The 133,100-nt window shown below is 28.1% G+C and overlaps 3 protein-coding genes and 1 long non-coding RNA gene across 5 annotated transcripts in view; 3 read left to right on the forward strand and 1 right to left on the reverse strand.

The window, feature by feature from the left end:
• Positions 1-39,037, forward strand: part of LOC111633656 — a 49,975-nt gene extending 10,938 nt beyond the window's left edge. The window contains exons 2-4 of the mRNA XM_023378263.1: positions 38,257-38,355; positions 38,435-38,572; positions 38,645-39,037. Of these exons, the coding sequence (XP_023234031.1) occupies positions 38,257-38,355; positions 38,435-38,572; positions 38,645-38,883 (476 nt within the window). The 3' untranslated portion in view covers positions 38,884-39,037. The remainder of the gene's footprint in view (positions 1-38,256; positions 38,356-38,434; positions 38,573-38,644) is intronic.
• A 7,252-nt stretch (positions 39,038-46,289) lies between these two features.
• Positions 46,290-47,692, reverse strand: LOC111633657. Its single transcript, XM_023378264.1, has 2 exons — positions 47,409-47,692; positions 46,290-47,327 (listed from the first exon to the last, which is right to left on the reverse strand). The coding sequence occupies exons 1-2, from the start codon at positions 47,467-47,469 to the stop codon at positions 46,735-46,737; spliced, it is 654 nt and encodes a 217-aa protein (XP_023234032.1). The 5' UTR covers positions 47,470-47,692; the 3' UTR covers positions 46,290-46,734.
• Positions 47,693-53,699: 6,007 nt separating this feature from the next.
• LOC111633654 (charged multivesicular body protein 2b-like) lies at positions 53,700-93,539 on the forward strand. The gene is made up of 8 exons (XM_023378261.1): positions 53,700-53,830; positions 61,278-61,369; positions 67,563-67,604; positions 73,174-73,275; positions 80,116-80,166; positions 81,350-81,452; positions 83,848-83,954; positions 93,322-93,539. The coding sequence occupies exons 1-8, from the start codon at positions 53,797-53,799 to the stop codon at positions 93,427-93,429; spliced, it is 639 nt and encodes a 212-aa protein (XP_023234029.1). The 5' UTR covers positions 53,700-53,796; the 3' UTR covers positions 93,430-93,539.
• Positions 93,540-107,494: 13,955 nt separating this feature from the next.
• LOC111633655 lies at positions 107,495-130,087 on the forward strand. 2 transcript variants are annotated; one of them, XR_002758083.1, is made up of 5 exons: positions 107,495-107,662; positions 107,888-107,953; positions 111,604-111,703; positions 125,956-126,027; positions 130,048-130,087. It is a non-coding gene; the product is annotated as an uncharacterized LOC111633655 (long non-coding RNA). The 2 variants fall into 2 exon arrangements; XR_002758084.1 differs by having other exon boundaries at positions 107,495-107,654.
• The last annotated feature ends 3,013 nt before the right edge of the window (positions 130,088-133,100 follow it).

The raw sequence follows: 133,100 nt of genomic DNA on the forward strand, positions 1-133,100 counted from the left end.
ATTTTTATATTTTAAAACGATATTTTAATTATTTTATTTTATATTTAAAAAATATATAGGAAGATATTAGTTACTGATACAGTCAAATTAATGTTATTCTATAGGCTTGAATTATATGTTATAACATTATTAAGAAATCTATTTAGTTATAATTTATTACCTAAATTTTATTTTTAAGTCTGAAATAAGCTTTATTTTTATTTTTTAAAAATTAATTTTAAAACGTTTGTTTATTTAATTAATTATTTATGTTAAATAATTTTTTCCTTTCAAAATAACAAGTTTAAAAATTTATTTAATTATTTTATAAACTGCACGAGAAAATTTGCATATAACTTAATTAAATTAAACGTTATTAATAAATTAAAAAGTCGTATTTATAAATAAATAATGTTTTATTTTTTTAATTCTAAAAATTGAAATTTGTTTTTTAAAAATTTTTAAATAAATAAAACATTTAAATTACTCATAAAAATAGCAATTATATTGATGATTTATCCTTATTTTCTCTTTATTGATACACTCGATTTGTTAATTTAATATTAAATTATACATAAAATATTACATTTATAATATATTTTAAATGATAAAATATTTATTCCAATCTAAGAAGAAAGTTTTTTAGTATTTTACGTGACAATTTTTGTATATTGCACATCACTATTGACAGTTGCCAAATTCTCACTACTTTAATGTTAGATAATTTGTTAGGATTTGGATTTTTCCATTTCTTTTTAAGCTCAAGAATAGGTATTTTTTATGGAAGAAATGGAAATTATTTTCTATATATTCTGGCAATAAAAAAGTATTAAAAATATGTGATTGTTTTGCATACTTTTCTGAAGCATTTTAATGATAAAAGGAGCATTTTGTTGGTTTACACTCTCGTGTTTGAGGTATAATTTACTAATTTAGGATGAAAACTCCAAATTTCTAAAATAATTTTGTAGGGCCAACGAATATTTTTACTATGAATACAATTTAAAAATTACTTTATAAAATAAAGAACTCGTATAGAGAATATACCAAAAAAAATAAATATTTTAATATAAAATACTTGCAATCATTTTAACTAATTATTAAAGTAATTTATTATAATTAAAATTGTAAATTAAAGTAATAAACTTTTTTATTAATTACAATATTAGCCATTAACACAGTGAGGTAAGAGAAAAGAAAAATATTGTACAACTTACACAATTTCATTTACTATATTTAATTAAGATAAAGAAGAAGTAACTCTATTAAGAGTGATGGAAAAATATAAAAAAAAATATATATATATATATATATTAAATAAGATGTCAAACAGGAAAATCGTGATCAGGAAACTAGATTGGAATATATGGAGTTATATTTATATTGATCATAAATAGGATTTACTTGCCATCAAGCAATTGATGCTTTAGATCATATCTTGGAGAAGGGTGTAAAATTAATTTAGTAATTTCTTTAATTAGAAAATAAAATAAAGTAAAAAATTAAGATTATTATTTATAAAAAGTTTATTAAAAAATTATTTGAATATTTTTACAATATTTAATCAGTAAATTAGACAGGAATAAAGATAAATTACAGGGATTATTTAATGTGGCATCGCCATAATGTCGGGTTGCAAGTTTTAATTCAAAAAATCACGTAACTTCCGGCCTAGACCGGAAGTTCTTATGGAGTTAATCGGGGTCTTCGGCACCTAATCTTTATATATTCAGTCTCGATTTTAATCTAACTCCGTTCTGGAAATTAACGAAGGACGTAATGACAGACGAACAGACGACAGTTGGAACGTATAAGTCTGTAACATAAAAATTGCAGCCCAACAATGTATTTTCATTTTACGAATTTAGGGGAACTGCCATAAAATTATAAGTACTGTATTTTGAATAAGGCGACAATTTATTCTTTACAGTGGTTAACTGTTTATTAGGCCACCTTGTACACGAATTTAATTAAAAAATAATAATAAATTAAATTATTCATTAATTGTATGGATAATTCCATTTTTTACATTATTAATACTTAAATAATTTATAAAAAATTTGTTTTAATAAATGTATTTAAAGAAAATCCTTTTTCTTTATTATAAATGCAAATCAACTTTCTAATCAATAATTTATTCATTTAGCACGCAATACAGGAGAAAATCTAAATGATTAAATAGTAAAATTTATGTTCTTTACGTAAATATAATTTAAATTAATATTTTAATTTTTTTCCTTCTTTATAATTTATAACATTTATCAACTCAAAATAATATTTATTTGATGAATTTTTAATCAATAATAAACTGATGGATAATTAACAATTTATATTTTAGATTATGATAAATTAACTAATTAATTATTTATAAACGTAAAAAAATCACTGAGAAATTACATTAAATATGCGGAATTTTAATGATTTAATTTCGAAGTTTTATCTTAAACATTAATTAAAATCATAAAATATATTTTAACGTCTTTCTTTCGAAGGAAAAGTTGAAAGAATTGCTTTATCTTTTATATTTTACTTTGATGTTTGCTTCTATACATCTTTTACTCCTCTATATGATATTTACTCACTTGAATATTTTACTGCACTTTTGTTCCTTTATTGGATGCTTAATACTTTATCCTTTTTATCCTGTTCTCTCTTACTTAATATTTATGATTTCATAACTGTTATCTACCTATACAATACTTGCTTTTTTTTACTCCTTTGATCCTTTACTTGATAATTTTAATGTTGTTTATTCCTCTACTTAATATTTATTTCATTTAGTTCTTTACTTCTTCTTTCTTTTATTTATATTCTAACATCCTTAAGTCTTTTGTTCGAATTTCAAGAATAAGGAGCTCTGCTGAATTCTTTCTTTTATATCCTTCCTTGTTTTATTCCTTTACTTGAAATGTTATCCCTTTTTTAATCCTCGTAATATTTATTCTTTTCTATCGTTTCTTCTGTTTGATATGTACTCTTATATATACTTTATATTTTAATTGGGCTGTAATTTGAAAAAAATTGTAGATCTATAAATTCCCACTTTTGTAAATCCCCCAAAATTTCCTTTATCTCGAAAACTGTGTTAGATAATACAAGGGCCAGAGGTCCGATTAACTACATAAGAACTTCCGATGCAAATCAGAAGTCACGTTATTTCAATTCAAAAATTTTTCCTGAACGTAGTTACATAGATGACCTGCACGACTCTGTTGTTATCAGGAAAAGTATGATTTACAGGGGCAAGACACTACTAATTTGAAATGGAGAGCATATATTTTAAATGATAAAATATTTATTCCAATCTAAGAAGAAAGTTTTTTAGTATTTTACGTGACAATTTTTGTATATTGCACATCACTATTGACAGTTGCCAAATTCTCACTACTTTAATGTTAGATAATTTGTTAGGATTTGGATTTTTCCATTTCTTTTTAAGCTCAAGAATAGGTATTTTTTATGGAAGAAATGGAAATTCTTTTCTATATATTCTGGCAATAAAAAAGTATTAAAAATATGTGATTGTTTTGCATACTTTTCTGAAGCATTTTAATGATAAAAGGAGCATTTTGTTGGTTTACACTCTCGTGTTTGAGGTATAATTTACTAATTTAGGATGAAAACTCCAAATTTCTAAAATAATTTTGTAGGGCCAACGAATATTTTTACTATGAATACAATTTAAAAATTACTTTATAAAATAAAGAACTCGTATAGAGAATATACCAAAAAAAATAAATATTTTAATATAAAATACTTGCAATCATTTTAACTAATTATTAAAGTAATTTATTATAATTAAAATTGTAAATTAAAGTAATAAACTTTTTTATTAATNTTATCTTTATTTTTACAAGACTAATTTAATATCAGTAATAACTTACCTTTAATAATTATTATATTAATTATTTTATTTTCTTCGTTTATTAATTATATTTTTAATTTATTTAATATACGCTCTCGATTTTATAGTTGCTTGCTCCTGTAAAGCATACTTTTCCTGATAACAATCGAGTCACGCTTGTCATCTAACTCCGTACTCGAGATAATTTTGAATTTAAACCATGCGACTTCCGGTCTAGACCAGAATTCACTTGACTGAACACGGATATACGAATTCCGGTCTAGACCGAATATCGGCATATATAGTTAATCGGGCCTCTGAGTCCTAAGCTTTCTATATCTCTTCTCGACTTTCATCTATGTAACTCCGTTCTGGCGAATAACAAATGACAGATAGACAGGCAGACAGACTTACGGACGACAATGAGAATTTACAGGTCTGCAATTTGAAAATTGTAGTCCAAATATCATTACAAAAAAAAATGGCAAGGAAGATGAGAAAAAAGTTCGATGTTCTAAATCCTTAAAAAATTTATTATAAAAATAAATTTTCTTAAAAAGATTTAAATCTTCATTTAAATTATAACATTCGATATTATTTTATTGATTTGATATAAGAAAAGATTAGCTTTTATAATCTAGTTCATTGTTTGCCATCAAGTAACCATTAAAAAAAATGTAATATGTGCGTGTGGATTCTTCATTATTCATTCCTTTCACATCAAGTTTTGCACTCAAATATCGATCAAGCATCAATATATTTGTTCATAAGATATATATTAACTGAGGGCGTTATTCCTTTACACTTTGTTACTGCTATATTAATAAAGTATCATTGGTTCTACGCTTTTAACAGCTTGATAATTACATTTGGAAATTGCTTTCCCTAATAAAAAATACTTTTATGAAAAATTTAAAAAGTTATTATAATAAACTTTTTATATGTTCCGGAAATATATCGATTTAAATTTAATTCAAATAAAAGATTTATTATAGTCCATTTAATATAATTTTCCAATTACTTAACGTGTATCACTTTTTTTATTTTTGCATTTTTTGAATCAATAATATAAAAATAAAAAGTAATATTTATATTTTTTAAAAATTAAGTTTTTTTAATTTTAAAATATAAAGATTTAATGGTAGAATTAATGGAGTAAATATTTAGTAGAGAAGTAAAGAATTTAATGGTTAATTGTACAAGATTCTGTCCTTCCGGAAGAGCTTCCGATAGGACTTTTGTACAGTGGAGTTCGTTCTTCTGGCAGAACAAATTTAAAAGTATTGTCGACCATAAGCATACAAGTCCTCCTGGAAGAACGTTAGCACACTATGTTATTGGTAATGCGTGGAATCTGGTCCTGCTAGAAGGATGCAAACAATTTATCTAGTAGAACAGTTACAACTATTCAAATTACAGTATGCGCAAGCTCTTCCTTTATCATAATCTTCCTTTTATCCTAAAATATACCAAATAACAAATTTTACCTGATTTTTTTAGCTGAGTTCTGATTTATCATGTAAATTATGCAATGCAACTATGGTTTTTAGTTTCCATTTTTGTGTATATTTATATTGAAGTGGAAATTGAAATTCCATGTAGTTTCATAAACTGTTAATTTCTTATCTTCTACGAGAAATCTCAGTTTATCACTTTTTTAATTTACTGTTACTGCTACAGCCTTCACTGTTTGAGGAACTTGAATTATCTTGAGGAATAAGGGGAGTGTCAGAACTCTTGCGCTTCTTATTAGGTTGCATTATGCAAAACACAATTTGTGAGCATGCATGACCTGGTAGAGAAGAATTGCTGGAGAATGGTAGGATCGAATCAGATGCCGCAACAGGCAGATCAGATGGAGATCCACACTACATTTTTATCTATATCCAACTTCACTATCGCAAAATTTTTGTTAGTGTTTGTGGAAGAATAATTATTAGAACTACGTACTGCTTTATCACCAAAAATGACAATACTCGAAGATCATCTTCCTCATCAAAAAGTTGAGCAGGATTCGAAATGCGACAACATTTCTTTAACTCGATGGCATTCCCACTGACAGAACATTGCTGCCAAACATTTTTACGTCAAAACAGAAACGATTACTCTTTAAAATAAGGAAAAGTGTGTCCTACTAGCAGTGTGGATAACTCTACAATAATGTATAAACATGGTAGAACAAAGAGGACATTGTGTTCCTTCAGTAGGACGACGTACAATTAACAATTAAGGCAGAAGTAGTGGTATAGATTGTGAAGGCCCTAAACTTCGAGGACCTTTTTAGGTGAATTTATATAATGTGGAGCCTGTATCACACGATACTGTAGGCTATCTAATATTGTACGAGGTCTAGACCAAGTGCAATATTAGATATCCTACTTAGCAGAATAGTAGCGGATTTCTAGTACTTCATCAAGAGCGAGTATATCTATAAATATATATCCATTAGTATATTTAAGTGCATTTATGTCTATAGATATAAATCTATGCGTGTCTGATGCACCTAAAATTGCAAATCTTAGGAATAGCAAATAAAGGAATTATAATGTTAGTATTAAATAGAAGTATAAAGAATTCTCCCTTTGTTTGAAATAAAATTAATAATATAAACATTATATAAAATTGAAGATTTTTATTTTAATGCTATTCTGAGAAAAGATAATGTACAGTATATGATGATGATATTTTGATAAAGATATTTTGTTTTTAATAAATGAAAAAGTCTTATATTTAATAATACTAGAAAATTATAAGTTTACTCAAAACTTATTTAAGGAATTTAAAGAATTAATTTAAATAAAAATTTTATTGATCGTGAATTAATTAATTTTTCAATCGAATATTATCTTTCTATATACTTAAATATTAATTAGGTAAGGATTAGGATGATACTTATTTTTATTATATTTGATGTAATTATTCATCCAGCTTATCTTAAAAAGTATTTTTTTTGTAATCCTGAAAACTTTTATATTAAATTATTGATTTTTCTTACAATAAATAATTAATTTAAAACTATATCACTTAATTAAATCATCAATTTATCATTTATAAAAATGTAATTAATATGTTACAATTTAATAATTATTNTAATAATAATAATCAAAACAAAAACTTTTATCTCTATTTAAATGACACGTTTTATAATAAAAAAATTATATTTGTTAATTCACAATTAAGTAATATAAATTAATTTCAAAATGTCATTTATTTTATATTTATAATTATGTATAATCGTGGTATGATGTAGCCTACTGTATGATACTGTGATGATGATATACACAATGATCACAGTCAAGTTTTGCATAGTTATGTGATTAATTATCATTATTATGTGTGTAAAATGACTGTGTTGCGAATTATTCTTATATCAAATCACAGAATTCATGTAACATCTTATGATACACATGATGATGATCCTGTGGTGTAATATATTATAAGCATACACTTTTTTTATGTGTTGCTGTACGTAAATTATCTATCATTACATCGTGTTAATTGCCATATGATATACATTAAAATGATGGTCATTAAATTATCATCACGTATGTACTGATAATCTTGTATATCATACAGTATACACTACGTAATAATAATCATACAATCCTCATTTAATCGATTTTTAGGGGCCAATTGAGAAATAATTATTGAAAAATATAATTTGGTATATTTTACGTAAAAATCTATTTTTATATAATTTATAAAACAAATGCTTACGTCATATTATGTCATTTTATTACCTCATTTCAATTTTTATCCAATTATAATTATTGTTGTATGAGTTTTATCGAAGGAATTTAGTAAATGTAATACTATATATAGATAAAATTATAGTCTGAATATAAATAGATCCTTTCTTTTTTTATGAATTGATTTCTTAAAATATCTACTTATTGGATTTTTCTTGGGTAGGTCATCTGAAAGATTTTTATTCGATTTTATTTTATTATCTCTCTCAATATTATTAGAAAATTTATATTATTTTATTTTATCAGTTTATTAGCTCAGTAAATAATAAGTCGAATAAATTATATGCTATTCATTTTAATTTTAATACCGATATTAATTAGTAATAACTGGTAAAAATTTACGTATAAAATGATGGCTCTAAATGTGTAAGTGACAGGCTCTAGTTTAGACCTCGTGGGTGGAAGAGCCTTGATCTTTGTTCTAAATTTACTGTAAAATGCAGAGAATAAATGGAATTGCAAATTGAAATGCTGGGTAACAATGATTTTTTTGTGTTTTCAAAGAATATGATAAGATAGGATAGGATAGATGGAATAAGACAAGACATGGGCAATCTGCCAAGAAGTGCCTCCTGGAAGGACTTTCTATGGGAAACTATTTAAGTTAGACACGTGAAGAAAATCCGAAAAACTTCACGTGGCCGGTTCATAGATGAAGCGCCAATTCGCGACAAACTACTTGTGTTCAATGGTTTTATCCACTAGCCACTGTTAGAAACCATGCTTCTGAAGATAAAATGCTTATAAATATTCCTGTTTGGGCCCTTCAAGCTTTAAAGTTGTCACCCATGTATGAGTAATTGTATATTTATTTTATATTTTTTATTTAAATTGATTTTTTTTTCATTTCTAAGTAAGAATATTTTAAGAATTTTTTTACATTGATGATGACTAATCATTAATGTTTAACCTTTCATAACATTATACATGAAAATGATTCGATTATATTATGTTTCGTATAAGAAACAAGTGAAATAGTGTTATTTTGAGTGGTTTATTTTCGGGGGCATATGAATAAAAGGAATGAAATTTGAAAGAAAGAATATGCCAAAAGGTATTTTCGAGGAAAAAATATTTAATTTTCAAGGTTAACATTAGAGAATGTAGCGCTATCAAATAAATAACTTCGACTTATTATTACATAAATAAACAATAAATACTGTAATGGAATGTTAATTTTAATGTATTATTATGCAGGGACATTTGTTTCCAAGGGGACAGAGTTTGGAGACAAATAATTACATCAGTAAAATATTTTTAATTTTTTAGGTTTTTTTCACAAGTAGATTATAGAATACAATCATGGTCGAGGGTGTAATGTTACATATTAAATCCTGAACTTATGCAGTATAATGACATTAAAACGGCTAATAATACATTAACAGTAAATTTTATCGCCATTTTATACGAACTACTAACTGAAATCAATAAGCTGAACAGCAGTATAAATGAATATGTTTTATTGTGTACATTGTACACACCATATTATTTTGTGTTACTATCAAACATTGACACAATCTTTTCAATTTGACTTTCATAATTAAAAATTTACAAATGGTAACAGAATATTGTTAAGAATAAACTATTGTTTAATTAGATTATGTGGATTGAATTACTGTGTAGATAGTTCATTGTCAGCAACATGTACTACTGACAACGTTGCTGACAATGCTGCTGACAATGAAACTATTGTTTACATTTTCAAAGCGAAATGATTTCGCAGCAACCGTAATCAATTTATTACAAGATTTTTTAAATTAATTTTTTTAATAATAATAATAATAATCAAAACAAAAACTTTTATCTCTATTTGTTATGCCATTTTCTCCCTGGTGGTGAATAATAGGGTTTAGTTTTATTTTCTAAGGAAATTAATTCGCAAATTTCTTCATCACCTGTCCCAGAAACGTAGCTTCTAAGCTCTATAAAAAGATTTAATTATTTACAATACGAGAGAAAATGTTGAAGTTTTACTTCAAAGGTGAGGAAGTTTACTTTAAAGAGTAAGACTTTATGTATATATAAAAGAATCTCTAACGTTCTAAAATAAAAAATGATTATTTTTTTAATTTTGAAGATATTTTGTCCATGGGGATGCTAACATTAGAAGGAGCAGGAATGGAGAGTAGAAATGTTTGTAGGGAATAGAAATTCCTCTTATATTCACAGAAATGCTAACATTGTAAGTAATAGGGAATAAAAATATTCACATTCGAGAGATTTCAATTTTTCCTTAGAAATTCCTTAGAGATTGTTTACAAACATTTTTAACATTATCAAAAAGATAGAGTGACCTTTTTATAATATTAATATCCCTACGGACAAAAAGATGTTTTTATCCTAATAATTCTACCCCATGTTCATGTTAAACTTTTAAAAAAGCCATCCAGAAAACTTGATAAAATAGAAAGTACACTTTTTTGTAAGTAAGGAAAGAAGTTTGAAGTTTTTAGACAATTGATCAATAGAATTTTGAAATATAGACATTTTATTTCGCATTTTTAAATAAAAACGTGCAATTGTGACATCGTTACAATGCCGGGCTGCAATTTTTAATGATATTTTTAATTTATTTAATTTAAAATATATGTTCTCCATCTCAAATTAGTAATGGCTTGCCCCTGTACATCATACTTTACCTGCTAGCAACAGAGTCGTGCCGATCATCTAACTCCTTTCATAGATTTAGTACACAGTTCTTTTTTCAAATTGCAATCCAATTGTGGAACAGACAAGACTTTTCTGATAAATTTTATTTGTCACATTCCCCACTTTCACTCATTTTGTTATTTAAATTGAATTTTTAAATATATTATTTATTAAGAAAAATCACAAAAACTAATGTTTCTATTTTTAATATATTTATAAATGTTTATTCATTTCATAAATAAATAAAATGTAATTCATAAAACACGCTATCCATTAAACGTTCGAATAAATTTCCAGATAAATCTACTAAAAATTCTAAGAAAATTTTAAAATGTCACGTTACTCGGAATATTTTTGCTATATTATCTGAAAAATATGAAAGTTCTATTCATCAGTATTTCTGGTAAATTCTAATTTGTTTAGATACAAGTGAAGATTTATTATTCTCTTGCCATAAACAGATTGAACACAAATAATTATTTATCTAAGAATTGTAATTTCGAATTGTGCTGACAACTTCAAAATAGTTGCGAACCATAATACTAAATATTCGCATTAAAATTAGTATAGTAATCGTATTAATCGCGATCATATCTTTTAACCGGTGATTCGCGTACCCCTTAGATAATGGTCCTGTTATTCAGCATTTAAAAAATTTCTGTTGTTTAGTCTTTATGAAATACCAACCGGTGTTAAAGTTACCAGACGATATAATGTGTTGTAATTATATTATGATAGAGTCATATATCATCTTGACTTCACGAGTTAGGCAGATTACCTCAAAATGACTTCAACACTTTCAAAATAATTTGTTTAATTCAATTTTGATGCTATTAACAGTTTGTAGTTTAGCTGAGATAGCGCTAATCAATTGTTTGGTGGTGGAGATGCCATTTTTAGACTTTCAAACATATCCTGTTTAACTTAGGCTCATCTTCAATGTTCCTCTTGTGCCTTCACAGTATGATTCAATCAGACCTTAGTACTTCACTCTAAGAGGTAACCTCCTACTTCATGTTGTCCAAACTCTCATCACAAGGATGTAAATGTCAGATGTGGAGATCCACAATAAATAGCAATTCATTTATTTCGATTAAAAAGTTTAGAAAATATAAATCAAACATGGCATTTTCACTTAAAAATATATATTTTAATAATTTTATTTATTTATTTATATCTAGAACAATTTTAAGAAGCAGCAGAATTATATTTCCACATTAAAAACATTAACACAAAGTTAAATGTAAGACAAAATATGATAAAATAGCACGCGAGAATAAAATAAAAGTAAGGAATAGATAAAATTCCTCGTAAAAAGATTGTAAAACGATAAAAAAAAGGAATAAATAATAATAATAATAATAAATATTTTATTTAAGAGTAATTTTTGTTTTGTATTAGTAGTAGTATCACCGTTCACTACCGAGTTAAATGTGAAATATGATAAATACTGTACATAAAATAACATTTGAAAAAATAAGGAATGGAAAAAAATTTGTCGTTAAAAGACTGTAAAACGTTAGGAAAAAAAGGAATAAATAATAGAAAAAAATTTTCTATTTAACAGAAATTGTAGTTTTCGAGTAGTATTTGTATCGGTACTTTTAACATTATATTGGTGAAAGTAATTCGTGTGGAAGTTTATCGGAAAGTGTTTTCTCTATTGTTAGAAAAATGCCATCCATTTGTTCAATAGATTTTTTTCTTTTTCGATTTTTTTCGCTCGTTTGGATCAAAATAAATTTATCTTTAATCTTTCTCTATTATTTTTTTAGCCAATATTCTTATATCATCTTAATTTATTTTGCCGGTTATTTCATTTAATTGCAACTAATACTAAACGTATTCAATTTTCTTGTATTAAAAATCTTTGTACTCGTTTCTGTACGCCGGGTGGCACAAAAATCAGTTAACTGTGTGTTTTGTAAAGTAGCGAGTGATAAAGCGTACGAATAAAAGCAATTTAGCCTTTTTAATGAGTTAACTGAGTTTTGGATCACCCTATGTATTATTATTATTATTACTTTTACCAAATGTTTACGTTAATTAAATTAATTAATATCTTAAATATTTTCTCATATAATAATTAAGTTTTGCAAGATTTCGGTGCTTAAATCTTTCGTGTTGGAATAGATTTCACGACGTTTATAAATATATATAGACTATATTTATGATATAAAATATTAAAGATTTAAGTAGGAAAAGCTAAATAAAACTTTGAAGTCGATATACTTGCCATTAGATTCGAATTATTAATATATAAATATTGGAATGTCGGAGAGATAAGAAGGATCTTAGGATGCATGCCAAGAATCTAGAACAGAGACAGTACATTAGCAAATACATTTGAAAGATTTTGATCTAATCTATCAACTTCATCCCAGTTTCTACAATGTTTCAATGCGCAAAATTTGTTCTAGATTTAAATTTTATTTAATTAATAAATTTAAAAACAAAAATAATAACTTTGCTGTTTAATTTTTAATTAATTAATTTTATTTTATATTTTATTTATATTATTTAATATCCAATGTTTAATATATTTAGTAAATATTAAATATTTGTTTAAATCCCGTAATTTAATATTAAATATTTGTTTAGCCACTGATTGNACCACATTTTTTAACGATAAAATTATATACTTTCTACAGTTCGTCTGCGTGTTTGTCCACAACTTTGATTAGAAACTAAATTAATAAGAGAAATAAAATTTAATTTACATTTTATCCGTCTGTTTGTCCAGCTTATCTATTAATTAATGCATGTAATTTTTAGAAATATTCTATTCTTTTTAATAAAATATTTAAAAGAATAACTGTAGCAATGCAACTCATTATTCTAAACGTCATGCAAATTTGGCATCTGAATTTTAGTATTTTCTAGTAGATTTTTGAGCCAATCTAGAAAGCTCCAAAAGTCAGGAAATTCCTTATTTAGATATTTATAAATTAATTATTAAATTTTAATGTTAAATCTATTGAGTTTACATTCAAAAATCACAAGTAAAATTATCATTTTCGTTGGGAAATAATTCTTTAATCTTTTTAAAACATGTTTTCAAAGATGATCGTTACGTATATTTCAACTTATATTTTCTAAAAAATCTCTTTGTATTTTATATATTCGCATAATACGCTTTCTAGAAATAAAATTTATCTTGTTCCAATTCCTTAAGTTTTTCTATTAAACTAATGCACTTGCCAGTTAAGAAAAAAAGGAGAGAAAAAAAATCCATCAAGTCTTTTTGGATTCCAGACATGAGATCATGCTTTGCTTTGTCTGTAAGTCTGTCTATTTGTCTTTGCGTGATTTATATCTAAAATAATCTGAAATGAAAATATTTCACGAAAATATTAAAACATAATTAAATTTAANAATATGTGTTTTTAATACAATTTACGAACATTTAAAAAATAGTAAATTAGAAATAATTTTGTTTAAATCAACGTTTTTTAATTAAAAAAAATTTTTTTTGAAGCTCAAAGATAATTCCTGCCTGAAGGTCCTTATTAAAACATTTAAAATTATTAAGTTTAACGTATGAATTTGTATTTTTATTCATTTCCTAGGCTTTTAAAGCTAATTTTTACAATTAAATTGTATATTTATTTTATTAAATTAAGAAAATGGGTTACGCTTTAATGCTGGGTGTTTCCATCCTAATCCACGTCTTTCGAAGATTAATCAATATAAAAGAAGGTTGGCCTAAAATTAAAAATTTTAGGCCAACCTTTTCTTAGGCCATTTCTAATTTTGTAAAAGGATAGACAAGCGAAATGTTAGAAAATTCTCTCTTTAGTGCTTTCAGAAACTTTACGAATGAGAATAATAGCTGATATTTCATTTATATTTCATTGAATTGCATTAGTTCAAAGATACAATTGAGGTAGTACTTTATAATTTTTGTTACAATCCTGCATGCAATTGAATCTTATATTTTGTTATCAATTTTCTATTTAATTTTTGTTCTAAGTTGCAAACTCTTAGAATCATGATGCAATTCGAATTTCAATAATGCAATATCTCGTATGATAACACCTGTATCTAGCATAATATATGATTATACGAGGCGTTTCGTATGATCTTTCTATATCAAGTATCCCTTCATACTTTAAATACGCTAAAAACAATAAACCACATTCACATAAAGTTTACGATTCTTCAATGATTCGTTTTGGCAGAATCATGAAGATTCTTTCGTATTTAATTCTTCTTTAAAATGGATTTTACTTGATGGTCGACTATATAATTACGTATATCTTCTATTACTCTAATTGCTTACACATAATTACATATCTTAATTCAATGCCAGAAAGAAAATAATGCCATTTTATAACATTTTTATTGTTGTATCGCCGTCCATTCAAGTAACATTCTTTTTAATATATAGTTTTATGTAGTACATTAAGTACCGTACTCCGTCTTGCGCTTATGTGACATAGTAACTAATTTTGTTGTGACGTGAAGGTAATTTAAATTTAGATTTATATCAGAATATCGGTTGTGAAGAAAAATTACTTCCTGAGTTTGTTGGGTTATCAAAATTGATTGCTTGATTTTTATCACCATCTTTCGATTTAACGCGATGTCTCTTAACTGTATGAACATTTCACAAACATTTAGCAGATTGTAGAATTTAAAATATATAAAATAAATATAATTTTTATTCTAATTATGAAAACGTATTAGTTTTTAAGACAATATAAGACAAGATATGAGTTACGTATGTTTTCAGTAGAAGATACTTCAAAGAATATTTGAAAGTTCTTATCTGGAAATTGATAAGCATTTGATGTCTCAATCATGGAAAATTATATTATTAATCAATCACTTTTTCTCTTATGCAAATTTCTAAATTTTCTTCAAAACTAAATCCCCAAATTGGCCATGAGATATAAAAGCCAATCTTAGACCATACGATTTGCAATAAAATAATCGACTCAGTGTTGAAGATCTGAATCTCGTATCTAAGAGTCTTCAAAATTGAAAGTTTCAGCAAAGTTTAAGAACTTAGTAATGAAGTTTCTAATCAATTATATTCTGTGACATTATATTTTGCAATGATATCGATGGGAAGAATACATGTAAATGCCAATGTATTGAATATTAATTTATAAAGACAAGACATCGTATATTGATTTCTACATATAGCAATTTACTAAGGTGATTTATAAATGTCGTAGAAAACAAAAACTTGGTAACTTTAAATCAGAAATGTGAGCAAAAACTATATTGAAAAATAAACTCACTGAAAAATAAAAATAATAATAATAATAACTAAAGCATTTTCCTTCTTCCTGGCGACCGCCTATAATGAGTCATTATCACTCCTCATTTGTAATGCACATGCACTTATCAAAGTGACAAGGTCAGTCCGACAGTCACGATACACTCGTGATAGGGATGTTCAATGTCACATAAATGTTTTTAACATATCGATTGGCATCGGCATCTCGCACTGTTTTAATCAGAATATTAATGTTTCGGTAACGTATATTTATACATTATCGATAATGTTGCTTAGTAGTCCCAGGTCCTTAGATAATGTCGCCTGGGGCGAAATGATTCTAAATCCTGCACTGATTATAAGAAATCTTAGTTAAAAAATTGGCAACATTGTTTCCAGACTTTTCCGGCAATTTTTTTTAATTTGTTTCCACCCTTTAATAATTGCTACAATTACGTTTATCAGACTTTAGATTGGGAAATATTAAGGGAATGGCACCATATCTCCAGAATCAATAGTCCAATTTTCCTGAAAGTTTCTAGAAACATTTCTCCCTAATACAGAAACCGCCATACAAAATTTCAGAAATTTTTGATAAAACGCACAGGTTTTATTAAACTTCGAAATGGGTAAAATAAATTCGTGCCCCCGGTATATATATATATATACATAGGGGGCATGTATATATATATTGTATATATATATCGGGGGCATGTATATGTGTATATATATATATACACACACACTAATACAGAAACCCCCAACAATTCTTGCATTTATCGACGATTCAATGTCCCTGAGTCTAAAATGTCAAAATCTTGGGGAGGGGTCATTTTTGAAATTGATTGCTATACTTTCCCTAATTCCTAAATTTGTGAATTTAATGAAAGAAATTCTTGATGCTAACTAAAGTAGCAAATTTCAAGATTTTCTTTCTAAATTGTAAATAAATTTACAAATTTTGCAATTGCATCGNTCAAATTTAAAAATAACAGAATAACCTCATGCTCAAAATTTCGAATTCAGCACAATTAAATTAAGTAAGATTTTTTGACATAAGATATATTTACGTTTCAAAGATATAAAAATATAATAGATTATTTATTTATTTATTGCTAATAGAATTTAATAATAAAATTAATATTTTATATAAGAAAATAAATTAATATTTTATTCAAAAACAATAGTAAAGTGTTTTGATAATTACATTATGTTTTACACAGGAGCTAGAATATTGAGAATGTGATAAATAAAAAATAAATTTCTAACTGAATTATATTAAAGGCGAAAAAAAATGTTTTAAATTTCAAGAATTGAAGTTTTTAAATATTTACATTCAAAAATTGGACTTTTCGAGCTAGTTTAAAATTCATTACTTTCAGTATAGTGCCAAGAAAACTTTAATAGTAACTCTACACATCACCTAATAAACTAGGAAAATTATTCCATAAAAAATTATAAAAATCAAGTTTTAAAATTTATTTAATACTTCAATTGATAAATTACTGCATTTTAAATAAAATATTTATTTAAATTCTTAATTTTTAATCATTTTAAAATACTTTAAACCCGACTCTGGATACGAAACTTTAAATTATAATTAATAAAGTTTAATATATATTTTACAATTGTGTAATTATATGTTTGAGCATTAATTTATTGAAAATGTCTTTAAAATATTAAAAAGGTAATTTTAGTCTATTATTTAAAATATGAATACGATTAATTTAAATAAAATTATATAAATATTTTAAAATTTTAAAAGTTTCTTTAAGTGTTTGCTTTATAAATTAATTATTAAAAATGTTTGTAAAAATTCTAAAAGTTAGTTCTGAAAAGTAAGATTTATAATGAAATATATTTTAGTAAATATTTACAAATGTTTTTAATCAGGTAGAGTTATATTTATGAAGTCTAAAAGGTATAAAGTACATATATATGTACTGTACAGTGACTGTGATATCCTATAATTGGTCGGTCCTTGTCCTTGCTGTTACACAAATAATGAGTCATTTAGCTTGGTTTTTTGAGTATTTACTATGTCCAGTGTTCCTTGTATATTCAGCATATATATTGTATATATATATGTGTGGATCACTTAATACATGTAGGCTAGATATACGCAAATAAATCTGACAGAAGTTGACCCTGAATCCTGAATAAGAATCCGAAAATTTTAATCTTTTACGTAAAACACACTTCAGGAAAATTGATATAATTGAATTTTTTTTGATAAATGATTTAAAAAATTGTCTTTTATTAATTTTTATGGTTTTTGGGAGAGGTGAGTGATACATTTGTGAAAAGTTGAGCCCATCTCACCCTTTCAAAATCCTAGGTTTGTATATATGCATACCTAGGATTTGTGTATGTGCTCATCTGTGTGTGTTTCTGTGCTCATCAGATATATGTATATGATGAGCATAAAAGTTTATAGGCTGAGAATAAAAGATACTTATAAACAAAAATATCCATGTTATAATGGTTTAGTTTAATTTTAATAGAGAAAAATTATAATCAAGAAAAACTTATACAAATTCTTACTTGCTATATACAATATTAACATTTGAATTAGCTTATGAACAAAAGAAAAAACTATGTATATATAATAACATTTGTATAAGGATAAGTTATTAAACTGATTGTTACTTTCAACATGCTTTTAATTTCAATAATATAAAAACGTTTTTTTTTTGTAATTAATGTTGAGCAACTTTTCAATAGCATAATGGCAAAAATAATAATAGTAATGATATTCTTTCTTTTGTTTTATCCCCGATCTTATCTTTCATATCCCAGAAAGAATAATTGATTTGCTACTCTACTGATGAAATATTAAAGTCATGCAATTCATTCAAATAATTTTAAGTACATAACTGTGTATAATTCAAATTTTTAATTAAAATAATTTAAACTCTAATTATATAAATTTTTAACAGTAAAAAAAATACATTTTTATGTTATAAAAGAAATAATGTATGTACTGTACATACTTTTCTGTGCAATTTATATTAACATAATAGACTTTATAAGAAAGTTAAATTATTTATGATTTATTTAATTTAAGTTAATTCAGAAATTTAATATAAGAAGAAATAAATTTATTACACAAACAATTTAAATATTTATGTAACGTATATAAAAAAAGAAACTCTTCTTTGTTAACGATAGGAAGTATATTTTTCTGTGTAATACTTTTTAAAATGCCAAAAGTTATTACAGGCAATTATCTATTATACTCGTATTATTCCTATAAACTAGTTGGCATGTGGTCTGCCATTTTAGTAGTTTTCTGAAATAAAATTTACATAAGAGAATTAAAATTTAATATATTATTTTCCTTATATAAAAATAATATAAAGTAATTTAACTTTTATATTTATTTATATAATTTTTCTATATCTTTTTAATTAATTATTTCTTTTGTTAAATATAAATTGAATTGAATTGTAAATAAAAATACTTTTGTAAATTGTAATTAAAAAAAAAAAAAAAAATTCCATCCTGTTGATCCATTTATTAAAAAGCTGGCAACGTCGTTGCTGGACTTTGCAGGCAATCCTTATTTGTTTTCTTCCCTGATAATTCCTGCTATTACCTTTATAAATCTTCAGATCTGTTCGGGAGATATTGAGTGGTTGGGGCCATATCTCCCGAAACAATGATACGATTTGCCTGAAAATTCCATGAACCATTCCTCCTTAATAATGAAACCATCATGTAAAATTTCAGAAAATTTTGATAAAATGCAGGGGAGTTATTACGATTGAAAGTGAGTGAGCAAAATCGTATTTTCTCCAAACACCTACAGAAAAACAAATCTAATTTTTTCATTTTTGGACGTTTCAAAATCCCCTGGTAAAAAACTTTAAGAATCCTGGGGAGGTGGTCATTTCAATTCATTAAAATCTCCATTCCTGTGATGCTTTTATGGTTGTAAAAATAGAAATTTATAAAATTTACTACGAAATTAAACTTCGATTTGAGTTTTTGACGCGAAATTTGAATTAACACTTGTTATTTCTTAAATTTAATTTTAAAAATTCTTTAATAAACAGGATTTTCATGCCAAAATATATTTGAAAACATCAACGAATTTTCTATTTAAAAGTGCTGTTTCAGAAAAAATATTTTATTTTAAATTACGTATAATAAAAGAGTTGAAATTTATAATTTTAAAGAATAATTTCTAAAATTTTCCATTAAAATTAAATATTTATATTGGAAATTTAGCTTTTAGAATGGGAATGTGTTATTAACTTGTTTACTCCACAGAAAGCATTGACTAAGAACTAAGACCANATAATACAAATAAATTAAACAATTAAATTTTCTATTTTATGCTTAAAGTAAAAATTTAAGTTATAGTATAGTTTTTATTATTAAATTTTCTTAAAAAATACAAAAAAATTACATTTCTATTCTTATATTTTATTCAGTTTTGCTTGTATCTGTTACTTCCGAAGTGTCAAAAGTGCAAAAATTCGGAGGAGAGATCAAAATTTGACAGGTTACCACAAATATAGTATAAGTCCTGTTATAGCTCATACTGTATTCAAAAGTTCCATTGTTTTAGTTTCTATTCGATGAAATATTAAATACAATATCCAGTATTAATATATTGATTTAATCATAGAGTTAGTAAAAGAGAAATAGAAAATCTGTAATTCAATTAGTAATGTATAAGCAGGATTAAACGATAAAAACGATAATGAATTATATAATACATAAATAAATTAATGTATAATAAGAATTTTCAATGAAATTCTTTTTACTGAATAAACAATGTTCGGGTAACGAATACCAAGTTATAATAATTCGGTATGCTGTTGTCAGTATTCATCACTCGTTACCAGACGGTTAACGAATAAATAAGTACTGTATAATAAATATATGGGAACCGTTAACTCAGAAGTAACATCACTAAAGAAATACATTGTATAAAGTGATCGTTCTTATTGTATTTTATAGATAACCGGATAACCACGAGTATACCAGTGGTCTAGTGCATAAAACCATCGAATACTGGTAGTTGGAGTGGGGTTTTCCGGGTTAAAAACTGCGCATAATATTGGTCAGAATGGTAAACTGCTAAGGTGGAGATGACACACCATAAATAGCATCTATATATAATTTGTCTTTAGCTAATCCGAGTTAATTGCTGCAAGGGAATGGTTAGAATTAATGGACTGTTCGGATTAGCGAGGTTATAAAGAAATGAAAGTCGAAAAATGATTACAGGACCAGATCCAACAACAAACAAACAATAGTAAAGTGTTTTGATAATTACATTATGTTTTACACAGGAGCTAGAATATTGAGAATGTGATAAATAAAAAATAAATTTCTAACTGAATTATATTAAAGGCGAAAAAAAATGTTTTAAATTTCAAGAATTGAAGTTTTTAAATATTTACATTCAAAAATTGGACTTTTCGAGCTAGTTTAAAATTCATTACTTTCAGTATAGTGCCAAGAAAACTTTAATAGTAACTCTACACATCACCTAATAAACTAGGAAAATTATTCCATAAAAAATTATAAAAATCAAGTTTTAAAATTTATTTAATACTTCAATTGATAAATTACTGCATTTTAAATAAAATATTTATTTAAATTCTTAATTTTTAATCATTNGAGACTCAACAACAAACCTCGAGAGCAATTTATAATTCGTGTAATAAAATTAACAGTATTAATTATATTTTATAATTATTAAAGAAAGCTTTACCTCCACCACGCTTTATTTCTTTAAGCTAACCTGAAAACTGAAGTTATATCATTAATTTTAAACGTCTCGCTCATTTTATAAGGAAAATATGAATATTAAAAACTATAACTTATAATGAAAGTCCGTGTTTTCTGTGTTTGCAATGAAAAATCTGACAGGATTAGTGATTACCTTCCCCACCACCTCCCGAATCACCTGGACAAATGTGTATATATTTAATTATGTTAAAAACCTTGTTGTATTTAGTTCTGGCAGCTCCCGATATCTCTACTATTTATAAAGTTATTGGTACCAATAGATGAATGTATTCATGATGTCATAAATTGTAAAATTTATCACAACAAAAACTTTGATCAAATCGCTTTATAAAAAATAAAATTATTCAGAAATCAAATAAACATGATACGATACGAGAGAATGGTCGCCAAAATTGCTTAACAACTGCTTTATACTGTTATTACATCTCTCAATATGTAACGCATTTTGAAAAAAAAAGGACATATTATCAGATTTAATGAGCATAGCAAAAATCCTCAGGTGCCAATTATAATAAATTGCATACATTTTTTAGTAGCATCGATTGTTACGCCTACATATTCATTCATAGATTGTCAATCTTTTGAAAGTAAACTTGGGAGATGTAAACAGTAGACAGGAATATCACAAGTCTATTATTCTCTGCTAAGTTTACTATTCAGAAATAGTGCTGAAATGTAATAAATATTCTACGTTGTCATTTTTCATAATTGCCCACCAGTGGCCGAGTAGATGAAACCAATGAATACGGATAGTTAGTGGCGGGATCGCGCTTTACCAACGTGTTGGCCACTCGCAATTTCCCGGGTTTTCTTCACGTGTCTTACTAAGTAGGGCAGTTTCCCGTAGAAAATCCTCTTGGGAAACATCCTCATATACTTTTTTCTTGGCAGATCTCCCAAATGTTACGTTGCCATATCTCACTAACATGTAAATCAAACCTTTTCTTATGATTAGTTTAATAAAGTATGATATTAGTTACAAATAGTTGTTAAGTATGATTAAGTATAATTATACTTAAAAACTATTTGTTATAAAAAAGTTTGTAAAAATTTTTATTTTATTTATTTGGCAAAAGTCTATCTAAATTTTACTTAAATTTATCTTTTCTACCATCTCCAAATCTATTGTATTTACTTAATATTCACCTTTTATTGAATAAAATGAGGAATGTAGGTCAAACATAAGTGGATCATGTGGAGTTTAAAGATCAATTTTTCTTAATCAGTAAAAATATTTTTTGGATAAATTTTTGATAACCTAAAAAAATGCCTCCATTATTTTCTGTTTAAATGGAAAAATTAGTAATGTAAAAAATATCGAATGATCGACATAGAAATTCCACTTTATTTGGCATTTCGGTGTCAAACGTATCGATAATTTCGACTTGCTAAAAAATTTATATGATAATTAATCAAAGCTTTTATTAAAATTAAACAAATTATTGTTATTTATAATAATAATTTTTACTTAATGCAGTCATCAGTTTGATTTTCTTGTTATTTCCATTTTTCTTTCTTTAAGTCTGTGCATTGAAAAAGTCATTATAATAGTCTCTATATAAATTTTTAAAGATAAAAATAAGATGTTTAAACATTAAAAATAATTTAATAAATAACTAATTTTTTATATAATTATTTACTATTTCATAGCTTTTCGTAGCAATAATGCTCTTTGCCATGTCACACGATTCATATCTATCCATAGATGAATATCTACGAATAGATATAAATCTGATTTAATAACTATATCTCATTGCTTATAATAAAATTTTNCAAATGCAGAGAACCAACTTCGACCTGCACGTTGAATTGGTTACCTTGGATTGGTTTTCTCGTTAGGGGAGATGATGGGAAAACACGTTCGTTTATTGTTTGCAGGACTTTTTGAAGTACATTTCAGAGCAGCTTACAAGTAAAAATCGAAGCTGTTAATTTTCGAATGTCCCCGTTTTAATCGTACATACTTAATTTTAAAAGAAAGGATTGATTGTTTTCATAATCTTTAAAAGTTTAACTAGCTTTTAAAGATAAGTTCCTTTTTTTATCGCTTAATTTGTTAAAATTTTATAATTGAATTTTGGCTATTCTTCTTCTACCGCTATAAGAAAATTTTGTTCGTTTATAATGCGGATCGTAATTTTATTTATATAATAATTAATCACATTTTATGTTTATAATATAACGATAGATTATATTTTAATGCAAATGAAAATATATGATTTATAATGATTCATAAAAAGTTAATGAAAATAACGAGTAACAGCGCTAAAGTACTGTAGTTACATCAAATTTTGTGACATTAAATAAAACCGAAATAATACGAAAAAAATTAAGAAAAATATAAGTTTAAATATATAAAATGGTATCTTATTCAAAAAATTTATTTAAAAAATATCGTTCTACAGAATTTTACACGAATTTTCTGAAATTTTTCTAATGCAGTATGGTACATTTGCATACCAAATTTCATACATATTTATTTCAAATTTCAATTTAAAATCCTTCTTTCTTTAAAATGGCGTTCTTAATTATAACTATTCTTTAATATATTAAAGCATAAAATGATATCATTTAACATATTTAATTTTTAAAACATTATTTTCAGTGTTTTTAAATGAATTTACTTAATAGATAATTAGCAAAATCCTGATAAATTAATCTTATTTAAGAGATTATATTATAGTTATTCCGATGATTTATTGTACGAATTTTAAAATTATGAAATTCATAAATGAAAGAAATGATTGAGTTATCCCTCATTGTAAGAAATTGTCATTTATTTTCGTTTTTTAGATAAGTTCGCTTTAAAACAAAGAGTCAAATGTCTGCAGATAGTTCAGCATCTATCATTTTTTTAAAAGAAAAAGTCATTTATTTGTCTACTTAAATTTTAAAATTACAGTAATATATTAAAATTGCAATGTTTTAAACTCATTTTATATTAATGTCTAATCGAATATTGCCTGTAGATTATTTTAAAATTATAGATTTAATATGAAAATTTAAATATTACATTATATCCGCCTGAAAATATGTTTAAATTAGAAACAAACTGGAAAAATTCCAATTATTTATATCAAGTACCTGTAATGTTTTGAAGTGCCAAAGTTAAATGGATATTTAGGACTTTAAACACTTTTAAATACTAAAATAGCTATAAAATTTCTTGTGTAACGGCTTGTAATCTGAAAATTTTAACTAATAAATATTTAAAAAATACATTAAAAGATTTCTAAATTCCATTACAGTAAGGCCTCGCTTAACGTCGTTGAGGAAAGATATAAGTACTGTACATTCGTAATCATTTATAGTAATCTTTGCTGAATTTTCTTTATAAACAGTAAAATTGATTTTATGAAGTGGGAAATAAATGCTGGAGGTTGCAAACACGATCCGATTAAAATAATAGTAACCAAATTATATCTTCTTTATTAGTCTTTGGCAGGGTTGGCGAACCTTTTTGAGTCCGTGTGCCATGTGATAAGCATACTTAATGTAAAATAAAGAGAACAGAGATGAGGGACATGTTGTCCGAAATGCATATCCTCTAGAACGGAGGTGAGCAACCTTTTTAATCAACGGGCCAATTTAAATTTTAAAAGTTAAAATAACTTCTGTGCTTTTGGTTTGTTTTTCTCTTTATCTTTAATGTAAAATTTTAAAAAACCCCAAATGCAGAGAACCAACTTCGACCTGCACGTTGAATTGGTTACCTTGGATTGGTTTTCTCGTTAGGGGAGATGATGGGAAAACACGTTCGTTTATTGTTTGCAGGACTTTTTGAAGTACATTTCAGAGCAGCTTACAAGTAAAAATCGAAGCTGTTAATTTTCGAATGTCCCCGTTTTAATCGTACATACTTAATTTTAAAAGAAAGGATTGATTGTTTTCATAATCTTTAAAAGTTTAACTAACTTTTAAAGATAAGTTCCTTTTTTTATCGCTTAATTTGTTAAAATTTTATAATTGAATTTTGGCTATTCTTCTTCTACCGCTATAAGAAAATTTTGTTCGTTTATAATGCGGATCGTAATTTTATTTATATAATAATTAATCACATTTTATGTTTATAATATAACGATAGATTATATTTTAATGCAAATGAAAATATATGATTTATAATGATTCATAAAAAGTTAATGAAAATAACGAGTAACAGCGCTAAAGTACTGTAGTTACATCAAATTTTGTGACATTAAATAAAACCGAAATAATACGAAAAAAATTAAGAAAAATATAAGTTTAAATATATAAAATGGTATCTTATTCAAAAAATTTATTTAAAAAATATCGTTCTACAGAATTTTACACGAATTTTCTGAAATTTTTCTAATGCAGTATGGTACATTTGCATACCAAATTTCATACATATTTATTTCAAATTTCAATTTAAAATCCTTCTTTCTTTAAAATTGCGTTCTTAATTATAACTATTCTTTAATATATTAAAGCATAAAATGATATCATTTAACATATTTAATTTTTAAAACATTATTTTCAGTGTTTTTAAATGAATTTACTTAATAGATAATTAGCAAAATCCTGATAAATTAATCTTATTTAAGAGATTATATTATAGTTATTCCGATGATTTATTGTACGAATTTTAAAATTATGAAATTCATAAATGAAAGAAATGATTGAGTTATCCCTCATTGTAAGAAATTGTCATTTATTTTCGTTTTTTAGATAAGTTCGCTTTAAAACAAAGAGTCAAATGTCTGCAGATAGTTCAGCATCTATCATTTTTTTAAAAGAAAAAGTCATTTATTTGTCTACTTAAATTTTAAAATTACAGTAATATATTAAAATTGCAATGTTTTAAACTCATTTTATATTAATGTCTAATCGAATATTGCCTGTAGATTATTTTAAAATTATAGATTTAATATGAAAATTTAAATATTACATTATATCCGCCTGAAAATATGTTTAAATTAGAAACAAACTGGAAAAATTCCAATTATTTATATCAAGTACCTGTAATGTTTTGAAGTGCCAAAGTTAAATGGATATTTAGGACTTTAAACACTTTTAAATACTAAAATAGCTATAAAATTTCTTGTGTAACGGCTTGTAATCTGAAAATTTTAACTAATAAATATTTAAAAAATACATTAAAAGATTTCTAAATTCCATTACAGTAAGGCCTCGCTTAACGTCGTTGAGGAAAGATATAAGTACTGTACATTCGTAATCATTTATAGTAATCTTTGCTGAATTTTCTTTATAAACAGTAAAATTGATTTTATGAAGTGGGAAATAAATGCTGGAGGTTGCAAACACGATCCGATTAAAATAATAGTAACCAAATTATATCTTCTTTATTAGTCTTTGGCAGGGTTGGCGAACCTTTTTGAGTCCGTGTGCCATGTGATAAGCATACTTAATGTAAAATAAAGAGAACAGAGATGAGGGACATGTTGTCCGAAATGCATATCCTCTAGAACGGAGGTGAGCAACCTTTTTAATCAACGGGCCAATTTAAATTTTAAAATTTTTTGGCGGGCCGCACATAAAGTAACACTTATTAATAATTTACAAAACTTTATTTATAATAAACATTAGTATAAAAAAATATAAAATTTAAAAAAAGTGAAGATTTCATGTACAAATTTTAATGCAAAATAAAAACAAACAAGAAAAGAACAGAAAAACGAATTTACTTGAAATTTTTAATGAGAAATTTGGCATTTTTTTTCGATACAAGCTGATCAATATCAGCCGGAATTGATGAGGTAGCTACACGTACGCAGCTTTCTAATCGTGCATCACTCAGTCTTGATCGGTGGTCATTTTTGATTAATTTCATGGTTGAAAATAATTGTTCGCAAACATACGTACTTCCGAACAGAGACATCATTTGCTTTGCATTTTTCGTCAAAAGCGGAAATTTCTCAGGGCTCACATAAGATTTATAAAAATTTTCGATGTTTACTGANATTGAAAAAAACAGATGATAAACCGAATCGTATATGTTATGTGCCAGATCACGTCTCGGACGTGCCAATTTGGGCACGCGTGAACCCCTGGCCTATAATATAATACATCGTTTCGGTTAAGGCCAGCCGCGGATCCAGACGTCTGTCACGGGGTCGATAAGAAAGGTCGTTTTTTATCTGCTTCCGGTGTTTCTGATTTATTTATTTGTATTGAATAATGAAAAACTCAAGGCGCAGCACGCTGGGTACAATATAATCCCAATCCATCCAATACAAGCGAGCCATAGATGGGTTTGACAGTTTTAATTTTTAATGTCTGAACGCTGAGTTTTTCGGGTTATTGGAATATTGGAAGCTTGGGGGGACGATCGCCCCCATTGCTCCCCTGAATCTGCGCCCGGTTAAGGCGGCGTTTCCAAGAACCTATTGACAACGTTGAGGACTTGCTGGTTGCTTTGTTGGTGTTTTATGGCTCAAAGGCCACATAGGCCGAGCTGCGCCATCAGAGGACTTGCTGTATTATGACGAAAATAAATATGAGAATTGTTCCTCTGATATCATTATATAATAAAAATAAATTATACTTAACAATTTTAAATTATTTTAAATATTAATTATATATATAACATAAATAATAATTAAATTATTAATGTTACAGTTCAATTTATGTAATTTTTAGCATATAAAATAATAGTCTATAAATAAAATAATAATAGTCCAGTAAATAAAGTATTAAAGTATGGAATTTGCGTGCTTTAATTTGACAAACTATTAATATTGAAAACTGTAAGACAAATGAGTTTTCGTGATGAGAAAAATTTAAAGTTTCTGAATTTTTCATGTCTGTTAAATGTAATTAAGATATTTAAAATATATTATTAAATAAATAATTTATATACAGTAAATATTAATAAAAATTTTTGTTGTTATTGTAAATCTAACAAACATAATTTTGATACGGCCGTTATGATTTTAAATGAAAATGTCTATATAACTAATGAAATATATAGATTATATGAATTACAGGCCTATAACTTCTACAAATACTACTGTAATTAATGTATTCCAAAAGTCCAAACTTGTTACATGGGCGAATCAATAAATTCGTAGAAAACTGTTACATACGCGTATATAAAATTATATTATGAAATATAATATGTATTATATTAATGAAAAATGATTTTATAATTTAAACAGTGAAAAATCATCCCATAGTTTATTTACGGGTGATTATTATTTACGAATAGTTTAATGAAACAGACAAAATCAAACTTAATTTTCTATGAAACGATAGAGAAGTCAAACTTACTCTAAAGATTTTGCTAAAAATTAACATTTCTTTTCACAATACAATTGAATAGAAGTAGGTACAAGAAACGTTTTTAACAGCAATTTGTTGTTAAATTCCCATTGTCTGTCCTTTCTTAATCTCGAGAACGGAGTTAGATAGATAAAACTGCCTATGAGATGTGGAAAGTTTGGCGGCAGGAGGCACCCATTAACTATATAGAAGCATCCGGTTTTCACAGAAAGTCACATTATTTTAATTGAAAAAGGTTTTCCTAAACTGTGTTAGATAGATGATGGGCACGATTCTATTGTTAACAGGAAAGGTATGACGTACAGGAATAAGACACTACTAGAATCAAGGCCTATATTTTAAATTAAATAAATTATAAATATGATTAAAAATTGCAGCCAGGCATTGTGGCAATATATAATAAATAATGGCTCGTTTCTCATTAACTTATTAATCTGATGCTATTTATATTTATTTAATTAAACGTTTTAAACTAATGTTTATATATATTTTTTAAAGAAATTTTTATTTTACATTAGCCTATATACATATTACAAAACATTAACGTGATATATAACATTAAACATGTTTTTAAGTATACAATTTTAGATGTATAAGACAGTAAATATTCATAATTCGATTATTTTTATTGTTTAAATTGATATCAGTAACAAGTTTCACACAATTATTATAGAATTTAGGTGGTTAAGATCATGTATAATGAAATTATATTTAGAAAAATTAAGTAGAAAACTCGTATAACAAACGAGCAATTATTTATTGACATTGTTACAACACCAAGCTTCAATTTTTCGGCACAATACTCTTAATTTTAGTAGTGTCTTACCCTGTACATCATAATTAATTTGTTTACTTGAACTTAATTATCCCACATAAATTTATTTTTAAATTTAAATGTAATTATTAAGAATTCTTATTGATATGAATACTGTAATTAATAAGAACATTTAAATGTAAACATGTTACATATTATGAAGAACGTGTTAAAGTTTTAGTTTAGTTTTTAATTAAACTCTTTTATTTTCATAAATTTTAATAATATAAATAACAAAATTTCTCTTTCGAGGCATTCTACAAAAAAAAAGTGTAATGTTAAATCAGAAATACACCAGAAGTGGAGATACATCAGAAATGTCGTTACGTTGGCTTGTCACATTGATTATAATCTGTAAATAAGTAGAGATAAACGTGATTTTCGGAGATGAGGATCCAACTCTCCAGGNTCTAACAAACATAATTTTGATACGGCCGTTATGATTTTAAATGAAAATGTCTATATAACTAATGAAATATATAGATTATATGAATTACAGGCCTATAACTTCTACAAATACTACTGTAATTAATGTATTCCAAAAGTCCAAACTTGTTACATGGGCGAATCAATAAATTCGTAGAAAACTGTTACATACGCGTATATAAAATTATATTATGAAATATAATATGTATTATATTAATGAAAAATGATTTTATAATTTAAACAGTGAAAAATCATCCCATAGTTTATTTACGGGTGATTATTATTTACGAATAGTTTAATGAAACAGACAAAATCAAACTTAATTTTCTATGAAACGATAGAGAAGTCAAACTTACTCTAAAGATTTTGCTAAAAATTAACATTTCTTTTCACAATACAATTGAATAGAAGTAGGTACAAGAAACGTTTTTAACAGCAATTTGTTGTTAAATTCCCATTGTCTGTCCTTTCTTAATCTCGAGAACGGAGTTAGATAGATAAAACTGCCTATGAGATGTGGAAAGTTTGGCGGCAGGAGGCACCCATTAACTATATAGAAGCATCCGGTTTTCACAGAAAGTCACATTATTTTAATTGAAAAAGGTTTTCCTAAACTGTGTTAGATAGATGATGGGCACGATTCTATTGTTAACAGGAAAGGTATGACGTACAGGAATAAGACACTACTAGAATCAAGGCCTATATTTTAAATTAAATAAATTATAAATATGATTAAAAATTGCAGCCAGGCATTGTGGCAATATATAATAAATAATGGCTCGTTTCTCATTAACTTATTAATCTGATGCTATTTATATTTATTTAATTAAACGTTTTAAACTAATGTTTATATATATTTTTTAAAGAAATTTTTATTTTACATTAGCCTATATACATATTACAAAACATTAACGTGATATATAACATTAAACATGTTTTTAAGTATACAATTTTAGATGTATAAGACAGTAAATATTCATAATTCGATTATTTTTATTGTTTAAATTGATATCAGTAACAAGTTTCACACAATTATTATAGAATTTAGGTGGTTAAGATCATGTATAATGAAATTATATTTAGAAAAATTAAGTAGAAAACTCGTATAACAAACGAGCAATTATTTATTGACATTGTTACAACACCAAGCTTCAATTTTTCGGCACAATACTCTTAATTTTAGTAGTGTCTTACCCTGTACATCATAATTAATTTGTTTACTTGAACTTAATTATCCCACATAAATTTATTTTTAAATTTAAATGTAATTATTAAGAATTCTTATTGATATGAATACTGTAATTAATAAGAACATTTAAATGTAAACATGTTACATATTATGAAGAACGTGTTAAAGTTTTAGTTTAGTTTTTAATTAAACTCTTTTATTTTCATAAATTTTAATAATATAAATAACAAAATTTCTCTTTCGAGGCATTCTACAAAAAAAAAGTGTAATGTTAAATCAGAAATACACCAGAAGTGGAGATACATCAGAAATGTCGTTACGTTGGCTTGTCACATTGATTATAATCTGTAAATAAGTAGAGATAAACGTGATTTTCGGAGATGAGGATCGAATTGACTCGTAACAACTGTAATCATCCCTATCTTCATCTATTATGTCAATCAACTCTCCAGGAATGACATTGAATTGTGTTACAGCCTATACACAGAAAGCTTCTGCGTATTAAATGTAATAAAATAATAGTATTTTTAAATAAGAAACATATGTGCGAAAAAGAAATTCCTAGCAAATTAAATACAATTTCTTATAGTTGGTTATGAGAAAAATTTTTGATTTAACCAAATTAAATTGCTTATCATCAACGCATTTGATTTTCAGCTAAGAAAAGAATTAATTTTGTATATATCTAAGATTAAAAATATCAATGTTATATAATTTACAAGTATTTAAATTAGAAATATATATCTTATCACGGGCCTTTCTCTTACAATTGCTGTAACTGGTGTAATCAATGGAGAGAAGACGAATTTTAAAAATATATTAACGTTGAACATTTATTTGAATAAAAGTTCATTTAAAAAAAAAAAAGCAAAAATTATTGTGACATCGTCATAATGTCGGGCCGCAATTTTTAATAGTAGACTATATATTTTCCATCTCAAATTAGTCGTGTCTTGCCCCTGTATGTTAAACTTTTCCTGGCAACAACAGAGTCATGCCAGTCATCCGTGTAACTCCGTTCGGGAAAAACGATTTAAATTAAAATCACATGACTTTCTGTCTATACCAGAAGTTTGTATATAGTTTATCGGGACTAACTACTCCTAAGTTTTGCATATCTGGTCTGTAATTTCATCTATATTTCACCGTTCTCGATATTAAGGAAGGACAGACAATAGAAATTTATAGGTGTAGAATTTTTGAAATTGCAGCACAATATTAATAACTTCGGAACGGAGCGATTTTCTATATTAAATTTTTACTAAAATCTGAAAATCTATGGAATTTGTAGAAATTGTTGTAAGACATTTTTCTGCCTTCTAATTCTCCCTGTTTGTCCTGTGTGATTGAAATGAACTATAGGAGTAGTTCGATCTTCACAACATGGCGGCTGAAACTAATATATCATTGTTTTTAACATTATAAATATACACAAACCCAAAAATAAGTAAATAGCTCTTAGGTGTGTCTTTAAAAAAAGTTACTTTAAGTGATAAATTAGCGTGTTTAGGGGGAAAAATAGTGTTTTATTGAAATGAAAGTTGTTTGTACTTCGTTCTCCATGCAAACCATTTACAGAAAATAGTCGACCGGTAATCAAAAGGGAACATACGTGTTTGACTTAAATTTAGTACATTAACTCTTAAAGTTAAATTTATTTGCGTTAAAAAATGGTAGACGAGTTTACACATTAAAAAATACGTAGAAAAAATTAAATACAGTATATTCATTTTCGCCATGTCTATAAAAGGCCGTCCCTAAAATGGAAGACTGTCGTTTCGGTAATTTGATATGACGAAAATCAAGACATTTTAGTCTTTTCTACGTACTTTTTAATTATTTATTTGCAGATAAAAAATTCTATTTTAAGTATTTAACTAATTTATCAATATATATTAAGGATAATACACATGATATAACAAATTTTGTTAAAACTATGTATATACAGTCGCAAAATTGTTGAAATACTATTTTGTCATTATCTCTTTGACTAGGGGGTAGATCCAAAGGAACTACTGGAGCTTGTGCTCTCCCCATTTACACAAAAGAATTTAAATTTATTTGTTCGAACTTTAAAACGTTCTTTATAAAAACGTTTATGATGGTAAATATGATTTATCAGGTCATCCATAATACAATCGTCGTGCATACATTATTCAAATACATTATTTTAATCTTGAGTTATCTCTCTTTTCGGTTCTGAATCAGTCAATTGCACAACAACAGTTGAAAGACAAAACAGTGCGCACACAGGATACAGAATTATTTCCAGGATAACAAATATACGCTTGAGCAGAGCCGTGTGGTAGATTTTCTCAGTGTGATACAAGTCTTCGTAATGCCACCCCTTAAATGCTGCCGCCTCGACTGATGCGGCCGCCTCTCCATTATAGCACGGCACGTCCCTGCGCTTGAGCACACTGTCTGTTTTCATCTTGGACCTTGTAGAGGTGAAGGATATGTTACTACAACTGCACAGAATGAGTTCCAGTATGAAAATGATCGCGTTGCCAACCACTTTTAAACAATGTTCCTACGATGGACTATTTTAACTTGATAAATAAAAAATATAATAATAATCTTATGAGTAAGAATGTGTCTCTTTACGATTACCGATACTGGGAATGACCAGTCTGGTGGCAAGGCATCTCACACAATCTGGTGAGCAGAGAGAGAATTGTCGCGAGTGTACAGTACATGGTCTCCTGATTAAACTGGGTTAATCTTAGTTGTTACATTAAAATCTGGCTGCACAACTCCGGAAACTTTGAAATACAGTTTTGTCGTGTCTTCGCCAGTGTACACACTGCATTTGAACTTAATGAATACATCATAATAACAAAAAGTGATTAAAGAATGTCTAGACTGTGTACACATATAATAATTGTTGTTAAATAGGCAGTGGCAACAAAACAATAACATTTCTAAAGAAAATAATTAGTCATAAAAATTGTTAAAGAAACTTCTGCTAAACTCCACACTACTTGAAACAATAAAATTTTCAGAAAATGACAATGCATTTATTAATAATTTTGAAGTCAAGATTAAACTCAGAATTAAGTCGCTTTGTAAATAAAAATATTTAATTTATTAAAACCAGCCAACACATGGCCATTAGTGGCCAACTGGATAAAAACACTGAACACACTTTAAATTTTCGGACTACAGACCTATACATTTTCACTGTCTTCCGTACGTCCTTTGTTAATCTCGAGAACAGAATGCATGAAAATCGAGACCAGATATGGAAAGCTTAAGTCTGGTGACCCGTTTATTGTTTAGAATTCTTCCAAAAATCACATAAAAGTAATAACAAAAACAATAATAATTTGATAGGTCCAATAGTGTAATTAGTAGCTTTTTTTTTAAAATGACAACACTATGCAGTTCAATCGTTTTCAGTCGCGAATAGAAATTAAGAGCGAAATTCTCTCTTAATTTCTATTAAGAGAGAATTTCTCTTTTAATTTCTATCGACGAACAAACAGAAATACTTTCAATAATACACACGGCATTTATAGATTTTTAAACTATTTTTTAAATAAAATAACGAAATCTGTTAAAGTTATTTTATCGTTTTAAATGTAATTTGAACAACAAATCATTATTTTTTTTAAAAAAAATAATGATTTTTTAGTACATTTTTCACATTTTTATAATCTTCATTTATCAAAAATTATTGTGACATCGTCATAATGTCGGGCCGCAATTTTTAATAGTAGACTATATATTTTCCATCTCAAATTAGTCGTGTCTTGCCCCTGTAATTTAAAAATTGCAGCCCAATATGAAATTCTAGTACAAACATTAATGTATTTAGAATTACTTTACTGGTAGTGATTCACGTTCTTCCTATTTAAATCACGTTTGATTCAAATAATATTTTCATCATTTATATGAAAAAAAAATACATTACAACGATAAAAGCTGTTTTATGATGTTTAATTTCCGAATATTATCGTGCGAAAAAGTCATTTACCTGGTATATTAATAACATATGTTCTTCGAACATATATCAACTCAGATTTCTCAAGTTTAATGGTTCACATGCTGCAATAAAAGTCTATGTACAAAATTATTCTGAAAAAGACAATACTTTAAAAGTGCCCTCTTACTTATACAAGAAACTATAGGCTAGGTCTCGGTTATATAGCCTATATATATAATATATTCGTTACACTTCTACCTTTTATGTAGACGTGCATACTTCTAGCAATAAAAGGTAGAAGTAGAATGTTGACTTCTACTTTTTATTGTTAGAAGTAAGCATTCTTATATTGATGCTCAAGATCATTTTATTTTCATTGTGTTTCCGAGATGTGAATCTTGTACCGTTCTAAGTAAAAATCAAATTAAACTATTACATTTGAAGATGAAGTGTAGTTTTCTCGACACACACGCGCATAGGCCTACATACTAACTAAAACTGAAATAAAAACGAAGTATTCACGACAGGTTATGGCCCAGGCACTAACCGAAATTAAGAAAAATAAAGGACGAACATTTACCGATAGCGTGTATTAAACTCACTAATGGTGAACTAGAACACGAGTAAAATAACGTTTATCTAAGTTATACATTAATCAGAAATGGCCAAAATTTATGGAATTAGTAATGGAAGAAGCGAAAATATTCAGATTAACTTTAGATAGCTACCATATTTGGTGTATTAGAGTAAGACGGTCCTCGTATAAAGTGGGGAGCTGCGTATTTAGGATGTCAAAATATTGATAGGAAAAATTTCAGCAACGAGTTGCGTAACTTTCCTGGCAATAAAATTTAAAATTGATGTCATCTGTTATAAAAAGTTTTTAATAATAAAATCTTATATTATTAATTGTTATAAAATGGCTTAATTTTGAGGGTACGGATAGGTTTTATAAAAAATTATAAATGATAATAACGAGTAAAATCGTCATTCACTTCGACCCTACGCGTGGACTTTTATATCTCCCCACTCCCTCGACCTTTAACCACCAAAATTTAATAAAAAGAAGTGCTTGATAGGCGTGTGAAGACTGAAAGGCACGAAAAATACAAACAAATTATACACTGATCGTCTATGCGCTACTGTAAACTCGATAGTTGTTAAATAATTCACCATGGTTTAATTTTAACGCCAATCACACAGAACTTTTACAACGATTCGATACCGAAATCTATAACAAATAAAAGTGTAAACAAGAATGTAAACTATTTTCAAAATTACTTATTTAAGGTTATTTATAAGAGAAATTTACTACTAAATTTACTTAACTAAATGTTGTCGGGAAAGTTAAGTAACTCGTTGCTGAATTTTTTTTATTTGCATTAAAAATTGAGTTTGTTTTGTGTGCATAGACCTAGTTTTCCCTCTATTGTTGTTAACTTACGTTATACTGGATATAGCTACGTTTTACTTAATTTTCGTTATGTGAAACTTCTCTCATTCGGTATATTATTATTAGCAGTTTGATAACAAGCAGTTTTCACTACTTGTTATCATCATCGTTGTAAATTATACTGCAAATTCATCATCATTAGTGTGTTTTTTGATTTATCATAAATATAATTATCTATAAATATCTGCTTCGTCAGAATAATCAATGTTATGGATGTAAATGATATTAACCAGATTCAGTAATTTGGTTGTCTAATTATTACAATAATGAATATAAGCTTAACTATAAGCTGATTTAACAGTTAGAATTTATAAACCTAGTTGATGATGCTATTACATTAATATAATTATTCGCTATTTTCTAGAGAATTACTCTATTATATAATAGTTTATATGGGGTAGAACATTCAACACGAGCTTAATAACTCCACACTAAAGAGAGTTTCATGCTTTCTAGAGAATCTATTTTATTGCTATAGTTTCTAAGAAGGGCTTAAAATATACATTTTCGTTAATTAATAATCCAAATTATCTGCCAAATTACGCAAATTTTGACTTGATATTCTAGAAAACACATTTCTTTTAATGTAAACTGTATTGTACATTGATAAATTTTTATTGCTACGAAAGAGATTGAAAACGTTGCTGTAAAAAGAACATAAATTCTATAAAATTGTGTACTTAACCTCATACTACTGTGTAATCGTCACTCTCTTTAACATGTTTATTAGCAATAAACTCTGTTCCATAATATAGTTATAGAAGTTCTAACTGAATTATAAATATTTTTCGAAGAAATTTTATAATTTTTCTTGATAAAATTATTAAAAATCAATGCAAAAATTCTCGTTGTTAATACAGATATGGCTGATTTATATTTTAATAATTTATAAAAGTATTCATACATGCAACTGGTTGAAATGTCTTAAAAAATAATAATACGAGTAATTTGATTATTGTCATTTCTTTATAATAAATGTAAATTATACTGTTTTTTACATTTATATTTACTGGAATTATTAATAAAATATTTAAAAATTTCATAATTTTGTATACTTACGTAAACTTGTTTTGTATAATTTTTCTCAACTGGTCGACCTCGAGCTACTAGAAAACCCTCTTGACTAAGAAAGACCTTTTAATGAAACCCATCGTGAATTGGATTAGACCCACAATAGGGTAATTAGAAGATGAGGGACGGAACCCAACATATCCAGAATGGACCACTACCCAAAAATATTCCCGGGGGTCGACTCGTTACTTGGTCTCCCAGGGCACTAATCTGACACCTTAACCCAGTGTTTTCATTCTTTTTTCTAATATTGCCACTCCCAACTTGATAGTTTTTCTTGAGGCACCCCTACTTCTTTATCAATGTAGAGTTGTTGCGTTTTTAATACTTGTATCATTAGTAAAACACGTAAGAATTGTTATGGCGCTGCTCGGCACTACATTTCTCAACAGTATTGCCCACCAGTGGCCGCGTAGCCAATAGATAAAACCACTGGTGACCGATAGTTGGTGTGGGTTTGAATCTTATTGCGTGGAGTTTTCGAGGTTTTCTTCACGTGTCTAGCATCTAAATAGTGGCCAGTTTCTCATAGAAAGTCTTTTCGAGAGGTACTCAGTCTTGGCAGATCGCCCAAGTGTTGCGTTGTTTTTTTCACCAATATCCATTTTGTGGCACCCTGGTTAACCTATACCTTAACACTCAGCCATCTGGCCGTCCTACAAGAAATATTGCCCTAAATCAACATATTTTATGTTAATATTTGTGTATTTAAGTGACATCACAATAAAAATTGTGAAATTAATGATACCACTCTTCCCTCGAGGAGGATTGAGACATTATGAATTCATTTCCTCCAGTCTTTCTGATGCATTAGCATCTAGCCCTAAACCTTAATAGAATTATTTTAAAATATTTTTTAAATGTAAGAAATTTTTAATGTAATTTTTCTTTCTAGTCAAAGAAAAAGAATTTCTTCAAAAAGAAGAAGTGCCTATCAGATGTTACTCTTATTTAGCACCCAAAGATATGGTATTTAAAAATACAAGATTAGATCGTAAGTAATTTTTTTTTTGTATAATTATATTAAAAAATACAAAGAAAATTATTTAAAAATTCAAATTTTTAAAATCCAGGAATGAGAAATTTAGCCATGTCGTGTGCTATGGTAAGTTTAATACTTCTTGCATCTAGTGCTTTAGTGGGAACATTCGGTTTAGCCAAAAGACAAATTAGTGCTATTATGGTAACGGGAGTTATGTTCATCCTAGCAGGTAACTTTATAAAATTATCCATAAATAATACTTTATAGTCATAAATTAAACACGAAATTTAATTTTTTACAGCTTTATTTGGAACATTTACTTTAGCCTTTATGTATTTTAAGCGATTAAAACCGGCAAGTTTCAACACTAATACTGTAATTGATAATGGTGTTCCTCAAGAATATTTGAACACTCGAGTGTTCACATTCGGTTGGTCGGCATCTCTAGGATGGAGTGGAATAACGTTATGTGTCATAACCAGCATTTTATGGCTCCTACTAGCTAGGGTGCTTCGTTACCAAGTACTATGCACAACGTAGTGCCAAGATCTCTGAATGTTTCGAAGAAATTGATGCTTTGCAACAAAATTCGGTGCCTTTACACATCACAAAAAAGAGAAAAAAAACAAAGATTTTTCTTCTTTAAAGTATTATTTGTGTTTTTATTAAATTAATTCATTACAATTTAATAAATATTGACTCTTATTTTGTAATGTTTTTTTAAATATCAGAATTTTATAACATAATTTTAAGTTAAAACCCAGATTTCAGTACAGGAACATGTACAGAAATATGTTGAAAATTAAAATTTGAAGAACGAAAGTAGAAATAATTCGAAAACAAGAATTTTGAATTAAAAATCTTATCAATACAGTAGAAATTTTTACATCAAAGTTTTAAAATGTATATTTAATAAATATACCATAGAATGGTAGCCATCTTGATAATTATCAAGGTTCGTTAATGGTAATTGTCTTGATAATTCTTACTCTTCTGTAATATAGAATCAATGATTATTAAGAATAACGATCGTTTCGAACCATGCAACTTTTACCAAATAAAAGTAAAATCTAACAGATTAAATTAATTACCTTTATTTAATAAAATATAAGAAGCAAATGTAGTAGTTGTTTTTGTAACTCTTCGTCCTGTGGAAACTAAGAGGAACCCTTTTTAGCAAGCCCATAACGGCTTCGATAAGACCCGCAATGGGCAACCGGAGGTACTAAAAAGATCTCTTTTTAGCAAGTCCATTGTGGCTTTAAAGATACCACCTCGAAAAATTCCTAGGTTTTTAGATCCAGGGTCCTCTAGAGTGATAAACTGTTCTCTTAACTACTCGAGTCGCCATTATAATAATAAATAACCCAAGATTAAATCTGGAAATTTACATCTAGAGACTGAAAATCGAAACTATATCGAAAGTCAGTATATTTTTCTAATTAACAAACGTAATTTAATCGGTCAAGATGACCGCGCGCTGTATAATGTTAACCTCCTGCAGGATCTAGATTCGAAGAGATCCAGAACTTCCATAATTTCACATGAGTAGCTAGTATGGGGGCCGAGGAGGGAGAAATTTATAAACGTAATTAACGATAATATGTGATATATATCGTCATATATATATCTCCATTGCCGTTTGGACTGCCGAGCGGTAACAATCGACGACATGTGGAAGCAGTTGAGCCAGAGCAGTTGATAGATGCCTCGTTTACAACAACACAACCCGTTTATTAAACACGAAAGAAGCTTACAAGATTTCCGCGATCTTGGAAGTTCTGCCGCGTCTGTGGCCTCTGAGTCTTCCTCTCCTTTTCAAGATAGTCCCATTTTGAAGGAGTGTCCCTTGTTCGCGAATGAACAATTCCATCACGTCTCGACGACTCCGGGACGATGCGATCGACTTCCGTTGATGGAAAGATGACGATCCGAGGTCGGGAGATAAAGACGAAGATGGGCATGAGACACACACAACAATAGATCCGTCACTCGGAACTTTCGGGAGAAGAAGCCGTCGCGTCCTTGAATGTTCGGGTTTTATCCATTTTCCTCCGATTCCGATTGGTCTCTCCTCGTCACCTGATGACAATTCGAAACCTTTCGGGGGGCGCGGGAGAGGTCAAAATCGAAGTTTAATTCGATCTCCAACCGGAGATGGTCGACGGTTCTTCTATTGTTTAAAAGTTAGTGTCGCGTTTTCATATAAAAAATCTATTTCTAACTACTGTATTTTTTTTCTTTAAAACAAAATAATTTCAACGCGAATTTTAGTGAGAGTTCGGACCTGTCCAGAGCCTCACACTAGGATCCCATTAGCATGAATGAAGGATTGATTCGTTCTCTAGCACTCATTGTGGATTACGCCCGGCTGTGGTGGGCATAATTAGCAAGCAAAATAATCTACAATGTACTGGATTTATTCTAGATTTATTCAATTGATAGCTGCTTTATTCTCATAACGAATTGATACTAAAGAATGTAAAATAATTTATTTCCAATTTGAAGACACAATAATTTATTCAACAAAATACGATGATAATTGAGAATTTTTATAAATTCGACAATGAAGATTAACATAAAAGACAAATGATTAAGAAATGAATGCTGTAACTTATTGCTTAATCCTATAAAGATTATTAGATTATTATGCGTTGAATTATTAATAGTAAGCAATATGTTACGATGATAAGTTCTTAGTAACGTGACAAAAGACAAGACGAAAATTGAGATTTATGTATTAGGGATTAAGTGAGGTAAATCGTATTGGAATTGCAAGTGATTTGTTTTATTTTTATTTTATCTAAAATTTTTTATAGAATTTGTTATCGTTCTTCTTACGTAACGTACTAATATATTATTAGATCGAGAATTAATCGTTATTCTTGAAAACAGAACTTCTGGAAAGATGCTAAAGAGTTTCTGAATGATCTTTGTTCCTCTCAGAATCAGTTACATTATAACTGCTTCTCGAGGAAATAAGTTTAATGGTAAGTTTTAGTGTACGAAATATGTTCGAGTGTCTTAGATTACCATATTCTCAGATATTCTCTACGATTCTGTTAGGGAAATCGTGTTAAATCATCCAAGATTTAACACGATTCCTGTAATTAACAACATTTAACCTGTAATTATCATTGAACTATGAACACTAGTTCATAGTTCAATGATAAGTACCTGTAATTATCATTGAACTATGAACTATGTTCATAGTTCAATGATAATTACAGGTACAGTATATTATTGATTTGTGATTTTTCAGTAATAAGGAATACACGTTTCACGGTTATATGGTGGTTTTGTTTTTAAGGTTATTTTCCAGAATTTTCTACTTGTGGAATGATCATCTTCGGGAATCAATCCTTCAGAAGTTGGTAACTCTACCTTGAATGCACGAAAAATAAAATAAGTTATTCATCATTAACGCCTAATGGTCAAGATTTGTTCAAAATCATTTGTGTCGAGAGAAATAAGAGTCTTCTTAAGAGATAACCATAGGAATCGCTACACCTTGTTCCTTTATCTGAATTAACAAGGTCATCCACGGGGTTGTTTATATTCGAATCTTTCCAACCTTAATATCTCAAGAGCTCTATAACAATTACAACACGATTGGAAACGTTAAAATTCATTTTACCATAATTTTAGTTTACTTATTGGTTTCCATTATTCCATTCTTAAGTCAACTTTATCTACTTCCAATAATCAGTAAATGTAGTATACTGTATTTGCTAGTCAAATTACTTTCACTTCTAAAGAAATACGGTAAACTTAGATAAAAAGATGTAAACATCCTCACTCGAAAATTTCTGAATGATCTCTAATGGGGCGTACAGTATAAAAACAAATAACTTTATTCTTGCAGAACTTATGAAGTCTCAGAAATCTTCATTGGAATATTGCTGTCTTATGTGGAATGCTGTTCTGAAAATGCCTCTGACATGACACTCATTTAAACTAACTGTTTTGTTTACGAGAGTGCCAGTAATGCAAAATATGGGAGAGAGTATTAGAAACAAGGAAGAGTGCTCTCTCAAACGAACTGCTCCCTCATCCGATGCTATGTCATATGGACTTCTTTTTACTTAAGAGTATAGGGAAGATAGATGTAAGTCGCTTCTACAGAAGTGGTTATTACCTTAAAACCTGGGTCCAAACTAGAGCTTCACTCTGTTGTGTGATTAATACTGCATAAGGAAACGTGATACGATAGAAAAATGAGCCGTGTTACGCTGTTTGTATCACTAGACTGATATATGTGATATATTACGAGGCTATGCAACAAGTCTAGACCTACCTTTAAAGTGTCAGCCTACGGCCTTACGATCCGGGTTTGAATTCAGTCCGGTCCCTAACAGTTGGCTTTACAATACTCAAACACATTAAAATTTTTCTCGTCTGACCAAATAACGTGTTCTAGAAGCAGATGGTCCGGTCCACCAAAAGTGTGGAGATAAACGAAAGAGCAACTAAACCATACAGTACAGTACTGTTAAATACAGTGAAGGGATTAGTAATAGTTTGGGATTGTTTCAGTGCAAAAGTTAGATTGTTCTCCCCAATCATCAGATGCCAATGCAATTGAACATTTACGAAGTGACATTGAAAACCGAATGGTAAAGAGAAGGCCATAAAACAAGCCAAAGCTATTTAGTATTCTAATAGTATTCTATTTTTTTTTTATCCGATACTGCCGTAGCATAATTGGGTTAGCAGTGTTACATATGTGAATACACATATATAATATAGGTGAGAGTAATAAGAAATATGATTATCTTAGTGCAAAATGGTGTGTGTACAGATGAAAAGGTGACATATACAAAAACCAAAGTAACACGATAACTATCATAAAAGTAAACTAAAGTAATAAATACAACATATACAAAACAAATTAAAAATTATACAATTTTAAACTGTAAGTGATTTCAAATAATGATATGAACACAGAGGTATGATGCGGCAAATAGCAAGACGCGATGCATATAAACAGGTTAGTAAACAAATGATGACAGTGCAAAGATGAGTGACCTAGGGACATGATCAACTTAATGTATGGCAGAACGTATGTAATACTTATGAATCGAGTTTTTTAATACCATGTAGGTGTCACGATCGTTAAGGAAGATCTCATGGCCAGTCAATACCCATCTGGCCAAGAGTAAGGCCTAACGTTCCCAGTCATTGGACACTTGTATGCTAAACTCCATCATGGCAATTACAGAAGGTATAGAGATCCGTTGTGATTTGCCAAAACCCCGCAAGAAAACCCCAAAACCTCCAAGCCCAAGGAAAAAATGGGGGGGTTCAAAAACAAGAAATTCCCAGTGGTAGGAAAGGTGATCATTGACAGATGAAAATAAGTACCTAGTAAGGCCATTGTAGTTATCCCATCTCTTCTACCAGAGATTCAAGTTATGGTCCCAAAGTTGGCGCCTAAAGAAGAGAGGCTGAGAGCACTGAAAACCTGAGAGGACCAGTGGTACTGGCAGTAGCTGCAGCCCTGGAAAAAAGGTCCGCACATTCATTATTGAGAATACCCTGATGGCCCCTCAGCCAGCTGAGGATGTAAGAGTTCTGTGCACTGGGTATATAGTTAAGAATCTTCCTAGTCAGAGAACAGAACTCTTACATTCTCAGCTGGGTGAGGGGTCATCAGAGTATCCTCGGTAATGAACGTATAAACCTCCTTTCCAGGGCTGCAGGTACTTATTTTGAAAATGACTTGAGAAAATGAAACTTCATTACCGTATGAACAATGCTTTTGCTCATTGTATATCCGCCACTACTCAGAACAATTAATCGTCTAGAACACTTGTTCACTTTGTTATGACTCTTATGAGAAACAAAATAAAGCTCTTTTAAAATGATTAACTGGGTTTTGTTCAACTCGATATTTTTTAACACTCTCTGCCATGTAGTCATTAATTAAGAAGGCATTTTATTTTCACCATAGTGTTCGATTAAGCCCACAGGGGCAACAGAGTGATGAGGCATCCGTCATCACTCTGATGGGTCCCTCCAGATCAGAATCCATCCATTCATAAAAATTTTAGAGCCAGTCCGGATCTAGACTCTCAGGATTGTAGATTGGTGTTTTTAACGCTCCAGCCACTTGGCCAAACTGATTAATTTCTTTAACGCAATTTACTAATGCACCAAAAGCTGGATCATAATTTCGTGTATTGTAAATATACTTGTTTCATAATAGATTATCTACCAAAGGAGAGGGGTAGAAAACTATTCCAAACAAATTCGTATTACCATTATCTCAGTAAAATTCCATATGTCATGAATTTTTTGGGAAAGCTAAAAGTTAGTTAATCGAGATAGATGTTAGTCTTATTTAGGTTAATTGGCTTTTGGGTTAATTGGCTTAATTAACTTTTGCAATTTAAACTTAAATAAATATACAGGTGGACCACTTGTATATTTATTTAAGTTTAAATTGCAAAAGTTTCTGTTTAGAAAAACTACATTTACATTTACAAGCCCTTAACAGCAAATGCTGAGGCTGTTAAGACGTAAGCATACCTCTCTGTGGATCCGGGATCAGTCCCACTAAGCAACTCCCAGAAATTTTTTTGGAATGGTCTGTGACGGATACGTCGACTCCATTCTCATTAATCCCGGTCCCTGTTGTAGGCCTTGCTACGATGGGCCTGAAAAAAGGCCCCTTTAGTCTAGAAGAACTAAAGATCTAAAGAATGGACGAATAGTAACTAAAGATTAAGAAATAATTTTGCTTTTCGTAATAATAAAGCAATCATAATCAAATTTAGATAAGCATGTACATCAATCAATGATATTTTATAATTTCTGTATCGATTTTGTGGATAATGATTAAAAGAGACTGCACGCGCAGTGGCAGAAAAAAAATGGCCTACCACTTGACTGTTCAGGAGGGAGCGCAGATTGCTGCTCAGTATGAGGTGTGTAGAAATTAGTGCAAAAATAGTGACGTGCGGTGAAGGGATGTCGTGGCACAATCCGTTTGGGAACAATCAAGAACTATCATTTTAATGAGCACAGATTCGGTTGTGGACGCATAAAGAAGTGGACGTGCATTCATGGAGTCTCCGGTAGTTTGAGGAAGTTGGTAGATGGTACCGTTATCTACATTGAATTTTATGGTAGTCATCCGTATTTTCATTTAATAAGGTACACAATAGATAATTTTTTATCATCTTTGCTTTAGAAATATAGAAACAAATATCAATTTATCAATGTCTAGCTACTTTCCACCCACATTGTATTATCATTGTTATAGGCCATCAGAGCTTATATACATATACTGTAAGTTATCCGCAAGGCTATTTTAAAAACTTTTAAGACCTCTGGACTAATTTTTCAGAGAAATTATACAGATATAAAATTTTGTACAATAAGAATACTAGTAATGAGCAGCGAGATAAGGCTCCTCAGAAGGCGAGGCTCACGGCCATGGTTTGGTATACTTACAGTGACCATACGTCCTTTATTTAAGAGGACAGTCCTTTATTTCACTGCTCTGTCCTTTAACTTTATTTATTTTCTAAAATAGGCATTTTGTCCTTTATTTTGTAAAGTTGACGCAAAGTTTAAAAAAAAATTTTTAATAATATATTGAACAAGTTAGTTTTGTGTACGCCATCACGATCAGTGTTNTTTTCGTAATGAATGTTATAAACTTATGAATTTTATAACGTATTTTTTTGATTTTCTTCGATATGTCCTTTATTTTCCCCCAAAAAATATGGTCACTGTAGGTATACTCATACGTTAATTAACCACAAACCTGCATCTTACTAAATTAAAATAAGCTAAAATGTAGTTTATAGATACTTTTATAATTTTAATGACATTAAATAAAGTTAAAATAATCACAAACTAAATTCGCTAAAGTAAATTTAAGAGAAAAAACTCGTATTCTAATTACATCAATTAAATTTTGCTCGAGAGATAAAACATAATGAAACCTTCCATTTTATTCATATTATTTGCATTTACAGTAAAACCTGTCTAAAACGGAATCTGAATAAAACGAAAGCCTGTCTAAACGAAAAAAATTCTTCCTAACCTAGCAATTTTCCATGTTAAAAACACTACAAAACCAGAAAATATATTCGGCACTGTGTGATTCCGGTTTACGCAAGTTTTACTGTATTTCCAAACTCTTTGCTTTGTAATGTGGGTCTATGTTATCCATATTAGAATGGATTTATCTAAAACAAGAAGTTATAAAATTTAGGCCAAAGTAAACAAATTTAACTGTCTTGAGTTATATTAAGATTTTAATACATGAGTATTACATTTTCTTAAAAGAATAACCCATAAACTCTTAAAAATTACAGAATTGTTGTAGAATATTAACAGTTTCGGATACATTTATAGTTTCATACAGGCTCTTATAACCTATCGTCTATCTGAATTTAACTTTCTAGAAGTTATCTTCACTTCACTCAATTTTTCTTGAAGCAGTTTTGATACGCCATTTTCAATACCTTCGATCACCATTCCTTTGGAGTGATTAAACATGACATTTGCTATAATAGTCACTAACCAATTAAAAGCGATTGTGGCACCCCGAACTTTAGTAACCTTAAATCCACCAAAATCTGTTACTATAAATTCCTCCACTTTTCCAGTTCCATCAAGAGAAGATACTCCGACAACACAGCGAACTGTCACGTGGTCGATCTTCCCTTCCGCTTTACCGCTGATCCAGAGAGGTAAAAGGGGGTTTTTCACTTTATAATCCATATTAAATTTAATTTTAGCCACTCCCAATTTAGAAGTTACGTATGTTTTATCTCCTTTGGCCTCAACGTGACTGTCCTCTAATCTATAAAGATCGGATAATCCTTCAATGTATATATTTCTACCTTCGAATGTGTTCTCTCTTACGTTGGGAACGTGGATTGGTTCCACTTTTTTGGCAATCACGGGATCGTTTCTTAGATTTCCCAGCAGTAGATCCATATATTCGTTAGCTTCTTCCACACTATCTAGAATTAAAAGAACGTGGCATCAAAACAGCCATCCTGATGATCTACAATTAACTATAACTTCTAAAAATATTTTTTTACCTGAAAAGACTGTACTTGCGAGCAGAAAAAGTAGAAGATAGGAGCTTTTTAACGTTTTCATTCTTGCAAAGTGAATGTGTTTATGAGAAAAGGTGAAAGCAAAACAGCAATTCAAACGGATATCCTTAAGAAGAGAAACGAAGATTTTTCTATCTAATTTATAACTTACGAAATAAACAGTTGCATTTTCTAAAAATCACGTTTGTTCTGTTACTTATCCACCAGATTTACTTGAGCTTTTACCTGAATTCACCTAACTTATTACGTAAATGCATCTAACGGGTGAAGGTCAACCAGATTAAATACTAACTCAACGTCATTCTGGGAAGTTGTAACACGCCTTATTAATTATAAAGAAAATTTATTTAATTCTCTGACACAAATATACTTTTTTGGAGGCCTGATATAGCATTAGATATGTCAATTTTGCTTATTAGATTACGTTAAATGCGAATTTATCATTGTAAATTTATACCCATTTGAGAGTAATGATCATTCATCACAGTACTTTTTACCGTACAGTACAGTACATGTGACAGCTCACATTATGAATAAATATAACGTGACAAAGAAAATGTACGACTTCGGAAGTGTAAAAGTCATATCTCTAAAGTAATATTTCAAATTTCTTGCACAATATTTTGATTATTTACTACGAAAGTTAGTCTTACAAGGTCATCATTGAAATAACATTCAAACTCGTTTTCTCACTCTATTATTCAGTTTAGCTTCGTTTATTCTTTATTTTATATAAATTTACCTGAATTTTTATACACATTTCTGTCTGTAACGGTCTAATTCTGGAGAATAATTCGTTAAAGCATGACTGACGACAAAAGACGTTTCAGTTGTTTCACCGATATGAAGCAAAATTTAGGATGTAATTTAACTCTTTCCGCTCTGTGGACCCTAAGACGACCTATTTTCAAAACCATCGTGGATTTGGCCAGACTCACAATGAGAAGTTTTGGCGCCCGGGACAAACCTTATAACTAGCGTTAATTCAACCTTATAATTCAACGTTAATTAATTACAATAAATTCTACAGACTCATTTTGGAGCCCCCAAGGTCGAGCCGGGGAGACATGCCCACCCTCGACTTTCCTTAGTTTCGCCTCTGCCTGACTTATCCGGAACGGACCATCCCCAAAAATTTCTGAGTGTTTCGGCCCGTCCGGATTCAATCTCACGCGACCCCGGTGGCAGTAAATTAAACTACACTGTAGCGAAGGATAGAAGTGAAGATGTATTTGAAATGTCTCCTTCCTGGCCACTTACGTACCCACAACTTTTTCCCTTTTTTCCTCGCTAGTCAATGATATCACGCACATTAATCCAGTAAAACACTGTAAATTCTTGTCAAACACCTTATTTTCAGTATTAAATGTTGGGTTTTGACAGCGTGTAGTTTACATAAAATGGGTGAAGATGGCGTTGGGTCCCACACCGCCATTTTGTAAGCATCTACTGTCGTATTAAAATAATATTGTATAAACACCAGCAGAAATACAGGGTGACAATAATTAATCCGTACAAAGTTTGTAGCAATGTTGCGCCTGAACCTTTTTACCGTAATTAATTTACATACTGTCGTTTAATTCTCCGTGATTTCCTGCCCATGTAGATGTGCTTTCGGTGTAATAAGGGTTAGTTTCGAACAAACGTTGTGCAATTTTGGAGCTATTCCGGCAAGGAAAGTGTCAATGTAAAATTGTTCGTTTGCTCGGTGTTCCGAAAATGATAGTCTCGGACGCAGTTCAGCGAGTCAAGAAGATTGGCCATGATGGTAACCATCCCGGACGTGGAAGAAAGCACACCATCAACACGTCTAGGAACCGTAAGATCATCAAAAAGCGAGTTGACTGACATACGAAGATCTCCATGAGAAAAATTGCTCGTGAGATCGGAATCAATCGCGAATCGATGCGGTTAATGGCGAGAAAGAAACTCGGACACAAATCCTACAAGTTCTAAAAGCTTCAACTCCTCATCGATGAAAACAAGTGCATGCGACTCGAAAGATGCCGTCAACTCAAGCGTCGGGCCGCGGGTCAACTATGGGAGCGCATTCTCTTCACAGACAGGAAGCTTTTCTCCGTACAACAGGCGCACAACCATCAAAATGACAGGGACTGGTCCGAGGAGGCTCCCTGATGTTCAGCCGTCATCGAACACCGTAAAAATACAATGTTTGGGCCGGAATTTGTGCAAGCGGCAAGACACCCCTTGTTTTCGTCGATCAAGGGGCCAAAATCAATCAAAACGTGTACCGCCGTGACATTCTCGAGGACGTGGTACTTCCGTGGGCTCAGCAGCATTTTGGACGTTTCAGCAGGACTCAGCGCCGATACACAGGGCGAAGAAGACTCAGGAGTGCTGCAAGGCTCATTTTCCTGATTTCATATCGTCTGCGGAATGGCCACCGTACTCACCGGATCTGAACCCGATGGACTATAGTGTGTGGTCCATTTTGGAGGCTAGGGCCTGCGCTAAGCACCACAAAAGTTTGGAGTCGCCGAAGCAATCCTTGTGCCGGAGTGGGACAAACTGTCTCCAGAAGAGCTGCGGCCCATCGCCGAGAATTTAGAAACGAGTTTGGGGTTCTGCATCAAAGCGAAAGGAGGCCACTTTGAAACCGACTGAATTAATACGTAAAGTATTGTCACTGCTATCTGTTGTTGTTTTGCTAATTTTCATTTCTTTAATAAATTTACGATGCAAAAACTTGTACGGGTTAATTATTGCCACCCTGTATTAAAAGAGGGTCGAGTACTACCCGAGTTACTTGACTAATGTAAACTAGACTAACCAACTAAACATTCCGAACAAGATTGTTTTTAGTCGAGTTCATTAGTTCAATGATTCCTACAGCATTACTCGGTCAGTAGAGGATCCAAAAGTGTCAAAGGACCCAGCGAACTCAAAAATTACAAATATATTAATATAACGTAGCCAAACAATCGTCTTAAATACTCGGGCAATCAATTCGCTATTTTTTATAATTAATACTAAGTAATATACTACTAGAGGTAGACGTTAGGCGCCATCTTTTATCTAAATTAATAATCATAGTTTAAATAATAATTTAGAATCAACTGGAAGAAAAAACTGGCCCGGAGAAGGGCAATTTAACTTTTCCCGTCAATTTTTCGATGGTCTTTTCTACGCGTGAAATTAATTACATATTTTTATATATTACAAATTACAATGATTATAACACGTTCTCTATAGAGAATTTTCGGACCTATATGAAGCATATTAAAAAATAATAATAATAATCCAGCAACGAGTTGCTTAACTTTCCCGGCAACATTTAAAATCGCGTGTGTGGCGACATCTGTTATATTTTATTATTAAAAACTTTTTATATTTTTATTTATTATAAAATGATAAAAAGCTTAATTTTGAGGTAGGCCTGGGTATTCTGAAAAATTGTAAATGTTAATAACGAGTAAAATCGTCATTAAGTCCGACCCCATTCGAAATACGACACACGATCCCCTTTATCTCCTCGCCTTTTCGGCCCTTAATCACCATAATTTTATAGCATTAATCCTCCTAATACACAAACATCCCTGCAAAATTTCAGAAATTTTCGGCAAAAAGCACAGAAGTTATTAACCTTTAAAGAGAGTGAACAAAATCGTGCCCCTCCCGCACACACCCTAATATCCATACATACAGAAAAAAACCCGAATTTTTTTTAATCTTAAAATATAAAAATCTTCGGGGTCATTTTTGACCGATCGCCGTATTTTCTTTGTTATATATAACAGCCGGAAAATAACTCTATTTTCATTCGAAATCATCTTTATTTTATACTTTGTGCTGTGCTGTATTTTTAATAATTTTCAGGTACCAAGCAACACACTCGCTGTCAAACTCCCATTTTAAAATGTCAATTGATATTGAAATAACGTAAATGAGTGTTGCAGTTATTTACTGGATTGTTTTTCGATGTCCTTACAAACATATTTTTCAATTCTCACGTAAAAAAATTTTTAAAAATAAAAGATCGAGCCAGTAAATGCATTCATTTTCAAAAACATTTTCTATATCCCTGTATTTTAAATAAAAATTTCAAACCGACAATTTAAATACCCCAGAGTAAGAGATTATGCTTTTGCTCCATTGACTAAACACTATTTTCAGTTCCAGGGGCGCCGCTAGCTGTTTGAACGCCCGTGTGCAATATCGATTATGCCGCCCCCTGTTTAACTACGTCTACCTGCGCTGAGCTTGCCAGAAAGGCTCTTTAGTGTTGTCTCATAAAGGTGTGAAAAAAGAAAAGAAATACTTTACAAAAAGAACTATTTATTATTACACGGTGCACGCCTTGCACGCCCGCTTACGGCGGGCCTGTGCCTGAATCACGCTTTACAACTCTTACCTCCTCGTTTCTTCCGGCAAGAAACTACTTGTCAAACTACGGCTTGCCAAAGACACCAATGCGAACTGCTATGCATCGTGAGCGTTTGCCAGATACTTCTTTGCCGCTCTTTCCCATAGTCGTGAGATGGGGCACTTGGATAAAAGCTGCAGTATTCTATGCGGACCATTTACGTGACTTTCAAAATTTTTCAATGAACTTTATGAATCAGAAAGTTCTTTCACTGTGGATGTCAAGGAAGCTTTGGAGAATCCATATTTAATCACATCTCTAGTTTATATCCGCGTCCACTTGTTAAATGTTCCGGATTACATCGAAGCATTAGAAGCAAAAGGGTTGTCACTCGAAGAATCTCTAAAAATATTTTAAACGGTAGAGACTGGTAGAAACGGTAGAGAATTCTATATAAAACTGGTTTATATAGAATTAACTTCGCACGAAGTTGGCTTTTAGATAAGAATAGTAGTTTTTCTCTGCTTCGCTAAGTTAATAGCTGTCTAGTTGGAGATCCCTGAGGATGTAGGACTTGCCAATGTACTTTTGCTGAAATACTAACCTGTGACTACGTTCGAGGCCGAGAGAAGTTTTCATTGTATAAAAATTTATCACTGGCCGTCCACAGTCTGACAGAAGAAAATATTAATAGATTTCTTGTATGTGTGCATGGTCATCTTCAAAAAGTTTATAATATAGTATACAGAATCAATTAATAAACAGATAACTGAAAAAAAAATTGATAAGTTTGTTTATTATTTTTATTTTTTTTGTTCCGAGAATAAATCCGAAAATGCGATCTTTTCGATCCGATTACAGATCCGAAAAATTCGGGGCTTAGTTATTATTGATCGGCTATAGTTCTTATCAGTTTTGACGTTGAAAGTGACTGTTCTGCAAATATAGCAGACTTTCAAAAATTGTTGATTTGATAATTTCACTTTTAAAATATACTTCCAAATTTGCCAGGCCTTACGCATCTTTTGTTGCCTTATGTAGAGCCACCTCTTACGCAATGAATATCAAAATGATATCAAATAGCATCTTATATCAGATTGTCTTATATTATTTTTATTCCATGAGTGGTAGTTTTTAATGAATCAATTATATCTTAGACGCGAGGCAAGTACTGTACATCATTGCATTTACTGGCATGAAAGACTGTCAGAACGCAGAGCTGAAGATATTGCTAGTGCATTTGCAAAATTCTTCAAAATTCATCATAGCGCACAATTACTTCTACGATTTGATAATTGCACAGGATAATTGCACGTGACCGATCTGTTAGGGGGGAGTACTTCCCGGAAGGACTTTTATGGGAAAACTGGCCGCTATTCAGCTGTTAGACATGTGAAGAAAACTCGGAAAACCCCACATGGCCAGCTCGGTGAGGCGTGAAGCCGCGACAAACTACCGCTCAACGCTACTTCCACTCAGAAGATTGTTTTAAAATAGTTCTAGAACGCAGCTTTATAATTATATACTGCTCGTGGAAAAATTTGAACAACAAAGAAATAACATCAAACACGTTTACATCTTTTCAAACTTATTGCTTCGGTGCTTCGGCCGCATATTTTTATGGATTTAAAAATTTTTTCCGAAGCAAACGGACGGATCGATAAATCCCAGGAATTTTTTGTGGGGCCGCGTCTTTCACCGCCCAGCCTCCCCATTGTGAAACTGGCCGAACCCATAATGGGCTTACGTAAAAGAGTCCCTCATAGTGCCCACAGGGCGGAAAGAGTTTTTAAAAAAACCTCCCCATTGACAAAAAGAATAAATTTTTATTTTCGTTAAATTATTTAATAATTATTTTTTTAATTTAAAAATAAGTATATATTGCTGTATTTTGTTTATTTAAAAATAACCAATAAAAATGACCATTATTATTATTAATGGAGCTATATTGACATTTTCGGCCACCAGAAGATCTATGACGTAATTGTTTGTTTCCATCATCTTCACATGTCACTGAAGAGTTAGAAGAGACACTAGGCCATTAACATGAGTCTTTTCACCAAAAACTTGACTCCCAAGGGTAAATTTTATTATGCTTTAAATAATAATTAAAGCAAATTTATTGTATTTTGTATAATAGTAAGACTAATTGTAAATTTGTAGTAAATTCTTAATGATAAATAGATTAAAGTTGTAATGAATTTTAAGTGTTTCAAACGTTTATATACATTTTTTATAATGTAAACTGCACTTTCTTATAAATAAATTGATATTTATGTGTAAAATATATGAGTAATTATCGCACTTGGTCATATTGCGTAAATGTATTTTTAGATAATTACTCGAATGCGTTACAAATCGATGGATTTCCTACGTAATTTTATGTAAATCGGCATTGATGATGATAAAATTGCAAGTATGAATGAGGAGTTTGAATCTCCAAATTTTGGATATCGTTGGTTCCCTTAACTACTTTTACTCCACGGTATATTGACCATAGGAGTAAAAAATTCCTTTATTTTATGACTTAGAATTTTTTTCCTCTAAAATAGCTATTTTGTCCTTTATTTTATGAAGTTTAGTACAGTATATTAAAAGTTATGTTGGGTGTGGAAAGGTCAAAGAATGGTGAAAAAATGATGAGTTTTATTACTAATATACATGGGTTGACATTTTAAAATATTTTGCGAATAAACACGTACTGTAAACCATTTTAAATATCGTTGAATTTTGCTTACGCCTCCCTGGATCTAATTCCTCCGCCAAATGAGTATTCTCGTTGGTGAACGATTTGTGGATCGGTGAAAAAAAAAATCAATTAAAAATGAAAACGTCTGAAGCATTCGTTTGTATCAAATGCGACTTTGACGTGAACTGTATACAGTTTTATGAATTTTTAAAATCCAAACCTAATTTATTAAAAAGTTCATTCTTGTGAAAAGTATCAAAATTAAAATTTTTTAAAAGTAATAATGTGATTATTTAAAATGCTATGTATTGATATATGCTTGTATCTTATAATAAATGTTACAAAACTTTTGAATGTTAGTGAAACAAATAAATGCAACCCACTGTAATAATGAAACAATTTCTGATTTGTTCTTTATTTTCTCCAAAACAAATATGGTCATAGTATACAGTTCGTAAGGTTCTAACTGTCTCATTCAGAACTGCATTTATACACTTCCTTGATGATGATAAGGATGTAAGCACTCAAATACTGCTTGAAGTAGACTTAAAAAGAAATTCATACTTGTAATATTTTAAACATTTGTTGAATGATCATTTGTTAGAATGAATATATCAGAATGCTCAAAAAATAATAAAATTTGTGTGTTTTATTTTAGAAATGAAAACAATTCCTTAAATAATAGGGTATTTTAAGCAATTATTATATTACGATTAAGTAAATATAAAATTAAATAATTTTTAATGTAGTTAGCACAATATTTCATGTGTTAAACAGTATATAATTATGTGTCAGATTATTTACTTGTCTCTGCTGTTGACTTTGAGTAAAAGCAATATAATCATGAAAATACAAAGTGAAAATTGTGAACTCACTACTGATATGCTACAGCATTTTAGGATTTTATTAAATTGGAATATTTTAATAGTTTATTTGGATTTAGTTGAATTATTACAGAATTATTATGGATATCACTCATATACAAAAATTAAATGAATAGATGTCATGTTAAATGATTAGTGATGATATGAATGCTTAATTTTTAGTTAGCAACTTATTACAAGTTTCTGTTTCTGTTAGCCATATTTTCCAAGAGCAGCTAAAATTCATTTCAGCTTATTCTATATATAATCAATCAGCATTACTTTGAATTAAGCAAAAAATTGTGAAGAATTGTTAGTTCATTTCTATTTGTAAAATTGTAAGTTTAATTGAAATTGTTCACTGATTGTAAAAATTCATTAATTAAAATAGATGAACATTTACAAAAATTGTAGTTTTTAAAATATAAATATTTAATTCTTTCTGAATCTAACTCTGAGAATTGTTAAAAACACTGAGTTTAAGAAATATTAATCTCAGATTTGCAAAATATTGTAATTGCTGTGTGAATATTGAATATTTGATTTATATATAGTAGTTGATTAATTTGAATGATAGAAATAAAACTTTTTTCAATAACATCTGAATGGTTTTGTGTTCAGATCCATTTTTCCATGAACTGTTATCTTTTTGTCTTGTTTCCTGGATACAGAGTACTGCAGTCTTTCTTGTCAGATTTGTTACTCTTTATTGTGGATGATGCCCCTTTCCCTTCTGTCTTTTTATTCTGTCATAATTACAATACTTAATTTATAATTCCATACTTGTTGCAAATGTAAGATTTCCTGCTAATGGTAACAGATAAAATGTTCATGCAGTATCATTAAACATCATAGATGAATATAACCATATTATTGGATTTGATGTTTATTAGCTGGATGTCCTTCCTGTTATCTACTCTCTAAGTAAGGACTTTGAACCATCAGTTGTGCAAAAAGACAACACAACCACTAGATAAGGCCTGGCCAACCCAAATTGTTTCGTGGGCCACTTTGATCACACGTAACATTATGGTGGGCCACAATTTAGGCAAACATGCTTTTAAAAAAGTAAAACAAATATAAAATGAATAAGATTTTATTGTTATACCAAGAGTTCATACTCGCACTTGCGCATTATAATAATGTCACATGCAAATTTTCATTTATTTAATTATTTTCATATACAACGGGAAACAAAAGTTTTAATTGATACATAATATTGCTTAGCAGACCACACAATTTAACGTGAAGGGCCGCAGGTTGGCCAGGCTTGCACTAGATGATAGTGGAAAAAACTCTAGCCTTTCAGTATCTCTAAGACCCTCAGGGTCTAACAGCCAGAGGGAAAAAGGATTAGTCAAGTGTAAAACTAGGTGGAAAAGATGGAAACAGTGAATCTAGCACAAGTGGAAGTATTGCCTAAACTCAACATAGTATCTTGTGGTTGCCATACATGTATAATAGGTATTAGTTGTCTAATATCAAAATCAACATGTCCCTTAACATAAATAATAATGCAAAACTTATGCTTATTATAATCAAAAATTATCTTTGCAATTTGTTTATAATTATCATTATGTTACTAATAAGTTTAAATTTACTTAGATGGTTAGTAACAGCCAACTGATAAAACAGATAACTGTTACAACCCATTTCATTACAATAATTACTAATTATTTTATCATATATGAATGTCACTCTTAATTTGTTAAATGTTCATTTTAATTGTTACTGTTTACAATATTGTAGTTTAAATTTTAATATCTTGCATGTTACTTTATTTATATATAGTATTTGTATTAGGACCATTGAAAACTTGTATGGGCCTGGGGGTAGTTCAGATCCTTTTTTCTATTTTATTTATTTATTTATTTATTTTTGTTTAATTTTTTTTTGAATAAAGGAAATACATAGAATGTTTCTTTATTAATAAAAAGTAGTTTTAAATAGATAGAAACTACTATGGCCCACTAAGTTTTTCCTGGGTAGGAAAAATCTCCAGTTCTCTTCTCTCAACAGCCATTTGTTATTATTTATAGGCATATTTACATTCATTTATAATTAACCAAATAAATATATGTTTGTTTATTTTGTTGTTGTTGAAGACTGATCTTAATAACTGTTTAATTAAAGTACAGTATTGTATTATACATTTTTTCATAATAGAAGTAAATATGAAATACAACTATTTGTCCCTCAGAGATAAAACTTGAAAGTTTAAAATACTTTTTTTATTATTATTATTATTAATCAGGTACAAGTGATATGTACATACCCAGTACCACCTAGCACAACATAGTTATCATTGCACATAAAACATGATAAATGTGTGTATAAAAATGAATGGAGTAGGCAGGAGTGTGGATGTGGTCACTGTTACTACCTGCAATGCGTGGGACTTAACACAAAAAAGGGCTGGGTGGTTACCCAGATAACCGACAATATTCAGTATAATTTTTTCACTAAAGTCCATTTGAAATATAAAGCAATAAGAGTTCTGAAGGATCTGTAGATTTCTTTGTCTTGCAGGAGAAGGCTTTTATTGCATGGCCAATCAATATGTTTGTAGCCTAAAATTTGCTGTAGCTCATTCCTTTCTTTTTCAACTATAGGGCATTTGAACAGGTAGTGGTCGCTTCTATCTATTTTGTTACAAATAGAACACTTATCAGTGATTTTGAATCTGTGTAAGTAGCTTTGAAAGCAGCCATGGTTTGTTATAAATTGGGTTGTATTATGATCAATTTCAAGCCAGTTCATCTTGAAGATACTTTTAATGTCTGGTAAGTATGAGTAAGTTGTTTCATTATGGGAGTTATCCCAGTATATTTGCCATTCATTTAAAATATAGTTTTTTATAGCGTTGTATTCTGTGACAAAATACAACGCTATTTGTATTTGTACAACGGTAATTTGCTGTATATTATGGTGTTTTCTTGATTGATGGCTGCCTTCTTTGCTAATTCATCGGCTCTCTCCTTGCCAATATTTCTGTGGTGTCCTCTCAGCCAATTAAGGGAGAAGGCACAATTTGAATTTTGTAGCATAGTATTAATATTATTCGTAATCGGGCGAGTATCCTTATTCTGAATTATGTAAATAGCTGCTTGGCTGCCAGAATAGATGTTAATGTTATGAAGTTTAAAATACTATAATAAATTGCCAAAAATGAGTCAACATGCTTTGAGGAGTTTAATCCTTAAATGCCTATAGAGCAGGGATGTCCAGCCTGCGGGCCATACTGCGGCCCACTGCACCCTAAATTTTTTAGGTACATTTTCATTTATTTTGGTAAAGTATGTTGTAAAAATTATTCTCATTTCACTGGATACACTTTGATGTTGTAATGACGTAATTGGTGCTAGAAAATTGTTTTATCTAAAAAATGTTATGCATATTTTGGGTAGTACATATTGTTGTGAACAATTCTTTTCGTGCATGAAAACATCAAAACTGCTGAAAGAAATAGGTTGAGTGATTCCCATTTAACTAACATTCTTACAATTAAGACTAGTACAATAAAAGCAGATATTGACAATATTATAAAAGGAAGACAATGTCAGAAATTGCATTGAATTTATTTTTATTTTGTGTGAGTATATTTTCTTTTTTACTGTCAATAAATAATAATGTTTTTGTAATTATATATATTTGTTATTAAAATTTGATATTCACATTTTAAACTTTTTAAAAATATATCTTTATATATGATACCTTTGTGGCCACTGAATATACATAAATTTCTAATTTGGCCCATTAGGAAAAAAGGTTGGACAACCCTGCTATAGAACATTTTTAATGAATTAGTGTAATAATTATGTAAATATGTTGTTTGTTAGTAATCTGAAAAAGGCAACTTGTGAATTATCATTGTAGAGTTGATGTAAAGAAAATAAGTGTATAAATTTGTCTCATTTCAATAAAATAGCAACTATTAAATGTCTTCCTAATTAAATTCAAATGTAAACTCTAACATTTACACTTAAGATTTTTTCACTTAGAATATATTAAACATTATTGTGTTGTTGGTAATTTTGAATTTGCACTGAAGCCTTGAGTATAAGCAAAAATGGAAATCCTTTGTTAACATTTATTTAAAAAAAAGATATGTCCAGTTTTATATTATCAATAACTATAATTTTCTTGAGAAAGTACAATGGGTTCTCATTAGCAATAACTTTCAATGTGGTATTACCTATTTTTGACCAGTAGCAGAAACCTTATTTAAACAATCGAACGCATTTAAATATAAAGGTTTGAAGTGTTTCAAATTGTACACGTGCATTGGTATGGTGTTACCAATCTAGCACAAAGATATTTAAAACTTGCAGTTTAATAGTGTTTCCAAACCAAACCTGTGTGCTGCAACACACAAGGAGATGTCATGAATATCTTAGGGGTGTCATAGAAATAATAAATATTTTTTAGAATTTTGAAGCAGCTCTTTTTTAAAATTTCATTTGTCTTTCATTTTTTACTGCTGGCCAATCAAAGGGAGGAGGAAGGATTCACTAAAATGCCAATTGTTATAAAATTTGTGGAATCGACAACCTCCCCTCACAAAAGTTGCATGTATGCATGCACTGGTGTACCAACTTTTTGGAGTTTCTACAAACATTGTGATTTGCCAGCTTAAAGACTAGCTTCTTATGCATTGATTCAAATAATCATTTTATTTTTATAGTATATTTGTAAAATTGTGAGTTTTTATTTTGGTTAGTTTAAATTAANTATCGTTGAATTTTGCTTACGCCTCCCTGGATCTAATTCCTCCGCCAAATGAGTATTCTCGTTGGTGAACGATTTGTGGATCGGTGAAAAAAAAAATCAATTAAAAATGAAAACGTCTGAAGCATTCGTTTGTATCAAATGCGACTTTGACGTGAACTGTATACAGTTTTATGAATTTTTAAAATCCAAACCTAATTTATTAAAAAGTTCATTCTTGTGAAAAGTATCAAAATTAAAATTTTTTAAAATCAACCATAATTTATTTTAAATTTTAGACATTTTTTAAAATCAACCATAAATTATGGTGTGTTGCAGAAATCTTATTAAACTCGGTGTGTTGCTAATCCAAACAGATTGGGGAACACTGATTTAACATATAGGAAATTAATACTGTAATTTTTAAAAGTACATTTTAAAAAATATTAATGTTACAACTTTAAACCTAAATTGCCTGTAGTCAAGGTGTATAACAACAACTATATAGAATGGAAGTTCTATTCAATGTAGTTGTTATTATATTGCCTATAATCAAACAGTTATTTTAATAAAATATTATAGTAGATACCGTGTTTCCCCGAAAATAAGACATCCGCAGAAAATAAGACCTAGCACAGATTTTGCTGAATTGCGAAATATAAGACCTCCCCCTGAAAGTAAGACCTAGCGAAGTTTTTTTTTAGTCGTAACGGTCATCGACAGATGGTTGAAAGTACAGCCACTGATTGGTCAGCAGACAATTACGCCACACGGCATGATTTGCATAAGACTATGGCTTGGGAATCACAGATTTGCATAATGTTATCGCTGGTGATCGCTAATTGGTCGGCTGGGAATCACGCCACATCACATTTGCATAGTGCTACGGTTCAGTAAGCACTAATTGGTCATCGAGCTCGATGTGGACACTATAAAAAGGTTAAGTTGAATGTGTCGCAAGGTGTTCTCTCGAACCTGTTTAGCGTATTGTTCAACAATAAATGTGAATTCGTCTTCATGGAAATATAAGACATCCCCCTGAAAATAAGACCTAGTGCATTTTTTAGAGCAAAAATTAATATAAGACACTGTCTTATTTTCGGGGAAACACTGTAGTGATGGTAAAAAAATAATAGTCCTGAAGTACTGTACTTTAATTGTATTTCCAATTTAAAATGTAACAATAATTAAATAAATTAAGAATTTATATCCAAAAACATCCTTTCTTTCATTAAGTTTTTATTATTATAATGATATTTTTTAAATAGAGCAAATGAGAGAACAACAGAAAATCTTGAGAAGAGCTCAGCGAGATCTTGATAGAGATAAGAGAGATTTAGATAGACAAGAAAAGCAGCTGGTAAAATTAAATTTTTATGATATTAGAATTATCAATATATTAACTAGTATTATAGATTTATATTCATATTAATTTTCATTTAATTTTACTTCAATAATTTATAGTGTGTATTAAGAAATATTCATGAAGACAATTCTGTGTTAAAATTTTAATTTCAGTAGAACCCCTCTAGTTCGCCCTCAGATAGTCCGTCACTCCGGTTAATCCGACTGTGGTCGGACTCGAGAAACTTGTCTCGACTCATCAGTGACTCGCCGTCCATGGCGTTCTTATGTGTTCATTACAGTATATGTTTTACATTGTGTGTACATGTATAGTTTTGTGTGTGTTTTCAACATGTCAGGAGTGAAACGTAAACACGTTACTCTTTCATTAAATGAAAAATTAGCAGTGCTACAAAGGCTGGACAAAGGGAAGATTGTTTATTTTACTTTTTTCTGATAATCCGACCTTTTTTGCGTTCCGACCATAGCCCCAGTCCCAAAGGTGACGGATTAGAGGGGTTCTACTGTATATAAAAATTTTGAGAAGTTACGGTATGAATATTGTTTTTATATTCTTCAAACATGAACTCATGAACAAAGACATATGTACATATATTTTTAAGTAGACACCTATAGCATAAATTTCATTACATGCCAAATTCTTTATCAACTAACATAGACATTTATAAATCAAGAGAGACTTAACAGAGAAATAGAAAATTTATAATATGGCATCAAAAAGTTTATTTATTTTTAGATAATGAAAATGGAAATTATTAACATGTAATAAAAACTGTGCTTTATTAAAGTATCATTGTATGTAAATTCATACGAGCTCCAGTACCTGTGAACTCTACAGATTGGTACTGCTAGACTACCACAGGACATTTTCCTTATGAATACTTTTACAAACCAAATTTTAATGGACTACTGTAATCAAAATTAAAGTGATTTATTCATGAGAATCAGGTTTTGAAATGTTTACTTTAATTATTATTTAGACTCTCCAATTATCAGATATTATTATGTTGTGTAGAAAAATATTTTCAATCCTGGAATTGTTAATTTAGTTCCTTGAAAATTAGATTTTAAGGAATATGTTATTTTAATATGAATAATAATAATCTTGTGGACAAAATAATAATAAACAATAATTATTGTTAAATGGGTGAACTTGAGGTGCTCTCCTTTATTTGAACAAGGGACTGTTTCAAAGTATCACAGAATTTCTTTTTAGGTTCTTTATCAAGGTTCTTTATTCAGTTTACAATGATTTTGAGAGAATATTAGTTCCTCCTTTTTCTCCTTTATTTGCACTTAAATTGGGTATTTTGTGTGCTTTCTTTTTCTATTTATAAATCTGTTATTAATTAAAAATTATGAAATTTTTAATTAATTTTTTGATATTTAAATACCCTTGTAAAAAGTTAATAAAATTTAATTTCCTAACACACCAGGTTGAATATAAAATCAATTTACTTAAACCAAATAACTGGAGCATTTGTTCTATTATTGCAGATGTTTATGACGCCCTTTCTGGCTCTTCCTCAGGCTTCTACATATATTCGTTCCAAGCTGGCTGTTAAATTTCAAACTTCATTTGTAAGGTATTCGATTCCGGACACCAAATGCACATGTGTTCCAAGACATTCAAATATCGAATAATACGATGATTATCGAAATGTGCACAAGTTTCAATTTAAATCCAATAGAAAAATCAAATGTTATTGTCCAGTAAGACTTGCCATGCCATAGAAAGAGACATCTCCTCTTTAAAATTAATGCAGGTAATCCTACATCCTGCCTTAAATATTTCCATTGCCTCTAACCATTTGAGGTGTTCCGGATGCGGGATGGTGAGGATGATACGAGCTTCATTAAAGTCCGCTGTGATATCCGGGTCTGTCACATAAGTCAAAAGGGCAGTTGCACATTTATTATGTAGTATGTCAGACTTATGCTTCTTTAATCTTACCCCCAAAGAACGTTTGGTGGAACCAACATATATCATTTCTTCATCCCATTTGCCATCTCTTATAGGAACATTATAAATGTCTAGTAATCTGTCGGGATTATGATGGTCTTTTCCATTATGTAGTATGTTGAAACCATTTAAGCATTTAAAAACTCTAGAAAGTTTTTAAATGCTGGATGATTTACTTTGTTAAGAGCAATCCTTGACTAAGCACTCAATCCCTGATCAAAGTATGAAAAGCTATGTGTAGCCTGCATATGAAGCCATTTTCAAAAAATAAAAATACAGGAAATAGGAGGAGATAACTCAAGTTATTTTTGTTTTGGATGAAACAATGGATGCACCAAAAAGGTTTATGCTGAACATTCCATCAATCTGTTAACAGGGTAGCCAATACAACCCATCTATTAAGAGTTTACAAATTATAAAAGACAAATTTCACAATTGTTATTCTGGTCGTGCAGGCCTTTAATGGTGCATGTGACAAATTGTGAAACTCTGCCATTCCATATGAAATGGTTTGGTTTCTTGTAGCAAATCAGACACCACATATGCTAACAAGGAAAGGGCCATACATTGAGGTCTCTGATCCTTTACAAAGGGCCTCTGAAAATTGTGTTTAGCTTATAAGTCTTTGGAAGTTTCACTTGTAACAGCAGTAGCTGAATGGATAAGATGCTAGGCACTGGAGCTATACAATGTAGGTTCAAACTTTCACAATTTTAGTTGTTTGTTTTTTATATATTATTTTGTTATTTTATCATATCATATATATTAGCATAATTATTACTGCTATTCCTTGTGTTTAAAGCTTATAAAACATGAGATTTAAAAAAAATAATGCCATTTCCTATTTAGTGAAAATGAAGTCCCTGTAGATTTAACTCTTGTATGTCCCATTAAATAAAATTTTATTTCTTGATATTTATTTTCAGATATTTTTACTTGTGATTATATACTAAGTCCTCATAAGTGAATAAGCTTTAGACATTACTACACATAGACAAAAATAGCAAGTCTGATATGAACATAGGGTAGCATAGTCACAGCATCTTTTTTAATTGTTAATGTTATGGACAATTTCCTCATACACTCATGTTAAACTTCAAATATAACAGTACCACTATATCAGGAAATTATTATGAAGAAATAAAAGTTTTATTTGACGACATGCAAGAGTTAAACCTACAGAGACTTTGATTTTGCTAAACAGGAAATGACATCATGTTTTTTAATCTCTTGTTTTATAAGTTTTAAATGTGAGGTACAATAGTAGTAATAATAATGTTAATGATATCTATATATATATATAAATGGACGTGTGTGTCCCTATATTTCACTTTTCAGCCAAAACTACACATCGCACATGAATGGTGTTTGTATGTGGTAGTAACCCCAAGTCTCCATTCGTGCACTATGGTGGTTGCGTCTTGATAGCTATAAGGGTGCGGGAGATATGGGCTTGAAAGTGGTTGAAAGTGGAAGATTTTCTATTTCGATTTTCAAAATTTTTGAATTCGAATTTAAATTCCATAATAATTGTTTTATAATAATTATCATCTGCACATCGGATTTAACAAAATATCACGTACCTTAGAACCTTTAACCGATGCGAAATAAAAATTTAATAGTACAAACGTTTTCAGACCCCTCCTGGGTCCATCTTCAGGCAAAAAATCGTTTGAAGATTACCGAAGTACGAAAAATATTCGTTTAGAACGNTATCCAAGTAAAAATAGTGTTTTTGTTGACTGCAAATGTACTTATATCATTTTAAACATTAACAAACTCTTTTATATGCAACTTATGCAGTATACCAAATATATGTTTGGATTTCAATCAAAGTACTCTTATTTTAAAACATAATTTTAAAATTTACAATTAATAATAATAGTAATAATAATAATAAAACAATAAAATATATTATTGAATACAATAAACAAACACCTTTCTCTATTCCAGCACAACGTTTAATGCGTTAAAAAACGTTTTTGACCATTTTTAGTTTTTAACACATTAAGCATTGTGCTGGAATAGAGAAAGGTGTTTGTTAATTGTATATAATGAATTCCAGTAAGCATTTATTTATTTATATTATTGAATGTCAGCAGTTAAGACAAATACCGTATTTACTCACATATAAGATGATCTCTCATATAGGACGAGGTGTGACTTTAAAGATCAAAATAAAGAAAATTAGATATATTAATACAGTTCAATTTTATTTCATTTAACACAAATAAAATATTCATTTTTATCGTCACGACTAGGTGCATAGATAGAGATTGGGCATTTCTATATCATCTTTATTTGGAATATCCTATAGCTGATACACGTTTCGAGCATAAGTCCCTCATCCGTCAGCTACATAATAAAACATATCATGAATTTCTCATATTACAGAATGTTTATATTATAATAGGTTACAACATACCATGATTTCTGGGATTTCTTGTGTGTGGTGTTAAGACGTATTAAACGGTTAACCGAACAAAGTAGTACAAAAATGGGAAAGTAAAATCACCAATAAGAATGAGCAAATGAACCAAAAAACAAGAAAACAGACTTAAAATATATCACCTGGTCTCCTTTTAAGTGCATGCTCAAATATAAATTGAGCATGCACTAAAATTGATGTATCCAAATTCAAGACATGTCTTACCCATTGCTTAATAATATATATGAAACAATTAAGATAGAATTTTCTTTGACTGATGATTTCATTTCAAAAAGGAAAAAGGCTCTGATTAAATGCTCTGCAAATGTACACCTATTCAAAGAGATAACTGGTTTGCCACTCCCAAAACATCCGATAACTAAGTTGGAGCATGTGGATTCAAGTGGCTTGTGTTTATGCTTGTGGCTCTTTCATGAGACATTCATTGATAAACTGTACAAAAATTTCTCAGTGACCACTATGAAACTCAAGAGTCTGTTCAAACAAGAACCATGTTAAAGGAACGCTATACTGTTTATTCATAAATATAAGTTCCTGTGCAGTTTAGTTTCTAAGCTTGAGGAAAGCAGTGTGTCTACCGAGAATCAGTGGGATACTTTTAAACATGCCAAAAACCAGTTCAATGCATTTGCTTTATAGGAACTATAATACACCCTAAGCAAAATTCAAATATTCAAAACATAATTCCTGGGTCTCGTCAGTCACAAATTCTGGCATTTTTAATGAAAATCAAATATGCTGTTCTGACATCTGTTGATGTTGATTGTTTTTGCAGTTCAAGGATTTACTTCCCTCCTGTTGTCTGTAGCTGACCATGGAGAATGTAGAACAAATGTGTGTTTGCAAATGCAATGCTTTTCTATTTTTAAACTATGAAACTGATGGATTAGATTCCAAAAGTTACTAACTGATATGAATTTTCTATCATTTTCTCAAGTTTTGTGTGTTCTATGTATACTTTTATGTGCAATAAAGTGATGGTTTTACCAGACAAACAGCTAACAAAATAGAATCATGTGATGGTTTTATTTTATACATTTTTAGCACTGATTTTTGCAAAAACTGTTATTTTTTTAGCCTTTTCTTAAAGAAAATTTGCACATTAATTTTTTAAGTATAATTATTATATTTAAAAGATAATGATGAATGTAAAATATACATAAACACATTTAAAATTTGAACAATGCAAGACAAAGCGAGAAAAGTATTTTATGTACAAATAGTTTTTCAAAATTTTCAAAAGCAATGCACTTTATAAATAACATCTAATTATGAAATAATGTATTAATCATATCCATAGAGGTGCACACTGTTCTTATTATCATTTTATAAATGATAAAGCAGGATGACTTTTAGTGCACTTAGCAATACACTTCTAAAATACATCGTATTTGTTAATTTTGAAATAGATTGGAGGTCAGTTGTGGTGGTATTGCTTTTATGTAGATTAATTTGAAATTTTAATTAATTGAGATGATATGGAAATTGTTAATAATTGAAAAGTTAACAGAATATGGAATAAGCTAATTATTCTTAAACTAAGGAATTATTTTATAAGAGAATGAAATAGTCTTAAATGTGATATCTTGGAATATTAATTTTATATCATCATATTTTAGATATCATGATGTGATTATTTGATTTTCTGAAGTATCTGTGATAAATAAGATTTATTTACAGTTTACTAATTATTATTATCAGATCATTTTGCATTTTTTTAAATGTTATATCTTTCTTTATATATTTTCCATTACATATATTTATTTATTTTTTTAGGAATTAGAAATTAAAAAAGCAGCCAAAAGAGGAGATAAAACAGTATGTATATATATATATATATATATTATTTGTACTTAATATCAGTAGTATTTCTTTATACAAAAATTAGCTATAATTTTCATACAAAGTCCTTTTTGAAAGTTTTTCTTCTTTCACACTGTTTAAAATTTTTCATTCTAAATATAAAATATTGTTTAATGCTAATATGCTTCTTTGTTTTTAAGACCTTGGACATATTTAATTTATATTATGTGATTGTTTTGTTTATAAGCATTATCCAAGTAAAAATAGTGTTTTTGTTGACTGCAAATGTACTTATATCATTTTAAACATTAACAAACTCTTTTATATGCAACTTATGCAGTATACCAAATATATGTTTGGATTTCAATCAAAGTACTCTTATTTTAAAACATAATTTTAAAATTTACAATTAATAATAATAGTAATAATAATAATAAAACAATAAAATATATTATTGAATACAATAAACAAACACCTTTCTCTATTCCAGCACAACGTTTAATGCGTTAAAAAACGTTTTTGACCATTTTTAGTTTTTAACACATTAAGCATTGTGCTGGAATAGAGAAAGGTGTTTGTTAATTGTATATAATGAATTCCAGTAAGCATTTATTTATTTATATTATTGAATGTCAGCAGTTAAGACAAATACCGTATTTACTCACATATAAGATGATCTCTCATATAGGACGAGGTGTGACTTTAAAGATCAAAATAAAGAAAATTAGATATATTAATACAGTTCAATTTTATTTCATTTAACACAAATAAAATATTCATTTTTATCGTCACGACTAGGTGCATAGATAGAGATTGGGCATTTCTATATCATCTTTATTTGGAATATCCTATAGCTGATACACGTTTCGAGCATAAGTCCCTCATCCGTCAGCTACATAATAAAACATATCATGAATTTCTCATATTACAGAATGTTTATATTATAATAGGTTACAACATACCATGATTTCTGGGATTTCTTGTGTGTGGTGTTAAGACGTATTAAACGGTTAACCGAACAAAGTAATACAAAAATGGGAAAGTAAAATCACCAATAAGAATGAGCAAATGAAACCAAAAACAAGAAAACAGACTTAAAATATATAGCTTTTTCTTACATCAAAGGCTTCTTTGAAGAAATAAATAAAGACTTCAACAAAATGAATATAAAACTTGCTCCAACTTATGAAAAATTGCAAAAAAAGAATACAAAAAATCAAACCTGAACCAAGCAATAAGATAGAAGAGATATATATAGCATAACGAATGCAGTCTACTCAATACCAGGCATCTGTAAGAACCCAAAAAACTACATGGGAGAAACTAAAAGGAAAGTAGAAACATATCTAAAAGAACATATCGCCAATCTGAAACATATAAGGAAAAATTCGGTTTTTTACGAACATTGCACAATAAACAATTGTAATTTAAACAAAGATGACATGAGAATTTTACACAAAGAAACAAATTGCTACAAAAGAAAATTTAATTAAAGAAAGTTAAGAAATAATAAAAAGCCAAAAAAAACATCAATAAAAGTTTAAGCATAAAAATTCATGACAATTGGTTAAAATTATTATAATAAAGCTAATAATAATATCAACAGCAATAATAATGATAATAATAGTAATAACAATCATGGGCTCAAAAGGGACTCCATGGCAAGCATCCTTATGACCTGGCCCAGGATTTTGTTGACAAAACTGTATCAAACAGCTGGTTAGATCGGGGATGCCTCTTTGGGGAGACAGAAGGATTCATGATTGCCATACAGGATCAGGTCATAAATACTAAAAACTACAGAAAACACATACTCAAAGATACAACACTCACAAATGACACTTGCAGAAAATGTCACATCATGCCAGAAACTATACAACACATTATATCTGGGTGCAAGCTCCTGGCACAGACAAATTATTTATACAGACATAATCAAGTAGCAAATATAATATACCGAGAGCTTGTAAACAAACACAAATTATTAGACATCCCCGAACCATACTACAAATACAGACAGTATTGGAAAACAACACGCACAAACTGTACTACGACAGAGCCNTGGCTGATATAATAGGTCTGGAATTCTATGTAATGCTAAAATGTTGTTTAATCAAAATTTCTCAAACTTCCTTGTTTCAAGGACAATCTTGAATGTTTATTTACTATGATTTTGCTTGTAAACAAACACAAATTATTAGACATCCCCGAACCATACTACAAATACAGACAGTATTGGAAAACAACACGCACAAACTGTACTACGACAGAGCCATAATTACAGATAAAACAATTTACCACAACAGACCAGACATCACACTCATTGACAAACACAACAAAAACACATACATTACAGACATTGCCATTCCGAACACTCGAAACATTCAAAACACATGCACTGAAAAAATTAGCAAGTACACAGAACTCGCCCAGGAAATAAGGCATCTGTGGAGGAGGATCTTATTGTACCTGTCATTCTCTCCTGTACAGGTGTGATACCACACACACTACACAAAAACCTGGGAACATTACAATTGAATAGAATAGAATAGAAATACATACGTCACACTACAGAAGGCCACTATATTGAATACATGCCATATATTGTTAGGAAATTCCTGAATATGAACACTGACACACTTATTTAATTTTAGGTTTTTGGTTGCTATGCCTTGACTCTGGTCTGGCATAGTACACAGCCACTGGTGTGTACCGAGTATAACCCACTAAACCCAACGTAATAATAATTAGAAACATTAATTTATCGTATAAATGTTTTTAAAGAAATGCTATTATGCCAACGAGATTAAACAGAACCTCATTAAAACGGACGTCAAGAGTGTGTGCAAGAAACCTTAATTGTAATAATAGTCTACTTTTAATTGTGAATATATTTAAACTATAATGGTATTTTAACAGTAAAATAATTTTAACTGTAAATAAGTAATTTTAAACGGATTGTATACATGTTAACACCACCGACAAGAAATCCCAGAAGTTACGTTATGTTGTAACCTATTATAATATAAACATTTTGTAATATGAGAAATTCATGATATGTTTTATTATGTATCTGATGGATGAGGGGCTTATGCCCTAAATGCATATCAGCCTATAGCAGTGTTTCTCAACCGCTAATGAATCATCGCCCACTTCAACGTAGTATCATCCCCTTCACTACAAAATCCCGATGCCGAGGGACAAGGCTAACGCCAAATTCGTACTTCATTGAATAGACTAGTGACTAATATAATGTTGTTTGTTTAATTATTGTACAATATAACGAATAAAATATCTAATTATTCTTAATATAATGTTTTACTATATCGTCCAGAAAATTGTTTTTTGTCCCCCAAAATATAAGTTGTTACTAATCGCCTCCTGAACATGGAAAAACACCCACATGGGGCGATATTGCCCCTGTTGAGAAACACTGGCCTATAGGATATTCCAAATAAAGATGATGTAGAAATGCCCAGTGTCTATCTATGCACCTAGTCATGACGATAAAAACAGATAAAAGAAGACACGGTTTCTGAATACACAACAAATAAAATATTATCAAATGCACATAAAGGCACACATTGTCCTGCAAAATTTACTAGCATTTTAAACTTTAAGGAAAAATCTTGTAAAATCGACAACATAATTTGTTAATGTAGAACTGGACAATCTGGAACCTTTTTTGCCAATTCTTAACAGTCTAATCCACTTTCGATCGATTACACTTATGAGTTTCTCCAAATTCTGATTTCCTAATAATAATCTGTTTTCATGTAGGAATGGATTAAAACTTATATTGGGCTCCTGTGTGATTTTGGAATTTTATTTGTTTTGTTAAGTTACGGTAATGCAACACTTGGGCGATCTGCCTCGGGGGATGCCTTCTGGAAGGTCTTTTTAAGTTGTAATTGGCTCCTATTAAGGCATTACAGACATAGTGAACATACGGAAAGCTCCACGTGGCCAGCTCATCCTGGCAAGATGCAAACTCGTGACCGGACTCCCAGTGTTCAGGGAACAGAACTGCTTGGCCACTGGTAAACTGATTTTGGAATTTCAATTTGAAATTCAATTCAAAAGCTTTTTTTCCTATTGCTATTCATCTTTACTCCTGATAATAAACAAGAATGATTTAAACAACCCAGATAAAATAGTTTTGTTTTTAAACAGCAGAGAGCGAGCATCCGGTAAAAAATGTGAAGACAGGGTTGACAAAAATTATCGCAAAAATGCAGAGAATCCTTCACTTGCATGTATAGGATGATCTAGGTTTATGAAGCAGTGAAAAATGAATAAAATCCTTGTCTTATATGCAAGTAAATATGGTAATTATTATAATTATTTTTTGAGAATCTTATTACATAAGTTTAATAAAAGAACTAACTCTCATAATATTAAAATAGTTTTAGTGATAGATAACATTAAAAATGTATATTCTATTGTTTGCTTTACTTTTAAACAAGTTTCCTAAAATATTCATGTTGTATAGAGATACATAAGGCAATAAAATTCCATTTCATCATATTTGGCTGATATAATAGGTCTGGAATTCTATGTAATGCTAAAATGTTGTTTAATCAAAATTTCTCAAACTTCCTTGTTTCAAGGACAATCTTGAATGTTTATTTACTATGATTTTGTTCAGTATTTAGTGGTATTTGCATTATTGTTTCATGTTAGAGAGGAGAAGAAAAGTACTTCACAAGTTTACTTTTCATCTAAAAAACAATGCTCCCACTTAAAACACATACTCAGTGTTACCACCAAAGATACTTTTATTTGAATTTTGGACTAGAGTTATTGCTGCCTGGATAGTTAACAACAGCACATGGCCTTTCCTGCCATCTCTGGCAAGACTTCTAGCTGGGCATCTATTGCTTAATTTCTATGATTTGATGTAAACTGGAGTATTTATCAAAGATTAACTGTTAACCTTAATTAAATTATAAGAGTTGATCTAAAAACAAGGTCATAACAACTATGAATCAAATGTGTGATGAAACAGGTAGGTAAATTGTCTTTCAGGCTAGCAAAAAATCCACCATGGATTGGAAATAAGAACATGAGGCATTCAAGGACAAAATCTATTCATTTTTATTTTTATCTTTTTTAATGTGAAAATCTTACATAGACAAAAATAAAGTAACAAATACACACAAATAAATCCAATGATAATCCAATAATAATAAACTTCAATATAGCTGCGAGTGCATTGGACATAACCATTACTTAGTACATGGTTATTTTTTAAAGAATTTTAGTTACTTTATCAACTATTTTCAGTCTCACTTGTCAAGCAATTTATTTATATGTGAGTTTAAAAGCTTTCAATAAGAAACCTTGCCATCAAAATTACAATTTTATGTGAATAATATATTACATTGTATATTGACTAATAAATCTGTTATAAAAAAAACTTAAACTTATTATTCATACCTATTTTATTAACATAATTTTAATTTAGAGACAAGAAAATAGTTTAATTTTCTGATATTTGCATTGTTTGAACTTCATTTAGTATCATAATATTTCAAAAAGTAACTTGTAGTTTGTTTTAAAAAATAAAAATTTTTTTTTACAGACTTGTACTATTCTAGCAAAACAGTTAGTGCAAGTAAGAAAACAGAAGACAAGAAATATAACTGCTGGTTCAAAAATACTTGGAGTTAGTGCCCAGACTAAAGTATGCTTCTTTTTATTATGAATTGGAAATGATTTTATGTAGACCTATTTTTATTTTTATCAGTTAATAGTTTCTTAATTATAAAATATATTTAAATAAAAATGTAAATTATTAATCGTCTATAATTCATCAATTTGTGTAAATATCAAAAGCGTATGTATTGAAGTATTTATGAAGAGAGAGGGCTGGATGCTCGAGGAAGCAAAGGCATCAGCCACTCTGGATGACCCAGGATCAAATCCAAGTGAGCAACCCTGGAATTTTTTGTGGGTGTACCAGATATGTTAGGTCCCTTCTCACATTACTTAGCAACCCGTTATGAGCCTGATATCAACACATAATGGATATGATTAAAATGTTCTTAGTACACACAAGGCAGAGAATTTAAATAAATGTACATTTACAAAAATATGATTTTGATATTATCACTTAAAATCTCATAAAATCATATTTTTCTGAAAAACCAAGAGAGTACAATTCTATGTGCAGAAAGCTAGAACTTCTTTAAATAAGTTTTAAAACAACTTTCACTCTTTTTTCTAGCAAATTCTTTAATTAAATAAGAGAACTAATGCTTCCAGATTATATAAAAAACAGTGTCAGTTAAAACATCTGTTTTAACTGACACTGTTAAAACATCTGTTTTAACTGACAGTGTTTTTTACAAACTTGTACTATTGTAGAATGATTCAATCAGTGACAGCTGTGGTGGGACAACTGGAATGCTGCTGATAACAGATTGACATTCACATATTTTTAAACTCCTTTACCAAGTTCTCTTCTCTTATCAATGTATTTCCATACTGTTGTAGCATTCTTCTATGAATTTCAGAAGGTTTCACAACCTCTGACCACAAAAATCTGATGATTGCTTGCTTCTCCTCAACAGTGCAAACAGCTAATGATGTGCTGTCAGTTTGTATGTGCTTTCCTTTCAATTAAGTATGCCATCTATAAAGATGGCATACTTAATTGGGCAATGTCAATTACCCAATCAATGTCAATCAATACCTTTTCTAAGAATGTTATCTTCCCTGTGTGGGAGTTTCAAATGCTTGGGATGTTTGTTTTGTGAAATATTGTCAATTTGCTGTTACTTTTTGAAAAGCCTACATAAATTTATGCTTCACTCCAAGTAGTTCCAGATGCTTAGACATTTGTATGCCATTTACAATTAACAGAAAAACATAAAATGTGTTTAAAACATGTTACTTATATTTTTATTATACAATATATACTGAATTTTATAATAAAAATAGTCAGCATATTTACATTAACACAGGAAATCCTAGTTAGTTCAAAATTCAAGGGACTAAATAATCATGACTTCGAATTATCCAAGATTACATATTTCTGTACAATATGCCAAATGCCAAGTAATTGATATAATTTATTAAGCAAACTGAATATTATTATGTATATAGGATGTTATATTCACTAATTAATTAATTAATAATAATAATAATAATAAATATAAATAAACTGCAGGTAAACAGCACAGTAAAATCTACATTTTGAGGAATTCTGCTTTACTTTTTATAAAATCTATCTGGCAACTTGCGAGGTTCTCATAAGTTGCCAGATAGATTTTATAAAAAGAAAAGCAGAATTCTTCAAAATGTAGCCCAAATTATTTTCTAAGAGTCCCAAAAAGTAATAAGTTGCCCAAATGCAGTAGTATAGAGCCCTACAAATATCTAATTCTGGTACTTGTAGGCCAATCTTGCAATTCCGAAAACCAGCCATATTTTACAAGATAAGTGAAAAAGGATAACATGACACCTGAAAATGTGTTATGAACTTCACTTCCAGAACTAATAATTTAGAGATAACCATACTGGTTATTCATCATACCCATAGGGATGTGCTTTTAGTGCCATGACCTGTAATGGCATTCAGCTGATTATCCCAATTAATGCCAAACAATTGCTGGATTATATTGGACTATATTGATGCTATTAATTACCAATTAAATGTCAAGTAGTTTGAGTTAGAGATAGTATATAATTAATACTTAATAACTGGCAACTCTTGATAAATTTAATAGTTAGTAGGCCAACTCACTTGAAATTAGTAGTTAGTAGCATTAATATAGGCCAATATAATTATTCCTGCAATTGTTTGGCATACTTAGAATTAATCTTGTGCATCCAAGGGTTAATATAATAACCAAATGGTCATTTTGCCATCCATCCATACCAGAGATTACCAATGGGGTTGATAGAGACTTTCTGGGGTCAGTGGAATTTTGAAAGGGGTCACTGATATTGATAGAAAAATCAGATACTTATTATTCTTTCTTGAGAATTTTAGATAATTTTCAAATAATAATAATGACTCTCTCGTGGTCACCATCTGGCCGTGGTGGAGAACACATTAATTTTACTGATCTGTAGGGCAATGCAGGCTGGAGCACAAGCTCCTGGTAGGGATACCCATGCCAGTAAGGTCTATGGGGAGAAATGAAGCTAAGAGTGACCACCTCCCCATTCTGTGGAGATATTTATCATGGTAGTAACCAGATCTAAGTGTGATACCAGCTCAGACATTGCCTGGGTTAACAAGGTCCGCATTCATAGGTTAGTGAGAGGCTCATATTCGAAAAATAGGCCACAGTCTCTCTTGGTTACCAGTGGTGAAAGCAGCACTGGCCCAAGCATGGCTACTGCAATGCCCTCAACAGATGTGAGGAACCAACCTAGTCTTGGTGTTTCATTGGCAATGCATCACAGACCACAAAGGCTGGAAAAGCACGCCAACAGATGAAATAGACACCAGAAATGAAAGAGTTTATCATCCATACTTACTACACCATCACAAGACTCGAAACAAAGATGACAGCATACAGACAACAACTACACCATAGATTCACACAACAATATCCTCACCTCACTGTCACCAAACAAAGGGTTGTCGATCAAAAAAGAACAATTATACACAACAAACTAATCCCACAAATAACACTCAAACTTATCAAACAACAGGTTGCTGATCAAATACATCAACAGACAGAAACATTTAACATTAATGAAGATCACATAACCTGTAGGGATAATTCAGCAACAAGCACTGACTATAGCATAAGCATAACAACTACCAATAATACTACAGACACTTCCTCATCCACCACTGATAACATAGACATAGATTTAGTTAATACGCTCTCATTTATATTTCAGGAAACACTCACTAAATATACAGGTGCAGATTCCACACAAAGATCACGAATACCAAAAATTAACATGTCAAAGGTAGTAGGAAAAACACTAAATTATGTAAACACTCATTTACTACCACACTACATCCATTTAATTTCTACACACTCATATATTCACACATTAGTTTATGCTGGAGCAGTCACAGTAGTGACATATCATGCACTGAAAATACAATCTCAGACAGATACACACAAAACACAATTCTATCACAAGCCTGCCTGGCAGAGAAGAATAGAAACACAAATAAATGACATTAGACAACAATTAGTCAAGCTGACACAACACACATTAAAAACAATATAACAGCAAAATTAAAGAAACAACTCAAAAACATTTTCAAGAAAATAAAAACACACACAAAACATGAACAGCACAACACATATTACAGAATACTTTGATACACTAAAACAAAAACTTGCAGCCAAAGCATGTAGACTCAAATGATGCAAAACATTACTCTACAAAAACAACAAAATAAATTATTTACAAACAATGAAAAACTCTTTTACAGACAAATCAGTACCAAAACAAACACTGATACACAGTGTTTGTTTTGTGGCACACCAACAGAAGAACTCACAACTTACTGGTCTTCTCTTTGGTCCAGTGCTATCACACACAATGCTGATGCAGGCTGGATTGAGGAGGAAAACAAAAACTTGCACAATATACCAATTATGCCTTGTGCTGAAATAAGCATACACAATGTCCAATATGCTGTTAATGGAACACACAACTGGAAGACACCTGGTGTAGACAACATTCACAATTTCTGGTACAAAAAGTTTACATTTCTGCACCAGGAACTAGCTAAACACTTAACACATATCATCAATCCACAAGAGATGCCAAAATTTCTAACTCAGGGCATCACCTACATGAAACCTAGAAACAACAATACCACAGACCCTACACAATACAGAACAATTACATGCCTTCCAATACACTACAAATTGACAGCATGTATCGCAAACAGAATATACAAACACGTTGAAGAACAGAACATTCTTATTGAACAACAAAAAGGTTGCCGTAGAAATCACGGGATGCAAAGAACAGTTACTCATAGATTCAGTCATTCCACAAACAACACAGAAACATACACATGGCATATATAGACTACAGAAAAGTAATCAACGGCATTCCACACAGTTGGCTGCTACATATTCTACACGTGTACAAAATACATCCATCACTCATTGCATTCTTCCAAAATACTATGCAGTACTGGAGAACAATCTCAGGGTTCATAACGCTTCCTTATAAACAAACCAAATATTCATTAGGCGAGGAATTTTTCAAGGAGATTCCTTGAGTCCTCTCTGGTTCTGCCTAGCCCTGAACCCATTATCCAACATATTAAACAACACACAATATGGCTACAATATCAGACATAAAAAAACAACAAAGTTTACACTGTCACATCTCATGTACATGGACGACATAAAACTTTATGCATCCACACAAAAACAACTTCATCAACTCCTACAAATCACACATTTCATGCATCAAGGACATACAAATGGAGTTTGGCCTAGACAAATGCAAAACACTTTGCATAGAAAAAGGAGTCCTGAAGAAAGAAGAATTTGCACTTGGAAATGGAGATGTTATTGAATCCATGGAAGAGGGTGAGTTTTACAATAATTTAGGATTTCAACAGGCCAAACTAACGTAACATACACAAATAAAACAAAGATTAAAGAATACCAAAGTAGGTTAAATGCCATTCTCAGAACATGGTTAAATGCAAAACACAGTAAAAACAATAAACACATATGTCATCCCAGTACTCGCATATTCTTTTGGAGTTATACATTGGACTCGCACAGATCTTGAGCAACTCCAAAGGAAAACAAGAACAACACTTACTAAGCATAAACAACATCATCCTAAATCCGCCACAGAAAGATGAACCCAGTGGTTTCTAAACTTTTTTGATTCGTGGTGCCCTTGCTAAATCCAGATATTTCCAACGCACCGTATGTCAAATTCTAACAAGTACAATTTGCAAAATAGCCAATATTTTTTAAATTAAGTAAAATTATAAAAATTGTATAACATTTCATGGTGCTGCGGCACACACTTTGGGAACTGCTAGATTAACCCCTCCATGTAAAGATGGCGGACTTACCTGATCAACATAGTAAATTTTCCCTACAAACACAGTCACTGCAAGAGTTTTTCTACAAAAAACAAGAAACATCACAGTTACATAAAGCAGTAACTCTATCAAACTCAAATAACACATCATTAAACTTACACTCACATCATATGAACATGACACAACATATAAAATGCATAGACACCATTAAGCAATCGTGAGCTCAAAAGGCACTCTATGGCAGGCATCCTTAAGACCTGGCCCAGGATTTTGTTGACAAAACTGCATCAAACAGCTGGTTAATTTGGGAATGCCTCTTTGGGGAGACAGAAGGATTCATGATTGCTTTACAGGATTAGCTCATAAATATTAAAAACTACAGAAAACACATACTCGGATACAACACTCACAAATGTCACATCATGACAAACTATACAACACACCACTTCCAGTTGCAAGCTCTTGGCACAGACAGATTATTTACACAGACATAATCAAGTAGCAAATATAATACACCAAGAGCTTGCAAACAAACACAAATTATTAGATGTCCATGAACCATACTACAAATACATCTCACAGACAATATTGGAAAACAACACACACAAAATGTACTAAGACAGAACCATAATCACAGATAAAACAATTTATCACAACAGACCAGACATCACACTCATTGACAAGCACAATAAAATCACATACATTATAGACATATCCATTCCAAACACAATATACAAACAGTGATTGTATTTGTTTGTAGTGCAGGAAATAAGGCATCTGTGGAGGAGGGTGCTTATTGTACCTGTCATTTTCTCCTCTACAGGTGTCATATCTCACAAAAGCCTGGGATCATTACAATTGAATAGAAATACATACATCTACAATACAGAAGGCCAGTATATTGAATACACATCATATTGTCAGGAAATTCCTGAATACAGATGCGCACATACTGACACACTTATTTAAATTTTGTCTTGTTTTAGTTGCTATGCCTTGACTCTGGTCCGGCATAGTATACATCAACCAGTGTCAACCAAGTATAACTCACTAAACCCAATATAATAATAATAATTGTGGGAAATTCATTAACTGGTTTAATAATTTACTTGATATATTATAGAAAATCTTGGGAAATGACATAAAAATTTTAAGGGGGTTGATTGAAAAGAATATTTTTTATGTGGGGGATCAATGCAAGAAAAAGGCTGGGAACTCCTGGTATTTACCAATCCCATGTAATAAGACCTACTATACTTATCTATTATTGTAATTTATGCTCTCATAAATTATTATTCATATAATATATATATATATATGAACATTCCGTCATATAATAATCACAGAATATTTGCTGCTGTATAAATATTTTAATAATGTTTGACAATAAATTGCATCAATGATAAAGGCATTGTGACTTGTGACTAATTAGTTATTAAATGAGTGTATATATTAATGTGTTCATTCTTTAACAGAAAATAGAAAATATTAATAATTTCAACATATTTGTTTTTCCAGAGTATACAAGCTAATGCCAGCTTAGCATCTGCCATGTCTAAAACTTCAAAGGTAAAATTTATTCTAAATGTTTTATAAAGCAATATAGCATAATAAACAACTAATTTTTATATAGTATTAATTATTATTTAATTTTGATTTTCTGAAATTTGAAAAATATTTTAAAATGTCATTATTAAACTGCATTTTTTTACTATTGCAAAAATTCAAATTTGCATGTATTTTTACTAAAACTTTTTATCCAATTAACAAATAACCACATTGTTAGACACGTTTTTCTTTTGACAAACATTTTCAAACTTTCAAAGAAAGTTTTGAATTCTTGATAGACCTGACTGAGGCAGGCTTATAAAGCTGAAAAATGTTTGTCAAAAGAAAAATCTATGCTGGAAAAGAGCTTAAAGATGTGGTTATTTGTTAAATGAACTTGGTTTCCAATCTGATACTCTTAAGTATATTATTTATCCAAGTGATGATTTTCATTTTCTTCCAAAAATTGCAAAAAAGTTAGTCAAAAAGACAAAAATTGGAAATATATTGACTTTGAAAATCCTAACAAGAATTTACATATAATAAACTGTTTTCTTTGAATATTTGTTTTCAGAAAATTATACCCTAATTAAGTATGCTTTCTTTATCAATGTATAGAGATTGAATTTACTGTAAAATTATTTTATCCTTTTTTTTTTTTTATTTTATTATTTCCTATAAATTCTTGATTATTGATTAATAAATTTATATGTGAAAAAACATATTTTTATATAATATTTATACTGCATTTTGTCAATAAATGAATCAAATTTTAGATTGAAACATATTTAATCAGACTTGCATATAAATTATTTTGAAGTTAATAAGTAGCATTATGACTTTTATTAAAATGTACTTTTATTTACTAAATTTAAAAAATTTTCTTGTTAATTTTACATATATTGTTTATTTTTGTAAGATATAATATATGATGTAATTATTTAAATATAGATGCAGTATATAATACCCATATTTTATGTTGAGAAGTAATGATCATAACCTTTTAAGAATATTAAAATATATAATAATTTAGTTACAAATAGTGAAGTTAATTGTTTTTATTTGAAATAAGTACTTTTTCACATTATTTAAATTAGTTATTTAAAGTTTGGGGAGAAATTTTTGATTTTAATCTTTTCATAAATATTTTTTAATAGTTTATACTACTTTTTGAAATTGTAATGATGATTTAAATTATAATTAGACAATGGCAGCAGTTAACAAACAAATGAAGCCTGAACAAGTTATGAAGACTATGCAAGACTTTGAAAAAGAAAGTACTAAAATGGGAATGGCTGAAGAAATAGGTTGGTATTAATATATTCATTTTTTTTTACTGTTAATTTTTTTCATATTCTTAAAATTTATCATAAATTTACACTCTATGTATTTTAATATTTATTTCCTTGTCCTGTAATAAGCAAAATTAGAAATTTAAGTAATTTGAGAAATTTAAATATTTAATTTTTTCAACAATTTTATATATCATATTTACTCATATATATGATGATCTCAATAGGACAAGGTGTGACTCTAAAGATCAAAATAAAGAAAATTAGATTTATTAATACAATTCTAATTTTATTTCCTTTAATCAGAAATAAACTATCAAATGCATGTAAATGCACACATTGTCCCACAAAAAAACTGGCATATTAAACTTTAAGGAAAAATCTTGTAAAATTCACAACATAATTTGTATTTGTAACACTGAACAATTGAGAACTTTTTTTGCCAATTCTAAACAGTCAAATCCACTCTCCTTCAATTACACTTACAAGTTTCTCAGAATTCTGATTTCTGAATAATCATCTGTTTTCACGTGGAAATGGATTAAAACTTATAGCGGGCTCTCATGTGATTTTAGAATTTCAGTTTGAAATTTAATTCAAAAGCTTTGCTTTTCCTATTGCTATTCATCTTTACTCCTGGCAATGCACAAGAACGATTGAAACGACCTAGATAAAATACTTTCGTTTCTAAACACCAGAAGGTGAGCAACCAGTAAAAAATGCAAATGCGTGGTTCACAAAAATTATTGCAAAAACCCCAAAAAAAAGCTTTGCTCGTGCATATAGGATGACCTAGGTTTTTGAAGTAGTGAAAAATGAATAAAAACCTCATTTTATATGCGAGTAAATATGGTAAGTTTATTAAAATATGAAATCTTGTCTAGTTTTAAAAAATTTCATTCATAATTTTATAATTTCAATTTTTGATTTAATACTAAATTATAAAAAACTTAACTGAAAATTGAACCTTAATTCTCTTAGTACTTTTTTTTTTATTGTATCTATATTTATTTTAAAAATAAGTTAGTATTTATTTTGACTGACTATATTTATCATTAGATTAAAATTTAAATTATAAGTGAAACAAAATTTAAAATGAAATTTTAAAATGATAAATTATTAAATTTTAGTGTAAATTGAAATTTTTTTCTGTTAGATAAACTGCTTACGAATTTTGCCAATATCATTGAAAAGTTTTCTTTGAATAAAAATTGTTTAAAATTTTATTTTTTTATTTCAAATTTGAAGCTTTCGAATTTAAATTAATATTTGAGGCTTTTTAAAAGTTTATTTTCCATATTAGTACCAATAATTTGCATATTTTGAACTTCTAAATGCCTATTTTGCCTTCCTATTTATGATTTTTAGTGCTTAGATGTTCAAACCTCTTAATCATTAGTTATCTATAGCATATAAACATAATGTATATATAATAAAATATAAAATTATAAATTTAATGGGCAATCGGAAGTTTTTCAGTTTTTAAGGACATTTTTAAATTATTTTCATAAAAATCTCATTATGTTTTCTTAGAAATTTATTTATAACCACAACTTTGAAAATGACATTTTAATAATTTTCATTGCATGTATGCATATATATGTTTTAATATGTTTATATGCTGTAAATGTTTAATCATTATGGCTATGATTTTTAGTGCTTAGATATTATAAACAGGCAGATACAATAGTCAATTTACAATATTTTGAAATTTTAAATATGAAAACAGGCATTTGAAAACTTCAAATATTATCTGATTTGAATAATATACCAGCTATATCATTTATGTGCATATACAATTCAACTAAATAAAAAATGTGAACATGTTTAATGTTAAATATACTTACAGTACAAAAGGCACAATACTTTGTTAGAAAATACAGATTAGAGATATAAAACAGAAATTGCCTATTTATACTGTCTTTAAAATCATTATTAGTCAACTGATTTTTCTTACAATTTACAGAATGAAATTAAAATTTTGGGAAGGATTAATTGATTTTAAATTTGAAATTGTTTATAGTTGAAGTTTGCCAAGGTAAAATAAGTAACTTTCAGAAAATATGATAAAGTATAGAAACTTCAGGCACTTATCAGAGAAATCGGCTGTAACAAATAGAATAGGTATTATTAAATTTTGATATATCACTCATCATCATCATCAGCTGATGTATGTTTTGATACAAAAAGCCCTAAAGTTGAACCAAAGAAACAAAATAAACATTTAGGAGCAATGTTCAAGCTTTACTAATGATAAAGAAATTTTTAAACTTCGTAATAAAAAATAGAACATTTTTATTTAGTTTATTTTTTTATTTGAATTATATTTATATATTACAAATTATGCATTATTAAATTTCTAAATAATAATAATTTTATCATAATTAATATATTATAATATATTAAACAGTGGATGATACATTAAATGGTATCCTGGATGAATCTGGAGATGAAGAAGAACAAGAAGCAATTGTAACCCAAGTTTTAGATGAAATTGGAATTGAAATATCTGGAAAAGTATGTTTTGTGTTTGTAATTTATAATTTATATAGGTTTTTTATATTTAAAATATATTTTCAGTTTATAAAAGAAATCATAGAATGGAAGAATCACTTTGTATTAACCAATGTAACACTTTTACACATATCATAGTGACAAACTGAAAATATATAATGTATCAGAAAATAATTTATATACACCCTAAACAAAAATTTCTTAGACACTTCTTGATTTTAAACTGTTATATATATTGAATGAAGTAAAAGAAAAACAGGCAATAAATTTATTTATAAAAATTATTATGTATTAAACTGTGATATTCATTAACATAAATAACAATAAAAATGCAAATGTTTGCATTAATTTTATAGAAATAAATATTTGATGAAAGATTAAGTGACACCTCTAGCAATGATAGAAATTACTGCATTGTGTACATGTTCACATATTGTATTAATAAGAGCATGACACTCATCTTGATTAATTCCATCCCAAACTTCCTGGATTTTTGACATAATCTAGTCACTGTTGTTGAGATCTTCCCCATAGAATTCCAATGGAAAAAAATCTAGACTGCTAGATGGCCAACTTAGTATACAGTATACTATTGTAATTTTCAAGCCATGCCCTTGTTGTTTTGGCAGTTTGACAACTCGCATTATCCTATTGGAAAATTATATTTGGGTTTTGTAGTTTTTCCAGATATGGAAGAAAACTTTCTTCCATTTGCTAATATTTTTTTGAATTCACTGTTTCATCAATAAAATGCAAAGTGCTAGAACCTTGAGCAGACATGCAACTCCATAATTCCACGATGCTTTCTGGGAACTTGATTGCACAATTAAAACATTTACAATGAAAGAATTCATGCATATTTTGTTGTTGCTTTTGATGCAAATTTCAAACTTGGTTTTATTGTGTAAAACAATGCTGTTCCATAATTGTTGCATGCAGTTTTGACTTTCCTTTCCTTTAGTCAATTTTTTGTTTGAGTATTAGTTACCAAAAGTTTTTCTTACCTTGAAAAACATCACATGTTGACACACAGCCATTACATTCTCATGCTGTCATATTGCACTGTTGTTTTACCTGATGAAACTTGTAGTTAAGTTTCTACAAATATATTCAATAAAACTCTTTAGTAATTTATTTACTAGCATCTATATTCTATTCAATTATCAATTCTGTAAGTGATGCTCACCAGTTTTCTTTCATAATTTTGCACAAGAACTTGAGATTGGAAGCTGCTATAATTTTCAGTTGTCCTGGGTCAATCTATCAGTTTTGTTTTACTTTTTATAATATCAAACTGTTTATTTATCAATTTTTAGCTTTGTAGCTATTTGGTGCAAGGATTTTCTGCTTCATGAAAGTTTACAATTACTTCTCTAATATTAGTTTACTGCTTATCCAGGTGCCATTTATTTTACTCATTTATATCAAATGACTATTGCTATTTGTATAATATGCAAATTATAAGAATATATCCAATAATATTTAAGTAAATAGAAATGTTTAATTTTTGTATTATCTTGGGTATTTTCTGTCAAGCTGAAGGTGTGAAGTTTTTGTCACACATGGTTTCTTAATAATTTATGCAAGCATTTGCACTTTTATTGAGTTACAGTAGAACCCCTCTAGTCCGCCCTCGGCTAGTCCGTCGCTCCAGTTAATCCGAACGTGGTCAGAGTCGGAAAACTTGTCCCGACTCGTCAGTAACTCACCGCCCGTCGCGTTGTTCTGTGTTCGTTACAGTATATGTTTTACATTGTGTGTACGTATACAGTTTTGTGTGTTTTTCAACATGTCAGGAGTGAAATGTAAACACGTTACTCTTTCATTAAATGAAAAATTAGCAGTACTACAAAGACTGGACAAAGGGGAAGATTGTTTATTTTACTTTTTTTCTGATAATCCGATCTTTTTTGCGTTCCGACCATACCCCCAGTCCCAAAGATGACGGATTAGAAGGGTTCTACTGTAATTCCATTTATTGATAGTATGGTTTAACACACAATAATTTTTGTAATCATATTTTTGTTTTATATTTTTCTATCTTTAAATTGGAATGCTGCTAATAATCGAGATGGTAGACTTATATTTGTTGTAATTTTTAAGTTCGGATTTGGAATAATTATATTTCATTAATTTTAATAAATGATCTAAATGATTTATTTATTTTTAAAAGTTATTGGAATTTTTCAGATCACATTATCACTGATGTATGTTACTTTGTAAAAAATTTCTCTTAAGGGTTTTTAATGAGTGGAAAAAAAAATTTATTTACTGATTCCAAATTTGCTAATTTATTTTATAAATTTTCTTATCAACAGATGATAATTAAGTAATGAAGTTATCATTGCATTATTATATATGAATTTTTAATAAAATCTTTATTATGTGTGGATAATCAAAAAGTTTTGTTATTGATTTGCCTAATTCTCTGCAAATTGAAAATCTTTTATATTAAACATTTCTTCAACTTCTGAAAATCTTAAATCTCAATTTTGTACAATATGAAAATTTAATATAATGTTATAGGTTGAACCTCACTAATCAGAGATTTACTAGTCTGGCAGCATTGATGGTCCAGGATTGTAATTTGAATCTGATGGTCATTAGTTTGCATGACTGCTGCTTGACCAGCTGTTCAGTGTTACATTGTGAAAACTGAAATTATTACATTTTTAATGTTGAGATATACAAAATGATTTGCAGTTTTATAATGTAAGGACTTACAGCAGTTGATTTTGACTTCAAAATTAAAAAAATATGCCAAGGTCTGTTTTGTTATCATTGGCAATAGCTCTCTTATTTTTTTTGATTATATGAAAAGTAGCCAATTTGTGATTTTAAATATTTATATTGAAATAAGTCAGCACGTTTTCTCCTACTAGGTAAAACTTGATTTTAATTCAGATTGCATAAATACATTTTGAAAATGGATTTATGTAGTATAAAAGTTAAGGTAAATAAATTGTTCATAATTTTTATGTTTTACAGGTATTAGTAGGTTTATTTTTTGATCTTTTTTTCTACTAAACTGTTTATTATTACTAATATTTTTGTCACAATACAGTAAACTTGTACCACAGGACTAGGTTTGTGTCTATGTAAGTTGTATTGATATTAGTACTAAAACACTACAGTATATGCATTATTTTACCAGTACTTACTCTAAGCTTCACTGGTTTGGAAAATCCACTACTCTAGTACCTGTCTTGTTCCAAGCTTTCTGGGTTAATGAGGTTTAATTTGTATTTTATTAATGTGATGCTATTCAGTGGTGGTCTGATATTGTCAAATAATATAACAAACTATAACTACATTGCATTTAAGTATCAAATTGCTTAACCATATAAAATCATACAGCTTTATACTTGAATATGTGACTATTTCATTATCTTAGTAATGAAATGATTGCACATTAAAGTATAAATATTGTATGATTTTATAAAGCCTTTCCAGAGAAGGTCATTAAATTCTAAATCTTTTCTTAAAATAAATTTTATAAAACAGTTTATATTATCTTAAATGATAAAATGTTATTAAAAACAATATATTAATACTTAAATATATATTTTTGTAAAGGCTAAATATGAATATTTTTTGAGGGATAAAAATGTATTTACTAGTTACTTAATACATTAAAAAGGAAATCTAATTTTACAAGTCAGAATTTTCTTATCCAAATATACTGTATCATGTCTATTTTTAGAATTTTCTATACTTTCAATTTATACCCAAGCTGTCTATGAATATAAAATTTGAATAAAGATACTGAAGTGGTCTTTGTAGCTTTAGAAATGCTTAAAATTGACTTACTTGAAACTAAATTAATTTTAATTTTGTGCATTGTAATGGGTAGCTATTTTTAAAAAGAATATTGATATCCCCTATGTAACATGGTGGTTAGGTTCTAAAAGTAAGCAAAAGTATACTATTCTTTTTTGTAATTAAGATAAATATTAAATTAATTAAAATATCTATAACCATAAGGCAGATAATAGGAAGGGCTTATCACACCAATGATAATGGGCACAAACGCTCAAGAATCAAAGTAAAAATTTAATAAAACAAGAAGGGGTTACAATAAGATGATTACATAAGTGTAAAAACCGTAAAAATCCAAAATGCATTTTGGACTATTTTCCAATGGAAAAATAGTCCCTCATCAGTTGGTAATAGTCTTAGTATACTTAAAATTATACAAGGTGAAAAAATATCAAATTTAAATTTAAACTTAAAACTATGCCTAAAACTATACAATATAAAGATGAAACCATCGCCATGACTGTATGAGCAGTAAGCATTATCAATGTAGACAGGATTAACATTTCTTCTTAATGTTGCATGGTAACATGATGAACAGGGTGCTGATACAAAAATAGTTATGAGTTAGCTGAAATATTGGTTAACAGTTATGAAATATTATTATACAGTCAGTTTAAATTATTTACATACCAAAAACAGTAGAACAACAGAGTTGCAGGTTCAGACATTTCTACAAGATGCAAGGAGCAGTTACAAAGGAGATGTGTTACCTTACACATCTGGAGCACAAGTGGTGACAACATATGATGCAGCCAGATTATCATTATCATTGGTGTGATAAGCCCTTCCTATTATCTGCCTTATGGTTATAGATATTTTAATTAATTTAATTATACTTAAGGCTAAAATCAATTTTCTGTAATAAGATAAATATGTTTATTGAAACAATCATCTTGTTAAATAATTTAAAAACAGAGTGGATGTCACACCAACAATTTTACTAATTTAAGAGAAAAATTCAATTTGAATTTTTCTCTTAAATTAGTAAAAATTAGGAAAAATTCAATTTGAATTTTTCTCTTAATTATTCATTGTTTTAACTAACAATCACAGTCAAAAGTATTGCACATTAATATTAATTTTTTCTTCACTGCTAAACTCTGTTAAACAAGGACATTTTCTTTTTGGCAAAATATCATTTGAGCTTTTGACTTTAATCTTGAAGTATCGGCAATATCTTGATTTTTTTCTGCTTTTTTTGTAAAGCCTGATATTTTTATTTACTTGTGTTTGCCTAAGATATTTTTTAAAAATTTAATCTTTTTGTGTAATAACTTTTAATTTAATTTATAAAAACAAAACATAGCAATATTCTTTTGACTTTAGTTAGAGCAGTATCACCAATGACTATCACACCTGGTTTGTAGGAGAAGGAAAAAGAAAAATTGTACAGTTAGTTCTCATTAATGAAAACCAACCTGAAAGACATGAAATAACATTGAAAATTTCAATATTATAAAATCTGGGGGCAAATATGAGACAACAAGCATTTTTGAATAAACAAATATTGAATGATGACGTTCGTACTTAAAAATTGTGACATTTTGTACAGGATGTCTCCAATTCTCAAACCATGTTGTATAGGGATTTCCCCAATTCTTCAACCATGTGTAGGAATACCTGTATATATCAATTTTTAGTATATCCAAAACATTATTTCCAAGTTTATTTAAAACTTACTTTTATAGTGATATGCATTTACAATTTTTTTCTATTGTCAAAGCAACTTCTCTTTAGTTGAAATTTCCAAAGTGAGAAAATAAATTTTATTATAATATTTAACAAATTCATAGATTTATAAGTTAATAAAAGTTGACATAAATGCTTATAATTATATGATGTATAAATATCTATAAAAATTTTGAGAAAGTTTGCTGCAAGAATTTACCTTCCTTCTAGAAACCTTGAATTTTCTGTTTCCAATGTATTCATAAAAGATAATCGTTGTAAAAGATTAAAAATATTTTTGAGTTAATATAATCTTTGTAAAAGCTATTTTTATTTAACCTAAATTCTTTTTCTTAGTTTTTATAATGTATAATCTAGATCCTGTTTTTTGAAAATGGTTATTAACTAATATTAACATTGTCAAAAGATTTTTTATTTACTTAATTATCCTTTGTTACATGCATTCATATGAGAAACCACAGATAACATCTTTACTTAAACTTATAAATATCAGAATATTTTATCATAATGATTCAAACAATGTACCAAACATCATAAGAAAAGAAAGGGAGTGTTAACTATTTTTCGGGGTTGAGAAGAGAAAAATGGACAAAATCTTTGTCATGATAACTACATATGAAATTTCTTAACCAGTATTAAAAAATAAGAAAATACTAAGTAAAAGGCATAAAATCATACAAAATTTTATTCTTATTCATTCCTTGATTTTATTTTGTTATTAAATAACTTTGTTCTTGTCCTTTAAATTTTATACAGAATGATTCCATGTGTATAAAACTAATATTTTTTTATTTATATTAAAATTATATGTAGTAAATATAAAAGAAAAATTTTCATTTATTAATTGAAAGGATTTAAAAATTTAAAACAAATTCTTTTACTTACATAAAACTTTTCTAAATGACATTAAAAATAATTTCTTGTTATGAAATCTATTTGCTAAATACAATATATACTAGAGGAAAATAGAAATGATAACCTCATTTTATACAAATGTTTTATTGCAAAAACATTGTAAACAATTCAATTAAAACTTAAGATATAAATTTATGAAATCTGTCACCTAATAAAATTATTATAGATGTAGAAAAGAAATTTATAAGTTTGTTTTTATATAAATTAAGAACTTGAAAATATCTCAGAACTTNAAGGAGCAGTTACAAAGGAGATGTGTTACCTTACACATCTGGAGCACAAGTGGTGACAACATATGATGCAGCCAGATTATCATTATCATTGGTGTGATAAGCCCTTCCTATTATCTGCCTTATGGTTATAGATATTTTAATTAATTTAATTATACTTAAGGCTAAAATCAATTTTCTGTAATAAGATAAATATGTTTATTGAAACAATCATCTTGTTAAATAATTTAAAAACAGAGTTGATGTCGCACCAACAATTTTACTAATTTAAGAGAAAAATTCAATTTGAATTTTTCTCTTAAATTAGTAAAAATTAGGAAAAATTCAATTTGAATTTTTCTCTTAATTATTCATTGTTTTAACTAACAATCACAGTCAAAAGTATTGCACATTAATATTAATTTTTTCTTCACTGCTAAACTCTGTTAAACAAGGACATTTTCTTTTTGGCAAAATATCATTTGAGCTTTTGACTTTAATCTTGAAGTATCGGCAATATCTTGATTTTTTTCTGCTTTTTTTGTAAAGCCTGATATTTTTATTTACTTGTGTTTGCCTAAGATATTTTTTAAAAATTTAATTTCTTAAATTGTAATAGGAATGAATGTAAAACNATTTTAATTAATTTAATTATACTTAAGGCTAAAATCAATTTTCTGTAATAAGATAAATATGTTTATTGAAACAATCATCTTGTTAAATAATTTAAAAACAGAGTGGATGTCACACCAACAATTTTACTAATTTAAGAGAAAAATTCAATTTGAATTTTTCTCTTAAATTAGTAAAAATTAGGAAAAATTCAATTTGAATTTTTCTCTTAATTATTCATTGTTTTAACTAACAATCACAGTCAAAAGTATTGCACATTAATATTAATTTTTTCTTCACTGCTAAACTCTGTTAAACAAGGACATTTTCTTTTTGGCAAAATATCATTTGAGCTTTTGACTTTAATCTTGAAGTATCGGCAATATCTTGATTTTTTTCTGCTTTTTTTGTAAAGCCTGATATTTTTATTTACTTGTGTTTGCCTAAGATATTTTTTAAAAATTTAATCTTTTTGTGTAATAACTTTTAATTTAATTTATAAAAACAAAACATAGCAATATTCTTTTGACTTTAGTTAGAGCAGTATCACCAATGACTATCACACCTGGTTTGTAGGAGAAGGAAAAAGAAAAATTGTACAGTTAGTTCTCATTAATGAAAACCAACCTGAAAGACATGAAATAACATTGAAAATTTCAATATTATAAAATCTGGGGGCAAATATGAGACAACAAGCATTTTTGAATAAACAAATATTGAATGATGACGTTCGTACTTAAAAATTGTGACATTTTCTACAGGATGTCTCCAATTCTCAAACCATGTTGTATAGGGATTTCCCCAATTCTTCAACCATGTGTAGGAATACCTGTATATATCAATTTTTAGTATATCCAAAACATTATTTCCAAGTTTATTTAAAACTTACTTTTATAGTGATATGCATTTACAATTTTTTTCTATTGTCAAAGCAACTTCTCTTTAGTTGAAATTTCCAAAGTGAGAAAATAAATTTTATTATAATATTTAACAAATTCATAGATTTATAAGTTAATAAAAGTTGACATAAATGCTTATAATTATATGATGTATAAATATCTATAAAAATTTTGAGAAAGTTTGCTGCAAGAATTTACCTTCCTTCTAGAAACCTTGAATTTTCTGTTTCCAATGTATTCATAAAAGATAATCGTTGTAAAAGATTAAAAATATTTTTGAGTTAATATAATCTTTGTAAAAGCTATTTTTATTTAACCTAAATTCTTTTTCTTAGTTTTTATAATGTATAATCTAGATCCTGTTTTTTGAAAATGGTTATTAACTAATATTAACATTGTCAAAAGATTTTTTATTTACTTAATTATCCTTTGTTACATGCATTCATATGAGAAACCACAGATAACATCTTTACTTAAACTTATAAATATCAGAATATTTTATCATAATGATTCAAACAATGTACCAAACATCATAAGAAAAGAAAGGGAGTGTTAACTATTTTTCGGGGTTGAGAAGAGAAAAATGGACAAAATCTTTGTCATGATAACTACATATGAAATTTCTTAACCAGTATTAAAAAATAAGAAAATACTAAGTAAAAGGCATAAAATCATACAAAATTTTATTCTTATTCATTCCTTGATTTTATTTTGTTATTAAATAACTTTGTTCTTGTCCTTTAAATTTTATACAGAATGATTCCATGTGTATAAAACTAATATTTTTTTATTTATATTAAAATTATATGTAGTAAATATAAAAGAAAAATTTTCATTTATTTTAAAAAATATTTTATGTATCCAGAAAGCTTCTTTTTTTTGTAGAGATATGAATAAGCCGTGTTATGTACTAGTAAAACCTTGATTTCTGAGAAATGTGCTTTATAAACTGCTATATAAAAGTGATAACTTTCATTGGTTGGAAAATAAATAAAATTTTTTAAATATGAAACTTTAATATATTTCTCTAATCAAAAATTAGTTTATATTTTAATTCTTAATAGCAAATATTTGCTCTTTATTACAGTTAAACTTTTAAGATTGTTATAATTTAAACATTTATAATACTTAATTAAATTTTAACTTAGTATAAAGAAATGTGTAAAGTGAATTTCTCTCTTTAGTGAAAATCTTTTGTATTTATGTACATCTTATTAATTTTAATAGATGTCTGAAGCTCCGTCCGCTCACCACAGTAAATTGGGAGAGAGCTCCAAAGTTAATCTGCCTACGGATGATGAGATTGAGAAGCAGTTAGCTAAACTGAAAATGTAAATATTTGATTATATAAAAAAAAAGTAATTATTGCTGTTAAAATATTTTCAAATTATTTGTTTTATAAAATTGTGTAATTAAAAGAAAAATGTAGAAGTTTTGTAAACCATTAAATTATTTGTATTTGTTATATAAAAGTTGTAAATTTTTTATGAGATGATAATTAAAATTATATATTTTATTTAAAAAAATGAAATTTTATTTTTATTTTGCATAAATTTTTTAGTTGCTAAAGCTTAAAGATTTTTGGTGAACTTTTATATAACAATATGATGTCATTTTTAATGTTAAGGAACATGGTTAATTTAATTTTCATTTATTAATTGAAAGGATTTAAAAATTTAAAACAAATTCTTTTACTTACATAAAACTTTTCTAAATGACATTAAAAATAATTTCTTGTTATGAAATCTATTTGCTAAATACAATATATACTAGAGGAAAATAGAAATGATAACCTCATTTTATACAAATGTTTTATTGCAAAAACATTGTAAACAATTCAATTAAAACTTAAGATATAAATTTATGAAATCTGTCACCTAATAAAATTATTATAGATGTAGAAAAGAAATTTATAAGTTTGTTTTTATATAAATTAAGAACTTGAAAATATCTCAGAACTTGATTATTTTATATTCAAATAGACATAATATGTAAATAAAAAAAAAATAACTCAAAATTATTTAATAATTTTCATAACTTTATAATCAATACAGCAGAGGTGCCTTCACTTGAATAAGCTAATTTCAATTAAAAAATATGAAGATTATAAATATATTAAACAAGTATTTTCCATATTATGAAAATATAACAAAGTTTTACTATACATTTGGTTTAAATCATTGTTTGTTGTTAATTATAACTATCTAACACTATAATGTAATTTTTATAGTATACACAATTATTTAAATTGTTAATTTTTATTCAATTCTTACACAGACATATCTGTATATAAATTGTACATTATTTCTGTATTAAATAACTCCATGATGATAGAAATTTTTGAAGATAATAAAAAGTTACAATTATATATTTTTTTCTTTTCCTTTCTTCCTTCTATCTTATCATTAGATGGAATATTTATCATTACTAACAATAATATATGTATGGGTTATTTGAAAAATTAAAAACTATTTTTTATTAAATAAATCCCTTTTTGAAAATGATTTCCTAGTTGAAGTCTTTGAAAATTAAGATTGTTATAATTTATATATATTATAGAAAATCAAATACAGTAGTCTGTCTGTAATCTGACATATATTGGACTGGTGGGTGTTGGATTACTGAAATTTGTATGTATGTACATACTGTATGGAATCACAATTTTGATTTTTGCTGACTTCATATGCAACAAACAGTGATTAACAGCATACAGAATATATATCACTCTCTCTGTTGCATACATCCAGTGATAACACACAACTTTCATCTGTGTCCCTGAAGTGGAGTGTCAAATTACAGGACATGACATACATTCTACTGTGATTTATTTATTTAAATAACTTGCATTAATTAGAGTTCATAAGTTTAAAAATTAAAAGTTACATTTAAAGTGTCTTTCAATTCTATAATGTCACTAAAATGTCTTAGGTACATTCTTGATGAACCAAGAAATATATCTAAGATACAATTGCAATTTCCTAGTCATTATGATGAAGCAATGCTGACAAGGTAAATAAAAAGTTGATTTTAAATAGGTTTTGATAATGTTATTACTTTATGTAATTTTTTTATAAATGATTTTCCACATCTGTTCAATCACATTTCATTAATAATAATCTACTGTTTATAAACATATATTAATATATCATTTAAAAATTTAATTTCTTAAATTGTAATAGGAATGAATGTAAAACTGGCCCTTCAAAATAAATTTATTTTGGAATATTTACGGAACAGTGCAGTGAATTGTAGAAGCACGATGTTCCTTCTCAAAATACAAATGTATTGATATAACCACATGAATTGATGTATTGATATAACCACTGGAAAAAAATGTAAAAACATAAATATAAAACTTAAACAGAAAACAAAAACATAGAGGTTAGTTTCATATACAATTTTTAAATATATTCTTAAATGTGGTATGCTTAACCTCAATTTATATGAAATTCTTTTGTAAATTGAAGTTGTGTATAGTGATACTAACATTTTTATGGATAATAGGGAGTAAGTTATAAAGTTTTATATTTCCCGTATAAATGTAAGTTTCAATTTATGAATTCAATTTATAGAAGTCTTTCGTGGAACCAATTAATCCTGTAAATTGTGGGTTAAATCTACTATAATGAATTACTCTTTACTATGAACATTTTCATAAAATTTACATTATGGCTCCAACTTATATTTAAATTTTCTTATCATTAAAATATTTTTAAAAAATTAAGCTTTCAGTACAATAATTTTATTCCCGTATTGTGCATATAAAGTATATTTTAACAAATATTGTTAAATGATAATTCAAAATATTCTGTTAATTTATATTACCAATTATTCAAACTTTTAAAAATTTTTATTAAATTACATAGGTTAAAATAACAATGAATTTGTATATAGTTTTTTAAAATTGTTTATTGGGTGGATTTAATTATTTTTTAATTGTTCACACCCAAATGACTGGATTTTACCTTGAAATCTCTGATAAAATAATATCAAGTTTCATATATTTATAATTTTTTAACATTGTTATACAAAATAATAATATTAAATCGTGTGATTATTTATACACTAAACATCATTAAACAATTACATTTTTATAAATATAATTGATTAAATTTTATGATAATAAATTTAAAAATATAAATTTTTTAAAATAATTTTAATCTGTTTCCAGTTATAATTTAAACTACTATTAAATAATAATTAATTTTACCAAAGACTTTAATAAAATTTAGGATTTTCATAATAAAAATATTAAAATCTTTATAAATGTAATTTATATAAACATGATTTTTTGGAAGAGATTCTCACTAAACCTGTATGAAACGCCCTTTAAAATGATGACTATTAGGTATTTTCAAGGATAGCATCTCTTTCCTTGGATGCTGTATAAAAAAAAGGATGAAGGTTAACGAATTCATAAAATATTTTCTTTTGTTCAACATAAATGATCCACGCATTTTTGTCAGGTAAGGGAGGAGACACTATATAATTGGAAAGAAAGGAAGTCTCTGCTTGGTACATATAATATTAAGGTCATAAGGGATATGTCAAGGCCGAAATTTGAATGATGGAGTACATTTAGTTTGTCATCATTTTCATATCAGTGACTAATGTACTTAAAAGGTGAATAAATTTCATGGAAATATTTTCTTCTATCGATACTTGGCGTGTTTGTGATGCCTTATAATAATAATAATACTATTAATATAATTTAGAATAGTCGTGGAAATATTTATTTTTTAAATTATAAATAAGAGAATTGATTAAGCATCTTTGAATATTTTAAATATAAAATTAATTAATAAATTTATTTTGTATTTGAAATATCTTTAAAGGCTAATTTAGAATTAAGAGAAGATACTTTAAATTTTAATATTTAAGCGAAAAACGTAATTTTATATATTTTTTTGTTTTTAAACATTTTTTAACAGTAAGAAATGAAAGTTTATATAATTGTTTGTTGTTTTTCCTGTTTTCTGCCTTGTGGGCACTAAGAGGCCTTTTATTNTAAATGTAATTTATATAAACATGATTTTTTGGAAGAGATTCTCACTAAACCTGTATGAAACGCCCTTTAAAATGATGACTATTAGGTATTTTCAAGGATAGCATCTCTTTCCTTGGATGCTGTATAAAAAAAAGGATGAAGGTTAACGAATTCATAAAATATTTTCTTTTGTTCAACATAAATGATCCACGCATTTTTGTCAGGTAAGGGAGGAGACACTATATAATTGGAAAGAAAGGAAGTCTCTGCTTGGTACATATAATATTAAGGTCATAAGGGATATGTCAAGGCCGAAATTTGAATGATGGAGTACATTTAGTTTGTCATCATTTTCATATCAGTGACTAATGTACTTAAAAGGTGAATAAATTTCATGGAAATATTTTCTTCTATCGATACTTGGCGTGTTTGTGATGCCTTATAATAATAATAATACTATTAATATAATTTAGAATAGTCGTGGAAATATTTATTTTTTAAATTATAAATAAGAGAATTGATTAAGCATCTTTGAATATTTTAAATATAAAATTAATTAATAAATTTATTTTGTATTTGAAATATCTTTAAAGGCTAATTTAGAATTAAGAGAAGATACTTTAAATTTTAATATTTAAGCGAAAAACGTAATTTTATATATTTTTTTGTTTTTAAACATTTTTTAACAGTAAGAAATGAAAGTTTATATAATTGTTTGTTGTTTTTCCTGTTTTCTGCCTTGTGGGCACTAAGAGGCCTTTTATTAGAACCGTCGTGAGTTCGAGGTGTGTGTGAGACGGGCCGACATATCCGGGACAAACCACCACCTAAAACCCTCCAGTGGCCGAGTGGATAAAACCAATGAACACTGATAGTTGGTCGAGGGTTCCCGGTCTGACACGTGGCGTTTTCCGGGTTTTCTTCACGTTTGTAACATCTAAATAGGGACAGTTTTCCCGTAGAAAGTCTTCCCGGGAGACTTTCTACGATCATTCACATATAACCAAATAAACATGAAAATTCTTGGAATTTTTCGTCCGAATTGGATCCCTGGTTCTCGGAGCGGAAGGTTGACAGCCTAACCGCCTCGACCGTTCAATTCGTTACACTTTGATCATCGAGAGAAAGTAATGAAATTAACAATTGCAACACGAACCACGTTACATTAAATCATGCCTATCAACTACAGCATTGCTTCTCGCCCCCAATCTATCAGATAAATGAGTGCACATCGTATTTATGATATTTCGCAATTTAAAGATTTGCTCTTCAAAAATGGCATCGGATCAAAACCCCTTTAACCCGTTTATTCATCGAGTATATATAAAATAAGAATAAGAGGAATTTAAGGAACACTTTATCCTTTAATTCCTGTTATTCTTATAGTTTGCATACCGAGTATTGCTGTTAAAATTGCCTCTTAAATAAAGGGCTCGCGCATACAAATTTATTACTGTAGAAGACTCTTATATAGCTTAGGACTTAGGATGGTTAAAAAAGCTCTGTTGGTACCCACCGAGTGGAAAGAGCAGAAGAAAAAGGGTGCGTGTTAAAAGTAAATGTTTATAACAATTTTCTCTAGAAGCATATCGCGATATTTGATATGAGAATTGCATTTTATAATTTTTATTGCAAAACTCTATAAAATAAAAAAACTTGCTAACATTTCACTGACAATTTAATTAAAATTTAAATTAAATTATTATTATCTGAACTTAATACCAAATTTTAAACCATGTCGTGGGCAAAGATTTATCGTTGATTACCGTATCACTGTATATATATATAATTTGTTTTCCTCTAGTTTAATGATGAAACAGCAGAATCTTGTGTAATGTTGCAATTTACATATTCGCGAATATATTAACATTTCTGTAGCTATTTCCAATAATAATAATAATACTCTCGTGTACATTAAATTATTAAGAATATATTCTGACAAAAATTTATTTTTTTTTTTCGAAAAATATCAGAAATTATTAATGGAAGATTTATAAAAATTTAATATAATTGTTTCAAAAATGATTAAATGATCTAAAAGAATGGTCTAACGTCAGGAAGTACGTGGAGAAGAAACCAGTGGAACAGCATAAGATTTATAGATATCTTCGAGACAAAAGGCCCACTAGTGCTCACCAAAATGGCACAAGACTCGTCAGTAACCAAGTGGATAAAGCCATTGAACGCCTCGCCAGCGGGAAGTTTTTCGTGTTTTCTTCACGTTTGTAACATCTAAATAGAATTAGTTACCCGTAGAAAGTCCTCCCGGGTGGCATCCCTCCTTGGCAGATAGCTCGTGGGTCTCGTTGCCGTATTCTCGTACAAACAAGCAGGTTAGCACAAGGCGGGATCCATGGAGATCCTCGCGAAGTTGCCATTTTATACGGTTCGTTAACATTATCAGATGTACAGGATGATGATTAATTCTTTATGAGCACAATTCAAATAAATTTAATTTGTACCACAAAATTACTGGTTTTATTAGCAGTAGTGCCTGTATCTTTCGATGCTGATATTAAATAGTTAAGTACACATTTTTGGCATAAATGCGATCAATGTATAAAAATATATCGTGATCAACACGTTTGTTTTTCTTTGTTAAACATTTAAAAAGTTGCGAGTATTTATGGTCGCTTACGTTTTTGTGGTATTAAGGAAGGTCAGAACATGTCCACTTACATAACTCGGTCAGGTGAGTCATTGTTAATACTTCGAAGGGTAGAATTAGTCGCAATCACTTTCATCTTAATTTTACTCGTGGATCTAATGTCAGACGATTGTCCTATAGAAAGATTACCATTTTTAGCAAGAAATTTATCACGTGTTTACAATACGTTGAAGAAATGTCGTCACACTATATTTATTTGTCTTTATCACTTAATGTTTTACTCTTCGTCCTGTGGGCACTAAGATGGCCTTTTTCAATACCCATTGCGGGTTCGGCCAGGCTCACAATGGAGGGACCAGATAGTGAAGGACGGGATCCGACAATTTTTTGGAGAGTTGCTCGCTCGGATTCGAACCCGGCTTCTTAACTGACTCGGCGTCCGTTTACTGTAGTTGTTATAAAGAAGTTTGGATTTATTCTTTTTAAACTAAATTCTCTTGGTCCTATGCGAGGTCCTAAACAAGCGTGGACTCGCGAGGCTTCTATATAAGCTTATATAATGTAAAGCCGATATAACACGATATTTTATACAATATCAGTTATAAAATTCCAACCAGGATCACAGAAGCCACGAGAGACTCGAGCCAATTATCTTCTTGGACCTCATATTCAAACACCAAAGCAGCCATTAGAAAAGTTTGTATTATATTTTAATAAAATTTGACAAAAATTATTTTTCTTAATATACGATAAACACAATGGGGTGAATAACTTTTAAAACAACTATTTTAGGGTCCTGTGAATTTGAGATTCCATCTAAATATTCAGTAGTACCTTCCCTACCAGAGGACCTGAACCTAGTATCAGACCACTCTAGTATTAACAAGCATTAGGTGTCAATGAATAAATACTATCCACGTATCAACTAAACGAATTTTAAAAAAGAAACTAACAATGTATAATTTTAAAAATACGATTTAACAATGAGTAGAAGTGCGTGAATATATTTTATGTAACTTTCCCCCTCTTTAAGTGAAATGCGATTACGTAAAAGGCGTTAAAGTTTCGTTGCAGTATCATTGTAAAGCGGATCTTAATAGGTATCTCACTACAAATTACCGTTGAATTATGTCCGTTCGTGCTATCGAGGTCAGGTGACTGGCTGATCTATAATTGCAATGTCCAGATGTAATTATATGAATTGTTATCCTTTGTCTTACGTTTGACACTATTATGTATCAACGTGACTTTCAACAATCGTGTCACGACATTCTAAATATTTGTTGTTTAATATTGTATCCGGCTTATCTCCGCGTGTCTTTGATTTTGAAATTTATATACATACATATATATACAATTTTTCTGTTTATTCTAAGTTTCATGCAGTAAAATCTGTGTAAACAGGACTCGTACGGTACCGAATATTATTTCCGTTTAGGCAGGTTTCCGCTTTATTAAGGTTTCGATTTGAACAGGTATAAAATTGTCCTTCTGTCCGCCTGTCCTTTGTTAAAACTGATATAAAGTTTAAAAAAATATTAATGTGTTTCTGAATAACTTGTATCATTATATTGTTATATAAAAAGTAATACAGTCAAAATTTTTAAACATAGTTTCTCTTGTTTTTGGCTTTAATTCAAAATGCATATTATTAAAGATAATACAGGGCGATGGTCATTAAAGAGTAGGTGTTCGGAGCTCTCTGTAGACAAAATTATTGGGTAAATATAAACCAAATATAGTATACACGCTGTCCTGAGTATGCGGTTTCGATTTTTCGGAAATTTTACTTCAAAATTCAACCTCTAGGACGTAACTTGGCGCTGCTGCCCTCTTAATCTGCATACAACCTAGTCAGAGAACCTCTACACCTTTTAAGCGTCAAACTAACATTGCCGTTTCGTTAATAGAAGAGTTTAACAAGTAACGCGCGATCAGGCAAAATGAGCGCCACGATTGTCGAAGTTCACCGACTCACCCGTTGAAAAACAGTGCATTAAGTGACAGCAGCGTCAAATTCCCTCCTTGTGGATGAATGTTGAAGTAAAAAAAATTTTTTTTTCGAAAATCGAAACAGCATACTCAGAACAGTGTGTATACCAAAATTTAGTTGAAATTTGCCCAATAGTTTTCTACAGAGATTTCTGAGCACCTTTAATTATGATCAGTCTGTACGGTACAGTACATTATATCTGTTACGTTTACTGTTAATGTACAGGAGCATTTTACAGACCTATTAGAAAATACTGTAATGACAAACAAGTCAACCCAAAAATTAGAACTTTTACTTTAGAATGGTTAATTAACTTTTGGGTCACGTTGTAAGTTAAACAAATGTTAGAAAATACCTTTTTATTCCGTATATCGTTTTTTTTATTTGTATACAAACTGGAAATATGATTATTATAAAGTCATTTTTATGTGGGATTAAGTCAAATTAAAGATAGTGACTCGGACACGTCTGGAAATGGATAAGTAAATCGAACAACTCGTTATATTTCATCACTCGGATTACTTAGTAACTTATCGCTAAATCATGGGCATCCGCAGAGGGGGAAAACGGGGCATTCCCCTTCCTGGAATCGTGTAAAAAATTCTACAAATTATAATCGTAAAAGTGATTGAGGTATGTAACTCTTGACCATGAAACTCTCTGTCTTTTTGTGTTGATGCAATACTGTATTCTATAATCTAATTGTGTTTGTTTTGTGCACGCGTGGGTCATTTGCCGAGGGGGATGCCATCCGGGAGGGCTTTCTATGGGAAAACTGGCCCCTATTTAGGTGTTACTAACGTGAAAAAAACCCGAAAGACTCCACTCTCAGTCCGTTGGCTAGGCGCGAACCCTCGTGGTTTTTCATTCGGTCACTGGTGGGTCTCACACATTTATCTCCAAGCTTAGCTCCCCCCTGAAATGCCCACGCTCGGCAGAAAATTTATGTAATTAAAATGAAAGCTTCCAAAATATAAAAGCATCTCTCCATAGTAACAATCATTTGAATTATTATAATAATTAATTGGCAATTTATTTAAAACTATATTTTGCTTCTTAATAAATTACAAAATGTTAAATAAATAAAACATTAAATATAATTAAATAATTGAAATTTCTTATAACCAATAATTATAATTTATTTCTTTATAATTTTGATGTCAATGGAGATTAAAACCTGTTCTTTTTGATTATATTTTATCCTTAAAATTTGTTATACCCTTTTACTTTCTGCAGTTAAATATCTTGTTATCGAATTATAAGGGACTATAAAGAAGTAGTTATAACGAATGAAAGAAATTTTAAATATTAAGAGTTTAATTAAACTTCTTAGTTACTAAAATACTTTTTAAAGTAAACAATTCTCGAGAAAAGTCGTTACACTTGCATCTTACGTAAATTTTCTAAGAAACGAACGTGACTGATTTACGTATACGTCCTTCACACTTCCACGTATTTGAATTTAATAAAAAAATTGTTATTAAATTAAATAGAATTATAGAAGGAATAAGCGGTAATGTTTACAACACGTGAGCTGCGAGCGTACAGTTGAAAAGTCCATTATTTTAATTAGAAGAAAGGGAGAAGATGTTCGAATTAACGCGACCGTACTGTATTAACTGATAGAAANAATTTGCGATGTGCCAAATTTATTTATTGCAATATAATAAAAAAATTGTTATTAAATTAAAGGAGAAGAAAATTTAATAAGTATTTATAATAATAAAATGTCTAAATACTAATTAAATTTACGTTATTTATAATTTTAACTTAAAAGTAATAAAGGGAAGATGTTTAAATTCTTTGTTTACTCGTCTATGGCAACGAGATGCCTCCCGGGAGGACTTTCTATACGAAACTGGTTAAAAAACGTGAAGAAAACACGAAAAATTCCACGTATCAGGCCGTTTGGGAAGCGCGAACCTAAGATTAGTGTTTAGTGATTACATCCACTCGGCCACTGGTAGACTGCCAATGTTTTAAAATTGTATCGTATGTAAATTTTGTATAATTTACAATATATTAAAAAATTGATTGGGATAAGATGACATTCCGTACCCTTAAATTGATGTGAGATGAGTCAGAGAAGAGGAATGAGGCACAAATATAGGTCCCACGCCTCTCTGAAACGGAATAAAACAAATAAAAAAAGTACTTTTCTTAATTTATTTCGATAAATATTGATTTAAATCACTTTTATATTTTAGAGGCCCTTCTAGCACGCTACTACCCGAAATTTGATTCGTATACATATCATTTACATAACCTCGTTAAAATCTAAAATTAATACACCCTAATTCGGTTATGATTTCGTTTTTGTTATTTTATAGATACGCGCGCAAAAATAATAAATTGAAATTCTATTTTAACAATTTATTTTTAATACCTGAGCGATTTCGTGGCCAAATCAGTCACTTAATGAAAAATTCTTATTAATATTTATTAATATAATTCAGGAATTTTAATTATAGCACGCAACTTGCCTAAGATAATAATAATAAAGATAATAATAAAGATGCATAATATTTTTAGAGCGAAACGTTCATTGTTGAAATTATGTAATTTCTATTCAACTTTTTAGCCTTTTTAGTGCTAATTATAAGTGAAATTTTGGTCAAAATACCGTAAATTATAGGCCTATATATATATATATTTATACGCTTTTATACTGGGCGACCAAAAGTCAGTTAACCGTATTTTGTGTTTGCGAATATCAATTGTAAGCTTCTAAACACAGTTTACAATTGACACTCACTAATACACCTGTGCAGAATAACGTATTTTTTTTTTATTTTTTTCGAAAAAATGATGGAAATGTAATTAAAAGTACGATTCTACGCGAATAAAAGTAAATTGAATCTTGCAAAGGTTAACTGATTTTTGGGCCAACCTGTATACTTACTTTCTATTCGATTACAAAAGAATCATCTCTCACCAGTAACCGATTGGATAAAAATAAAACTACTGTGCACTGATCGTGGGTTCGCGCCTCTTCAACGGGCTTTTCCGGGTTTCTCACGTTTGTAACACCCGAATAGGGGCCAGTTTACCGTAGAGAAATCCTTCCCGGGGAGGGGACACGTGTCGCGTTGTCTCGTACAAACAAACACAAAACAATGTCGGTTAGAAAATCGTTTATAAACGATATAAGTTTGATAAAGTTTAAATATTATAAATTTAAAAAATATACTTGTACTTATTTTTAAATTGTCATTCATTATTCTTAATAATGTCATAATTAAATAGGAAGTTCATAAAAATTAGCATCATTTTTTGTAATAGGAAGTAACCGTACACCTCGGAAGGTATTTCTTTTCCCAAAAAGAATGTATCCATGCAAGAAAAATGACACAAATCGCAACAGTTTTTAAAGAATTGTTTGCTGTTTCTGTTTATGAATAAGATTTTAATATTCGCCATTTAAAAAACATGGTTTATCAAGCGAATAAGATTTCGGTAATAAAAATTCATTGCGCTTAATCTGACGTAATAAATTCATTTTCGAAGCGATGGAAGGTCAGAAGCGGAAATTATAGCAGAAAACTGAAATTATTATACAGTAAAACCTGTCTAAAACGTAAGGCGACAACACCGAGTTGAATTTTCCGTTTACGCCTGTTTTAGTTTTATGGCGAGTCCGTTTTAGGCAGGTTTTATTAGGCAAAGTAAAGTCCCATTTTTATGATCTAATTGGTTGTTGAAGCATTGTCGTATAGCGAGCCGTCCTACTTCCCATAAACTTAAGATTACTTTCCTGGAAATGGCATCTTTAACTATATAATAGCATATTGAGATATTGGATAATACAGTATTAAGATATTTAAATGTACATTTTAGAGAGCCATTGTGATTGAACTATGTAGATTCTATATAGCAATTTTTCATTGAAGCTGTATGATAAATAACTTTACTAAAAGTATGATTATTCAAAAGTACAGTACATACAGTTTTTATTATAGAAAAACAGAAGAAAAAATATTAATTCTTAAGCGTAAATCTCAATAAGGAATACAAAATAATAATGAACTGCACGATACATCTGTATTTCTCAGATTCACAACTGTATACCTACTTTTGAACCCCCCTTCTCTATATTTATAATTAAGTATAGAATCTTAATTTTGGAAATTAAATTTCTCTATCTAATTAATTGTTTCGTGATAATTTTGTAAAAGGGGGAACGTAGAACTGTAAAAGAAAAAGTATTATATAATTTGTGAATTGTCTCCCGAATTTCTTCCGTAAGCGTGAGATTTGGATTAATTTCTGCAAAAAAAAAGTACAGATGTATGAACAAATTCCGTTTTTTTTTATATCAAGGCCATATTACTTTCAAGATTTATTTGAAAGCTTTTAAATTTAGGACAATCGTTTTTATTGTTTACGCTATGAGATGCATAAAGTAAATCATTGTAAATAAACCGGTTTCTTACGTTATCTACTCCATCAAATTAATCTTGTTTGTAATATTTTAAAGTAATTTGCGATGTGCCAAATTTATTTATTGCAATATTTAAATAATCAATAGCTTATATTTTCATTTTAATAATTAAAATGACTTTCGTATCCTGTATTTTTCTATAAAATTAAATTTGCTTTTATACTATTGTATAAACAATTTGATAAACATTCTTTAAGTACAACGAAACCTGTCCAAAACGGAAAAAGTATTCGGTCCGATTTACACGGGATTTTACTGTATTATTAATACATTTATTACGGCGAAATAATAATAAAAAATTTCCAAAATTCTACAATTTTAAGTACTAAAAATACTTTAAAATCACTTAACGCTTTGTTGAATCCATTGTCCGGTGACAACTGTAAAATTTATCTAAATTTCAACAGAATTATCCTCTTGTTTTAAAACTAGAGAACAAAAAAAAAAGTCAATACATAATTCTTTTGTATTCTAAGTAATAAAATTGTAGCGTGTAAAATACCAAGTAAAATAATTACGTAAATAGCTGATGAGGCGGCAAAGGCGTACGTAAGTTCTGGGGATCCGGATTCGAATACAGCTTAGTAAGAAACTTTAGGGCTTCGGGCATTTTTCACAAAAAAATGCCCGAAGCCCTAAAGTTTCTTACTATCACACTCCTTATTGTTTCTCGTTACTAGGTATAATTTTTATCCGCTGCAATGCTAAGAAATTAAGAACTATGTATTCTAGGAGGAAGTATCACCAAAAAAAAAAAAAATCGAAAGCAAAAATGAAAGTTATTCTACGGGATGAAATATTTAAGAAAAATGTTAACAATTTTAAAATAAAACACTTAAACAATGTTACATTTTACTTTCTACCACGTAAATAAAAAATTAGAAATAATATTTTTGTATTTTACTTTTAAATTGTAAAATGTAGGGGGCGATCGTCTTCCCGACTGTTTTCGAATGAAAAAATATATAAAAATTATAATTATAACAATTATTATCAAATTAACGCTAATTAGCAACGTATTATTAATAAAATAATTTTAAAAATTAAACAATTTTACAAAAAATTTCAAATCTACAAATTATTTTACGGGGAAAAACTATAGAAATTTTTAATACGAGATAATTTCGTATTTTTTTTCTTAAAATAGTTAAACCGTTTATTTTTTAAACACTTTTCAAGACATTTATTTTTTTCATTATATAAATTAAATTAAATTAAATTACAGCTTTTAAAAACTACTAAACAGTATTTATACAAGTTTTTATTATTATTTTTTTTTAAGCAACCTTGTCCTTTTATTATCGATTATTATATATAAGTTGTATTATTAATAATTTTTGATTGTACGGTAATAAAACAGAGGGAAAAAAAGCTGTCGAGAGGATAAAGAAGATGATTTAAACAAGTAATTTATAATTCAAGGTCTCGAAAGTTTCACATAAAGATGGCAGCACTGCAATAAATAGAGTACGCATGTACCGTACGTAGCAGAGGCAGAGTCGTCTGCTTTAGAAGTAAACAGTGAGAAAAGGTACGAAGGTAATTATTTAATTTTCGTTTAGATTTACATAAATATTAAAAAATATAAAAATAAGATTATATTCGGGTTAATGAATATATTACAATTATTTAAATGACGTTTATATTAAGAGCGTGTATTAATACTTTAATTAATGTAATAATTATTAGGCCTAACATATATTATGAATAATTTGTTCTACATTTGGAATCAATTAATTAATGTAATTTAATTGACTTTTGCAGATTTTATTTTAAAATCGAATACACGTTGTTATGACAAGTCCAGCGAAATTAGAATATGAATAAAAGGTAAACCACTTGATTATAAAGTTTATTTCCAGTTCTGTACATCCAAATTCTTTATTTTTTTATCTTTATAAACAAATCCATTCACAGAATTCCATAATTTCGTAATTAACTTCTTTTCTTTGGATTGCGAAGTTATGGAATTTGAAGCTTTATAAACATGGTAAACGCCTTTTGTACAAAATATTCTGCATTCTATACACTGTATCCTGTAAAAACTGGACAAATACAACTTAATAACGTGTATATAATCCTTACAAGATTCAAAACTAAAACTATAAAAGTATAAGATAAAATTTATTCTTGTTTGAAATTTTGCGAAGTTATGGAATTTGGAGCTTCTTTAAACATGGTAAACTAAATTTACACACAATTAAAATTAGTTTTAAAAGTAAATTTTTTCTTTTGAAAGTATTAATAGAATTTAAACCGCACAAACAATATTTAAATGTTTTATTTCATTAATTATTCATGATAGGCTATATACATTTTATAATAAAATTATATATAGGTATTTGAGTTATATATTCGTACTTTATTATATATTACGGCCTATATAAATGGATTTATTATATTTTTGTTATAAAACTGTGAAAAGTCTGTATCTTATAACGAAGCACGAATTAGACTGATGCAGTATTCTATAATAAACTTTAAATAGGATTGTGTAAGTATTAATTTTAAAAAGTGGGATATTTTTTTATTGAATAACTAAAATTCCATTCAAATTAAGTTTTTCTTAAATTTCAAACTATTTTAAGAATCATATACAGGAAATTCTACTTGAAATTTTATTGTAAAAACAATTATTGTATTCATTTATGTAATGTATTTATAGAGCTTTTTCTCTAACCAATGAATTTTTGTTATTTTCAGATTGTTTATATTTTAACTTTTTTTTTTCTGAGATTAGAATAAAATACATATGGGAAACTTATGAAACAATAGGCTAATTAGGGCATATCCATAATTACTTTTTTTAATTCAGATTGAACTAAAAAAAATGTAATCGAGTCGAAATTCGCTTAAAAAGAAATTTAATAATTTAGGTCAGGAAACTAGTCTTTGATCATCATTAAATAATGAAGACATAAATTAAAAAGAATAATTATTAATTCATAATATTTATTGACAGGAGATAGAAAATATTTTCGAAAACATTTGTCTTACGTTGCTATTATTGCGAAACATTAACAAAGTTATTAACATGAAATCTCTGTAACATTAAATAAATCTATCGACACGCTGACCTTGTTTTCGTATGGTATTTTCTTTGATTTCCGCCCTTGACCATCAAAATCAAATCACGTAGCCTACAAACTGTTTGAAGGACAAGTAATACCTCTATTAAATAAAGATAAGCTGAAAGTTTTATTCTTTGAAAACATTGTATAATGAAAAAATTATTTAAATCATCTAAAATAAAATTGTTCCCTATTATTTATAGTACAGACAAGCGGGAGGTGATCTACACGCGCACAATAAACCCTAAATAATAAATTTAATTACGTAACTAATATATTCTTAGTTTACAATGTATACGCTTATTATTTCAGAGACTTAATAGTCATTAAATATTTTTTTCATGTAATTGTATTCATTGAAATTGCGTCATCCTAATATTCTGTATAACAAGGTAGTATCATCATGAATACGTTCTTTGTCTTCGATTCTTTTATGTTTTTATTTTAATCATTTCGCTGTTACAAAAATTGAACTTTTATATTTTAATTATTTATTTTATTAAATTAATACTTAAAGTAAATATTTTAAATTTCAATAAACACTGTAGTTGCGTAATTTTTTTAAATAATTTATTATATTTATTCTGTTACTAAATAGTCGTAAATAGAAGTATTAACAGACCTATATCGCAATATTATTGAATAGAAAAGATATATAAAAGGTTACTTTTATAGCCATTTCATCATTTTTTGGCATCCCGACTTTTAGGTCATGGTCGTTACATCTTACTTATTACAAATCTCTTATTAATTTTCTTCGTTTGACAGGAAAGCACCCCAGGCTATCTTCAAGTTATTCTTTTACTTCCTCTCTTTATTTTCATTAATTTATTTTAAAAAATCTTTTTATTCGCGTATAATACAAAAAAAAATTATTAACTACATCAAAGAACAATTCAAGTACGTATTAATTAAAATTTTATATGAATCATATTTCATAGATATAAGTTTAATAATTAAACTTTATATTTTGATTTTTGAATGTTTACAATTTTTACAACAGTTGGTGAGGAGAAATGTTATTATTGACGATATAATAAAATTAAAAACATACAAAATAAATCAGTTGTATTCAAGTTAATCTCATCAAAAATTCTTTAATAAAAATAAATAATTATACTTTATTTTCTTACATAAATTTAGAGAACCAAATGAATCAAAATACTATAAGCATTTTCCTATTATGAGCACTTTATTAAAATTAGCTCTAAGAAAAACATTTTAGAAGTTAGCGAGAAAAGTTTAATGTTAACTATTTTATTTCGTCATAATAATATTTGTTTTAAAGTCACGTGACAGACATCTTTGTAATGCTAAGTTTCTTCATTGTTATTCAAAACCCATTTGAATTCATATCAAGAAGATATGCAAAAAACAGAATTAGATGAAAGGTAACACAAGTTTCTGAGGCGACGACGTCCTTATCGCCTATATTTGATTATCGGTGCATAAGGACGAAAACTGGTATTCTACCATATGTAACTCTGTCTTGTATTTTCGGCATGTGTATTAAATCATTTTCAAACTCGAAGTTTCTTTTGTCAGGTATTACTATGTTTATTACAGTGAAACGAATCATGAACATGCACGACGAAGAAAAGTTAGTACATTTATATGATTAAATGAAAATTTCATTGAAATCAATTTAAAATTTTATGATTTATTATACTATCAGAATTCGGATCGTCTATAATATATATATATATATATAAAAGAATAAAGAATTAGATATAAAAGATGTAATCACAATAGTTGAAACCTTTACTCAAAATGAATTTTTAGTCCTATTATATTGTAAACAAAATTATAATATTCTGTTTTACACTTTCTCATTAAAATTTTATTAGATTCCTATAACCATTTTCTATTCTTTCTTGGATTAGCTTAAAACGTACAAAAATAATTTTTTAAACAATATATGAGATGAAGAGATAACTGCTTTTTTAAATATTCTTTGTCATTTAAAATAGCAGTTATCTCTTCATCTCATATATATATTCCTTTTATTTTGCTGCAAGCGCTTTTATAAGCTGATGTCTAATGTTAACCTAACAAAAGATCAAAAACATTTTTTATTAAAGATTTTATTGTTTATTATAAATCATGAAGCAGTATTATTTTATTTATAATTATTATGGAGTCTATAATTCAACATTATTTCAATGCATTAAGTGATAACATTCATATAAACACGAATTAAAATTGTAATTAATTTTATTATTATTGTTACAAAAAATGCCATACAATAGGAGAATTTCCAAGTGTTAATTCCAAGGTTATTTCACACATATTTAGATTTTAATATAAATTTAGCATTAAATTAATAGCATCTGCTGTAACTTTAAAAAATTTTATTTTACAAATATATAAGTATTGAAACTAAGTGTTTCTAAAAACTTCATATTTCAGTTTTATTATAAATTCAACGAAGGAGGGATTTCCTGCTTAAAGTGAATATTATTACAAATTGTGAATAAATGAAACGTTTTTCAAAAAATTATTTAAACAAGTAAGTAAAATCTGTCTTGGTGTTATCAGCAATTAAGTGTATCAGATTTTTCTGATTAAGATTAAACCTAGATAATAATTAGATATATAAGCAATAATTTATTTGTTAAAGGGAAAAACATTAAGAATTACAACTGAATTTTGTACTTAAATAAATAATGCGATGTCGATAATAGTTAAGCATTTGTATTGTTCTAACTAATTCTTCCTAATCAGCGGCTACTGAAAACAGGTCATCAAATTCTCCTCAGGTTTGTTGAAAGAAAATGGTTTGTTTCCCATGTAGATAACAAACAAAAAGCAAAGATCTAACCGCACGAGTCAAGGCAATCTTCCTCGTTTGTATAACGAATCTTTCTAGCTATCTCATTGTTTATTTTCTTTAAAAAATGCTCTTCTTTTTTAGGCATGAATTTTTAAGAGTGTTCTAAATGTTTGGATTTTAAGATAAGTTAGTCAATCATGTAATTTGAATTGTAATATTGTAATTATGAAGGCACAAACTTTCAGTTAAAATAATTCAACCCCTAATTCAACCTTAATAATCATTCATATTTAGGGATTAAGATCGAGACAATACATTATTAAACTTTACTTTATTGATAAGATATATTTGTTTTTTGTATTCATTAAGTGATCTTAGTTCTACATACTTTCATAAAGTTCTGAAAATAAAAATAACTCTTAAATCATAAATTTTATTTGAGCCAAAAATTATATTTATCATAGGAAAATAGTGTAACAAATCACACTTTAAATTTGTGTAAATTAATTTTTGGTGTATTAAGTTGTTAAAAATTTATTAGTGTGTAAAATTTGTTTATTTCTATAGATTTTACTGTTCTCACTCCAAATAAATTATCTGATTTTGAAAATTAAAGAATTTGAAACTACAGGAAGACATGCAGGATATACTTTGAACTGTGTCGCATTGTCAAACAGACGTTAACCATGACCGCAATAATAATAACAGATTGATGAGTAAATTATTCGACATCTGCTATTCGTTTGTTTACTCATATATTCAGGATTACTGATAATTCTATAAAACAATAATAAATAGCTGTAAATAGAATAAAAAACACTCTCTTAGACTGCAAAGTATTTATCACAATTTCTATTTAGCAAGGTTAATTTAAATTGTTTTTAAATTCAAGATTTCTAATTGGTAAAAAAAAAAAGCTTATGCATATAAGACAAAACAATCTTTTTCCATACGTCAAATTGCTGCAAGGTCGTCGTTTCTACGATCAGGTATGCATTCAGACATTGTTGGACTTTCCTAGAGTAAAGAACCGCGATCGTGATACTATTGGGTTATCCCTTGATCTCTAATTGCACGCCGATCCGGTTATAGTTACTTAAAAAAATTAAATGCTTAATTTATTATATATGGAATAACCATTTTTATTTTTATAAATAATTTTAATGCTTTTGTGAAAGCGTTGTCTGTTTTTTTTTTTTTTTAATATTTTCGAAATTAAAATTCAAGTCGTATTTTCATCGATTTATTTTAGATACTTATAATTGGGTTTTCCATTATACGAAAGACATTGGATTTTATTGTAGCTTACATTCTCAAATGGTAATTGAAAATAGGAAAAATATATAAAATTTTTAAAATAGAATTTTGATTTTAATTAATGAATATTTCAGTTCTTGTAAATTTATATCCGATAAAATAGCTTTTATAACTTTACTGTTACATTGTATTTTTAAAATATATAAGGAAATATTATGTTACTAAGTAACATTAATGAGTTTTAAATAGCTTTACACTAAACAGAAAGAGAAAATAATTTACTTAATTTATACGGAAATAAAATTTACTAATTGTATTTAAATTATACAACAGGTGTTAATTATTTATGTACATATATAATCACAAATATATACTACTATATATTTCTTAATCACAATATACATTTACTGTAATTTACTGCTATTATTTTTTAGTAAATTAGTTTTTTTGAAAGGCCGTTTATTCAAATTTTAATAATACATACATAATATATCAGGATAACAACAATTATTATGAATAAGTATTATATCAGATGTACAGAATATTTATGATGCAACAAAACCGATTAAAATTCAAATAATACAATAAATTTACCTAAAATTTTTCTTTTATTTCTTTATTTCACTGTACACGAATAAAATCTATTATTAATTTTTATTACCTAATTAGTAGTAACGTTTAAAAAATGTTTTGATTATTTTTCTTTTATAATCATCAAAATAAATATAGCCTATTGTACTGTAGTTTATTTGCAATTTTAAATAAATGAGTTGGTTAGTGATTTTTGAAGTCATACGCAAAACTAAAATTATATTTGAAAATATTTGGATCATACAATAAATTACTTGATCTCATGCCCATGAATTCGTAATTCATCGGCAAGAGATTAAGTAATTTATTGAATACGATTGTTTAGAAAACTTAAATCTTATTTGATCTTTATCTTCATCTATTGATTAAATTAATGTTCATTAATAAATAAGCTGTACTGACAATCAAAATCGCTTAATCTATTGATTTGCATTTTATTTTTATAAAGAGCAGATATTGTTCTCTCTATATGCAAAATTTCATTGGCAAAGGCTCATTCATTTAGGAGATATTAGCAGAAATTCAGCCCTGTGAGTTGAAAGCGCTGATTTTAAAGTTCGTTTAATGAAAACGAACTTTAAAATCAGCGCTTTCAACTCATGTTCAAATCATTGTTTAAAAGCGATTTTCACAAAACTAAAAGCTTTAATTAATTTAATTTGCACAATAAGCAAAAATGTCAATGAATCCTCGTAATATCATAAAATTACTGATCATTGTTGTTAATTAATAAACCACTAACATAAATATTTACTGTTACATATTCATTATTTTTTATTGCTCTTAACTCCTGTATGAAAGAGTCTTTGCCTATGAAATTTTGCATATAGAGAGAATAATACTTCTTATAAAAATAAAATATAAATCAGTAGATTAGGACCTGGACTGAGTCGTGATTTTGATTGTAAGACACAATACACCAGTTGAATTTTTAACAAAAGTATTATTTACGTATCAATATATATATTCTTAGAAGATATAGTTTAAAATTTTATTTTATTTTAAATTATTGTCATTTTGTTATAAACTCGAAATTTTGCTAGTTTTGAATTACCTTTTTATTCAAAATTTTCTGAATTTTTTCTTTTACAAACTAGAGTTCGATTATTTTAAATATGATAATAAAATTTTAACGTAAATTGTATAATTGATATTAGCATTAAATTAGAATTTCTTATTATAAATTTGAATATTTTATTTTTCTCTGATTGCGTGAATAATTTCGAGATAAAAACACTGAATGAACTTAATTTGTAGAAGAATCTCATTTGTTTGCAGTGTTCCAATTGAATTATCATCATAAAAATACAATTTGATCATCCTTTCTTCAAATTCTTCTGCTTTAGTGAATTATCTACAATGTGCATATTATCTATAAAACAAACATTTTTACGCTTCAACGTTCTAAAAGTCTCCATCTCAGGAATCATGCTTGGTTTCTCTCCGTAAAAAAGTTCATATTTTCTTTCGATTAGTATTTATTCAACAGAAAGAGTGTTGGTCCAACAGTAAATTTTAATTTTAAATTTTTACTATATTTATTAATAGAATATATCTTTATTTTACTTTTATCCTAAATCTTACGTTGTTAATAAATCTTGAAATAAAAGTAGTAAATAAACTTTGTCAATGTTTGTAAGTAAACGCTGTAATCAAATTTAAAAAATTAAAATCTTAACCGAGTAGGAAATAATTTATATATATAGCCTGTATACATATTTGTATGTGTATGTCTGTAACAAATTAATAAACACTCAAACATACTTTTATTCTTAAAACAATATTTTTCTTTTACTTTAAAATTAATACAATTAAAAAAAAACATTTCGAACGACAACAAGAACAAAAGAGAACGTGTTTTATAAAAAACATTCGAATAAAAACAAAAATTTTAAATCATTTTCTGTAGTAGTAACTACAATTACATTATATTACATTTGATAAATTAAGGAGGGTAATGTCTTCCCAATTTCGAAATGTGATAAATAGCAGAATCATGCTGTAGGAAGTGTAGGATATAAGATATACTGTATTTCGACAAGTTATTTATAATTCTGGACGATCCAATCATTATTTGTTCAAATTTTCGTCGAACTGCATTTTTATTTTAGGTTAATACTAGATTTTTTTTTTAAATTCACTTTTAGAATGGAGAAGTCGTAATATTTTTTTATTTTGTTTATGGGAACGTATTGTATTATTCATTGCAAATTTTCTTTCAGTTTCTAAATTGGAAGAGACCAATGAATGGGATAGTGGTATACAATATAAAAGAAATTCAGGACTAAATTTTGTTATATTCTTCAATGACTTTATCTAGCAGTTTTAGCCAGCATGCATTTTGAGGATTCTCATATTGGGCTGCTATTTGAAAAAATTGGAAACCTATGAATTCCCACTGTCTGTCTGTCTTTCCTTAATCTCGAGAGCGGTGTTAAATAAATGAAATTTTGAGACTAGATATGGAAAGGTTAGGGGCAGGAGGTTTCTATTAACTGTATTAACTTTTAGATAAAGACTCCAAATAAATTAAGTAAAATGGTCTATGGCGACAGATATACACTGTTTTTTTTATAGTCTGTTTTTTTCATTAAATCCTCCTATTGTATCTACAGCGATGATATCAAATGGTCTTATGGCCTGGTCCAATCATGATGATAATTCTCCTAACTCTAATAATCAATTAATTTTATTTTTCTGACATATAATACATTGTTGCATTAGAGTAACAATACCTTCAGTTATTTTAGCCAATAGCAAATATAAGATATTAATGACTCCAATCTTGTTGTGCCTAAATGTCCAAATTTATGATGTTTCATTTTAAAGTTTTAAACTTAAACTTCTCGGAATGTAGGTCTTGTGAACTATTTTTAATTATCAGACTATCTTTTTTAATAATAAATCCTTTAGGTAAGGAATTTTAGAATAATTCCGACTGAGCTTTAATAATTTGTTCTCTTTCAAATTAGTTAATTTATTTAAATTTAATAGTTAATTTTTTTTTAAATAATTTGTCATTATTATTGTTTGACTCTAAAACGATCTGCCTCACCATTGTCTTTCCCAGCTCGACATTTGATTCGAAGCCATGTTGGCTTAGTTTAAGGAACCATTTAAATAATCTAGTGTTTGACTTCTTGATAGATTTAATCCGTTTTAAGATATTGTAATCAGTTATTACTTGAACCTTGGTGATAATTAAGTTGACTTTTACCCAATCTAAGCACGTAACGAAAATATAGATTTAATTCTTAAACGTTCCTTTTGGTGTTTAAAAGTCAGAGTATTTAAGTGCGAACAGTATTCGCATTCGTTATAGATACGTTTGCGCCAATATTAAAAGTGATTATAAATGTTTTTTGATTTACTATACAGTCGAATTTATCAGTGGTGTGCATTTAGGTCAGGTAATTAGTTTAAAGCAATATCACTCAGTTTTTTTAAGTTTATAGGTATTTTCTTATTCACATTTAGGTGTACCTCTCGATCTGTCTTTGTTCTTACAGTCTGTCTTGGCCCCAATGGTATCTATTTTTATTTTCTAGCCGATTACAAATACGACGGGGACTGAGTAGTTTATAAGATTTGAAACATAAGTTCGGTGCACTACTTCGAAAGAAATCTACGTTAAAAATTTTTCCTCTTTGGTTTTTGCAATCTAATAAAATTGGGAATAAGTTTTAGACTTAACCGCAACAAAATATAGTGGTAGTCCTTGAACCGTCATAGCTATTATTTGATCATCTGTAATTTCACGAGTAGCCCCTAGCCGTCTTTTACTATCGAAGTACTTTCTGATCTTTAATCTAGAGTCATAGTTCAGATTTAAAAAATTCAACAATAGATTAGGTAGTTTGGAATCCAAATCGGTTTAGTATAGTTGCTTTTAAATTTTCCAAGAATATTCTTCGTAATTTTTTTATTATATATGTCAGTTTAGCGCGTCGTATTTCAAATAATTTGTTAACAAAGTGTCTTATGATAACTGTCCCAATCATTAAATTTTGCTATTATTTTAAACAGATTCAAGAAATTCTCCATATGTAAGCCTATCCTGTCACTGTCAATGGTATAGTATGGTAGTGTTAGGCTTGCTATATTATTCAGGAACATCTTGGTGGACTTCATTTTTTTTTTCTTGTATATTTAACTTCTGGTTTTTTCGGTAGAACATTTACTTTGCTTTTTCCTTCATCTCTTTGTATATCCTGTCGACTTATAAAAATTTATATATGTTACAGGTAGTAGAAAGTGTAATATCAGTTAAAAGTATATATATTAAATATACTTATAAAAAAAGTTTCATTCAGATTAGAGTTTTAAATTAAATGAAAATTAAGATATTCTTTTAAAAAGTAGAAATTACATAATACACAAATACAAAAATAAACACAAAAACACATTTAAAATACTAAGTGGCCTCGATCTTTCTTCGAAGGCTTCGCATACACCTGTTAAAATGTTCTTTAAAAAAATTCCCCGTTGAATCTTTTACCAGAGATCTTTAAAGACACCAATGTCAAACACAAGTCTCTTCTATCACCTTAAATATGTAAATGGATTAAAACTCTCCCAGATATCAGAATCTTCGTAAATTTCACATTTATCTAAGAGCTTTCTCAATTCGGATAATTTTCATATAATTTTAAATAGGACGGTTTTTAAAAAATAAAAACCACATTGCACATCCATATAATTACGGAACCACCACTAAAAACTCATTAAAAACAGTAAGCTGTCCTTGACATTTCTTTACAAACTTAGTCATTAAGATTTCTTTTAATGATCATCGTTTTAGTGTTAGTTTTTAAAAAGATTTTTTATATGATTTATTTTAAAATAATTATTTCTGAAATAATGAAACTCAAATGATCATAAGTATATTTTTATTTTTTAATTTACAAGTACATATTCGAAAATTGTTCAGCAGAATTTTATACTTAAAAAAAATCATTCTTAATTATGTTAAGAAACTTTACTAAAATCTGTAAAATAAATTCTATATCATCTTTATAAATTCAAAAATTCATCTCTAAAGTATATGAAAAATTTTTGAAAGTGAAGAATTTTTATTATTTAATTGAAAATTTTAAATCAAACTTGTATATTTATGTTTATATGTTGATGTATAATTTTTATATTTATATATAATTCATTTTAAATCTAAAGTATAAATTTTGAATAAATTCATGACGTTTAGTTAAGTTGTGGTTAAATTAATTCATAAAATCAGCGTTAGAGCAGTGACGTAACTGCCAGTTGTGCAATTTGTGCAATTGCATAGGGGTCCAATACAGTTAGGGGTGCTGGGTTTTTCATACTATCCGCAGTAGCCAAAATTAAAAAAAAAAAACACTTTATATGAGTTCAATGGGCGAAGAGAGACTGGTGAAGATAGTTTACTAAGATGTTTAGCATTACTTTCCATCAAAAATTCAGAAGCGAAGAAGTCTAAGTTGATATATTTTGCTGCAATTAAGTTCAGAAAAAATTTATATATCTGTTTTTTAAATGAATAAATTACTTATTACTTTACAGTTGGTTGTGTAAAATTCATAGAAAATTCAATGTAGGGTCCATTTTGGAAATGTTGCACATGGGCCTTTTAGTATGAAGTTATGCCACTGTAAGAGAGTATATTTTTTTAAACTTTTGAATATATCGTGTTTTAAAAAACATTGACCTAGAATAGTATCTAAGACCGTGTTTAAATCAAATTCTCTAAGAGTTGAATATTCAAAAAACAAAATAGGACAAGGGAATATCCCTTTCATCATACTTAAAAAAAATTTCCATGGGTGTTCACAATTATTTTGTAACAGATATCTTCCACTACAAATGACGGTGCACATTATATGCTTTAATCTCCCATCAATATTATCCTCCACATATCGTGAGAAAAAGCTTAGATGGGAAGTCCAGCTAATTTGTTCTGAAACCGGATCTATTTAACTAAGCGTGGTACTATATGCTTCTATCTCATTCGGAATTTTATAAGATGAAAGTCATGCATAAACTTTTTATTAATTTACTTACTTATAATCTTGTAAAAAGTTCATTTTTTTTAGTTAAAAGTAAATTATTCATATTTACCGTACGTATCTAGATTTATATTATTTTTATATTGTTCTAGAGAAGTATTATTAATACGGATATTAATTTATAATCTTAAATAATAATTGATTATTTAAGTATATTAAATTATTGTAAAATATATAAAAACTCCAGGTGAATTACACTAAATAATATGAATATTCGTAGAATAAATATGGTTAAAAAGATTTTGTGTTTTCGAATCAAGTTTGTAAACGAGAGAAATACTTTTTGTGTGAATGAAGAAAGAATAATTTACGAGTAAATGTACGATAAAGATGGCCACTATAAATCCAAATGTTGTTTCCTATGAAAATCGATAGATTAATCTTTAAAAAAATTAGATTGATTAATATAATATAATAATCATTTCATCCAAAGACACGAGTTATAAGATGCCGTTAATCTACTTTATCGTTTTCCTTGTACTTGAATATACGTATGTAATAGGAGAAAATAGTGAGTTTTTTACGGTATAATTATAAAAAGGATATTGTTGATTCTAAATTTTGTGGCAGATCCAACAAATAAAAAATTAAACTTAGAAAATTTACAAAAATTCTCTAAAAAACAGTACAAAAAGCGTCTTCGCATCTTGTCCTTTCCGCTGTGTGATTATTATTTTCGGAGGTGTATAGAAAGGACAAGTTATAAAGTCACTTTTTGTTCTGTCTTTTTAGAGAATTTTTATAAATTTTCTAAGTTTAAACTTACTGTCTTGGCCATTTTGTCAAATAAAAAGTTGCTTTTTTATTTGTTCTTAATTAACATTTCGAATGCATTAGTTTCAATTTTGTAAAAATAACATTTGCTATTTTCTTTCGAAATATATTGTTTGAAAATAAGTAATATAAATAAATTAAAAATTATTTATCATATTTTCAAATTATATATTACCAATTTATTCTTTGATTGTGTATAACAAAGTGATAAAATTAAATATGACTTTGATTCGTTTTTTGAAACCGTGTTTCCGTATTTATTTACTATTGAACACAAGACTGTGTTATTATTAAAACACTTGGCGTTTATCCACTTTATTCAGTTGAACAGTTATAGAAAGAAAATAACGTATACAGTTCAACTGAATAAAGTGGATAAACGCCAAGTGTTTTAATAATAACACAGTCTTGTGTTCAATAGTAAATAAATATGACTTATTAAAGTTCTGTTCTCAATTTAATTGAGAATACAACTTTAGTAAAAGAAACAGAAACTGGCGAATTTAATAATAAAAAATTCATTTTCAATGAAGCTAAATTGTCAATAAGATTTTCAACATTATTAATTTTCAATATAACAATTTACAATGAAATGATAAGAAATGTGAGATGTTCCTTTTTTTTCGATTTCCTCAAAATAAATAATTTCTTCGTTGCCATTTGTTTAATTTTACAAACTTCAATGTAAAGAGTAGGCTAAATATAAATAATAAATTGTTTCACTTTAATAACGACAAAAGTTCTTCCGCTCAATATTTTACTTCATAAGACTTTCACCTAATATTCATGCATCACAAGTATCGAGTTACGTAGTGAAATATTCCGGTTATTATGAAAATGTTACGAGAATGTGGGAATTATTAATTGTCGAAATGCTCTGAAAGAAGACAATAACGTCATGTTTTGTTTTCTTGGCCTGTAAGTTGATTGGTTAAATAAGATAACGGAACAAGAGAAAATACAATCTGATGAACTGTACAGAAATAACCTCCGGTATGACATAGCTTCCGGTTGTGTTTCCATAGTAACAAAACTCGTTTTTCCGTAAGATTTCTATTCGTTTCGAACGACAAAAAGAAGTCTCTTTATTTTTAATTACAAGACAAGAAGAGTGAAAGTGCCTCGCCATTTACTCTTTTTTATTGAGTTTGGCATTGACATTATGATGAAAATTCGTTGGTCTTGGAATATTAAAAGTGATTTTTGCCTTTTATTTGTCCATCATCTCTTGTTGGCTTATTAACAGCATGTAATTATATCGAATTAAAAATGATGAGATATTGTCTTAGTGATAGCACAAAAATTAAAGTTTCCTCTATGTAATTACAAATATCAATTTCGTAATATACACAAATAATTCTATTCTTTTAATGCAAGTAATTCTAAATTAAAGAAGAATAAAATGATTTTCCTTTATCAATTCCCTTGACATCGTTAAAAGAGGGATTTACTGTCCCAATTCTAGACTTCGAAATATTTGTTTCTCTATTCGATTGTATTTTGTCTAAATCATTATTTTAAAAACTGCATAAATGGTATAGCATTTAAAAGTCACGAAGAGCAATGAAAATATACTTAATCGTTTGAGATATATTTTTCAAATTCTTATATTTATTAATAAAGTAGAAAGCTGGAGCTGAAATAGCAATTGTCCTACAATTTTAAAATAAACTGTTAAGGAAGAAGGGAGAGAAAGAAAGCGGACAAGTTCAATAAAAACAGAGATTAATATATTCTATTCGTTTATTCATTAATATTATTATTGTTTTTTACTCTTATCAGTCGTCATTTCCAAAATTATGTCATAATGTTCATGTTGTTGGGTTCATTTTACTTATCATTATCAAAACATTTTTTCGCCGAATAGGTCGACACGTTTGTTCAAAACAAAAAGTTTCTCTTATGAGTCATGAAAGAAAAAGTATATATTGTATAATGTTAATATATTTTGGTTCCCTAAATTTGCCTAACTATATGTGAACTTCCGGTTTAGACCGGAAATAGTCATATAGACCGGACCACATATAGTCAATTCAAAATATTTATCTTGTTTTTTAGAGCGATAAGTTTGCTGTAAAATTGATCTTTACGATAAACTGAAACCAGTAATATATAACTCAATCCTGTAAGATGTACTGTACTATAGTGTTCACGTGATTACACATCATCTGTGACAAGTTACGTGAAAAATAACGTCATCATAGAGAAAAAGTAGTCACAGTTTCAGATTCAGCGTCAAAAGTTATATTTATATAAATTAAAATATGATTCAAAATTGCAGCCCGGCATTGTGACGACGTCATAACATGTAGTTTCGATTTTTATTTTCAAATTTTTCGCAATTCAATAAGAATCTGAGAAACATGAATACGCCGGTACTAAACCCAAATCATATTTTACAGTTTAGACTATAAATTGATAGAAATAAATTTACTTTTAAAAAATATCAAGTTGTCAATTTTTTATCTGAATAGATGAAATTATTTAAATTTATTTTTTAATAATGTCTTTCATCAATGTATGAAATATGTATAATTTTCGAATTTGATATTAAACATATTACGAAATATGTTTTAGGACCGTAATCATGTATCAGAGAGTCATTTTAAAGTCTTTTTTAAATTTTAATCCAAAATTACGTTATTTTAATCAAAATTTCTATTAATAAAAACTGAGTTGGTACGAAACTTACAACAGAGATATAAAAATATTATATATATTTATACAGTATATATAGCAAGAGATTAATATCTGCTCGTATAACAATTTTTACAAAAAAAAAAAAAATTTGGTACGGGTGATTAGTTCTGTAAATTGAGATTTTGTTCTCCCTTCAACACATCAGTTTGTCGTGCTACGTACAATAAACATAGTTGCAAGGGACGTTCTTGAGTTAATTTATTTTCCACTTAACTCGAGAACTGGGATCAGTCTCCTGCAACTTTCTTTTGTGCGCGTCGCATGACGAATTAAAAAAGATATTGAAGAGAGGAGGTTCAAAATTTCAATTTACAGAATTATCCCGTTCCAAATTTTCCTGTAAATATGAATTTTAATGTTTAAGGAGAAATGAGCAATAATGTAGAGAAATCAACAAAACAGAATTATATTCTACGTATTTGTTAAATCTTATATTCAGTCTAATAATGACTGAATATAAGATTTAACAAATACGTAGAAGAGATTAAAATGTCTTCATTTTTTCGCCATGTAAAAAAAGAACTGAATATAAGAATTTTTAATTTTTAATGCTTTTTTCAAATATTTCCTTTTGTTTAATATATTCTTATGTTTAAATTACATGAAATTCAAATATTTATTTACTAATTAAGTCCTTTTACATCGTTAATAGATTCAATAAATAATTAAAAAGTTTTATAAATTATATTTTTTATACGGCATATAAATGTTAAATATTAAGAATTATAATTTGAGTATAGTTTTAAACTTACTAAATATATCAGAATAATAGTTTGGCTTCATTTTGATGGAATACGGCAACAAATGGGCAATATACAAAGGGAGAATGCTTCTTGAGAGGACTTTCTATACGAGACTGGCCCCTATTTAGTGTTGCATACATAAAGATCTGAATAATGGATAAATAACGAATATAATATAAATCGATGTACAAATATTGATGATTTATTTTAATAGATTATCAATCAGTATGATTGATTAATGTTTATAGGAGAGAAATTCATAAATCATAAAATTTAAACAAGGAAATAATAAAACATTAAATAGTATAATCACTAAACAATAGTCATTTAATAGATATTTTTAATGTTATGAATAATTTTTCACTGTAAATAGGAATCAGGTTATAATTTATCTATGTTTAGCAAAAATTTATAAAAATTTTATTACTTTTAAACAACTGTTTTAATTATAAAATCCTGACAACTTAAATATGGTTTTATTTGAATGTATCTGTGAAATCGGCATGAAAACATTTCCAACTTTGACATTTTTCATTGTTTTTCGTATGTTTGCTGTTGACCTGATATATTTAATACTTTTTTTCTTTCAATCTGTTTTATGGAATTACGTGTGAAAAGTAAATAAAGCATAAAATTTCTGTCAAATTTAATCAAATTGAATTCTGTGTTAGTCAAGAAACCAGCTTGACCTCATCCGTCAAAAATTTAATATCAGAACGGTTGTTGCAAAATCTCGTCTTCGTTCTCTTAGATCTTCAACATCGCACTCTATTAAGATTTTTAGTTTTTACGCCTATCTTTTATCGAAATTAATATAGGTTTCTGTGCCAAGAACTGGTGGTAACAAAGAGCATTCGTGTTAGAATAATTTTTTAGGATTTTCAGACCTTTATCTTGTTTTCATTTAAGCTTAATAAAATAAAAATTTTTACAAGAAAATTAAAAAAAAAATAGAAAACATATATTCTAATAAGTAATTGATTTTTATCTCTTTTATATTTTAATAATAATTTATTATACTTGAGTACATTGAGATAATTTACATGGCTCAGTTTTTTACAGCGAAATTCTTTGAGGTGTTACCTTTTCAAAAAAAAATCCTTGTAAAATATAAATACAATTTTTCATTAAATTTTATCTTATATTAAAGCTTCCTTACAGGCATATCAACCTAAGTCTTCCAGTATCTTTGTTCCGAAGTTCAGAGAATCCGTAGATTCGCTTGAACAATAGAACGTGACAGTTTGCTGAAGTAGAACAGCTCATTCATTACGAGACACGTCTTCTTTATCAAAGACAATATTTATCATTTGGATTGAGTAAGGAAAATATTATTTCCGGGGTTTTCTCATTTGTGATGTTTCTAACCGAAACTTTTATTTTAAAATAACTCAAATAATGTCAATAAAGTTTTATAAAAGTTCAAAAAATTATGATTTCTGATAACTTGTGTTTAAGTCTATAGGACAATTTATATTATCTGAATAAAAGTATAGCTATATAAATTTCAAATGAATTACTTAAAAATAATAACGATAAAAGAAAAATTATCTAAGATCATCGATATTTGCCCAATTTATAACTTGTTAAATAAACGTTTACAATATAATTAGGCCAGGGAGAAACCTTGAAGTTTACTTAGTTTCTTTCTCCGTCTACAATTATAGGTAATTTTATTATATTATATTCTAAAGTTAACGAACTGGTAGCCTTTGAAAATATTTATAGATATAGTATTTAGCATAATTGAAACATTCAATGATACACATACAAATCTGTAGATAGCGAAAAAGAGAATAAGTCACACTTCGATGCTTTTCGTTTGATGAACATACGGTATAACACGTGATTTATCCAAGTTGTTTTATTCTTTTTCCAGATGAAAATATACTCACTGGCAGACTGACCTGTTTTAGAAGAAATAAGAAAGTAGATTCAGATGGGATTTAAGGTAAGTGATCTTATTAACACAGTACCTTGTACTCGAAGGTATAAATTAGACTATTTTTCTTTAATTAATCTAAACTTGAGTTTGTAATAGTTAAATGATACAGCATCTTTACGTGAAGTTCATTGAAACTAAAATTTGACATTAAATTGAAAAGTATTTAATATTTTTCAAAAAATTACATTAAAATAAAGCGATACACAAAAATTATCTATACTGCTTTTTATTATTTATTTACCAAAATTTATTATTATTTTGCTGGAATTAAAACATGAAGTTTTATTATATTACTTTCAATAGAAAACTTTCGAAATTTTCATGTTATTTTACTAAAATTTGATATTTTTATTTATAATTTGAGAATTATTTATTATAGAAACTTGTAAACTAAAAACTTCTAAGAGTCAATACATATACTTTTCAATAACTGTTCATGCATTTCTATTTATCTCTATTTTTGATATTATTGATCACTTTTGAAGAATTTTCCAGAAATCTCAGAAATGTTTAATTCAAAATATCTAGAGAATACTAAAACATCTGTTTACAAACTACAAAAACATTAATATTTTAATGCTGTAAGGATTGAAAATCATTAAGAAATACGCCTACTAACGTAGCTATATATTTTAATTACACCTATTTTTTAATCCATAAAAATGTTTATTTTAATGTACAGTACTATAAATTAAAAATAAATTAATATTTCAAAACATATATGATTTTATCTCTCACTAAATTTAATAATTCTGCATGTTTTTCTCAAACTTAATAGATGTATAAATATAGAAAGAACTATAATGATGTAGTGAATATTTATTGTGAAAGTATTCTTTATAAATCTCTATTTGTTTTTTAAAATTATCAAAAATTTAAATAAAATTTTGAATCCACAAAATACTAAGTGTAAAATTTTTAAGGAGAAAAGAGGATACTAAAATTAAACAAAGAAAAAGAATTAACTTTTCTAAACATATATAAACAATTAAACTTGTATTTTAGTTTAAAATTTACAACTTTATTTAAATATTTTTTACTGTATGAATATTTATTAGTTTAAATTGTAAAAGTATTATTCAACAATTACGTAACATAGAATTATAAAATAAAATATTTCAAAGGTTTTTATTAGAAAACATAATTTAACTAAACGGCATAAATTTAGATTTCCTGTAGAGTTTTGTTGAAGATAAGTATAATTTTTCATTTTTTATTATATAAATATATTACTTGGTTTAGCATTCCGTTAACAATATCGAATTGGATGTTATTTCTTCACTTTTAAATAATATTTAGCGAACTAATAGCTCTGTATATGTATATATAATAATTCTCGACATTTTATTTAATCATCATTATATAATAACACTTATAATACAGTCTTTTAATAAATTATTATAGTTTTTTTTATATCAAATACTTAATCTTCATTTACATTCCTTCACACAATGTATACATTTTCATTATGGGAAGAAATAGAGAGAAGACGAGATAAGGATAAAAGTGATTTCTCCATTTAAATCATATAAAAAGTTGAAATGAGTTCCTTGTACTACTGAGAAATTTTTAAAGTTCTTTGACTTTCCTCACTGAATTTTGATGGTGACGTGTTTATTTATTTCCTTACGCCGATTGATACGCTCTCACATCTGGATCATAGCAAATGGATTGCAATAACACCAAATAATAAATAAAAATGCAGTCAAGTATAAAAATTCTTATATCAGCGAGTGTTCAGTTTAAATAAATTTCGTTTATTTTTATTATATCAATAAACAAAATAAAATATATATATATACAATTTATACATTTTAAATGTTATGTAATTATAGTTTTAATTTACATTTTTAAGAATTCTGTCGAAATTTAAGTTTTTAAAAATAAATATATCTACAATAATATAAAATATTTATTGCATTTTATGTAATAAATATTTTATTTATGTAAAGAGGAATTTTTAAATTCTGACAAAATTCATAAAAATTTATCGTAATATATTCCATAACGTGCTTTTTACGGACTTTTCTTCGTAAGAAAATCCATTTTGATACTGTAAAAAGATATTATTTATAATGTTCTTTTAATAATAATTAATAAATCTTTGATACAATTATTTAAGCATAGAAAGTTAGACTCATCGGAGGAGCATATGAATGCACGCCCTACTAACTGTTACAGTTAATTAACGCTCTTTGTAGAGAAACTTTTCCTATTAACTACTGAGCAGGTCAGTAACCTCTCGCAACCATCGCGAATCCCAGAGAGATTCATTTATATTTTATTTGACAGCATAAAAATATATTTATATAAGTTTCAGTTTTAAATTCTAAGACAATAATGAACATATCAATGTTCATCTTGAACTTAATATAATACAATGAAAAGATGTTTTGATGGCTTAATGTAGCTTACTTTTTATAACAGAATATATTCTTTTATTCTTTTTTTCACATTTTTAAAAATTTAAATGTTGAATAAGAATGCATTTTAAAAATCATTATTTTTATATATTTTATTTAGATAAAATTTAATTAACTTTTAAAATTTAAAAAGCTATGTAATGTATTAATATTCCAATTATATTTTAATTAATTAATATATAAATTACTTAATTAAAGTAATGCTATATTAAATCATTAATGTGATGTCAAAATGAATTTAAGAACCAAAATATTTCAGATATGCAATTTAAATTAATAATTGCATAATATTTATTTTTTAAGAAAATCAACTTTTAAAATTAGAATAAAATTTAAAGATATATTTTAGATATCGCATAGGAAATACTTCAGGATATGAAGTACTGTACACGATTTTGAAAATTTTAATGCATCTCTTTTCCAAAATTCGTCTCGTCGTCTCGTTTAGTGTAATGTTTTACGTATCAACACATTGACACTCCATTAGAAATGCGTTTAAATATTGTCATTTTTATTAACAGCTACTAAATTAACTATTTATCACCTAAATAATACTTAATTATAGTGATTAACAATTTAATTATATTGACCAAACCACTGGACTAGATTATACTTTTAGTTTCCATGATTCTAAATACTGTACTGTTTTAGAATCAAGTTTTAAATATAATTCAGTAGATTCACGCAAAAGATCGATTTATATAAAAAAAATACACGAGTTTCCTTTTGTTTTTTTTCATTCGTTTTACTGATTCACGCAAATAAATAAATAAATTCTCATTTCTTCAGTGATTCGTGCAAATGATTAAGTTGTGCTTTTAAAAAATTGCCGTATATTATATTATAAAATGTGCCAAATATTGACATGAATCAGTGGACCAACAAGAAAAAATCAAGGAGATTGCATAGACTATTATTACTTTTTGTTAAGTTAATAAAAATAATGTAGTCAGAAGTGTCGCGAATTTTTTTTTTATAAGAGACAGTTTAGATCATGTTCTGAAAGATAACTTCATGCTCGAATGTTAGTAATCAAATACAATGGAGCAGAGGATTTGCTTACCCATTCCAGTGTCCTTGATATTCTACAATACTTCTCACAGAATGTATAGGCCAATACTTTTATTTCCAAAACATGATACATTATTCAAAGCATCGTGACACGCTCACAACTAATCTCAATAATAGATAGTAGCAATGTTTCCTTTAATCATCTCATATTACGTGTCTTGGATTATTTTAAATTATACTTTAATGTAAGCGTATACTTATTATTATATAACCTTGAAATATTTTCAAATTTATAAATAATTTTTAAATTATTTAATAATGTGTACTGAATTCATTGAATTATCATGACTAATATTTTAGTTATTTTGTTTTGAAAGACAAGCAAAAAATTATAGTATTGTATATAGAATTTTTCCTGTAAAGTAATTTTTCTTTTCAAAAATATACGCTGTTTTCCTTAAAAGTAGAGGAAACTACTGAAATTTTCTTAAAAAATAAATGCAGAAAATTTTGCTAATGATGAATTTAATATCTTAATGTAGTCATTTCACTTATAATTAAGATTTATTATATATATATATTTTCTCCTNAGGAAAAAATTATTTTTATCAGCGGTTGTTGGTCATGTTTAATTGGATTTATTATTTTAGGTAAGTATTTTTTTTTAATTTAAAACTTAATTAAAATTATTTTTTATTATTTATATAAGTTTATAAGCAATACATTATATTTTGTTTATTGAGGACATAATTATATGAATTAATAAAATCTAGATATCGATATAAATTATTTTAATGTTTTAGTCAAATAAATGATAATTATGGCACTAGTTTCTGTCGATCAAAGCGTAAAAAGAACAATAAAATGAAGTACCGATGATTATGTAATGTATGATTATGTTAAGTTCCGCAACTTCACTCGAGACAATGAGATTGCTGACATTAAAGAAAATTAGGATACGTTGAAGTATCAAATTTTCTGTTCTTTTTTCTTCTAATTGTGCAATTTTGGACTAAATATAACTATAAATTTTATATTTTAATGACAATTTTATTGCTTTTCCTCGCAAATTTTAAGATTTATCTGTTGTCATTATAATTATTATAAATATTAAAAACTTATTTACTATTTGTTAAATCAATTGAGTAAAATTCGTGATTGCTTTTACAGTTTGAATCACGTGAAAACTTTTAAAAACTTATTTGAAATTTTATCATTAATCGAATTTTATGCTAATTATCAATTTATTTTCATAAGACCTATATTTTTGCAGGAAACTATTATATATGCCTAATAAATTTATGTGAATAAATAGAAATTTAAAATTCTTTATTAGTATAGGTCATAATAAAAGAGTAATAAATGAAATAGTTACTTAGTGTTTTAATATAAAATAATTTTTGCGTACTTTTATCTTATGGAACAGATTATTAATCCAATCGCAAGCAAATATATTTATACAAAGCGTAATGTTAATTCACGCCATTAATTTATAAAGATTCGAAACACAAACTGTAATTTAATATAATTCCTACAAATCAATGCTATCAATAACAATATATATTACAATATTTTACAACTCTCTTGTCTATTTGTTAATGAGTAAGCTAGTCTGTAGACGAGCAAATTTCAATTTGACTATAGAATTTAATAAGATCTAAAAGCTTTTGGGGAATATATTCGTATCGTCTTTCCAATTTTAAATCTAAGTTTCTTAACACGATGATTTTTATACACTCTATTATTCCTATCTATAATTTAATTTAACTTCTTGCTAACATACAATTTTTAATAAGAAAATTATGAATTTATTTACATAATATAATTATTGAGATTAGGTACGAATTGTAAATTAATTTTACACATCATGTATTACATGTCATACAGCATATAATAAAAGATTACAATTAAATTTCTGTGACACTTCTATGATTTATTTTCTAAAAACTGTAATATTTAGTGTTATAAGTCCTTATCTGCAAGTTTTTTTTTATTTCAGTCTCAAACAAACATATTTAATTGTTACTGTATTATTAAGCACTTAAATCCTGAAAGGTCAATTCAAGAGTTGATAATCGAATCTTCTTCGTTTGATGTTTAACTATCCGCTATAATTTGTTTAAAAAACAAGTTCAGAAGTAACATTTAACAGGTAGATTCCTTTAAACTTTTTCATTATTTGATTAAATTATTTATAGTCAGCGGCCTTGATCGAATTTTTTAACCTACTATTTATGCATCAGTGTATAGCTATTGTTTCGTTAAAAAAACATTTTTTTTAGTACCGCTTGATCTATTAATGATAAAATATATATTTCAAATTACGAATAACGCAATGATATTGTGCTATTATATTAATAGATCGATTGTATATTTATACGAGCACATCGTAATTACATATAGCCTATGTATATGAAATATTTTATGAAAACTATAAATTCGTATGAGTTTTGATTAATCGTTGGCATTATTATTTTGACTTCCATTGCTCACTGCCATAAATACAATTCTCCCTATTAAATTCTATATCTTTCTTAATGCTAAACATAATGCTTGCTTTCGTTTTCTGGTGTATTATTTCTGTATAGTTTATTTTCCCGTAATCATTTTTCATAAAATTACTAATTTTAAAACAACATTTCAATTGTTTTAACTATGAATTCATATAAATGCAGAAGGAAGAAAGTTAATTATAAACATGCAACATTTTGGCATTTAAATGATTAAATAAAAAATTTTTATAATTATTATAAAAATCAAACTTATGTTTTAATTTAATAATAATAATTAATTTTTATATGAATAATTTGAAATAATTTATTTGATAAATACAAAACTTTTTAGTTCAATAATAATTTGTAATTTTAATGAAATGAAACTATTTGATACGATAACAACAAATAAAAATAAAATTTATATTCGTGTAATCTTTATTAACCTTGAATGGTGTAACTTAAATAAAATAATTTCGATACAAAATGACTTTAATAAAAATATAAAAATAAAATAATATGGAATGTACTTTTAAAAAGCTGCAAGTCCGGATGTATTCAGATGTAATCTTTTAATATCTTATTTAATGTGTGAACTTGTCGACTATTCAACTGTACTTGGGTGAATATATACACAAATGCTATAAATTTATAATAGTAATTAGCAAAGTGAAAGATCACATATCTTGGCCTGACAATGCGCAGTACTCGGGTGAGGCTCTAGAAGTTTTATGAAGTTCAAGAGCCCTTTTAACTTTCTTCAAACAATCCCTTCCCTTCGCTATATAAATAGACTGATCTCTGCGAAAGCGCACTTTTTACAGCCCAGCCAAAATTCATGCATGAAACGAGTTGTAGATGAGAATTTCGACTTCGTTATGATTATTTCCCCCTGTAAAGAAAGATTTTAAAAACCGTTATTTATGAAATATTTTATAATATTTTTCTTTCATGATATCTTTAAATCTATAAATGATTAGAGAAATATAAATTTTTGTAGAGAACTAAGGAAGACTGAAAAACGTCTTTAGAATATTAGTAATGATATTGATAAACTGTATATTTTAATTTCCAAAAACTAGAATTGAAAAATAGGTCAATTTTATTTTCTTACAGATTATAAATTTTTACAATTATTTATTTTAAAGAGAAA

The sequence above is a fragment of the Centruroides sculpturatus genome, unplaced genomic scaffold (genome assembly GCF_000671375.1).
Source record: "Centruroides sculpturatus isolate CEXI.00-Female unplaced genomic scaffold, Cexi_2.0 scaffold729, whole genome shotgun sequence".
Classification (NCBI taxonomy): Eukaryota; Metazoa; Arthropoda; class Arachnida; order Scorpiones; family Buthidae; genus Centruroides; species Centruroides sculpturatus.

What these genes read in the sequence shown, in the direction of transcription:
- LOC111633657 (XM_023378264.1), bottom strand. Translation starts at nt 47,469, where the DNA reads ATGAAAACGTTAAAAAGCTCCTATCTTCTACTTTTTCTGCTCGCAAGT. An exon ending in CGCAAGTACAGTCTTTTCAG is followed by an intron (nt 47,328 to 47,408) that starts GTAAAAAAATAT and finishes TTTTAATTCTAG; the next exon opens with ATAGTGTGGAAGAAGCTAAC.
- LOC111633654 (XM_023378261.1), top strand. Translation starts at nt 53,797, where the DNA reads ATGAGTCTTTTCACCAAAAACTTGACTCCCAAGG. An exon ending in CAAAAACTTGACTCCCAAGG is followed by an intron (nt 53,831 to 61,277) that starts GTAAATTTTATT and finishes TTTTTTAAATAG; the next exon opens with AGCAAATGAGAGAACAACAG. An exon ending in ATAGACAAGAAAAGCAGCTG is followed by an intron (nt 61,370 to 67,562) that starts GTAAAATTAAAT and finishes TTATTTTTTTAG; the next exon opens with GAATTAGAAATTAAAAAAGC.